The 142,632-nt window shown below is 47.2% G+C and overlaps 2 protein-coding genes and 3 long non-coding RNA genes across 10 annotated transcripts in view; 2 read left to right on the top strand and 3 right to left on the bottom strand.

Annotated features, from left to right (window-relative positions):
* Window positions 1-1,940, top strand: part of LOC149917228 (uncharacterized) — a 17,784-nt gene extending 15,844 nt beyond the window's left edge. Inside the window, exons 4-5 of the long non-coding RNA XR_016468195.1 lie at window positions 636-759; window positions 1,747-1,940. This is a non-coding gene — a long non-coding RNA (uncharacterized LOC149917228). The remainder of the gene's footprint in view (window positions 1-635; window positions 760-1,746) is intronic.
* Window positions 1,941-12,743: 10,803 nt separating this feature from the next.
* On the bottom strand, window positions 12,744-15,802 carry LOC116227284 (uncharacterized). Its single transcript, XR_016468194.1, has 3 exons — window positions 15,601-15,802; window positions 14,685-15,431; window positions 12,744-13,194 (listed from the first exon to the last, which is right to left on the bottom strand). It is a non-coding gene; the product is annotated as an uncharacterized LOC116227284 (long non-coding RNA).
* A 16,694-nt stretch (window positions 15,803-32,496) lies between these two features.
* Window positions 32,497-41,877, bottom strand: LOC149917227 (uncharacterized). 3 transcript variants are annotated; one of them, XR_016468192.1, is made up of 7 exons: window positions 40,736-41,877; window positions 40,276-40,496; window positions 37,548-37,752; window positions 37,261-37,457; window positions 36,315-36,408; window positions 35,315-35,392; window positions 32,497-34,574 (listed from the first exon to the last, which is right to left on the bottom strand). It is a non-coding gene; the product is annotated as an uncharacterized LOC149917227 (long non-coding RNA). The 3 variants fall into 3 exon arrangements; XR_016468191.1 differs by lacking the exons at window positions 32,497-34,574; window positions 35,315-35,392 and having other exon boundaries at window positions 36,006-36,408; XR_016468193.1 differs by lacking the exons at window positions 32,497-34,574; window positions 35,315-35,392; window positions 37,261-37,457; window positions 37,548-37,752 and having other exon boundaries at window positions 36,006-36,408; window positions 39,345-40,496.
* A 3,203-nt stretch (window positions 41,878-45,080) lies between these two features.
* Window positions 45,081-65,556, top strand: IGFBP5 (insulin like growth factor binding protein 5). Its single transcript, XM_031590568.2, has 4 exons — window positions 45,081-46,375; window positions 61,475-61,701; window positions 61,844-61,963; window positions 62,322-65,556. The coding sequence occupies exons 1-4, from the start codon at window positions 46,045-46,047 to the stop codon at window positions 62,451-62,453; spliced, it is 810 nt and encodes a 269-aa protein (XP_031446428.1). The 5' UTR covers window positions 45,081-46,044; the 3' UTR covers window positions 62,454-65,556.
* Window positions 65,557-68,174: 2,618 nt separating this feature from the next.
* On the bottom strand, window positions 68,175-135,549 carry IGFBP2 (insulin like growth factor binding protein 2). 4 transcript variants are annotated; one of them, XM_090143753.1, is made up of 4 exons: window positions 135,440-135,549; window positions 73,531-73,754; window positions 72,328-72,468; window positions 68,175-70,259 (listed from the first exon to the last, which is right to left on the bottom strand). In XM_090143753.1, exons 2-4 carry the CDS (start codon window positions 73,690-73,692, stop codon window positions 70,092-70,094), a joined length of 471 nt encoding a protein of 156 aa, XP_089999879.1. In that variant the 5' UTR covers window positions 73,693-73,754; window positions 135,440-135,549; the 3' UTR covers window positions 68,175-70,091. The 4 variants fall into 4 exon arrangements, with proteins under 4 accessions (XP_089999879.1, XP_031446429.1, XP_089999878.1 ...); XM_031590569.2 differs by lacking the exon at window positions 135,440-135,549 and adding an exon at window positions 120,441-120,843; XM_090143752.1 differs by lacking the exon at window positions 135,440-135,549 and adding an exon at window positions 105,034-105,055.
* Between the last annotated feature and the right edge of the window lie 7,083 nt (window positions 135,550-142,632).

The following is a 142,632-nucleotide window of genomic DNA, read 5'->3' as shown; positions in this document are numbered from 1 at the left end:
GGATGGGGTCACAACGATTTTCAGTGACAGCCTCTAGGAGACACTGTCCGAAGATTTCCCAGTTGAATCCCCAGACTGGTCATAACTTGACACAAAGCAATTCTGCTTTTATTAAAAGGCAAATTTTCCACTGAATAAGATTCTAATGGAAAATTTCAGCAGTCCCCAAGGAAGTTCTTTCCAACCCCCTTTGTGCTGTAGTTTAATCTTGCTTCTGTTAGACTTCTCTGTTGTCTCTGCTTAATCTCTGATAACAGAGGGAGAGCTCCGTTCCAAACAAACACGTGACCAGAAGCTGACATACATTACCAACAACATATGGAAAAGTTTGTACCTTTCTGAGCAGGCAGATTTACAAGGTGAGCTCTCATAAGCCCCTAAAGAGAGGAAGATGCTTCCCTGTCTTTTGTATGTTTTAGCAATGAAATAAAAATCCTTTCAGATCTAAATCCAGCAAATAAAGATCTCCTCTTTCTTTACATTTCTGTACAGAAGCTTTTGAACCTCTGTATTGCTCTCAACTTTTTTCTTTCTTTTTAACTCATTTTGGGATAATGAAATATGCCACAGTGCCTGAGCTGGATCTCTCTCCCTCTCTTTCCTTTCTTTACCTTTCCATCTCTCTCTCTCTCCAGGAGCAGTACAAGAGCACTGTGCTGTAGCCATGGACCACCTGCTGACCGGACATCTCAGAGGCTCTCCAACAGTTTACTTCTACAGCCTATACTGCAAAAGCCAACATCAGCATCGCTTAGTAAGGTAGGAAGTCTGCTCACCCAGGCCTGCAAGACCTTCCCTCTTACCAGCAGCTTCCACTCACTCTCCAATGTTTGTGTTCAGGGTGGGACTGAAAGAGGTGACCCACAGCCCTGTCCTTCACCAGAGCACTGACCTGAGCTACACAGCATCCTGCAAACTTTTTCTTCCTTTCTCTTCTTTTTCTTCTGGTTAGGACTTGTGTATGTTCTTTTGTCTTAAGTGATGCTGCAGTAACTGCAAAATGCCCAGTGGTGTTTTTGCTGTGGATGTGCTCTAGATCAGCTGCATTTCAGCCTGGAAAGGGGGACAGGGGGCATGTTTATATTCTTGCAGGTGGGAAAATGCAGTAGACAGCATATTCTGTTCCAGGCTAGCTGTACAGTTCATCTCCAAATCCCAGGTTCCTCCATTAAAACCTACCCCCTGCCCCAGGGATCAGCCTGGCAAGCTCTTCTGACCCAACAGCACTGGCAGCTGTTTGGCAGCTTCTGAAGTGGATCCAATCTGGTATGAGTTTGCTACACTTTCATTTTGTCTACATCTTCCAAACAAATAACCGAGTCCAGAATCCCAAGCTGTGTTTTGCAATGAAAATGCTTCAACGTCTGGGAATTGCTTCTGCTGCAGGGAAGATATAGAGTGCTGTTAACTGTTTAAAGGGTCAGTGGAGAAGGGAAGGCCAAACACTTGCCTTAAGGGCTTCTTAATGAAAGCCATGTGGTTAAAGAACTTGGTGGAACTGAAGGAGCCTGGAGATGTCTCTCTCTCTCTCTGGGCCAGTGCCCTCAACATTTTGGGGCCAGCATTTTTCTGCTAATAGCGGAGATAGTCCATGAATCTTCTTTTACTATCAGACCTCTAATTGGAAACACTATACCTATGAAGTACGCTATATATGAGCTGTACTGAACAATAAGTTTCACTGAATCACTGTGCCTCCTATTCCAAGCCTTGCAGGTGAACAATACTAATTGAGAATTATTTTAGTTTGCAGAGAGATGTAACTTCTCATCTTCAACACAACTAGACTTGACATGAAGAGCAGCAAAAAGAGAGAGTTCAGCAGTTTTCAGGACCACATTGCTTAGTGACATTCCCATACAATCCAAGATAAGAGAATTAATCAAATAACATCTGACCCAAACCTTCACTTAGACTGGAAGATAGCAGGGAAAATATGTCTGTAGGAAGGCCAGCTTTCCGTTCTTTCTTGTACAGAGCCTGACAGAAGAAAAATAGGAGAAAAATTCTTATCTTCTATCCAGAGGTCTCTAGAGATTTTGATTTCCCCTTGCAGTGGCCTCAGAGCATCCACATGACTGGACTTCATGGATTATCTGGATTATATTACAATATGGATGTAAGTAGACAGTATCAAATTTTTTTCCAAGCAAATATGGTCACCTTATTTTACAGTTAAAGTATGGGAATGGCATCCTGCCCCACTCTGTGTAAGAAAAAGCAATAGCACAGAAAAAATCTCTGACCTTGGTTTATTCCCTCTACTGCACTTCCAACCCCCATCCCTTCTTAACAGACCATTCCTCTCTAAAACCTAATTAAAAGAAAGGCTTCAAAAACTAATTTAACCTCTCCTTAGTATTTCTTCTATCTCCCCATGAGAAATCCTAACTGGAGAGTTAGAAACAAATCCATCAAGATTTTCACTTCATTAAATTGCATATGTCTTGATCACAGAACTAATGGGAGTCCATTTATCCTCTCATTCCTTATATTACTTCAGAGCAGCAACAGGGGGCTGATCTTAAGTCACACTATTTCCTGACAAAGGCATGTCAGTTCAGGACATGTGTACCTCTAAACTAAATTTTGCCCGAATACAGAGACAATGGATCAGCTCAGTGCAGCATCTCTTCTTTTCCTGCCATACTAAATTTTTATTCAGCTTTCCAGCTGCTCTGACTCAGGTCGGTGACTTGCCCAAGGTTAAAAGCTGAGTCAGGAGCTTGGAAACCCCATAATCCTGCTGACTCCCAGCTCAGCTTGGGCCATAGAAGCCCTCAGTGTCAACCCTCTCCCCACATTCATCAGTCTCTCCTGTCCCAGAGCAAACAGCTTTCTTCTTGGAAGAGGTAATAACCCTTCCAAGCCCCTAAATGAGCAGGATGGGCACAGCTGCACTAAAACACACCTGTGTTTTTTCTAGCCAAGTACCTTGTAAGTATCTTGAGAGTGGCTGATGTCAGGTAAGTTCAGAAGAAAAAATTATCTTGCAAATGAGCTGGTTGAGATTCCCAATCCCTAAGGCGTAAGCAGATGGTTCCCCTTCCATTCACAGCTCTCCCTAGAGCACTGCCCTATCCCAAGCTACATCCAGCTCCCAGAAATACCTCCTGGCTTAGAAGTGCAACTCCTGTTCTCTGATGACAGCACAGGCAGATGAAGGCTTGGGTCATATTTACCTCCTTCTTTGGGCATACCCCTCTCTCTCCATCCTTGCTGCAGCTCTGCCCTGACCACAATGCAGGGCATCCTGAAGCTACATCGCAGTCCTGGCCTAAGCTGCAATCCCAGCTGGTGGTAGGATGGCACTGGCTTGCTGCCCAGGGACTGACAGATTTTGAACAGGACTCATCTGATGGGGTGCTGACAGACCCATCTCAATTAATCATATTAAGTGTTCTCTACAGCCCACTGGGATGTAATCAGTGGAGGCTTGGGCATGGATCACCACATAGGAAAGTAACTGCCTACATTCATACAGATTATGGGAGCTGGAGGGACTAGTTTAGATGTATCCTCCACATCACAGACAGCTAAAATAAAGCTGGGTAAGTCCTTTCTTGTGTCCAAATGAATCAAGGAGATGGCCAAATTTTTTCTCTATGCAAAATCCTCTATTTCCTCTGTATTCAGTGAGGAGTCTTAAGACTTGATCTCATGCTATCTAGGAGAGGTCAGTCAACGCCTATTCTCTACTCACCCTCATCTCAGTGGCATATTTGCGCACAGAACAACTTCCATTTGATCCTAACTTTCTTCACTTAGAATGTTGTTATTCCAGAAAGCATGTAAATGATCTGAAGTGCACAGATGAGACCATTTCTTACAGTAGCAATCCTACCATTAGATTGGGATGTCCCAGACATGAACCCCACATGAGTAACTGGAGTTACACTGGAGTACATTTGTACTTTCTTCCTAAGTTCTTCCTTTTACCAATGGTTTAAGGAAGACCCAACTAAGCTCAGTGTGCTGATGATTCACTGTCACCAAGACAGCAAGAGACCTTGTTCCTAAATAGCTACCAATCAATTTAAAAAAAATACTTTTATAAGGAAGCATGACAAATACAAGCAGAGTTAAAGCAGAGAAATTCGCTAGGTCTGCATTGTGCCAAGTCACTGGAGAGGGACTTGCTTTGAACTTGGTTTGGGGAGATTTTGCTTTTTTTTTTCTTTTTTTTTTTTGGTAAACAAATGCATGTAATCAGCTCTCCTTAGCAAGCACCTTGGTACCCATGAATCACTGGTGGCTTTGTGAAGTCTTTGGGATGATCAGAACAGAAGGTAGTGCCTCTTTAAGAAATTCTTCCATCAAGGAAGATCAAAACAGTGGCTGTTAGAGCATATTCAAAATGGTGTCTTTCCTACTTAAGTTTGCTTTCCTTGCAGAGATCTCAGAGCGTCTGGCAAAGCTGATAATGAACAGCATTGTAGGAAGAGAAACTTGATGGAGAAATTGAGGCACAGTCTTACTGGGCTAGGCTCTACCCTCAAGACTGGTGTCAGAGCAGCAGAGACTCCAATTCCTTTCACCCGAGTAGGTAGCGATAGCCAAAATTTCTTCAGTGTTTCTTCCATGGCATGTCTCCAAGTGGAGTCCTCATAACAAAGCTGGACTAATATCCCAAAATAAGTGCAGATACCCTCAGTGGAGTCTGTAATTATTCTCTCTGCTGCCTGGCTGCCCTCTCCCCTGCCTTCCCTCTGGGCCTGGACACCTGTGTTGTACTGTGATTACCTCTTCATTTATGGCAAACAAGTCTGGATTCTCCCCCTGTATATTTTTTAAGGCATTTTGAACAAATCTGGTTTCTTTTTTCTCTCTTTTTGTCTCGGCGTGTGTTTTTAATTGGATCCACTGCTGTACTTTCCCTGCTTGCTAATGCTTTTCTTTGGGGAAGCACAAGTTTTTAACAACCCTGCAAGTACTCTCTCCTCCTTGCCAAGCCAAGTCCATTCCTTTCTTGGGGATAACCTGACTCTGACCTACTTGTCAGCTATACAACAAATGCGGTGCTTTCAGATTAGTCTACTACTGTTCAGAATCACAACACTTAGCCATAATTTGCATACCGGCAGAAGAGCAGCAGAAAGTCACACAAGGAAGCTGGTTTCTGCAGGAAAGCTGTGTACTTGCCCGCGGGGATATTACCCACTGATTCCGAATATTCAGAAATGCCTCCCCTAAGTGCTTGCTGTCCTTTCATACCCCCTATGCAATGCTTTTTGGGCAGAGCCTCAAGCTTTAAGTCAGGCACTGGTGTCAAAGACTTCATCCTTTTCAGTTTCTCTATGGCATCATTTGCTTCAAGGAACATTCCTGTGGTTGCTGCCAGGCTCCTGTCCAGAGGAAAAGATTCAGGTGGCTTCGTTCCCTTTGTCTTTGTCAGACGTTTACATTCCTGCTGATGCTGCATCATGGAAGTGTCACACACTGGTGAGTACTGGCAGGAGAGCCTGGCCTCTGCTCCCTGGCCCTAGCTCCATGGAACAGGGCATGGAGCAACTGAGAAATGAGTGATTTGCATAGCTTTGGTTAGGAGACCCACCAAATATATTTTATACTAACAACTGGGTGTTAATTAGCACCACTTCCCAGGCTGAATTGGTAGCCTGAATGTAGAGAAAACATTAACAATTGTAGTGTTGAACTAATTTCCCTATCTACCTTCTGGTCATAGAATCACAGAATCATTTGAGTTGGAAGGGCCACTTAAAAGCCATCTGGTCCAACTCCCCTGCAGTGAACAGGGGTGCCTACAGCAGCTCCATCAGGTGCTCAGGGCTCCTCCAGCTTGACCTTGAATCTCTCCAGAGAGAGGGCACCCATCAGCTCTCTGGGCAACTTTTGCCAGTGCCTCACCACCTTTATGGTAAAAAGCTTTTTCCTTATATCCACTTTAAATCTTCTGTCTTTTAGTTTGAAACCATTTTCCCTTGTCCTACCACAGCAGATCCTGCTAGGAGATTCTGTCCTCATATATTTTATAGTTTTGCTTCAGATATTGAAAAATCACTAAATAAATATTCTTGCTGCAGGAACAGAGATGCAAATTGCTGACCTCAAGTGGGTTTTGTCTGCATTTTGTGGCTCAGTGATAACCCATGGCCACAAGTACTGTGATTTTAAGGTATGGTAGGATGGGAGGTAGCAAGCTAGAAGGAAAAAAAACACAAGTTGTAGGTAAGAACAGGTTGCCTAGAGATGTAGTGGATTCCCCAACCCTGGAAAAACTCAGGGTCAGGCTGAACCAGGTTTTAAGCACCCTGATTAAGCTGTAGGTGTCCCTGTTCATTGCAGGAGCATTAGACCAGATGAGCTTAAAGGGTCTCTTCCCACTGAAATGATTCTGTGGTTCTATGTATGATCAGCAGCCTCAGGAGCTTTCTACCCATTGCAGCCAGATCTGCAAGCAGCTCTTCCAGGCCTCTTTAACCATGCCTTGCCTGTCAGATCAAGAAAAAAAGGGTTGCCATGACACCACAAACCATATTTCTCAGGCTGAGATGTGCCAGAATTTCAAACAGATGTGGCAGTGCAAACAAGAAGCCCCCCTGGGAGTGTGCCAGGAGGTTAGAATCCATTCGGTGCCTGTACATGTCCTTTCTGGCCTGCCCTGCAGCCCAGCCCAGAGGGGCTCAGCAAACAGTGGTACTGGAAAGGCTCAAAAGAAAAGTGCTGACTTGGAAACTCTGCTGAAATAGCACCTGCCTAGCTTTTTTTTTTTTTTTAATCTTCCTTCTTTTCTTTCTCTTTTTTTTTTCTCTTTTTTTTTTTTTTTCCCTTCTTTCAAGGCCACGTTTATAATTTTTGCTGCTTGGAAAAGCTTACCCCAGCCCTGTTTGGCATTTGTTCTTGGCCTGAGCATTCCCATGAAGCTTTTCTGTAAATAGGCTAATGTTGGTTTCATTTCCCCTCTGAAAGCAAGAAGGGATCCTTCTGTTTCAGTAATGCTGAAACGGAGAGGGTTGGAAGGGGGCAAGAGGGGCTTTTTGGCTGCAAAGAGCCCTGGACAGATTGGGGAGGTCCTGCGGGAACAGGTTGGCTTTGTTGAAGCAAGGTTTCCCAGGGAAGTGTGCCAGCTCATCTTTCACATTGAAAGGTCAGAAACCCACTTACAGGGAATTTGGACATTTTGAGGTTTCACTCAGTGGTAGAATGAATTATTTTTATTAGAAGTGGGGTTTTCAAAGAGAGAGAATATCTCTCCTTAGACTAACCAAGAGAGTTAGAAAAACAGATGCGCTGTCAGGCTCATCGGCACTTCGTCAGAACTGAAACCAAAGTGCACCATGTTCAGCTGCACACAGGTGGGAAACACTTGCTCCTGGTTTAACTTCTCCATGTCAGCTGTCTGGTCAGTTTGAGCAAAGAGCAACGGGCCTTTGGGAGAGGCAGGGTTGTTGGCAAGGAGAGAGGGGACAGGGTTAATAGCGTGAAACAAAGAGAGGTACAAGAAAGCTGTATTTGTTGAAGCCATACATTTTATCTATAGCTTTTGTATTTAAAAAAGAAAAGTTTTGTTTTGTTTTTTTTTTAAGTTATTCTTTTGCTCTTGTGGCAATTTCTGGGTGCAGGTATCCTGAGGGCTGGCTCCTATCCTTTGCTGGAATTAAAGAGCAGCATGCCTGCTGCTCTAGGAGACTAGGAGAAGGCAGAAAAGTGCTGGCATAAGAACAGACAGTAAAGAACATTTTTGCCTCCTTTCTCTGAAGGTTAGGGAAGCCCAACCTCATGTAGCCCCCATGATGGGTATTAAAGCAAGTAGAGCTACCCTCATCTTTTTTCCAGATGTAATTTGTTATTGATTGTTGTCTTAAACTGAACTACCTGGTACATGAAAATTTCTTTAACTCCACTCTCTCTCCAGCTCCTGTCTTAACACCTATGGCAGCCTTGTTCTCAGAAGCAGAACTTTAGCTCCATCAAAATGTCAGTTGAGCAACTTCTATAAGAAAGTTAAACAACTGCTCTCTTGGATGACCCAGTTTTGGTAGCAGTGGCATGCAGAAGAAAAAGTCATTTGTATTTAAATAGAGTGGGAGCTGAATGCCCCCATGAAACCTAAGCGTTTGGGGAGCAGGGCAGTTCCAGGGACTGAGCTCACTCTTTAATTCCCAGCAGTGCTATCTCAATCACCAGATCTCTGTTTTATTGGGAGATAATTCACAAGAACACATCATGGCCTACAAACCTATTCCCTGCATTTCTGCAGCTGTGTGGGCAGCTGAGGGCATGACAAAGTGTGAAGGAATGGTGCATGGCTGTGGGTGACCTGCTCCCAAACAGGGACAGTCAGTCTGGCTTAAAGGAGCAAGCTTCAAAGTACAGTGGTATTTCTTCACATTACCAACACTTCTCATGAACTTCTCCTAAGAAGAGCCTTTGTCAATGAATGCTGAAAAGGCCAGAAGTAGGAAAGGGAGGTAGTCATAGAGGACAGCACCTATTAAACACAGTGATCTACAGGGCATACTTCGCAAGAAGGAGCAGACCAGTAGGAAGTGGGGAGGATGGGATCCAGAGTGAGAAAGGATATTGCTATAACCCTCTTACGTATGCTCTTTTTCCAAGCAATTTGACACTGGCTCCAACAGGAGCCCCAGGACAAAGAGGTATCTTCCTGAAGTGAATCTGGGCTTTTTAGGAACTAACTCACCAAAATAAGAACTAATACAATTAGGACACACTTGCTGAAGCCACCGAACGCTGTCAGTGCTCAGGGATCTCACACAACACAGAGTTCAGTAGCAAGAATAGAAGACAGTGAGTGACAAGCCTTACAAAGAGCAGTCCAAAATTCCTTCCTGCAGAATAAATATCACATTTACCAGCACTGTCAGCACCCAGTGCCCAGTTTTGGGCAGGAGCAGCACACCTGCAGAGGACTTCCCCCTAAATTTAATCTTGGTCCCTCCCTTTCTTTAGCTGAGCAAGGTAGGAAGGGCTTTATTTAGCTATTTATTTAGTTGACTTACTGCATGTAAATCAATTCCTCCTTTGCGGTCCTGGCAGGGTGTCAGCAAGCAGGAGAATGCGTGGGAGCGGAGGCTCCTGAGTGGTTGCACAGAACAATTCCCTGCCTCTTCTCTGGCTCGGAAAAACGGTTTCCCAGCAGTGGGTTTCCATATTGTTCCGCTGGAAGAAACAGAGCCAGGCATGTTCTCTCTGGGTCTGATCTTATCTAAAAACGCTCCCATCACTGTATTGCATAGGTATGGGATGGCTGTGGAGAACCCTATTTTGGCAGTCTTCAGCAAGCCGTATGGGAGCTCTGATTTTCACATACCCTGCAGCTCATTTTGTCTCCTTTACATCTCAACTTTTTACTTTGATCTGAGAGAGACAGTGCTTCCTCCTTTATTCCCTTGTTAGGTTTCAGGCCCCGGAGGAGGTATGATCATTGAGCCATGATCATACAGAATCTGATTCAAAGTCAAAAGACACCTCTTTTTCCATCTGCTCCCTCTGAGCAATAGGTTTCCAACCTGAACCTGACCTGAGAGAGAGAGAGAAGTGACACAAGGAATATCAGAACGGAAACTGAAATTGCCCAGCAGGGAGGAAGATAATTTATGTGAGAATAATCTTTTGTATCTGAACCAAAGAGGCAGTTAGTCACCAGACACTCACAGTGGGTCAGAGCCACAGCCTGGACTCAGAGCTGGACCAAAACTCTCTTTTCCCTTCACCAAGGTGAATTTACTGATATTCCTAGATCTGAGATCCCACTGGCAAGGGGCCTGAATCAGTTCTGCAGTAGCATTCAACCTGGGAGACCTTTCTCTAAAGTCATGCACTCCTGTTGAAACCAAGCATTTAGGACTAGCTGATATGGATTTTCCCTGCTTTCCCTTGCTTCCTCTTGAGAAGAACCAGGTCCCAGTAATATCATCCAGGAAAGCCAGTGGTCTGGGAGAGATGAGAGTGGAAAGAACCTGTCTGACATATAAGTCCTGATGTGCTCCTCTTTTCCTTTACTTCATCCATATTTCTTCCCTTCTCTTCCATGCTCCTGCATGCCTTCCTCACACTCAAGCTACATCACTGAACCTACCTTAAGGGTATCCATACGTCTTACAGCAACAGGGCTTTCCAATCAGCTGCAAAGAGCATTTCAAGATTTTTCCCCCAGACTCCTCTAATATACTGGTTTGGTACAGCTGAGCAAAAGACCAGGGCTGTAGGTATCCAGCAAAGCAGTGCTGGTAGAGCCATACAGTCACTGATCATTTCTGAGAAAGGGTCTTGTGGCTTAGCTGAGGCTGTGACAGGTTTCAGATATGGTCCTGCCCCTTCCTAGCAAACCTACCTTCAGAACAACAAATTGGCAGACACACCAGGTTGGCTGGACCCCAGGCCTTCCTGGATCCCTTCCCTGACTTCTCATCATGCGTGTTTTAAATTACTGTTTAAATCAGAGATGTCAGTGATTCAGGCCAAAGGGTTTTGCTGAGAGGTAATCTCATACTATTTCTCTGGCATCCTTCCTTGTGCTGATCCCAGCACCAAAGCCTCGGGGATCATGAAAGGACTGCCATCTCATGCTGCATGGTCCATTTCTTTGGATGACCAGAACATTTCACCCAACATTTCCTGCTGTGAGAAGGACACAAAATAAAAATTACATACCAGATCCCCACATTGCATGCTTGTTATTCCATAAGGAGTTGCATTACTTTCAGGGGCTTGGGAAGAGTTTGAGATGGTTGTATGCAACGATGTGAGTGCTGCAGGGAGTATTCTCAGAGAAAATTCAGTTTTAAAGGGTTTTGGCTCCAGTAACCCAGCTAAATTGGTGTTTGCTTCCCTGAAAAGCGAGGTCAGCTCCTGGTGACGTGTCACTGCATAGGGATACCTGTACCGACACCCTACCAGTGGTCCCACATTTGAGCTGAAAGAGACTTCCAGAGCCACTGCAGACCAGGAGTGTCAGAGAACAGCCCATTTCCTCTAAACAGGGACTGTGGGACCTAAGACTGAGGGAGAAAGAATCTAATAGCTGCTGCCAAACTCTGCAGGAGAGGGGAAATTCCTTGCTAAGCATAGTGGATATTAATGCATACCCCGGCAAAGACAGCATATCCCACCAGGGGCAATACCTTCACCATCAGTAATATTGGAACACAGAGCAACCTCTTCTGGTTTGGAAGGTGTTTCACTATTTGCAGCACTGAATTCCTGTCACCCTCCCCTCATTTCTGGGTCACAGCAATGCTGACATCAAGATGCCTCTGGTGGGATGGCTGGCATTGTGGGTTGGCATTGCATTCTGTTCCAGGTCCAAGCATTATCCAACCAAGTGAGATCTTGGAGGCTAATTATGCTGTGGACTTGCCCCGATGGATAAAGTTAAGTGTGTAAGTCAGAAACTTGCTTTGACAGAGCTCTGCTTGCACTTCTGTATTTACTCATCTCTCCCAAGGTCTTCCTGTTTTCTCTCCCTTCTTACACATCTCTCTAGCACAATCTCTACTGGAATTTTGCTAGACTTAAGAGACCTTTCTACAAAAGCTCAATAAAAAAAAATGATTGTGGCTTTATAAAATGCATGAACATGAAAAAGTCAGAAAGCATAAACTTGTCTCCAGCTGAAAAGCCTCTAGACTGATGCTCTCAGGCAGGAGTGAGGTTCCTGGAGTTAGTCTGAGGGACACAGATCAATTCCATTTCCACCCCTGGCAAAATATTTAATCTTGGCACCTCAGCAGAGACCTCAGGATCCCTTTTATAGGGAATGCTTCCCTCATCCCCTACTCGATCATAATAAAGCTCTGTTAGTTTCCATGCTTATATCCTCTTCATCCCAATCCCAGCCAGAGACTTGTATATCTAACAGTCTTACCTTGCAAAGGAGCTCCCAGCAGATGGGAAGGCTATCTCCTCATTGTGATCTAACCTACTTACATCTTTTGACACCTCATTGCTTCTCTTCTGCTCCTTAAATGCTGACTCAGCTCCATACTGTAGCTACATCCTATTCTTGTGGAGTTAACAGACTGGAAAACACAGACTTAACTATAATTACTTTTGGTCACTGTTATGTCAGTATAGTTCTCAGTTGGATCCTTAATACATTTTTTTCCTTAAAAAAAAAAGTCATCATGCACTTGTCTCATATCTGCTTTCTGTGGTCAGTCCATGCTTTTCCTGGCGTCCTAGCAACTTTCACAGAAATATTCCAGTGAACATTAAAACCACTCTGGTTCTATGAGATTCCCATGGATAGATACTGATTTTACATGACATTTACTCAGATGTGTCTGGAACATCAGCAATACTGAAAAAAATATCAGAATTCTTTCCCTCTTTCAGATAGAAGACAAAAGAAGAGGACATTCACATCTTAGTTATCCACCTTTTCTGAATTTCTAAATGAAGTTACTCTCAAAAATGAAATAACAGCCACCTCCACACCTCAGAAAAAGTTTGGTAGCAAAGTACTACTAGAATGATGGATCATGTTTGTAAAGAGATTTCTTTGTGTAACAGAATAGCCATTGCAAATGATCCCCTGGAAACTATTCCAATTGAGCATTAGACCCAACTTTGTAATTTTCTTAAAATGTCAAATTTGGAGCCAAAGTACTAGGCAAAATAGAGCACCAAGCCCAGATATCTCCTAATTTAAGAGAAGGTTAGGAAGAGATAAGAATCCACAATCACAGATGATTTTTTTTTTTTTAATATATATGTATATTTTGTTATTATTATTTTTTTTAATCAATTGACCTTGGTAAGGACACACAGAATCCTTTGTGGAGTACAATCTGGGTGGCTTGGGAAGCCAATTCAATTTATCTCCTCTTTTTCTAACTTAGTCTACAGTGACTCTGAATTTTCTTCTTTCTAAAATGAGTGTCCATACAAAGCTCTCCTAGCATTTACAGGTTAAAGGGAAGCATTTGTTTTCTGCTTTATGCTCAAGAAAAAGTGGGTTTGATATGGTGAGAAAACATTGATCTGGCTCTTCGATTGAAGTCCACAAGACAATAAAGGAGTCTTGTTCTTCTCCCATCTATTTTGTCCTATCAGTGTTTCCCAGTTATCTTGAAACAGACAATTCTTTTACCTGAGATGGGTGTGAACTCCCCACTTCATCTTTTGTCATCTCTACTAAGTTGGCAAATTAGTGCCAATGGCCAAAGGGCAGCATGCTCAATCTTCTGTTCCCCTAGGGCATCTATTCTGCAAGAGAAGAGACATGGCCAAGAGTAAATCACACAGACACTCTGAGCTAGAAGCTTATCTCTAGGGCTCACAGCAATTCAATCAACCTCATATGTGATTAACCCCATTATGAACTCAGTCTGGGAGGAGATTCCTAGAGAAACTTCTCTGTGCAAGGAGAGTATCAAGGTCTGCGATTTCTGCCTAACATCCCATTCTCTGATTATGTGCCTCCAATTCCCCATGCTTCCAGTCATTCCCCTTCTCCAGAGAAAGAAATGAACTAATGAGATGTGAAGCAATCAAATTGGAGGTAATAATTAATGACAGAGCAGAAATTAAATTTGTGTGAGTAAAGGGAGATCTTCATGTAATGAAAAGCTAAGGATGGATTAGCTCCACAACACAGAGGTGACCTTAGAGTTTCTGTACAAGTGTTTTGGGAGAAACAGACCTGAAAACTACAGAAGCAGAGTTTAGTCCCTGCTTTGAGGTTTGTCACTGCAAAAAAATTAACACTCCACACCTCCATAGATTGATGAGTTAGATTTGAGGAGGAGAAACTCAGGTTTGGTTTTGTACCACTTCTGTCTGAAGGGTTCAGCCATGAGCTAACCTCCATGCCCTGTAACATTTCAGAGCAATCAGGGAAGACAGACAGATGGAAACACAGGGGGATGGAGGGAAGCTGATTTATATGCAGCTGAAACACAGCCGTGGGGCTGCCGCCAAACCATGTAGATGTGGTGGCAACACAAACAGAGACACACAGAACAGCCTGTGCAAATATAAACACTGCCACACGTGATGAGGGTTCACAGAGTTCATGCAAACACCAGGGAAAGAAAAGAAAAAAAGAGACTTAACTAGAGAAACAAGTGTAAAGATTATGTCAGAAACAAGAGTTCTGTTAAACAAAACAAATAAATGAAATTGCTCCTTCTCTTGTCCTGAAGAAAAGCATGCTTAGATATCAGAAATTTGCAACAGAATTAAAGGACGCAGCCCATCTTCTAGTGGTCCAGGTGGTATTCTTAACACTCTTGTACATAACAGTTGTCATTACTGATCAATTTTCCTCTCCTATCTAGATCTTGTGGCCAGTAGTTTATTAAATCATATGCCTCAAATTGATTATTATGTTTCTTTCTCTGTCAGTCCAGGGTTGTTTCCAAATGCAGATAGCTCATTACAGAAATCTGGCCTGGCAAAGGCTGCTCCAGCAAACTGTCATTTCTTCTCCAGCTTTCCCATGTGAATCCAGATCAAGTCCAGCAGTGACTAGAAGTCATCATCCTGTTAGAAGGGGCTTGCATGGAACGAGTTTCTGGATCTGTATATACTCCCTAGAGGCTAAGAATTACAGGGTAGAAACCACTGAAGAATTATTGCTGACTGTCATCCTAGGACAGAAGGGGCATGGAAACTAAACATTCAGCCATAGCTGAGGATGTCTCCACCACCACCACCACCACGAAGTCCTACTGGCCACAGATGTAATAACAAACCATATTCTTGCTTTGGAGTATCATATTGCAGATGCCAGTGCAGCATTTTTATCAGCACCAAACTGCAGAAGAGACTGGATTCCATATAGTTGGCTTTCCAGGATGGAATGCTTTTCCTTCTCAGCAACAACTATTGCAGCACTTTTCCTGTTGCACATGCCCCTTTATTCACACCCTGATGTCCCTCTAACACATGTCTCTTTGCTGCCATCCTTTGGCAGCCTCCAGGTAGAAAGAGGGATCGGAGTCACTGAATGCCATCTGTGAAACCTTCAAATACCCTTAGCTTTTGATAGCTAAGCACTCAGCAAAGCTGTGGTGTCTTACTAAGGGTCTGCAGGGACACCGCAGTTTCCTTTGTGCTAAGAGATTAGATGGTTGGAGCATAGGATTGTAAGCCAGAAGGCTCCCATCCAAGCCCAGCCACTGAGTCAAAGTCTATAACCACCTACAGGTCTTAGCCAAATACAGCTGTAAGCAGAAAGTTATATCCATGAGACTGATGAGACAAAGCGTACTCTTGTCTGTTGCTGTCCATAATATTGGCCTGAGCATGCCACGCTTGTTAGTTAAAATTGGTAGAGATATCCTTAAACAGTATGCCTTGCCATTTCAAAGCCCTGAGCTATAGACACTTGCGCTGTCTGCTTGTCCTTCGTCTGTCCACAGAAGTCATCTCCAGAGATGCAGAAAATACCGCAAACTTTCACTGCTGCAGTCTTACTTCTTTCACAGGGTGGTTCTCCCCTACAGAAGAATGGGGACAAGACTAGAAAAATGAAGTTTCACATTTTGTATCTGTAATGTAATGTATAGCAGTAGTAGAATAGCAGCAAAACTGTGGGCTGCAGCAAATGAGAGCAAGCCCAAATGCAGCAGCCATGGCTGCAAAAACAAAGGAAGAATAACTGTTTACCTTTAGAAGACCTCCACTAGGCAGGGATATCCAGTAAGATACCCTTGCCCCCACTGCCAGTCCTTAAATGAGGTCTGGGAAGGGGTGGAGCCAGGATCCACCCCTTCAATCACTTAGGGGCATTGCATGCACCTGAGCTCCCTTGGATTGGCCCTGCCTTCTCACCAGGTGCTCAGTCACTGTTTCAAGCCATGACTTAGCATTTCTGCTGCAGTACCCTATGGTTCCTTGTTTCTGTGGAATCTTTTAGTCTGTATTGAATTAGATGCATTGTGCTGGCTTGTAGATGATCTCCAGAGGTCCCTTCCAACCCCTACAATTTTGTGATTATGAGAATCTCTCTCAGATACTGCCTGCAGTAATAAATAAAAATATATGTTATGTTATTTCAAGATCTTAGACTATCATATTGATTTCCTTCAGATTCATAGTTCCTTGATGATTCTTCCCTTTTCTTCATCATTTTAAACTCTACAAGATTTTCTCAACAGTTGTTAGGCTCTGATGTTACCTCATGTACTAGATGACTGTGCCTTTGCTCTCCAGACAGATTGAGAAATGAAAATGAAGTGACTATTGTTTTTGCATCATATTTTTGATAAGGGGGCTGGAGTGAACTCTAAAATATAGCAGAAAATGTCATTTGTTTTTTTTTTTCAGAAATGTATCAAAATGTCTCCACATCTGTTTATATTCTCCAGTTCTATATTTCATCTCTACAGGGACTGAGCAACTCTGCTTGGTCTCGTGTTGAAGTCTGGATATTTGTTCTGACTCCTTGGGAAGGCTGTACAACCCAAAGCACAGTTCTTTTGGATACATCTCCATTCCAGAAATGAATTCTGGAATTCAATTTTTTTTTTCTTTTTGTATTTATAAAGTTGTATCTGTAGTGTGAAGGAGGTTCAGTTGACAGTCCTGGAAATGTAGGTCTTCTTAGCCATAGTAGATACAATGCAGATTTCACCACTCCACCCACTGGCAACAAGACCTTAACTTGGAACATTGGGGGGGAGAAAAAAAAAGAAAAAAAAGAAAAAAAGAGCAAATAGAGTTCATTCTCCATGACCAAACGTTAGCTCCTCTGCTGTTACAATCAATAAAAGTGGCAATTTTGAAGCAAAGGCAGATCAGGGCAAGTCTTGCTTACCCTCTTTGGATTAGATACCATCTGTTCTTCCATTAATAATCAGTTCCAAACACACACATATTTCACCAACTTTCCTTGGTTCCAGCCAGGAACTCTGCTAGTAATGATTCAGAGTTGCTCCCAAACCAATCACCAGCACCAACCTCAGTTCATGCAGTACTTTGAAGATCTGGAAGGTTGATAAGAATCCGTATTTCTCTTGGTTACCCTGCACACACCATCCAGCTCTCACCATTCCCCAGCTCTGCTGGAATGCATAACCAAGCCAAGACTGCTATGATGCATTGGGCATGCGGGAGGGCCAGCAGTAAGCCTGACAGCAACCATGGCTTCAAATTAATAAAACAAAACAAAGGGAAAAAAGTTGAAAAACAAATTAAGGAAGACAACCAACTTCTATATAAAACTTTTCCATCTGGAATTTCTTCTGCAAAGAAATATCTTAGCTAAAGCCCATACCAGCACACAGACAACACCAAACGTGTTTGGAAAGCAGGTAAATTGTTCTTATGGTTCCATAGCCCTTTTTTTTTTTTATCATTTGCAGACAATTCCATTCGTATTTTGTCCCCCTATCCTTCACAGGAGCCCCTTGTGAGCATCTACAAAATAACCATGTTTTAACTTTCTTGAAATTCATTCTTAACTCCTTTTTTTAGAATATGGAAGGCAATCTGAGCACTCGTTAGGTTTCTGAGATATGTGATCATTATGTTTCATTTTTCCCATCAGTATCTAAGTATACATTCATCTGTTCCCTTTCTTTTTGTTTATACAGTTTATAGGGCAATCTAGTATTGATTTATGAATGAATTTCATGAGAACCAATGAGTTTAAGTTCATAACATTTGTTTTAAATGTTTCTCCTCCTCCTCTGGTTCAAAGACACAAAATCTATTCTATGGAAAACATGAGCTTTGGAAAATGTCTTTAAGGAATAAGATGGGTAAGACCATATGAGAGAATGGTTACAAGTGATTCTTTTTTCCCCAGAAGTGGCCATTAACAGGTGTTTGTAGGTGTTGGCAATGGACCTACAGGTAAATGAATGGAAACCTTTGGTCACCCGTAACACTGATCTTTTCAGTAGAGCTTGTGTCACACAAATAAAGTGTGAAAGAATGTGAAATCTGAAAGGGCACTTAGAACTGTCCCCCTACTGTATAACATCAAGCTCATTCTGTCCAGGCTAATTAAAACCTTTTGGAACTAAATGTCTTTCAGACACAGAATCATTGTTTCAGTAATCAGAAGAGTGTGAAGGCTTGTGTGGTATTTACAGCTGTCAGTGATTTCATGAGCTGTTGTAAACATCCCTTCCACTTAAAGATCATGAAGCATTTTGAGAATATGTTGACCATATACTGTCACGGTCAGCGCCTTTTTAGTAGAAATGAAAATGTACTTAAGACCCCATGGCTGGCTGTGATGGATTGGTTTGCATCGTAAAAAGTGAAATGCTTTAATGAAAGCGTGCTTTATGAGTCTAGCTGTTAGAAATGCGGGTGTCATCACACTGTAGTCTTCCAGTTCTTGCTCTCTAGGATGAATCGAAGGCGACTGGACCAGTAATTTATTACAAAGACAGGTGCTGGAGACAGCAGAGAAGAAGCAAACAAGAAAGTAAGAAAGCAAGATGGAGAGATGGACATACTTAACTACAAGATACAATTTGCCTGGACTACAATTTATTTGCACACCAGATGTCTGTATGGTTCAGGCTGACAGCACCAGCAAAGGGTGAGAAGTTTAACACTGCCCAGAGCCAAATAGAAGGGAAATAAATAAAACAAAAACAAGATTGACTTTGCAGTGTATTTCCTCTCAAACCACTTCACCAGTAAAACCTGGGTCTTTCCAATGAACAACACACCATTCACTAACACTTTCCTCTGCAAACATGTGTTTGGAGTCTTCCTCCCAGCTTGATCAGACCAACTGAAAAACTGAGGGAGTTGTAAAATGCACCTCTCTAATTAGTTTATTAGTTTGAGAGTGAAGGACTTGAGTGAAGAAATGTAATGATGTCAGTTCTATGATATTTGAATAGGCTTATTTACATTCTTCACCTTATATTTTTCTTTTTCTTATATTTTTCTTCCTTTCTTCAACTCTCTCCCTTCCCCCAACTATCACTGTTTGTTTCTTGCTTCTTGCCAAGTCCATCACATACCTGGGGTCAACTAGACAGTTTTGCAGATGGGTTGACAATACTGCAAAACAGTCAATATGAGATGTTCCTGTCTGGCCTACAGATGGGAGACTCATAAACACTTGATACACCCAGTCCCCTATTACTGGTTTAACAGTTTTTTATTGGAAAGCCAAAAACTTCCCCAGGCAACGCAAGTAGTTGCCATATGTTCAGGATACTAATAATGCTTCTAAAAATTCATGTGTTTTTATGCTAGAAGAAAAAGTGAGATTCTTTTCTTCCTTGTATATTTTCAGTGGTTTAGAACCAATTCAACTATATGGGTTGTTCTGTGGGTATTGGCAGGCTTTGCCAATTCGATGTGTGTGGGTGTGAATGATGTTTTTTGTCTTAAGTCATTCCTATTGATTGCATTCAGAACATTCTGCGTCAGTATCTTCTGGCCCTGATGATACCTCATCACAGCTCCTCAGAGGCACCACCACTTAATATGCCTGAGTCAGAGCACAGACTAAGTGGTGGAAAAAGGCTACTTCATACCTCCAGAGCTTTGCTCAGCTCTGCACAGAGCAATGGAGTTATTTGAAGCTTGACTGTCTTCAAGTGAGAGATAATTAGTAGCCTTCTTTCCCCAGTATGATTCCAAGTGTGAGCTTAGGGCATCTACCTCTGTATAAAAAGAAAATCACAGGGCAGTTCTTCCATGTGAGGGGCCTAAAAGTGTTCTAATATCCCACTGGAATAATCAATCTTCTTTAATACCTTTGGCTAACCAGAAATGGAGACCGTCAAACAACTAGAGGTGCTTTAGGGAGCAGGGAAGATGATAAAATAACCCTTAATCTTTATTTTTTCATTAAGTGCTAGGAACCAAACACCTTTACACTGTCTAATGACACCCTGAAGACAAAGGGCTTCAGCAAAGACCACATCAGCCTACAATGGTGGAGGATTCCAGCTTGCATTTGGAAGGGAAAAGCCCATTACTCTTGGTTTTCTGGCTGAATTACTGCAGAGAAATTGTATTCTTGTTTCTAAGCCCCTTTTGTGGTCTGAGATTGACAGAACATCGTTCCTTGCACACCAAGAATATTTGAATGGTGTTGTTGCATGCCACCTTCTGTCCCAGCTATACTCGTATTTTTCTGTGTATTATGTATTTAACTCCCTGAGGGAACTCTAAAAAGTTTTGCAGATCTCAGTGAAAACAAACTGGCTTCTCAGTGAGACAGAAATGAAGTGTGCTGAGAAAAGAACACCTCTAAAGGGAAATTCAGAGTTATTCCCTGAGACTTGTGCCAAATTACTTTGTAGCCTCAAGGACTTGGTGGCCAACAGAGACTACATCATTCTATTAGAAAAAGGCTAGAAAAAAATGACTGAAAGTGCTAAAATGCATTGTGTACACAGTGTCACTGACCTCAAATAGTTTGAATCATCAGCCCTCTAGAAATACGTAATATAAAAAAAAAAGTCCAGAGAAGAAACGTGGAAGGGTGTCCACATAGAAAACACGTAGAAAGGAGCACTCTGATATAGATCATTAACAATCTAAAATACAAGAGGTAAATATAAATGCTTTTTTTCCAAACTATGTTTGAAATATGCTATTATCCGATGACCTCATCATACTTCCCAAATGAAGGATTTCAACCCCTTTCTGAAGAACATGCCCAGATTGTAATAAGTGAGTTGTTCCAGTGATATCTTCAAGGGAACTCCTTAGATTACTCATTAGATTCAAATCTTGGCACCTGCATCAGTATGCTGCTGATTCAATACCCAAATCTGAAGAATAGCCATTGGACAGAACTGTCCCACTCACTGCAACAGTGCTCCATGGACAGCAAAGCAGCAGTTGTGATATCCAGCCCCAAAGTGGCAACTGATTCATCCCACCTGCATTCTTGAAACCTTAGTGTCTTCATACCAGAGCCTATTCTTCCTTCACTGAATGTCTGTGACACTGGAACCAGTATGTGCAACTTGGGAGTGTCTGTCTCTGCCCTTTCCTGAACAGCATTTTAGACCCATGAATAAGTTTCTATCTATCTATGGTACATAAAAAAAAACTAATAGGCCTCAGATCCTGTGGTGATCCTTATTATTAATACAAGGAATATTTCTATAGAGGGAATGTATCCAGAAGTGCCTAATGCATAAGAAGTTATACAAAAGTTAGTTTCGGTGAGAACTTTATGTATGCAAGCCACCTCTAAAATCTTGTTGGCTTTTTTTTTGTTGCTTTTTTTTTTTTTTTAATAAAAGTCTGCATCAACCCCAAAATATTGCTGAAACACGTGCCTTAAAAAAGCATAATTCCTGGAAATCTGTTTCTTCTTCTGTTAGTTAAAAGGGAAGAAGAAAATAGTCTGTGTTGGTAATTCTTTTGTTCACAATACAGCACAAAGGCCTTGGAGTCCTCTGCAGTCTTGTCAAGTACTTCTTATTGTTACTTGCACTGGGAAAACAACTTTTCTATCTTTCTAAATGTGATGCAGGAGAATATTTATGTAATAAATCAGATGGTGAAGGCTGAAAGGACTCATTCTTATCTACACTGAGGTTCATCTCAGCAGTTTCAGCCAATTATAAGTTAGGTTCCTATATCAAGCAGCTTCAGTTAAAGAAGAAAAGAAGGCATTGCCAATCTGGAATACCCTCCACCTCTGGAACAGGCTAGGATAAATATTCCTTAGAGATACACCTCTTTCTCCAGTGTCTAAACAGATATCTATACAGCTTGAAAATAACTTAATACTAGACAGCTTTAATATTACATGAATTTAATCCCATGTTCAGAATGGATTCCTGTATAACATTAGCCATAGCACTCCCTAGATGAATTCATTCATTTAAAAAGGCTCTGTATTTGTAATCTTTTCCCACATTTCCAAGAAAAAGAACTACATATGTTTGTGTGAGAGTGAAAGAGAGAAGGGCCCACTGCGGCCTCCCTTACTTCTGCTTTGTCAGGGATTGCTTGCCATGAGATGCACAGCAACTCCACATCCTTCAGAAAGCATTCTTTTTCAGAACAAGCACACCTCACTGCCAAGAGGCGTTACCAACTTTGCTTCCTGCATTCACATTCTTGCACTTCCCACTTTGATGAGACCAAATGATTGTTTCTCTTTCTTTTGATATACAACCTGCAGTGACATTCCTCTGCTTCTGCCTTTGACCCAGGGAACCTGAAGACCTAAAAAAGAAAGGAAAAAAAATACTGATTGCAAATTCAGTCCTTCCTAACCTCAGCAGCCATAGGTGACTAACCTGGGACCAGCTCCTTTCTCACCATTTCATCCTGCTCCTTCAGCTTGGTTGCTGGTAAACTCCATCCCTTTTCCTCTTGGTGGGAGTTCTGGGGACTTTCCCACCCTGGTCACTGCATCTGTTCACTAAAGCCACAATCTCACCACAGCCTCATTTGTCAAATGTGTTGTGTAAGATTCATCACTGTGGGTTTCCTCCAGAGTAAGGAGACAACAAAAATCCTCTGTGGGAGCAGAAGCACCAGCCTGCTCTCTCAGGGTGCACTAGAAAGGGACTTTGGCCTCTCCATACCTGAGTGATTTCAGAGTTTAATCTTCACTGGTTTTACAGAACAGGAGGAAGATGCTCAGAAATGCCTGAAAGTACACAAAAGAAGCTATTTTAGCACTAACAGCCCAGCTAAAAACCAGGGTATTGCTAAGGGTACCACAGACAGACATCCTCTGGCTGTCCTTCACCAACTATCTGAAGATGAGTGGCTCCTGATCCATGCTTGGGGCAGGTCCCATGTTCCAGCCCTGTTCCTAAACTGCTGCTGTGTTCCCTGGCTGTTCTCCCTGTACTTCTAGCAACCCTTGCAGTTCCTGTGTGTGGCAGTGCCAGATTCAATAAATGAGCCTTAGTAAACTTCTTAACCTCTGTCCTGTTTCATGCATACCATGCAGAAGGAAGCTCTGGAACAGACGCAGGTGATGGGACATCAGACACCTCTAGTCTGGTGGGAGCAAAATGTGGAGAGGATAGCGAGACTGAGGTTTCATATGGTCACCCATCTCCATACAGCCTTCAGCAGGTAAGAGAGCTTCCCTGCACAACATGGGGAAACCAAAGGAGGGCATCCAGTTCTTATGGTTAGCATGGAAGCTTCTCCCACTGTGTTTAAACAACACTGCTTTGTGGACTAGAGCTATGTGTAAATATCTTGGCTTCTCATCAAGTAACATTTCTCACCTCATTTTGTTAATGACTACCAGGAGGGAAGTATTTGGTATTCCTCATGAACTCTCATGGCAGTTCCAGGAAGGGCATATTTAGGGTTTGTCGCCCATCCCAGGCAATATTCAGCTTACAGAAGCTGCCAGGGAGCTGGAAGATTGTATAAGGACACGAGAACAGCTGAGCTGGGTCTAACCACAAGTCCATCTAGCCCTGCAGCCTGGGGAAAGTAAGAATGGGACAAATATATATGCTATTTCCCCCAGGACTGACTAAACATATTTAGTCTCTGCATATTTGCTAACTCTCAGTGAATTGCTTCCTCATGTACTCATCCATTCTCCTCCAGAAACCCTTCCTGCATCTGTGACATCCTCCATCTTCCTTTGGCTGATTCTGACCCTGTATCCCCAGCCCCATTTAGTGCCCATGAGTTCATGGGTGCCAACCTCAGTCCCCCTTCCTTACTACCTCTAACATACAGCATCTGTGAGCTGCGTGTGGTGAAAGAGTTAAAGTTCAGCCCTCCAGCCAGCACAATCCAGTGTTCCAGCCACAGTGTATGTGCAGAGATAATGCTCCACACATGTTCTGTACTAGACAGGTATGCAAGACAAGATAGCAATCAGCTGACACATTTTGTAGTTACAAAGGCTGAGAACTCCTCACGCACCAGGAGGAAAGAGAGGGCTCAGCGTGTTGGAGCACAATGGCAGCTCTGCACAAATGAGAAAGTTTTCTTCAGGTTCTCCTAGCTGAAAGTGTGTGAATAGCTGAGGCTGGGGAATAAATTGCCCCCTGCCAACACACACACACACACACACACACACACACACACACACACACACACACTCGTTTCTTCCAACCATATCTCCCTGGGGCAACTGAGTTTCTGGTTAAACCCAGTACTGAGTCACTGACAAATAAATTCAAACCAGTATGAAAACCTTCCTACTTGACAGCAATTCAAAAAAGCACAAATGACCAAAAGAGATGGAAGAAAAAGAAGTGAGGAAGCCCGGACTCCTGAGGAGGGTCCTGCAGGAGCTATCTCAGCACCTTCTCCCTGCAACAGTCTGCCCCAGCAAAATCAGAACCATCTCTTTCCTGACACCCCTGCCATATAGTGACAAACCAGAAAAGTCTAATGCCGATTCCTGAGAGATGCCAAGCAACCCTCCACTTCTATGTCTATTAGGAGACGGCAGAGCTTTGCACCTGGTAGGATGAGATCTTGGTCTTGGAGGGGAGACTCCTTTTTATGGCTGGATATGAATTACAGCCATCTGAGCCCTTGTCCCATGCTGTGATAGGTGGCAGAGCTGCTGTCTGAGCTGTTCTGGCCAATTTTTACAATGGTGCCATTATACATCAGCCATCTGGTAGACGTAGCCTGTATTTTTTCTGCATCTAGCCCTGTGTTGGCAGATGTTAGATGGAAAGGAAGGTTGGCGGGCAGAACAAGGATTTGACATCTTGTCCCTTTTCCCCTTTGCTAACATTCCTTTGGCTTGTAAGCCCGACAAACCAGCAGACTGTTATCAGATAAGTTCTCTGCAAGGACATGGCTTCACATGTTTTTCATCCTTTTCTTTTAAGACTTCAACAACCACTTAAAGCAGATTTCCCAGGAGTCAGTGAGGAAAAGCCTGTCCAGTAAAACAACTAAGCGAAATTCTGGGTTTAGCTTAGTTTGTTGTAGGAAGGTGGAAATGACGCATCCTCCAAAATGTCCTTGGGGGTCACTGGTATTCTTGGTTATTATAAAAACTCTTGCGAGCATCAAGGGCAATGCAGAGTGTGTCTGGCAGAGAAAAGCAGGAGGATGGAGGCCTTCAACAGGTTGCAGCTGCATAGGTTTCACATTCGGGCTGCCCCACAGCCCTTTGTCCTGTAAGGAAAGGATGCATTCTCGACCAAATATGGCTGTCTTGCCTCAGCTGATGATGCTGATTGCTGTTATTCATTATTTTAGGACTCAAACAAGGGATTAAGGTCTCATTGTTCTCAGCACTGGATTAACAGAATAAGGATGAGGAGATCTCTGGTAACCAAACCCAGCAGGAGAGGGATTCCTGACAGCCAGCCCCTCTGCTGGGTGAGCTATCCTGGGGGCACTGGGCTGGAGCTGAAAGCAAAAGGAGAACCAAGTGAGCAGATTTGCTGCCCGCACCGCAAGGCTGCGGACGCAGCAGAGCTGTGCTCCTCTCCAAGCAGGCCTGGTGGCTTCTGCCAAGGGCAGACTCATCGAGAAGTTTGTCCAAAGACAGTGTGTCTCACTCTCCGAGTTTAACGTGACGCCTTTTGGTCTCTGCAATTCCCCTAGCACCTCTCAAAGGCGCATGGATTTGATTTTGGCAGCTGTTCAGTGGGCCACATGTTCGGCTGATCTGGATGATGTGATTGTTTTTGGGAGGACTTTCCAGGAACATTAAAATTGCCTGGAGGACGTGTGTAGCTGGCCAGAGCGGGCTGCTCTGAAAGCAGAAACTCATCCAACTGTGACGAGTGCCGGTCCCAGGTGCAGTCTGTTGGTTGTATCATTTCTCCAGCAGGGTGTGCCTCTGCATCCCACCAGGACAGGCACTCTTGACACAAACCCACCCCAGGAATGGCAGCTGGAAGGAGACACTCTGGCCCTGCACGAAGCATGCAAGTCCTAGTTTTGCTTCATATTATCTGGCAAAAGAGGAAGAAAGGGAGGGAGACATGAAAGAAAAGCCTGGACCTGAATCAGTGGCCTGAGGGCAGGCTTGCAGCAGCATTTATTAATTTTCACAGGGTGTGTACATGGCGCTGCCGAGATGCTGGTCCTGCTGCTTGTCAATATTGCTGCCTTCCTCCAGCACTGCTTGGCATTTGGACCTCAGTAATGCATCCCAGGGAGGTGGCACTGAGAAGTGCTGAACTGTACAGCACAGTGCTCCAGAGGGTTTCCTCCAGAGGAAGGAAAAATGAAGACATTGTTGAATAAGCCGGGAGGAAAAATAAGGGATGTTCCTTGGAATAAGGTGTAGAGCTCCTTCCAGCTGGAGGATCTTGTGCCTGAACATCAGCCCAAGGAGCTGCCACGAGCAGGAGTGGTGGAGCCTGGGGTTGGTATCATGCTGACTACCAGTGAGCAGAGGCGTGGGATGCACTGTTCCAGCAGTAGCACACTCAGATCAGATGAAGTAGATCCTGAAACGCAGAGATTTCTGCTGTCATGCTTGACAGATAACATGTCAGAAAAAGGACTCCGCTTTAAGATAGTTTTTCTGTCGTCAGGAGGAAAAAAAAAACAACAAAAAAACAGTAGTACTGTGCCAGCTTCTCCAGATACAGTGGAAAATGGCCAGTAACAGGTGGCTTTCTAAGTGAGGCCACTAGAGTACAGTGAGCACAATCCCTGCCCTGACTGCTCAGTCTTTTCTTCCAGAACCCTCCTGGCCATCTCTCAGCATCGTCCTCTATGGATCTGTTTGACCTCTCAGGAGGGGCACAGATGGACCTTTCAGCAGAGAAATCCTGAGTTCAGATGGGGATACCTTTTGCAGAAGCCTTTTGTAAAGCAAACTTCACACAAACACTCATGGCATTCAAAACCTCCTTGGAGGCTCATCACATTTCTTCCCTATTTGTAATGTGCTTCAGCAAAACTCATTGTCCATCAAATCCATGTGTCCAGGATCATGTTGTAGGAGTCCTGGAGCGTGTGTGGAATTGATTGCATTTTGCTGTTGAATATGTTAGCTAAAATGCAAATTAGCTGTCACTCTTGGAACTTACATGGTACCAAGCTTTACTGTGCTTCCCTTTTTCCCCTTGTGTTAAATACATCCATGTGGGAAGGATGGCCTTTCCTACGCACCTAGTGATGCTGATAGCTCAGCCAGGCACTGAGATTTGGCTGGGCCCATCTGTTTATAATAGCTTACAAATCTCATCACTTACTTAAAAACTACGAAAACCTACGAACCACACACATATGCTGCTAAATCATTTGGTTCCACGTGTCTGGGGGGAGCCCACCAAGCCTAAGCAGAGTGCAGAAACCCAACAGAGAAATGTAAGAGTAGAGTATGAAAAAAGGACTGACAGTCAGGAGAGTTAGCCCCTGTAAAGCTAGAAATCTGTTTGAAACCATCTCAGATAGGAGCTGCAGCCCATTTCCTTACAAATCTTTGGTACAGAACTGCCAGCTACACTTTCTCTAAGCTATTATGCAATGCAGCTGGCATCCAGACTCTGGGCCCACCAAAACCCAGGAACACTCCAGGTCTCAAGCACAGGTCCTTCTCCAGGGAGCTGTCACAGATGCATCAGAGAGAGTTCCTGCTTTTCCTATCAAGACCTGATGGATGGATGGAAGTGTTTTTGTTGTTTTTCTTTTTTTTTTAATTACTAGCAATTACAGAAAAGCAAAATGAATTGCTTGACACAAGTTTGGGTTACAATAAAGCAGCTGATGCTGGGTCTCTCGAGAAAATTAATGCAGCTCAGCCTGGAGAATGTGACTGCAAGAGCAGCAGCCAGCTGGAAGGCTGCAAACAGCCCAGTAAAATGGCAAAGCTGACAGTTACTACCTTTTCCTGGCTGGCTGTGTATCTCGTGCTAAAGAGAAGTGACAACCTTTGGTCACTTTATGGGCTTTAATCACAAACAAAGCACTCAGCATGAGAGCCCAGCCTCCCATGGCTTGGCATACTCTGCTGTGGTCCCATAAAGCACTCTGTGCCACTGGGGTGCTGGACATAGATGGACAGAGCACAGCATTGGGCAGGAGGAATGAGGTCTGGGTGCTGGAAGATTTTGGAGCAGCACTAAGATCAGTGCAGCACAAGATGAGTATGCATGTAGGTGGCTGCAATGGGCCTAAACTCCAGGCACTGCTGGAAACAAAAGCATGAAAACTTGGGCTTTTCTCATGCAACCACCCTGCACTTATTGCAGGAAACCATCATTTTCCATGGCTGCTCCCTCACTTTTTGAAGTGTGCTGCTTGTTGAGGAGCTCAGCTTTGTACCACTGGAGTCAAAGTCTGAGAGATAATGTAAGACAGAAACATAACACACTGTACAACTGTCTATGAGGCACATCTGGATACAGCATAAACCTCACCTCTTTGTCAGTATAATACTGTGCATTTATTTCTCCCTCTGGGAAAAACAAAAACAATTCAGGTCTGAGCAACACCAACAAGAAAATCTAAACCAAAACTGTGATTAGCAATGTGGAAACGTTGATATAAGAGGAAACCATACACAATGTGGACTGTTTTAGATAAAGTAGGTGAAACATGCAGCTCTGTCCAAAACAGAAGCCAAAGCCCTCTTTGGCCAACTTTTTCCCATAGATGATTCCTAGGGAAAAGAAAGAGAAGCACTGATGTGCAGGAGTAATACTCACAATAAGGGTTGCCCCAGCTGCTCCCTTCTAGATGTGACCCACATGTAGTTTCAGTTGGTTCAGGGAGCTTCCCTGAGCTTCCGTTTCCCACTCTCCTGCCCTGGTCACCTTGAGAAGTGGTCAATGTGACAGCCTCTCCAGTACTCAGCTGAGCAAATATCCCATCCCACAACCATGACCATGCCAATATACCTCCTAATTATCACCATTCCTCCTGCTTTGCCCACGTGGGACTGGTCATCCTCATCCAGCACTAAGCATCCCACATACTTTTCCTGCTGCCAGGCCACCACGGTAGGTTTCACAAGAAGCTGACACCAGCTTCTCCTCTCCTCACATGGTCCACATCCAGCAGATTATGTATAAGCACAGATGGCCCTGCATTGTGTGTTAATTGGGGATTGTTCCTTTTTATCTGGTCACTGAAGCTTGTCCTGGACTTTTCTTTGATTTCAGAGGTTTTTGTATGAAGCTACCAGGCAGAACTGAAAGGCTGGTCAACAAGACCTTTGTGAATGCCCTGAATTGCATGAGCTGCTGGGGCAGCCTGTAGCTGTGCAAACATTCTGATAGCTTTTAAAGGCTCTTACACTATTGGTACAGGGCATCAGGTTATGTGGGATGTATAGAAGTTTGACCCAAGAAGGAAGAAAATGGATGTAGAGTAGGAGAGACAATGTTCCTCCTACCTCATCACCTCTTAACAAGTCCCTGAGCATCACGGGTGAGTAAGCCCTACAGGCCAGTCACAACGAGCAGTTTTCATCACCATTTCTCAAAGCTGTGTAACATCCATGCACCATTCTGCTCTGCTCCATCTAGGTGGATGAATGGGAATGCATCCTATGCCTTCCCATAAGCACTTCTCAATCTGGCTATAAAGCATAGGCTAAAATGTTGCACACAGAGATGCAACCCTTTTGGGTGCCTCTGAATGGCCTCTTCAGGCCACTGCAAGTCCTCTCTCCTTGTTCTGTTTTCCTCCCTCCCTAAACCACTTCACCCCTACTGGCTAAAGCAGCCTAGAGCACAGAGAATGGTGAATAGAGGGCAGAAGGAATGGCTGCCGTACATCAGCCAGAAGGCAAGCATGAATGCTGCAGATGGTGCAGAATAGCTCACTTCGAAGTGTGGGGAGAAGAAAGAGAGTCCTCCCAAAGCCATTAGTGTCACAGTGATGGAGCAGGGCCTGCCACAGCAAGGGAACAGGGAGGAGGAGAGAAAGATTTTGAAGCAATGATGAGGAGCTCCCAGCTGAGGAGGTCAGTGACAGCAGCCGTCTAACACATGTCAAGCTCTTAGCAAGGAGCAGGCTTCACAAGCTCCGCAGCACACCTGGCCATGCCCCATAATGTAGCATAGCTCATCCCACCACCTCCATTCTCCTTGTGAATGCAATCTGCCAACAGTTTGTGGGAGGGCTGAGCTGACAGTGTGACTCTTTCTTCCATCAGCCTTTATGAGGGAAAGTAACCCTTAGCTATGACATCCAACACCTAATAAAAAATTGCCTCACAGACTTCTGACAGTCTTCCTTGGGACCTCACATTGCAGTTACACAAAACCCGGTGGCAGGGGCAATTCTCATGCAGGTGGAGCTGTGGGTGAACACTTCCCACTGCAGGAACGTCTTTGACAGAGGAATGAATTGCCTGGTTATAAAACATCATGCAGGCATTCCTTAAATGGCCATGACCAAACCTCCACCTTTTTTGGAATGAGTGAGGCAAGCAAGCAGGCCTTCGACTGCTGTCAAGGAGTATCTCAGCAGGGGAGTTCTCCTTTACCCTCTCCACAAGCACCCAGGCATCATTAGCATTGCTAGCGTGTGGAAGTCCTCATCAAGAACATGACCTCATAGTTTCAGCGGCTGCATAAATGGAGCTTAAAGATGGTCTCTGCCCCCACAGAGCCCATAATCATGTGTAAAAAGCTGCATGGGGAACACAGCCTGATTGAAAAAGAGTATAAAGGAATAATAAGATAATACGGTAATATGTCCTTGGCCTGTCTCCCTTTCCTCAGTGTGTTACTCTCTTGACCCTGATGATGTGATGTCTCATTTACAGTCCTAGAAATGCAGGCCATATATATCCCTGTAAGTAAGAGATCAAGGACCATGCTCTGCAGTCTGATTGGCAGAAGTCAGCCCAGCTTGGCTCATAACCGAATTCTCTTCCCTCCTCCATGCCACAGTAGTCACCTTCACAGTCCTGACAGGGAAAAGTCCCTGGCATATGATGTTCCCAAGACCAAACCCAGAAAAGACAGGTGGGAGCTAGCCAACTAAAAGGAAATGCCTGTTATCCCCACTGTTTGAAACTAAGATGTTGAGATGAGTTGCCTGTGACCACAGGGAAAGTTAGTATTATAGACTAAGCTGTCCTTTCCAAGGGTCAGACAAGTATTTTTCAGGTTAGAATCAAGCCTTACTGCATATCTATTGCTTTTTTAGCACATCAATCAGAATTGGTTATCACTTAAGGTTCAACCTTGTAAGAGGGTCAAAGCACATAAATTCTCACTTGCAGAGCTGCATGTACTTGTGGGTCTAGCCAAGCTGCGAGGAATACCGGCTGTGCATGCAGACAATCACTGCCAAACACCATGAAGCCTTTTTTCCAGCCAACAGAAGTGATTTCTCTACCAGCTCATGGCTGGTGCTGCATGCAGTGCCCTGGCAAACATAGCCTGCAGCACTGAAGTAGAGGCTATTCTGGCACAAGGTTCTTCGGGAAGATTGAGTTAGCTCCAGCTGAGCCCCATATGTTCAGCCACAGCTTCTGATCCTGCACTAACTCCCAAGCTGGAGAGCAGTCATACCAAACCTGCACCAGTAGTAGTTTTGGACACCCCTGAGCTATGGCCTGAAGTTAGCCCACCACAGACATTTATTCCTAGGGCCATGGCTTGAACTATAGGGAATTTGGACCTGGGAGCCCTGTATAGCACAGGAATCCCACTAATCATTTCTCTTTTGAATTAGGAGGCAGCATTTGTTACACCTCCATTAAGCAAGCATAATCAGCATCTTAGAGCTGTAAGAGCACACTGCCTATAGGTGAGGCTTTACCACGTGTGGCTGCAATGGCTGAAGCATCAGGCTTCCTGCTCACACTTCTGTCTCTTCTTGCTGCTGTGGAGCATCTGCAGCAACGGGGGATGGGGGATGGAATTTATTTTTTGGGTGATATAAAATGAGTGGGGAACAGTGAGAAGAGAAGCGCTTATTTGACCTTGAGTGCTGGGAGAAAGCATAACACACAGTCTGTATAAAGTTTCCTCTTGAAGAAAAATAATAATAATAATAAAAAGTCTTTTTGTTCCTCTACCAGAGAAGACTGTAAAAATCTGCTCCTGCAAAGCTCAAGTGGATTTCACAGCCAAAGCGAGGTCATTCAGAAACTGCTGCCAGGTCAAGTTTTCACTTTGAACATTTTCACAGTTAAAGGAGGATCCAGGACATGTAAGAAAACACAGCCCTACACTTTCCACTTGAAACCGCTTTTAGCTTGAACTATAAGGTGCAAAGAAGAGAGCTGAACTGGTTGTTGGGGGGGAGGGAGAGGCTGGAGTGGCAGGGCTTCAGTGATTTGTTTATCTAGAAAATCTCTGCATCTGCTCTTTTCAGTGAAGTTCCCATCGCTTTTTTTTTTTTTTTTTACTCCATTTTCCAGCTGTGCAGCACAAAGCACAGGCAGGTCAGCAGCCTTGCTGAAGATCACAGAGTGAGTCAGTGGCTCTGGAGAGATCAGAGCAAGGAGCCCACTGTGTGCCAGCTCTTTGTGCTTCCCTCTGGTCTGGAAATTCCTTTCAACCCCAGGTGCTAAAACAAGGTGAAGCAGGACAAATTGCAGACTGTGGCTTTGGTGGAGGCTTCTGAAGGACTCGGTGAAAATGCCACCACAATGCTGTGACACCAGGCAGTGCTCAGTCATATTTGCGCTCAGGGGCAGGGGGACTTCTACATCTGCAGTTCCATGATTTGCAATACATCCCACTGGTCTGTCACAACAAAATCTGATAGCACTGCAGGTTTCTCAAAGACATAATATTTCTACAATGCGTCATGAAAACTGGCAGCCAGGAGGAGGAGAACACCTGGAATGAAGAACCCACTGTAGGATGAACCACCCAAGAAAGGGGTGCTGCAAACCAGACGCTGTGGCTGCACTTGCTCAAGCAAATTAAACAGAGCTGGGGCTCAAATACCAGCACAGAATCGTAGAATGGCTTGGCTTGGACAGGGTCTTACAGATTACTGAGCTCCAACTGCCTGCCATGGGCAGCATAACCACTCCCCAGATGAGGCTGCCCAGAGCCCCTTGAGAACATCTATAGATGGGGCATTCACAGCTTCTCTGGGCAGCCTGTGCAAGTGCCTCACCACCGCAGCGTGCGCTTGTCCACATTATTGCTGGCCCTCATCACTACTGTCATAGCATCTTCTTGTCCTTAGGATGCATATCACACAGGTAAGGAACATGCCCACACATAAGACAGGTGACATTTTTCCTGACTGGATACTTGACCTGTTAAAAGTGACCTCTGTCTTTTCCTCCAGATTACAATGCCTTCAAGCTAACATTAATTAAAGTTCTAGCTAGCTATGCATTTAAATATCTGAAAGGACCGGGAAAAAAAATGAAAGAAAAAAATGATTTTTTTAGAGAGCTGTTTTGATGTGTGTGTATATATACATATATATAGCCTTTGCCAGAGAAGATCTTGATTTGTTATCATAGAGTCCCTTAGAAACAACAGCTGACAAGGGAGAAAGTAGTTTATAAGCCTTGAGATACATTGATTAATTGCAGCCATTTTGCACAATAATACTGGGGTCCCTTAATGGGAGGTCACCCAAGGGTACAGGGCTGAAGTGAATAGATTATTACCGGAGGGCTGCTGGTTAACAGTGACCACAGAGCTGTTTGTGAACAGGGGGCTCGGCCGGTATGAACAGGATATTCATGAACACTGCACTACAAAATGGTTCGTTGTTGTGGTCATGCGCTCTGGGCTGCTAATATTCGTGGGTGCACTTGTGTGGGCATGTTCAGTTTATTTAGAAAATAAGGGCATTGAAGCACTTGCTTTCTGAAGGGGAAAAAAAAGCACGGAGTAAGAATAACTCCAACTGTGCAAATACTGAAGAGAAAGAAAGGAGAACATCTCATTCCCTTTTTCACAAGTTTTTAAATGACAAAGCAAAAGATGTGAAACGCTGGGCAGAACCATTGCCTGGGGTCCCCAGCAAAGGCTGCTAAACCAATAATCTTGCTTTCCCGACCTTGCAGCCTTCTAACAAATCCTTTCTACTTTAGCAGGATTTGTTTCAGAGAACTCGGCTGCGTAATCTAGTACTCTGGTAATGTCCTCATTTAACAGATTCAAGGCCAAATCCTGCTCATTGCTGCCCTGGCACAGTCCCGCTGCTTTTGGTGCAGCTGCTCGGGCTGAGAGCAGAGTGTGACGTTTTTCCCATTAATCTCATTCTCCCTTTCTATTGTGTTTCATTTTATGGTGCCCTGGAAACCAGGAAACCTGTATGTCTTCAGCCATTTGATGTACAGGAAATGTATTCGCTTAACTAATCTTTTCCCTCAACAGAGATGGGTTTTTGTTGGATTTTTTCTTTTTTTTTCTGAGCTGGCCTCACAGCACTTATGGAAACTGGTTACAGTAGAGAGGAAAAAGATTAAGGCTGGTAACTCAGCAGCCACATATATTACGCTTGGTTAGAACTGTTTCTAGGAAGCTCCAGGAACAGAAGTCTTGAGTCCAAACTTTGCCTACGGCCACTCTCCAGCTCCCCTTTCAGTTATAATAGGAGCCCTTCTGGCTCATCTATGGGTTGGAAAGGATGCAGGCAGGAACAAACTGAAGCCATCCCGTGCAAGATGCATTCATACCTGGGTGATCACAGCCATCCAGTCCTGCCCAGTCCTGGAAGCCAAAGTACTCCCAAGCCTGCTGGAAAAGCAGTGGAGTCCAAGGCACAGAAGGCAGACTGTTTCTGAGGAGGGCATTAGCCTTGCAGGCACCGCAACAGTCACCAGTCAAGTAACCCTGGAAAGGACAGCATTTCTCAACATCAACCAAACCTCTCAAGACTGGAAACATCTCAGGTCCCCCATATCTATGCCTAGCAGTAACACACTGGAACAGGTTGCCCAGAGAGGTTGTGGATGTTCCATCCCTGGAGGCATTCAGTGCCAGGCTGGATGTGGCTCTGGGCAGCCTGGCCTAATGGCAACCCCATGGCAGAGGTGTTGAAACTAGATGATCTTTGAGGTCCTTTCCAACCCAGGCTGTTCTATGACTCTATGATCTACCTTCAAACATTAAAAAGTTCAACAGGCACCTTCAATCATACAGCCAACGTTTAGGTATGCATGGAGAGGTGGGATGGCATCTCCAAGCATAGCTTGTCAGAGTATATGAGGTACTACACTGATTTGAAAGAGTGTGAGCAAAGCCAACAATGAGATGGTGGAAGGATTCACCCTACAGGATGCTCAGTGAGGCCCCTCCAATATCCAGCACCACTGCACTTGAAATATGTTCAGATTTAGGAAGGTTCCAGCAGACTGACAGATGTACAGTAATAGGCTGGAAAAGCTTGCCCACTCTTTGAAAACCTGAAGGTTTAAGAGGTGGACAGAGGCGGTGTAACGGAAGAGATAGGAAGTCAGACAACATCTGCTATTCACAGACTTGGGGATCTCAGAAAAACATTGAGGGTTTGGCAGCAAGTAGTAGATACAGGCAGAGCTAGAGCAGAGAGAGTAGCTGCAGGAGTCAGTCACCTGGGAAAGCTGCTGCAGTAAAGTTTACATTGGATCACGCAGTCCTGAGGGATTCCTGCAGGAAGATTGAGGTGGCTGCTGAAAAAGAAAAAGAATGCAAATGGGCCATAAAAATGAACACAAGTGGGAGGCATGACTTTTTTTTCCCTTTGGCTGAAATCTGTGCAGAGGCTTTTGTTCACAGATGAAGTTCTTGTCCTTCTGAGGATGAATACATCACTCTGGTATATGAATGACAGCAGAGTCAGTGCCACTGCCAGGATGTTCATTTTCTGTGCAGCTTCCTAACATGACATTTCAGCACCATGAAAGGGCTCTCCTGCTGCAGGCAACAAAAATCTCCGCTCCTCTTCCTAACTCTTGCAAATTGCATGCTCTTCACGACGCTATGTTCTCTAAGTCTACCCTGTCAAGATGGTGCACATTTTCCTTGAGCCCACATCCCCATGGTTATGTTTTGCACATGCTGGTTCATCCCCAGGCTGTCCTTTGAAATGCAAAAGTTAGCTGTCCTAGAGGAAGCACAACGTCTGAGGGCATCATTTACACCAGACTTTCTCCAGACAGCGGGATGGTGACCAAAAGGCTGTGCATCCCAGGGGGTCATGAGACCCACTGCTCTCGAGAAGATCTCCTGGAATTTCCTTCTGTAGGAGGGCTTGGTTTCCATGCCCTGTTTCCGTTACTGTCCTCTCGCCAAGCAGTGCACAGTTGGCTGGCATTTTCCCGAAACCGTTGTGAGCACTGCCTTCAAAGACGCGACGTCACATGTGCCAAAGCGTGACTCTGGTCTGAGTGAGTTCCCGTCAGCCTGACGCACGAGGGGAATGCTCAATTGATTCCTGATGCAGTTACATGCATCACAACACAAAGATGTCACCCACCAGAATGAGCGTTGAGTCACTGCGTTTCCCCAGGCTGCAGAAGTGCAGGAATCATAATCATTTCCCAGCAAAGACCTATAAGGGTGCTGGCTCCAGCACTTGCATGCTCCACTCACCCTCCGGATGGCTTTTCCGAGCAGTCAGCATCAACACAGGGCACAGGCATGCCTGCCTTTCCCTCTGTCTCTCTCAACTCACCATGTCATGGCTCTAAAAGGAAAATATATACTTTCTCCATAAGCCTTTTTTTTTTTTTAATATATCAGTACATATATGAATATGTATATATATACACATATACATGTTTCATTATGACATTTGTAACATTTCTTAAATTGATTAACTGATAACTGATTAAAACAATGACTTATGGGTTTTCAAATAAGGATTTATGGGCCACCCTCAGCACACAGGGCCAGTGTATCCCAGGACCACTTGTCAGAGAGCATGATGAAGTCGGGAAGGTGGCAAGGATTCTTCGAGTCATCTGTGAGCGACACTCACGGATGTGTGGGAGAGCCAGGAGGGTAGAAAAAAAAAGGAGTCAGGATGTTTCCTAGGAAAAACAAAGTGCAAGACAAAGGCAATCTTGTTCACAAGGTGAAGATGTCTCCTCTCACCAACCAGGCAAGGGAGTCAGGGTAGCAGCCTGCTAGCAGATCCCATGGCTCTTGACCTACATGCTTTTGCTACTATAGTAGAAGAGGGGCAACAGTTCGGAAGCACCGCTGTAAGTCATTTGTCAGGAGCGTGAGAGAAATCTGTCCTTGGCTTACAAACACCACACACAGCTCTCTGCTTTGATGACTGCAGCTGTCTGTGTTAAGGGAGCCGGCAACTGGAGAGTGGAGGAGGATGCTGGAAAAGGGGGAGCAGGAAGGCTTTTGGTCCTGGGTGGACAGACAGACAGACAACTATTGCCTTTAGGATCCTTGGGGACAGGTAAATTGTAGGGGAAGCTGTAATATGTCATAAAACAAATATCTCTTGTTGAGGCTGTGATTTGTCACAGACAAGAGAGTTATGAATTTTAGCTCAAGAGTCAGTATTATTTTAGCTTACCCTTGAGGGTCAGGATTCACTGGATGTTGTGTAAAAACATCTTCCCACTGGCAAGTGGGTGTTCATGCTCCTCACTGAGTGATCTGTGTGATACACAGTTTCTGAGAAGGCATTTGGTGTAAGGGATGAAATATATCACATTGCAGGTGAGAATAGGTGGGATCCAAAACTCTTGATGGATCTGAAGTGGTACTGCTCTGAAAACAAAGATAATTAGGTCACTGTCAAAGTGTGTTAATTTAATGTCTTTGAGATTTTGCTTCTGATGAGCGTGTACATCCTCTCACCTCTGTCTTGGGACAAGAAGGCAGGTTTTACACAGGAAGTGTCAAGTAGAGGCAAGGAGAGGAAATAACTTGAGTTGCAGTGCAAGAGATCCCAGCACTGTAGAACAGTGGCCTTCAAAAGAAGCATCAGGAGAAAAGGGGCTGGTTGAAGAAGAGCCTTGTGCCTCTTGACAGGTCTGCTCTTTCCCCTAATTGCCATTCCCTCCTGGAATAAGATAAACCAGTAATGATGCAACTTGCAGGCGGTGCTTAGAGTCACTGAGTTCGTGCAATAGACCCGTTAAGGCAAGGGCATGTTTCTGGGAGACTTGAATGTGGAAACCTCATCTCATGACAGTGTCCCTTAATTTATTTTTTTGCTCTGAGTTACATTTTTAGACAGTCCTATATTCTGCATCCAGTCTCTGTCATGCTCTGGATTGTCAGAGAAGTGGGCTAACACTATATGGCTGAAATTTGGCCTCAAGTGATGGCAAACTGACAAGTTGAGCAAAGACACCTTCACAGGACTGAGTTTTGCTATCCACACTACCTGCACTCACACTGCCCTTTAGCCCCATTGTGCCCTAGCATCAGCTGCAAGTTTTGCTCTGAAGAAAAGGCAAAAACAAGATGCACACACATGTTCCCCTGCAAGAACTGAACCTCCTGCTTGTCAGCAGTGTAACCATCCGGAACAGTGCAGTTATTGTAAATGTAATTAATAGTGATCTGGGAAGATTATAACTTTCTCTCTCTCCCACTTCTTTTTCTTCTCTTTTTTTCCCCAAAACTTTCTGGTTGTGCTTTTTTTGGCAACCCCAAAATAGTAATTTGATGCAAACTCTGGCCACAAATCCAATGGAGCTTGATAGGCTTTAAATGAGGGGAGGGGGACAGGCGGGGGCGATTGCTTTAATAACTGTTCTTGGAAAAAGGCCATTGATGTATTTTCATTACTCAGAAGAAAGCCAGAAAGAAAACAAGTGGCAGGACAGCCATTAGAAAATAACTATGAATAATTATAGAGTGGGGGCAAGGGGAAGTCCAGGGAATTACTTCAGGGATATAATCACAAGCCCACATCCAGGCCAGTTACTGGCGGCTAAGAGGATCCATCCAGTGTTTTTTGGGCCTGCATCTGTTCAATCTTGCACAAACCTACGTCCCCATCACAGAGGCTGCTGCCCCCAGTCTCAGCAGGTCCCTGAAACACTGCACATGATCCTGACCTTACAGCATACTGCAAGCCTTCATGGATGAGCCTCCATGTGCACATCAGGTACAGAATGGAGGCAGGATATTTCCCATTCACAACAGGAAAGCCAAAGGTCTAAGCCACAAGATGGTGAGGATCTTAGTGTCCTTTGAGTAACACAGTTCTAATAAAGGATGCTGTACACAGACATTCTACCACACAGCAGAAGACTCTGCATGAAATCAAGATATGATAATCATAGGCAGAAAAAAGGGAGTTTCCCTTAGTCAAAAAAGATATAAAAAGGCTTGAGGAGTTCTTTCCATTCCCAAATCCCAGAGTATATCAGATACCCCCAGAAATCTCCACAGTGCCTCAGCAGAAGAGATAGCCCAGTTTCTGAGCTCCCTGTCAAGTCAGGCTACAGGGGTCACTTCCCCTCATCTTTAGAAAGCCTCTAAACCACCTACAGCCACTCCTGTCAGTGTTGCAGTGAGACATCTATCTGTGTGCCTGTAATGCAATGGAAAGCACAATAGCAGCAGCAGGCTGCAGTAAGCAAGGATACGCTTGAATGCAACAGCCATAGGCACAGAAATAATGAAATAGAAGCTACTTACCTTTGGAAGGCCCCCATGTACGCAGGGATCTCCAGCAAGATTCCCTTGCCTCCACAGCCAACACTTAAATGATGTCCGGAAAGGGGTGCAGCTAGGATCCACCCCTTTCTGTCACAGGTGCATTACATGCACCTGAGCTCCCCTAGGTTGGCCTTGCCTTTTCACCAGGTGCTCAATCACTGTTTCAAGCTGTGACTTAGCATTTCCACTACAGCATCTCTCCATGAATATTACACCTCTCCATGAAAGAGAGGCATGGTGTGCTCCTGATGGTAATATTTGTTCAGAAAGGAACATTTCCAGAAAAGTGACAATGCTAAAGGAAGTGAAAACCCCAAATCCAACTTAGCTCATGCACACCTTGCTTCAGGAAAGAATCTGGAATGGTTGAAAGATGAAAAAATTAAAAAAAAAAATCAGCAGCATAGGAGGTTTATTTTCACAGCAGCTCCTTAGGCACTATGCAAAGGTTCTGGACTGACCAAACAGAGCAGGCTTGGAGGGAGCTGATGGTTACAATCAGGAGGCATGTTCTCCAAGTAAACCATTATTTTATCAATGCTTTAGGGGTCAAGGCACGTGGTCACATAAGCAAAGCACATCCCCACATCACACACAGCATACCTTATAAAAGACCTCTGCTTGTTCAGTCAACTCCAAGCATTTTTCTTCCCCGAAGCATTATTCCTAACATTCACAACAAAACCAGCACTGCCTTACAGCAGACAAAAGGAAACTCCTTCTGAAAACACCTGCTTCTTCCAGGAGATGCCCTCCTTCAACTACAGCAATGATTTAATTTATTTATGGCCACCCATCACCATGGCACCCATCTGCACAACAAGGTTTCTAAAGGGCCTTACTCTATGCCAAGGAGACAGGACAACCCCCTGTATTTCACTGCACCACAAGGTAAATAATTAGACAATACCTCCAGAAGACAGCAGGCTGGGACACTTGTTCAAGCTTCCCAGAGACCATCTGAATTTGTACTTTTCCTTTTATTTATGCCATTTTTCTTCTAGTTACTGATGATGTTTCTAGTTTGCTTTTATTAGATGCAGGTGTTTTCTGCCCTTCAGCTGGGAGCACTTTTCCTTTTCAGCCGACTCCAGTCCTACTTTGTGCCTCAGTCACCTTTTGCCTGTGATACTGGAGAGAAAAGGAGGGGGAAAAAAAAAGGAGAGAGTGAGAGATACTGATTTTTGCTGCCTCAGCAGATGTGTGTTAAAGTGTTTTAGTGATTCAGCTAGTGCGCCTGCCTGGGGCCAAAGGAGAGGCATTGTCTGAATCTAAAACAATTAATAACAAAAAAATGGGCAGTATGGAGCGGGGGAAGGTGGAGGTGGAAAGCGAGCAAATCACAGGGATATTCTGAGCTTGCTGAGCACCTCAGTAAGATCTTCAACCATTTCCAACAGCAGTGGGGTGGATGCAGCCAAGATCCTCTGTGACATAGGAGCCTCACCAGCCCTGTTGTGCAGACGGGGGGAACTAAAGCGGCTTTTGCAATTCCTCCTGGGTCCTTCAGAGCCTCTGGACAAGGGCCATGCTCCTCCCCAGAGCTGAGCTGTGCTTCCGTGACATCCCAAGCACACTGGGAGGAGGGGAGATGCTCAGCCATGCTACGGGACCTGCTCAGGCCCGGCAACCCTCTGCTTGCTGCCCTGGCCATGAAGGCCACAAAGGCACAATAGGGAACATCTGCTCATAATTAAACATTTGTCTTTCCCCCTGTTAGCAAAAGAAACTAATTTTGTCTGTGCTCGGGCAAGAGGAATTTCCCCCCTGAGCAACATCCAGTACCAACTCTGGGCTCTGGTCCTTATGAAAAGGCCCCAAAGCTGATGTCCCTCACAACTCACAGGGTGTCACAGGTGGGTGATGGGGAGATGGAGGCACCCCAGCCACCATTGTCTCTGGAAATGCTGGCAGCAAAGCCCTGGTAATGTGAAACGGGGCCTACCCAGCCCTGCAGAACACCCAGGCACTGATCTGGTGAGGGGAGACTCCAATTCCTACATGCGGTTTAAAATTGATACCCCCATGAGGCATGTTAAAAAGCAAAACATTGATGCTGTCTTCACTGGAAGCATTGGTTGCTTTGTTTTTTTAATGACACAGAAAGCTCCCTGCAAAGAGATAATTTCCTTCGGCCTAGCCCTTGCTGGATATGGAAGGAAGTCCTTGGAGGTGACTCTCCAATGTATCCAGTATGCCACCTAGCCCTCGCTAGCTCTACTACAGCACTGCTCAGCTCAGGCTGCTGGAAAAGACTCCCAGCGGGAAGCTGACAGCACCTCTTGGGGAGGTCCTTCCATCCAAGGGAAGGACAAATATCGTGGGGGAGGAATCAGATTTTACTCCTGACTCTCAACCCAGCCTCCACGCAAAGTGAAGCAGCACATCGGTATCTGCACCGCCTGCTGTTGCCTGTCTTATCTTTCTGTGCTTCTTGCTCAGGCTTGCCCCATCAGTTCCAATTTTGTCACTTGTCATTGTGCCTTCTGGGATTACTCCAAAGATGAAATATTGGCTCTTTTCATAATGATGCTTGAGGCACTCGATTTCGCAACCTGTTGGTATTTTTTAATACTTGCACATGAGAAAAAAAAAACCAAACAAACCAACCCCCAAAAACACCATTCTCCTGTATAAGCATTATTTTCCTAACATGACCTACACAAACTGGACAGTGGTTCTGGAGGGAGAAGAGAAACATATCTCAGTCATGTATCTGTGATTCAGCTCTTAATCTTTCTAGACTACCTCAACTCGTTTGATGTTCTAAGTGCCCCCAGAACACAAAGATTAGCCCAAAGTGATTAAAACATATATTTCATCCTCTTTATCATGTCCAAGAAAGCCAGTGCTTCTGTACATTACAGAGCATGTCATAATGAATTGTGACGTATCTATGATATAAAGAATGGTAGCAGCTTTCCAAATAACTACTTCTCCTTTTTTTGCAACGAAGAACCATATGTAACACATGGAGCCTATAGCAATGAAGTGTATTAGAAGATGCTAATAGAAACCTTAGCTTTTTCTGCTTATTCATTCCCCCCAAATAAGAAAGCACGTCATGGTTGGGTTTTTTTGTTTTTGTTTTTTTTGTTGGTTTTTTTTTGGATCACCAGCAAAAATGCTAAAAAGCAAAAAAATGCCAAAAAGGGAGGAGTGCAGACAGCATGTACCAAGTGTTCATCTGCAGCTTTATCCTGATTGCTGGGCTCAGTGGTAGGATCCTTGTGGTTGAGTCCACTTTCATAATCTGGCAGAAAACCTGCCATCAGGGCACATCTCATGACTAAAACTTTGCCATCTTCTGGTTTGAGAATCAGACAACACTTCCAGGTGTGCTTTCATGGATGAAAGTCCCAACGCAGCCTTGCAGCTCAGTGTAGGAGTGAAGCCAAGATGCCCTCAAGACAACCTCACACCACCTGGAAGGCCCAGGAGAAAGCTCCCGGACAAACTAAAATTAGGGCAGCTTCCCCAGGGCTGCCTTGCAGGATCCTTGCCCCACAGCCATCCAGCCATGCCCAAGCCTCCTATGCCAGGGCTTGCAGCTGGGCTGGATAGAAGCAGCTCCATACATGCCTCACCACTCTGCATCCCGCAGGTTGCAGTGGGAATGAAACCTCTCCACTATCCCTCCCAATACTCACGCTTTCTCCATACTAGATATTATTTGGGATGTACTCTTTCTTACAGGGTAGAGGAGAGAAGAAAGAAAGCCAGTTCTCCCCTGTCCTAAGCCCTTTTGCAAAGTGCTTCCAGATTTCCAGGTGAGGAGTGTTCTCTCTGCCCAGTGTTACATTTTGCAAGGCACCCAGTCAGACCAGTAGCAGATCCCCACAAAACTCAGCAGCAGGATGCAATTAATAAATAATAAAATGCTGCAAAAGTCCTAAGTATCAACCAGAAAAAACATTAAAAAATGCTTCTAGATAAAATCCCAGGGGGTTGCTTTTCTTACCTTAGGGGTGCCTATTTTGCAGTGGTTAGCTACGATCTAAGCAGAGATTCGGGTATTATCTAATAAAACCTCTGGAAAACCTGCTGATTCAAAGAAAAGGGGGAAAGCTCAGAAATGTGCCTTTCCTTTTTGAAAAGAGGGGTTGAAAAAAGGACAGAAGGGAGCCTATCTTTACTACGAAGCCCACATGGGGTAGGAAGGCAGTAAAACAAGGAACACCTGAAATGTGCAGAAAATACTTCAGCAGGGAAATTTTGGTGAAGAAAGAGTTAATGCTTTTTAAGCAGCTCTCCGTCCTCTTACCATAGATAAGGGTGCATTCTAGTGGCAAAATCCGTGCAATGCAGCTGCATAGCTGACTGATCTAAAAAGAAACCTGGGGAATATGAGGCTTTGGAGGATTGTGTGCATGTGCAGAAAGGGGGGGGAGATGGGGGTAGATGTGATTTGAAATGCACAGAAACCTCACCCAGAACTGCCTGTTCCCTTTTGATTTCCCGCTCTCCCTGGTAGCCAGCCCTGTGCCTGTGCTGGTGAGCGATCTCCCAGCACTGCCCAGCCGTCCTGCTGCAGTTCCAGGTGTAACATCCTTGTGCACAGCTGCCTGGGCTGGCCACGGGGCTGCACAATGCAATTTTGGAGATTCCCTTCATCGCACTTCCAGCTTCCCCACTCCTAGCAATGAATGAGCACCGAGGGAGGCAAGTGCGAAGGACCAGGGCCCGGAGAGCTGTAGCACTGAGGAATGCAGCGGTGGAACAAAAGGCAGCAAACTCCAAGCTATCCAGTACAGGGGATGAGCACTGCAAAGTGCTCTCTTTCTTCTTTTTCCATCTCCCCCTACACTTTCTGCAGGGCAAAAGGCAGAAGAAGAATGAGCTAAAACGTGCAAATTGGAATTCGTATGGCAAAATTCCCCTTGTTTTCTGGCGTGCCCTAAGCAACAGCGAACTTTTCCGAAGAGTAATCTAGCACAGTTCTTACAAGCAGCCTAGCCCTCCCTCCTGCACGCTGTCCGGCCACATTAACCCTTGTTGTCTGGGGATGTGGGGGCACAGCCTGTACACCCTCATTGAGTTCTTACCCTTTGCTCAGGACTGGGGAGGCAGGAAGGGAGAGCTGGGCACACTGCACTCACAGAATGGGAGCAGGGTGGGTGAGAGCAGCTCCGTGGCACACATTCAGACTTCTCCCTGCCATGCTCACCTTAAGAGTCGAGGGGTGCTCAGGGTCCCCCCACTTTCTGCAGGTCCTGGGCAGGGCACAGGAGTCCCCATCTCACCAGCAAGACTGCAGTCAGTCTCAATAGCAAGCCCTGAAGATGCAACGTCCCCCTACCTCCCTAAACTCACAGTTCTCTCACCAGATGCCCTGCAACCCAATTGCAACCATTTTTCTTTTATATATCCACGTATATATTTAAATATATATATATATATTTAAAACCGTGCAGATCCCAACTATTTTTTCCCCCTGCCTCTCCCCTCCCAATCCTCGCCTTCCCTTTCCCCCTCCTCCTCCCCTTGTCTCTCCTCATAATATTATCCTTGATCACTGCCCGGGGTTTGAAGCCCAGAAGTCAGAAGCTGCGCACCCCACCCCCACCGGCTCGAGTGTGCACTGATAGGGCCCTGGCTGCTGGCACCCAGTCAAGCTGAGGTGTCATTGGGATCTCAAATTGCAGCTAGGGGCTGGCAGGCAGCCAGGGGCAGTCTATTTAAAAGACAGCCTGTTCTGCAGTATTCAGTCTCTTTAGAAACTTCTCCAGGGGAAAAGTGTTGGGAGATCTACAAAGTGGATTTTTTTTTCCTTTTTCTTTTTTTTTTTTTTCTTCCCTCTTTCTCCCTGTTTTTTACCGCTCCTCTGCAGACTTTCCAACCAAACACTTCCATTTTGCAGAAAACTTCTTTTTTCCTTTTTTTTTTTTTTCTTTTTGCCATTTTTGGGGGCTTTTTCTCTTTCTTCACTTTTTTAATTTTTTATTTTTTTTTATTTTTCAAACCTTGGAAGAGGAAAGCGAGAGGGTTGAACAGAACCGATCGAAACACCACTTTGCTTCATACCACGCTTCCCAGCAGCTCGCTGCGTCGGGAGAGACTTCTTCTCCTCCTGCAGAAGAAGGGGGAGGGAAGGGGAGCTTTGCATCCCCTCTTCCTTCTCCTGCGCTTTTCTTTTCTCCCCCCCCCCCCCCCCCTTGACTGCTTTGATGCCATAAGAGCAGGACGCTGGGTTTCAAGGAACTTTGCTCCCTTCCCAACCTGCCTCCTCCCATCCCTTTGGGTGCGTGTGCTTGCGTGTGTGTGCGGTCCCATCCCACTCCCCAACCCCTGCAACCTGTAGGCTGCAGCTCCCCGTGCAACCTTCTCTCCCTTTCCCTCCTCCTCCCCTCCCTTTCTCTTTCTGCGCTCCCGCGGATCGCCGTGCAATTCCCCATTTCCAGGCGAAAAAAGAAAGAAAAAGACCCAAAGCAAACGTAGACCCTCTCCCACAGCAAAAAGAAAAGCGGGGAAGCTCTCGCACCCCGAGAATAACCCTCAGCCTGGGGTGCCCGCAAACAGGGGCTGCGCTTTCAGCCCCTTTTCTTTTTTAAATTCTCCAGTTTTCTTTTTTTCTTTTTCCTCCCCCCCTCTCGGAGGGGCCAAGCGGGAAGCAGACGTCCCCCGCCCCCGCCGGCGGCAGCCCCGCGCCCCGTCCCGCAGCATCCATCCCCCCGCCGCGATGCTGCTGCGGCTCCTGGTGCTGCTGGGCGCCTGCCCGGGGCTCTCGCGGTGCCTGGGTTCCTTCGTTCAGTGCGAACCGTGCGACGGCAAAGCTCTGTCGCTGTGCCCTCCGCCGCCGCTGGGCTGCGAGCTGGTGAAAGAGCCGGGCTGCGGCTGCTGCCTCACCTGCGCCCTGCCCGCCGGGCAGCCCTGCGGCGTCTACACCGAGCGCTGCGCCCGAGGGCTCCGCTGCCTGCCCCGCCAGGGCGAGGAGAAGCCGCTGCACGCCCTGCTCCACGGCACCGCCGTCTGCCTCAGCGAGAAGAGCTACCGCGAGCAAGCCAAGGCCGGTGAGTGCCCCGCGGCCGAACAGCCGTTCTCCTCTGCGCCCATCCTCCCGCTGCCCCCCTCCCCTCCATCCCCGCCTGCTTTTCCCTCTTCCGGGAGCGCTTCCGCACCCTCCCGCTTTGCTTTTCCGCCCTCCCGGCTGCTCCCTTCCAGCTTTCCGCTTGCTTTTCCACTCCCTCCCTCCGCTTGCTCTTCCCTGCCCCCGCCGGCCGCTTTCCCATCCTTCCGGCTGCATTTTCCAGCGTTCCAGGTGCTCTTCCGTGCTCCTCGCTTGCTTTTCCACCTTTCCAGCTGTTTGCCATCCTTCTGCTCTCTTTCCATTCCCAGTTGCTCTTCCTTTTCCCCTCCCCACCGTGTTCTTTCTGGCCACTCTTCCATTTCCCTCCACCACCACCACCACCACCAGCAGCTGCTTTGCCATTCTTTCAGCCGCATTGCCATCCTTCCACCCTCTCTTTCTCACATCCCCTGGCAGCTCTTTCATCCTTACTGCTATTTCCTCATCCCTTCCTCTCCCCACTCCTCTGTCGGCTGCCTTCCCAAGCCCCCAGATGCTTTTCCAGCTTTCCAGCTGCTCTCCACCACTATCACTTCCCCTGGTTGTTCTGCCATCCCCCTATTGCTTTACTGCTTTCCCAGCTACTTTCCCATAATTCCAACTGCTCTCCCCCCCCCTAGCCCCAGCTCTTTTTCCATCCTCTCAGCTGCCCTTCCATACCTTGAACCACTTTATCCATCTTTCCCATCCATGTCCTGGCTGAATCTCCTGTTGCATCATCCCACATCGTCCTGTCCATCGCCTCCAGGTTGACCCATTCCTAGGAGAGTTTTCTTCCCCCGCTTTCCAGCTGCATCTGAGACCTTTCCCAGTTGAATCCTTTCTACCTCTCCTTCATCTCCATCCTTGCCCTCTCCCTGACCTCCTTTCTCTCCACCTTGCTATTGGGCTCTGCAGCTTGAGCTCCAGGGGATCCTTCTGGGCAAGGCACCCCTTGCATCCCTCAAACCCTCCTGCTTTGGCATTCAGACTCCCTCTTTCACCTTGTTGCAGCCTGCTCCTGGCTGCCGGCTGCTGGATGTCTTTGTTGGGCAAAGGGCTTTAGCACTGGGAGGTGAAAAGAGCAGGTGCATTAGGAACAGGGAATCTGAATGCAAAAAAAAGAATGACAGTGTAGCTAACAGCCAGAAAGAACACATTAAAAGCAAGTATGAAGGCTGGCATGGTAGCAGTAGCTCAAAGCCAAGCTGAAATGCTTGCACCTTGCACGTGACAAAAGCACGAACGCAAGTGCTGCTTCGCTTGGACTCTTGCTGCACTCCCGTTGCAGGATCTGTGGCTGCTTCAGGGTTGGTTCCCCCTGTGCAACACTTCTGTGTTTCTGCCATGGAATACAGGAGGGCAGGGAGGTGTCAAAGGGACCCAGGAAACCACTTGGCAAAAAAAAAAAAAAAAGCAAAAAGCAGAACCAAGGCTCTCCAAGTCTTTTTGGTCCAGGAAAACGTCATTTTTGCTTGTTAGGAAGCTGCTGCTTGTATCAGCACAATGAGAGTTCACTTCTCCTTTCCAGCACCTAATAAATCTTGATGCGTTTAGTATTTTTTCTTTATTGCTACTTGTGCTGTTATGCGCCATCCTTCAGAGCAAACACAATTTCTGTGTGTGCATATACATCGACATACCACTTTCCCTGCACCAAATGACAAAAAGTGTCCATCCTCCCCTAAAACTGACAGCAAAGCTGAGCTCAGCCTTCTGCAGGAGACCTGGATGAAGCAAGAGCCACGGGGTATAGGGGAGCAGAGCAGGAAGCCAGGAACCCCTTTCCCATCCAGGAGTGCAGGAGGTAGCTCAGAACCCACTCCCAGATGAGCTATGCAGAGCATCCCGCAGTGTGTCACCCGCTGGGTTTATTTCCCTCCATTGTATGTCCGGGAGGCAGTGTGCTTGGGACAGCAAGCCCTGCAGTGAGAGCAGAGCTGAGCCTTGCACACATAGCCAGCGTGCCCTTTGCAGTCTGAAGCCCCCAACAAATCTTTGTCTCTTGGCTTCTTGCATGAATCTCCTTGAGTTCCACCTGCCCGAGGAGTCTGGTCCTTTAGCGGGTGCTCTGCATGCAAAGCGTGCCTGGTCTCCTGGTAACATTGCTGCTTTTGGTTAGCTTGGGGTGGGAGCACCCTCAGAAGAAACACAGAGGGCAGTAGGACAGACGGTGCAGGTTTGTTGCAAAACCACTGCTGGCACCACCTGAACTTTGAGTTTGTACCCGAGTGCCACAGGGGCTCATTTCAGTGGATTTTGGTTGACCTCCAGTGGGGGATGCTTTGCAGGAGGCAGAGTGGCAGATTTCTCCCCAGCTTTGCCAAAAATTAAAAAAAAATACAAATAAAAAATAAATCAGGAATTCCTGAGGATGGGAGAAGGAAAAAAGTCTCTTGGCATTTGACTGGTAGCGTGTGAGAACAAAGTATATTTTCATAGGCGTGTTCCTAAGCAACGGGGCAAGGAAAGAAATGAAGTTTGACTTGAACGCTCTGGCCTCTGCCAGTTTGGCCAGCAGCTCAAGGACTGTGTGCTGGGGGAGCTGGCCGGGCCCTCCGATCTATCAGTGACCAAAATTGGCCCTGAGCTGTGAACTCCTGAGAAAGAATCAGCACTCTGTAAAATGAACTACAGGACAGTGGCAAGGACGAGATCTAACTGCATTTCTATCTATTTCTGCGCTCGTGCTGGCTGAGCTGAAAATCACAGATGCTATCCTCCTTATAGCCAAGGTGGAGGCGCAAGGAGAACAGTGCAGGAGCACAGGGCTGGAGGCCGGGCTTGGCTCTGCAGCTGAGCAGATGTTTTGCGTGGGGACAGGATGCTCCCGGGCACTGTGCCTCAGTTTCCTCTTCTGTGAGCTGGGCACAGTGGTGCTGAGGAACGCTATGCAGGATGTGCTGCTGGCTGGCAGATGGGTCGGAAATGAAAGCAAATGTAGGATTAAAGGGCTTTGGTAATGCTTGTTTTCAGTAGGCTGATGTGTAGGTAGTGACAGGATGGTCCCTGTAGTCCTGGCTGGCACAGCAGCCAGACACTGTCCTTTACCGAAAGCCAAACACCACTGCTGCGCTGTAATTGACGTTCCTGGTTAAAAAAAAAAAGAATGAAAGAAAGAAAAACCATGAATGAGCTTCATTTATGGCACAAGCTTCAGGATTCTGGGTTTGCTCTGTTTGGTTTAGGTTTTGTTTGAAACTCACCACGTCTTTCCATTCCGCTGCCCTGTGCTCCCGCCAGACTTCCTCCTGCTGACACAGCAAGGTCAGGCCGAGCGCCGGGAGCACGGGGCACCGAGCACAGCCTGCCGCCCCAAACGGGCTGCTGGAAAAACAAAGGTTGTCAAATATTTCCTTCTCCTCTGCCGTTCCTTCGCTTTCTAGAAAGCAAGCGAGACTTGGCAAGTTTCCCCACGAAACCGTGAGCCAATGATAACCAGGAGGGGAAGGGGGGGGGGGTGCAGAATTAGCGCTAAGAAAATTGTCTTTGCTGCGTCAGCTGGAAGCAGGAGGAGGAGGAGGGCTGCAGAGCCCAGGTTTTCTGCAGCTTGCATTGGGTGCAGTCCCTCATCCAGCCCAACATGTTCCCCACCCTGCTTCTCTTCCCCCTCCCTTGGCACGGCAATGCAGGATGTGGATACAGGGTTTTGAGGTGGGCAGCAGCTATGGGATTGGGGTGCAGAGCCAAGCACAGGATCCTTTGTGCAAAGAGCTTCCGACCTGTCAAGGCAAAAGCTACAGAACAGGCCCAAAGTCTCCTGTCCAAAACAGGAAAAAAACCATTTTTCTTCTCATCTGAAGTTTCAACAACATTATCAATATATTAAAAAAAAAAAAAAAAAAAGGTGAAATCCATCAGGTGCCAGCAAGAAAGCTGGGTTTCTGTGGTGTGCATGTATGGGGGTAGGAGCAAGGGGTGGTTCAAACAGGAAAGGAGGAGCCTTGGCTGGGGAGTCTTTTCGGCAGCCTGGTTTCTAAGGAAGAAGCAAGAATATTAAGTAGCTGATCCAAACGAAATTCCTGCCTGGTGCCAGCAAAGTTCACCGGAGCAGAGACGTGGCTCTGTGCGTGCGTGCGTGCGCGAGTGATGGAGCGACTCCAAGCTCCCGCGCACGGCTGTCAGCCTGGACCGGCTCCCAGGGAGCCCGCCCAGAGCTGTACCACTGCCTGCAGTGCTGGGGCTGGCCTTACATGGGAGCCTCTGCAGCTAGGAGGGATGCTGGAGGCAGGCAGTGTGCCTCCTGCCGTTAGTGCTCGCGTACCAGCATCCCGTGCCCGGCACACGTTTGGCACACGCATGTCGGTACAGCAGGGAGGAGGAGAGGCAGCGAGTCGGCTGTACTTGCTCGCAGAGCACGGTGCTCTGCTTCCTCCTAACGTCCACTGCGAGCTTTGCTCGCTGCACTGAACAGCTTTGCGCCAAGTTGTTATGGCAGTGGTGACTCCCGGTGCTCCTCACCCAAACCAGGAAGGCCAGCAACAGAGGACAAGCTGTAGAGAAATGTTGTGACTTGTTTTTCACTTGCACTAACTCAGGGCAGATAAAATGGCCCAGTGGCAAATCTTGCCTGTATTTTTCCCCAAGCACTTAGTAGTGTTAATTCAAGGTCAGACATAAATGAAAGAGGAATTTGGTTTGAGCACACCTGCCCCTTAACGTGGGCTGCTGAGCAGCAGAGTTATTATGCACAGGGAAGATATGCATGTGAACATACACATACATGTACTCATGTTCACACACCCACACATGCCTGCACAAACATTTAATGTGTGCAAACACACAGCATTTTTGTCTCTGGGGGCAGAATGGTTTCCTGGAAGCACGTGTAAATCTCTCTTACGTGGTTCTGCTTAATGACTAGAACATGGGTGTTTGGCCATAAAGATCAGATACTGACACACACAGCAGCCTACCCTTTCCTCCCACTGAGGACTGAGAGATGAGATGCAGCAGGTGAGCGTATCAACAGGAGGTAAGGGAAGATAGAGGCAAGATAGTTCTCTGTGCCAGATGCATGGATCTGAGCTCACATGCTGAGCTTGGAATTGTGGGCTGTATTTTCTGGAGGGACTAAGTCTGTGTAACGTACTCTGACAGCCTGAGTAACTGGAGATACCCCAGTGAAGGTGTGAACAGGCTGTGGCTTGCTGAGGACTGTCCATCCACCTTCTCTCTGGCTGTTCATCTGTCTCCTGCCCCATGCCAGGACTGGAGAATATGTGCAGGGAGCTGTGGTGACTGGTGCTGGGAGTCTGCAAGTTTCTCTTTGCCCAGGTAGCAACATGTGGCCTTTGGGAATCTGGGAAATGAGACCTGGATTGGGAAAAGATGGCAAGTTTGGTGAGATGTGGCAAACTGAGGACAGGAAAAATAACCTCCAGTGTTGAGGGGTGGCAAGCAACAGGAAGATAGGGTGCATGCAGAGATCAAAAATGACAAGAGTTTGGCTTCCCTAGCAGCCTGCATAATAACCACGTAGTAAAGAGGCTTTTTACAGGTAAAAAAAGATTGGTATAATCTGCTTATCCTCAGGACAGGTGTAGCAAAAATCACAAGGATGCTCTGCTGCAAGGAGGAGAGAGCAACCTCCAGGCTGGGTGTCCTCAGGACTATGTGCTGGATGCCAGGAGGCCACAGAACAGCTGTGCTCATGCTCCCAGGCCCCAGGGATGCCACTGCAGATCGCCAGGCACAGGTTACACTGTGTGTCAGCCTGTCTGGGAAGGGTCACATCACATCTGATGAAAAAGTAGTGAAATCTCCTGTCGTCTCCCCACTGCTCCCCCACCAAACACTCTCTTTCTATTCCTTCAGCTGTGTAGCCAAGGCAACTCTCAGCAAGATGTTGTTTTTGAAGTGGCTCTTTGATGGTGGTGATCTAAGGGGACCCCTTAGTGTTTATGTCAATCCACCTGCTCGCAGTTAATCCTAGCAGGAGCCAGCATAATGTGTTTGCAGAAATTTGGGACTCTCAGTGTTTTGATGTAGGCAAGTTTGCTCTCAAGGAAGCTATTTCTCAGCATGTTCTGAAGGATCTGCTGTCTGCTTATGATGTTTCCAGGACAAGTGTGCAAACTGCCCATCAGTCCGAGCTCCACTGGCTGCGCATCATTGCCAAGCAAGGCTCGATCCTGAAAGATGCTGTGTACCTTTTTCCCATGACTGAGATCCAGAGCAACGTAGACACCTAATCCCCTCTGTGGGAGCCAGATACCTCAGTCTTCGAAAGACTGAAGAGGAAAACTTAGAGATGCTGTTGTAGGATTGGAAAGCATTTCCAATTGCACTTCCGAAGCAATTCCAAGCTGCCTGCCTTGAGGGCTGTTATTGCAGAGTTTGGTTTGTTTGCTTGCTGGATGGACACAGCTGGTTCACTGATGGAGAAAATTGTTATATTGATGGAGATAGCTTGTCTGGTTGCTGTTTTAGGGGGAGAAGGTAATCCTGACAGATACTTAAGGAAATGATCCTCCAGACAGACAAGAGAAGGAATGTATCTTAAAGGCAGTACTGGGGGCAAAGTTGACCTGCGGTCTTTTTTTTTTTTTTTTTTTTTTAAATACAGCATAAATATTTTCTTTTTTCCAATCTGGATGGAAGTTGCCCTGTGAAAATAATTGAATCTACAGACTCTTTCATTATTCTTGCTTAAGAAATTAGATGTTATGCATTGGACTAATGATGAAACCCTAGTAATTAAGCCAGTGAATGGTGATGGAACCTGGCTTTCTCTTTTTAATTTAAAAGAGATGCAGGAAAAGTGAAGAAAAAAAAAAGTTGTATTAGGAAATCTCATAACTGTGTAGCAATCACAGTAGACATCCATGTGGCTGTAACATTCCCTTTTATTTGTGGCTGAAGAAATAGCAGAAGCGGGGGGATTTTTACTGCATCATTTCACTGCCATTTCAGTATTCAGTTCTTTTTTTTTTTATAACAGCCAGGGAGGCTTGAAGTTGTGGGGAAAAACAACAGCAAAATGCAACAGGGAATTAGTTCTGGAAAGCCTCAAGACCTGTTAGTGTGATCTGAGTTTCAGACCCCAAAATGGAGGCCTGTATACTGTATCCTGTATACTTTGTTGCATTGAGGAAATCTTGATGTTTTTTAACATTGAAAAGCAATCTTTGCATACTGATGGACCAAGAGAAGTTGGTTGGGTTACACCACATACAGTGCAGGGAGGGAGATGGCAAAGAGGGGCAAGAGCAGCAGTTCAGTTCAGGCTTGAGCAAGTTTCTTCTTAGCAATATTGTCTGGGTGTGAACATCAAACTTCTGGTACTGTTTTGTGGTACTTCTTAAGTGAATGGAGAGATGACATAATGGCGAGACCTACCCAGCGCAGCTTTCTGACAGAGGGACCACTAAGGAAGCAGAAAGGAGGCCTGAGGGCAGAGGTGGAAATCTCATCACTGGCGCTCATAAAAGTCAGGTTGGACAGTACATGTGACGATGTGTCATCTGGTGCTGACACAGAGATGAGCAATGAATGATCTCACAGATCTTTTCCATCTGGTTTAAGGCAGAGCTGTGAAAGTCGGGCTAAAGTCCTAGAAACTCATCCAGGCTCAGCAGGAGGTTGCAGTCATAACTGCACGTGTGAAATATTTGTGGGGTTTGACCAGTTCTCATTCAGCACCTCAAACAGGTGCATCTCCAGATTCCATCTAACACGCCTTCACTTCCTTCTAGAGGGAGGCAAAAGGTTTGGTTTTCTCTTCCTTATGAGGGAAGGAGGTGTGAAGGGTTGGAAGAAAACCCCAGCAGCAGTTGCTTTTCAGGTCGTCTCAGCTGGTAGCCAGATGAGCAGTTCAGTCCCTTTTGTTTTCATTCAGAAGATGAGAAAGCACTTTTGTTTTTCATGAAGGGATTTCCTTTCTTTTTGCCACAGCTAAGCCTCTTGGAGAAACTGTCAGTAAAGAGTTGAATGATGTTTGCTGGGAGCTTCTCCAGATTTTTACCATCAGTTACAGAGGCAGTCATGCAATCTTCTGCCCTGAGTTTTCCTTTTCCACTCTTCTCTGCTTTTAGTTCCTTGGCAGCATGGTATCTTCTTCGATGCCTTTATTGCAACCAGTGGAATCTGCCAGTAGGGTGGATTTGTTGGAAAGCATACAAGACTAAGAAAGACTCAATGATTTCATCCTTTCCAGGAAGAAAAAGTATATCTTGGTCACTATGCTGTTGCAAGATGATTTATTTAGATTTCTCTGGGTCTTCATTTCTCAGATTCTTCTGCAGCTTCAGCATATGGAATGGGAAACATCTGCAGACTCCAGATGATGTGAAAGAAATATGTTTTATCTTCCTATCATCAGTGCATCAGCTACAGGAGCTTTTTGATGTAAATCTGATCCTGAATACTTCCTTCCTCTCCACCTGCCAGTTCAGTTCCCTGGCAGATAACTTTGTTCACGAAGTGTCAGGCTGATACAAGCAGCTATCTAGAAGCAGAGTGCCTGCAATTTTCAAGATGGTGCACATCAACATTACTTAATTGAGATGGATGGATGTTTATTCATTTTTTTAGGAGGAAGAGACTGAAAAGTTTCCTAACCCAGTTACTTGTTGGGTATTTTAGGTTGCACCTTACCGGAAACGATTGGATTGCCACTGTGAACCACAAATTTGGTCACACTGACTGTTAACCACAAACCCTCACCCCAATTTTGTGTGCCTTATATACACAGTGCAAACTCTAAAACCTGTGTTGAGAACTGATCTCAGTCAGATTTGAGAGCTCTCTGGAGAGAAAGAGCCAAATCAAAGACACCACCTCTTGGTGAGCGCCAGTCATTGCTTCTGCATGTTAGGTCAGAAACTGCCCAGCTAACCCAAGCCCAGCTCTTCCAGCACAGCGTGGATGCTTGGGGCCTGATGAACTAACAGCTAGCACACGTAGGGAAGGAAATGTTGTCATGGAGCTACCCATATCTAAACCTGCTTTTCTGCTTGCTCTGGAGAGTTGCTCCCAGGGAGTTTTACTTTGTGGCTGCAGCAAGGAAAGTCAGCCCAGGGAAGTATCATTTGTTACACAACTGCACTGATCCTTCTGTATGCTTCTAGCTGCCACAGCTTTACCTCTCCCGCCTTCTTGGCATTTGCTGGCAGGGCAGAGAACTAGTGCTGACCTGGAGATCCGTTCCTACAGATAGGCCCTGTGCTTCCATAGCAGAAGTAAACATGAGCTGGTTCCCTTGAGAGCTTCTTCCCACATGCTGAGCTGCATTTCTTCTCCATCCGGCTTTGTGTGAGGACACCGAGGTCATCAGGACAATGATCTCCCTTTCCCATCAATCCCGTGTGAACCTGGGGCAGCCCAAGCACCTGATATTCACGCTCTGCAGGTGAGCCCTGGCTGATGCAGCAGAATCTGCATCCACAGGTTTCTGCTGAGACATTAATCTCCTGAGAGAAGAGCTGGTCTTCCAGGCTATTTCAGCAAAGCTCAAGCAATACCTTGAGAGAAAAAAAGCCCCAGCGTAGTACATCCCTTTGCCATCTGTCTCCAAGGCTCTTCAGGTGTTCCTGAGCATCCTGCTGGGTCTCAGCTTAATAAAATGAGATAAGTCTTAACCTAGAGTTGAGTACTTCTAGCCGTCTGGCTGCTTTTCCATCCCTTCCCTGAGCTTGGTCCCACCAAGCCATAGACTTCTCTTAAATATTGTCTCTGTAGTACAAGAAAGTGGAGTCCTAGAGACATTCTTCATGCTGTCGTAGGGATTTGAGGCACCAAGGTATCCCAGAGCTCTTTCCCTGAGCTCTTTCCCAGAGCTCTTTCCCTGTGGTTTTTGGGCAGTGATCTATGGATTTTTTTGCGGCTGCTTCACAGTGTTTTGACTACTAAAGACTTCCTTGCATCAGTCAGCAGGTCACAAAGGTAATTTGCTTATTTTTGCAGCTCTTTGGCTAATTCCCAGTGAAGGAAATAGAGTGTGGGTTTTCTTAACAGTGCACCTGTATATGTAAGACAGTTTGGCACAGCCTCCCATGAGAGCTGCATAATAATCCACAGATAGACCCATACTGAAGAGGCAATGGGATTTACCTTTCTTAATTCCAGCTTAAGTGAGACCAATGGAGTCACATGAGGAGAGACTGCGGCCTCCAGAAATGTGATGTTCCACCCTAAAATCAGCACCTTAGCCAAATGATGGGGCTTACTGCAGTTTGGAGGGTGCAGTATCCCCACAATGACCAAGTCATGGCGTTTAGCCATCCAAAAGCCTCTGTGTCAGATCTGTTGTAAATGCCTGTTGCATATGCTGTAGTCTCAGAGGAAGTGGGATGGCCATTGGCAGAGGTTGTCCTTTCCAAGCCAGGCTGCTGTTTTCCAGCCCTTCTCAGTGTGTGGTGCCTCCTCCCAGTCTCTCATCGCCTTCAAGCCTCACCAGCATGCTCCCACGCCGACCCACCACTGAATCTCCACAAAAGCACAAAAGTTCGTCAAAAGTCCAAGCTGTGTTGCAGCTGGCTCTCCTGCAGCCAACACCCCGGGCTAGTGGAGGGACTGGCTGCAGCCCGCATCCCTGGCCCTGGCTGCTCCTCCTCCTTGGCTGGATGGCCGCCGCCTGACATCACTGCCTGACTTCACCGGGCGGTGGTCCATGGCAGTGACCCCAGCCATGGGCATCGTGCCAGAGCCAGCTCTGTGCTCATCCAAGCAGGGCTGGGGGTCATTCATCACCACGCTGTAAGTTGTGCCAGCTGTGGGAATATAAATGAGCTTTTCTTCATTAGGGTGGTGAATGGGCTGGTCCCCGTGGACTTTGGGGAGCTCAGGAATGCTTTTGCTCGGTTGTGCTCTCTGACTGCCAAAGGGTGCAAGATGAGCTGACCCTCCTGCTCTGCATCCCATTCCTGCCTGCCCATTGGGAACGCAGACACTGTCCCTATATGCTGAAGGAGGGATTTTTAATTTCCTCTCTTGGTCAAAGATGCAAGTGCAGGCTGGAGAACTTGCCTGCCCATCCCAGGTTTTAGTGTGGGTCAGGAGTCGGGACAAACAGGGAAATACCGGCTGGAGACCTGAGCCCAGCATTCCTGCATAAAATCCAATCTAAAGAAAAATAGGTACATCTTTTACATTATCTGCAAGTATTGATGCTGGTTTCAGGGGCAGCACCATTGCTTCTCCTCTCCCAGCCACGAGCAGCCAAGGGAAGTTGCTTTCTGCTGCCCAGCCAGAAGCAGCAGCAGAAAGGATGGAGATGGAGAAATGCTGTTGTTCCCATGCTGAAGTTTAACTAAGATCCCTGTTGTGTCTTTCTTTAGCACCTTCCTGTTTAAATGGTGTATTATGTTAGTGTTTGTGCTGTAAATAGTAATAATCATGACAGTAATCAAGTAGGCTGTTGAGAAAGATTAGAGGCAATGGTTGTGCCTGTACTTCTTAGGTGCACATGGCTTTTTTTCCAGTTTTTGAACAGGACAGCAAGTTCTCTAGCAGTGGCCTGTGGATGTAATGAGCACGGATCATTAGCAGCAGCAGTCAATAGGTACTTTTCCTACCTTCCTGCCAGAAACCAATGGAAATTTGTTACAAAAATTCAAGCCTCCCAGTCATTTGGAAAACACTTCCTGCTCAGCTCTGCAGTGCAAATGGGCAGGGAGGCAGTGTTCTCACGCACCCACGTGCACACGCGCACACTGTGTCCAAAACCTCTGGAGCATGAGAGTGGCAGGGCTGGTTTGGGGCCAGGTGTAAGGAGATGCACAGGCTGTCCTGGGCGGTGACTACTGAGGACAGCAGAAGGAATTTGTGGCTTCCCTGTGACCAGTATTTTGCTGTTCTGTGTCCCTATTACACTGGAAGGGTGGAAATAGTTCCTGGAGGGAAGGACTGCTAGAGAACTTGTCCTGGCCAGCCCTGATGCTAAGTCTTCAGTCCCTAGGGCAGGGGACAGCCCACACTCAGCTGAGGGTACATTGTACCTCCCAGGGCTGATGAGAACCTGTACAAATTAGGACATCAGCAGCACAGCCCTTCTGCTGACCTTACCCGTGCTGGAGCCGTGCAGGTTGGTCTCCAGCTGCTCTCTGCTTTTTCCTGGGTTCCTCCATGAGCACCATAGCACCAGGACCAGAAATGAAGTCATGAGGTGGCCCTGAGTTGAGTTCAGTCTCCTGCCTTGGCCACAGGGTCACCATCCCCTTGAGATGGCTGCAGCCAGAGTCCCACCTCCAAGCTAGCCAGTATTCTCAGCAGTGTCACTCTTCAGTGCGGCCATCGAGTCTACAACATCTACTGAGCAGTGACCTCCTCCTCAGGTCACTGTGTAGAAGGGATGACAGTGGTGAGACACACTCACCTCCTGCTGCCCATGGAGCTGAGACTGGGAGGTGTAGCCCTGCCTCTGCACACAGCCTGCCCACAGGCTGGGACCAGGTGTGAGGAGGTGCACAGGCTGTCCCCCTGTTGCCAAGGTGGATGGGAGTTGGCCCTGGCTGTAGACAAGGAGGGGTCACGCATCAGGCCTGATGGTGATGGCAAGGGAGGAGAAACTCCTGCCTCTTTCCTGAGTCTCAGATGCAATTAGGGCTCCTACAGAGAAACTGGGTGTTCTTTCCATCGGCATCTCCTTGGGAGCAGACACATAATGCTGACTGCTCTGTGCCTGCCCTGTGTGGCAGGTGATGGCTGAGGAATGAGCCAGTGGGTAAGGATGGGCTGGTAGACGATTCTTTGGAGATGCTGACATGGTCCCAGAGGCATGGAGTGGCTGCAGGTTGATGCAGGTCAGATGGCTGAGGGGCAAGGGAGGGACTGAGGGTAGCCAGTGCTGCCCCAACTCTGACAATCCCTTCATGTTGACATCATGAAGGTCCCTCACCATCTGCCCAGAGCTTGTCAGGAGTTTGTATGTCAGGGACCTCTGCCCTTCAATTTGTCAAAATTGGCTTGTTAGTATCCAATTAGGGAACAGATGGACAGGTGCATGAGATTCAGCCTTGTTGCTGGAGGAAATTAGGTTAAAAATCACCAGAGGGCAGAGAAAAGGGATCTATGGAGTTCTCACTGGGAGATAAAGACCTAAACCAGGCACTGTTGTTTCCTCCATGGCTGTGTGCATTCCAAGGGAGTCAAAAGGAGTCTGTTCCATTTGCTGCTTCTGCTCTGCCGGAAGAGCTGGTTTCAGGTGGGAGCTGGGCAGCTTTCAGTGCTCACCAGCCCTCGCTTCCTCTGCAGAGTGCAGAGCTCCTTTGCTTCCCATCTGTCCTTGCCAAAAGGGCTCCTCCACGTTAGCCCCTGGCTCCCAGCCTGCTCTGGCTTTCTGGCAGCTTGCAGGAAACAGAGGAACAAGGTGTTTGCAGAAGCTCAAGTTGCTGACCATATGAGTGGACACAAGCTCCTGCAAACACCCATTGCACCACGGTTCCAGGGGACTGGACACTCTGTGCTGTTTCTCTGAATCCTCACTGCTGTGTCCTGTTTGTTATTTCAGGGCTGTCCAGGTAACCGTGCCTCTCTTGTTTGTTACTGCACAGGTACTGCGCAGGACAGCTGCAATCTGTTGTGTTCTTGTAGGGTTACCTGCTATGAAAGGGCAGCCCAGGAAGATGCCCTAGCAGTCAGTGCCAGGGGAGCTCCAGGGACAGAAGAGGCAGTATGTCATTACTGTGGGTGGGCTTGTTCACTGAGGATGTCTCATGGCTCCTTTCAGACCTTGGATTGCAGCAGCATCTTGTGGCAAAGTGTGCATTTCAGTTGCACTCTGTACATTCCCAATATAATCAATCTCTTCCCTATCCCCTGTCCATCATCTCCTTATAATAGGGGAGTGACCCCGAAATCCTGCAACAAGGCAAAAATATGGGCACATGAATGTCATGGGGCAAATTGGCAAGAGGATCCTGTCCTGGATATACATGTGAGTCCCAAAGATGATGGATGGGGTCATTTGTGCTGCTTTGGGTAGTTTGGAGGGTGCTGAGTCTGGTATGCTGATCAACCTCTTCCAACCTTGTGGAAGAATAAAGAAGAAAAAAGAGGCTGCTTTAGTAAATACGTGTCCATGGAAATCTTCCCAGCTTTGAAAAGTGGAGGCCAGTGACTGGCATGCACCCATGTGCAGCCTGATAGGGCAGCCATCTGCAGGGTCACTCCTGTCTGCCTTGTTGTTTCAGCCCCTCTGGTGCCTGTCATCCTGCTGCAGTGGCTTCTCCCGTGCCTGCCTGCTGGTCCCAGCACAAACCTGGCAGCATCAGTACTGGACTCCTGGGAACCACTGTCTGGGAGACAGCAGCCTCAGGAGATTTAAACCGTATTCAGATTTAGTCCAGATATAGCCCTTTTTCACTCTGGTGGCTGTACTAAAGGTCACAAGTCAGCTAAGTTTAGACTGTCATCAGCTCTCTCCTATATATATCCGAGTAGGGCTCCTGACTGCATCCATCCGGCGCAGGTCATGCTGAGGCGATGTGAGGGGGTGCACGGGGCCATGGGCAGAACCTAAATATGTCCTTCCCTTGCCCCTGGTATCATCATTGATAGCTATGTTCAGGCAGCATTACTCTGCAGCATTGCCTCTGGCTTTACCTGCATCACTGCAGGCTGAGGACTCCGGTCAGTGTCTTCAGCATCTCTGCCAGTGTGTCTGTCCAGCAGCGTGGCATCTTTGCTAATTGATAGTCCTTGACTTTGGAGTCATCTCGTCTTTTGTTCTTGCATCTGCAAGGTTGAGATGTGAGTTTATCATTTAATCCTCCCAACATTGCTAAAGAGGGACTTCTCCCCCACATTTTGTGTCCTCTCTGGTCCTCTCTGGATGAGGGATAACCATCCAGATAACCAGTCATTCTCTACTGAAACTGTGCGAATAACGGTGGCCTTGTATGTAAGATCCCATTCCAGACCCAAGCCCAGAAGACACTTCCCTGTCCTGAGCTTGGGATCACATGAAATACACACCAAATCCCAAAAATTGGGATAAAACCAGGGCTTGTAGGAAGGAGGTGGAAAAAGGCTTTCAAGGAGGGCATCCTTGGGCACAGGATTGGGCAAGCAAACCCTTGTCAGCTGCTGGAGGCCTGACGGTTCTGTATCCCTTTTCTTTCAGAACGGGAATCCCGTGAGCATGAGGAGCCGACCACATCGGAGATGACGGAGGAGACCTATCCGCCCAAGGCCTACCGGCCCAAACACGGCCGCCTCTCTGACCTCAAAGCTGAGGCTCTGAAGAAGGACCGCCGGAAGAAGCTGACCTTGGCCAAGTTTGTGGGCATGGCAGAGAACACAGCACATCCCCGCGTGGTCATCCCCGAGCTCCGGCAAGAGTTTGAGCTGGTGGGTGCTGCCCACTTTGCTCCATAGAATGGGGGCTGTGAGAGGGCTTTGTGCCTCTGGCAGGGGGTACCGGTAGGGAGGGACCAGGGGACGTTTGCAGCTCAAGGCTCCCTGCCTAACATACTCTATTCCTCCCCCGCAGGGCCCTTGCCGCAGGCACATGGAGGCCTCCCTGCAGGAGCTGAAGAGCAGCCAGCGGATGGTCCCCCGCGCTGTGCATCTCCCCAACTGCGACCGAAAGGGATTCTACAAGAGGAAGCAGGTAAGAGCCCTCCAGAGGCAGGGATGCTCCCCACATAGAGAGGCTTTATTCTGTCACAACCAGATGAAGAGAACTGAGGTTTTTCTTCCACTGGGATAATGGGAAGACTGTAGTAAGCCTCTCCAGGCATGGTTGGTGGGGGTCGGCCTTGTTGGTGGCCCAGAGCATCCTCCAGCCTGAGTCTAGCATCGTGCAGGAGCTGGTGGGGTAGAAGGAAATGGAGAGGTCCAGGCTGGGAGATGGAGATGATGAAGTAAAAGAAGCAAAGCGCAAGGCTGAGCCTGACAGCCTTGCACAAAGGAGGCATTGGAGGCTGGTGGCAAGCTCCTCATCTCTGCACTTGTGTGTCTCTCCCCAGTGCAAGCCCTCCCGGGGACGGAAGCGTGGGCTGTGTTGGTGTGTGGACAAATATGGCATGAAGCTGCCGGGGACTGACTACCTGAGCGGAGACCTGCAGTGTCACGCATTCGACAGCAGCAACGTGGAGTGAAGTCGCATCCCCTCCCTCTGCCCCATCACCACCCACCCAGGCTCCCTTCCACCCTCCCCTCCGCACCTCCCTGTGCCCCAGGACTCCGATTCCTTTCATCTCATGTAAGAAGAATAAAAGAGAGGAAAAGAAAAGAGAGAAAGAGAGGAACAGAACAAAAAAGATAACTAAGGGACAAAGAAAAGGAGAAAGGAAAAGAAAAAAAGAGAAGAAAGGAAAAGTTAAAAAAAAAAAACACAAAAGAAAAAAGAAAAGAAAAGAAAAGAAAAGAAAAGAAAAGAAAAGAAAAGAAAAGAAAAGAAAAGAAAAGAAAAGAAAAGAAAAGAAAAGAAAAGAAAAGAAAAGAAAAGAGAAAAAGGAAAAAAGAAAAGGAAAGGAAAGGAAAGAAGAAAAGAGAAATACAAACCCTGAAGAGACTGAGGACTCGGAATCTACAGCAGTGTCTTGACAACAAGGACTCAGCAAGGAAAGGACAGAGCCAGAGACAAGCCAGCTTCGGGTGCTCCGCCGTCCCGCACCTCTCCCTGCACTGCCTGCGCACCCCTGCCGCCGAGCAGAGCCCATGCCGATATAGAAAGCTCTCCGAGTTGGTGATTTTCTGCTACGGGGTGCGGGCGGGGTCAATTTTTCATTTCTTTATTTTTGATTTTTTGTTAGCTAGTCATTTTCCAAAGGGTCTGGAGAGAAAATCTTGCAGCCATCAGCGTTTCCCCTCCTTGCTCCGTTCCTCTGGAGTTTCTTCCCTGTATCGCTGGGATGCATTCAAGTCAATCTTATCTCCATCCCAAATGACCACCCTGATCCAAGCAGATTTGGACCATGCTGGGAGGAAGATGAGGAGGAGGAAGAGGAGGAGCAGGATTCACTGCGCACCTGGAGATGAGCTGGGGAGGGACACAAATCTTCTGCAACGGCATGAATACTCCCCACTGTATTCGTGAACATCAAAAAGAAAGAATCCAGAAGGGAGACATACCCTTCTCAATGCAGCTCCTCTTGACTTGGGAGATCAGAAATCTGAGTTTTGGACAAGTGAGACTCTGAACGTCACCCAAGCGGGTATGGAAGTGTTTGTGGTGTGCATGCATGTGCACAGATGTGACTTCTCCTCCTTGCCTGGAAACATGCAATTTGAGGGCTTCACTGTAGGCAAGCGGAGAGCTGCCAGACTGAGCAGGGAAGAGAGTTACAGAGGTGTTCCATCTGTGTCAGCTCCATGGATGCTCCATCACTCCCCAGAATGAAGCAGGCATATATTGGGACAGGGGGACTGGGGATTAAAACCCTTCACCACCCTTACTGACATGGCAAAGACCAACTATGGAGATTTTTTTTTTTTTTTCACAGCCAAAAAAGAATAGTTTGCTCCAGAGGGAAAAAAAGACTTTGTCTTGGTTTTTTGTTAAGGCTGAATTACAGCCTTTCCCAGGGGTAGGAAAACACGAGGCTCCATCTTTTGCATTGCGGACACTGCTGACATCTGCCACGACTGACTCCCTCTGCCAACTCCCCAGCCTGCATTGAGCTCTGTGACAGGTCTTCAGGACTTGTAACCCAGGACCCAAATCCTCATTCAGCAACAGCAGCCACCGCAGTGCGGAGACCCACTGCCTCGGGTGTGCTTGGACAGCTGATAGCCGCCTTCCTGACTATTTCATTGGGTTTTTTATTTTCCGTGTTGGATTTTGGGACTCAATTTCCCATGACAAGGGTCTCTGTGGTGGCTGTGCTGGGAGGATCTCCTGCAGTAAAGATGAGTCATGGGGTCTGGGCATAATGGCCCTGGCACGTGAATGTGTACCTGGAGACATCTGAAGTATACATCTGATCTTGGGGGGAGGATGCAGCCAATGTGTCCCCCAGTGCTGGTCTGAACCTCGTGGGGCTGGATAAGGAAGAAGAGGTGATTCCCAATACCAGTGGGGCCAAGATGAGGGGGAAATGGGTGCTGAGGAGCTCTGTTAGAAGCTTCTCCCCATCACTGGTTCAGTGCCGTCACTGTAGTGTCCCATGGGATGGAATCAACCCCGTGGGCAACCCACAAGGATGCTTGTCTCAATGGAGAGCAGGACTGGATGGCCCCCAGATTTTGCCAACAGACTTCCATGAAAACCCAGTGGGGCACATTTGGAGCTGGGAGTGAGGTGCCTTCCCATGCTGAAAAGAAGAGGGGACTGCCACCATATGTGGATCTTGTTCCCCCTACTGAAAAAAAGAATGCAGGAATGGGGTGATGGGGTAGCCCCTGTGCCATGTTTCTGGAGGGGAGCTCGGGCTGGGGCAAATGGAGCAAGGTCGGATCGAGTTGGGTGGAGGGTGAGGTGGGGTGAAGATAGTGGGAGGTGGAGGAGCTGTGTCAAACCCCAAGGTCACAGATCACCATCAACGCTGTCTCCTCCCTCCTCAGATTGCCGGTCCCAGTACAAAACCCAGTGTTATAGGCCAGTACCACCTTCCCCAGTGCCCTACCTCCTTTCTTCTTCCCTCTCCTTCTTGCTTTTGTTTATTTTTGTTTGTTTTATTGTTTGATTTCCCAAAACTTGAAAGCCTTTGGCTGCAGAGAAAGGAGCCGTGCTGCCTAGGGGTGGGCAGAATGGGAGCGGGCAGAGAGTCAGCAGGTCCACAAGGAACGTGTATTTTGAGGTAAACTTACCTCCCAGGGGGGTGCAGAGCAATCTGGTGGTGGTCTCATGGCATGGCCACCATGGTGACACTGGGAGGGGGACACAGGAGGACTCTCCAGCCTCCCAGTACAAAGTGGGTCCCAGCTGTGGACTCACAGGCACCAGAATCCATTGGGTGGTGACAAAGCATCACCACTTCCAGCAGAGAGGCAGAGGGACCTGCTTTGTATTTTGTGGTGGGATAAGCAGAACAGACACAACCGGGAGCTGGGAGAGCTGCCGTGAGAGAGGCGCACAAGGAGTTGCTGGCCATTTTGCACGCCAGTGGCTGCATGGAGAGGAAAAAGCTGGAGCAGGGGTGAGGACAGTCCTTGGACCACATCTCCCATGAGGGATGTTCAGCAGCTGGGTTACCCCTTGTCTGTACTGCAGTGGCCTTCGAAAACCACTAGTACAAGAGCATTTTGCACTATTTCTCCGCTCTCTTTCTCTTCCCCCTTCTCTTTTTCTCTGCCTTCTCCATGAAAAAAAAAAAAAAAAAAATTGTTTTTTTTTTCTTGTTGGTGTTGTTTTTTTTTGTTTTTTTGTTTTGTTTTGTTTTTCCCAAAACGGAGCATTGTATATTTAACAACCGACAGCTCACCTCGCTTCCAGACAGCTGTCCTGGCCCTGGCGAGGAGCCCTGCTCACCGTGCCCCATCCCCAGCCCCGCCAGCCGCCCGCCACTGCCACCGGGACAGACGTCACTGCACACATCACCCACCGTTGTACCACAGCCGTTCACACACCAGATTCCGAGTTTCCTGCCTGTTTTGTTTTGTTTTTACCTTTAAGCAATACTCACTACACATTTTACGGTAGCTTTTTATAGCTTTACATACATACGGTAGCTCTGTTGTTTTTTTTTGTTTTTTTTTTTTTGGTTTTTTTTTTCCGTTTTGTTTTGTTTTTGTTGTGTTTGTGGTTTTTTTTTTTTTTTTTCCAGTAAACAAGAAATATTCATAATCTTACTGGTGGGAAAAAAAAAAAAAAGCAGTTTGTGAAAAACTGACAATGGAAGAAGAGCTTAATGCTCTGTTTAGCATTTTGTACTTAAAAAAAAAAAAATCTCACATTTTATTAAAAAGTGAAGATTGCTGTATACTATTTATTCAACTTATAATTTATGTTACTCTTTGATCTTTGTCTTTTCTCATGACAAAGCATTTATTTAATAAAGTTATGCATTCAGTTAGCTTGTGCCTGACCCTCGTAGAGTGTCTGCGTGCCAGCCCTGCCATCAGCACGCTGTGCCTGGGGACTCAGCCAGCTCTATGGGTCCGACAGGGCAGGGTGACCTGGTGGCAATGGCTTAGGCAAGCTTTAGACCCCAGAGAACTTTGCTAAGACAGTGCTAAATTTCAAAGGTTTAGCTTAGAACACCCTTACTGCTGAGCTGTAATTTTTTAGCTATTTGCAGGGGTGGGGTTGCAGCACCCATGTTCTGCTGGGTCATGAAGAGAAAGAGAATTGTAGAGTCATAGAATCATTAAGGTTGGAAAGACCTTAAGATCATCTAGTCCAACCATCAACCCACACCTGTGACCACTCTAAACCATGGCTCTTGGTGCTACATCTACCATTTTCTTGTATGTCTCCAAGGATCTGATGCCCATGATGCTGAGCACCCAGCTGCTACCCCAAATCAATCTCAACACTTCAGGATGTGATATCTGAGCCTCAAAGCTCTCCAGGCAGTGGGAAATCCTGCCCCAACATCTTGGTGAGCAGGAATATCCCCATCCCATCCCTGCAGGGCACACGAGCCCAGCAAGGCTGTAGTGTTCAGCAACCTCATGACAGCCCTCAGTGCCCCTTCCCACCACCCATGTCCTCCCCCTCTGCTCAAACAACCTTTCATCTTCCCACACACCCCTTTGTCCCATGCCCCCATCCCACCATCTGCCTCAGTTGCCAACATCATTCCACGCGCCCAGAGCAGAACAGGAGACAAAAAATGTCCCCTTTATCCCCATACAGGTGGCTGGGCTGTGCTAACATAAATCCCCCACCCTATCTGCACCACCAGACCCAACTGCCTGATCTGCAATGGGCTCCTCACCCTGGGGCCAGAGCGCACTGTGGGGCCTGTATCCCACTGCCCCTCAGTGATACACAGCCCAAGGTGTGGAAATCAGCCAACACCAGGGCACTTGTGCTGACAGGCAGGAAAGCACTGCTGCTGAACTGTCAGCCATGCCAGAACTGAAAGGTGGCTTTCCACACAGTTCAGTCAGGGCTATGCTACCAGTTCCTCGTCACCATCACCCCCTACTCATCAGGCCCACCCACAGAGCATTCCATGCCACAGTCCTGGTTAGCCCCAACCATGCTGAACCTCTTCCTTCAGCACTGCAATTTCAGCTTTTAAGCATGGCTTGCAATTATTATCATTACTCTTTGCTTTGCCATGGCGTCCCAAGCTCCTTTTGGCCATAGAGATTTTACTCCTGCAGTCCAAGAACTCTGCACAGGCAGCAGAGATAAAACCAGCAAGGACAGGATGATCCCTGGAGAACAGGTCCATCTGCTGGCTGACAAAAGCATGACCAGCTGCAAGCACCAACTTGAAAAGCACCCAAAATCCTGAAGGCTGAGAGTCTGGGAGGAGCTGACCTTCACCCAAATATCTGCTGAAGTCCCAGGGGTGCCAGTGCTGGGCAGAGGGGCTCTGTGCCCTTGCAAAGCTCTCACAGAGCTCCCAGGTTGAATGGGGTGCTCCTACAGCCCCCCTCCCAGAAACCACCTCCCAAAAACCACGTTTTTACACCAAGCCTGCCTGCCATCAGGCAGCAAAACTGCCTCCGCACATGTGTCGGGCAGATGCTGACTTGAGAGGACTCAAAGGCATGGCTGCATTGTGCAGAACTGCAGAAGCACCCGCAGAGCAGGAAGAGAGGGGATGGGGTGACACCAGAGCTTCTCAGCTCACACAACTGGGACCAGCAGGGGTAACAACCAAACTCCCAATACTGCTCATTGGGCTCAGCATTTACAACACCCCCAGGGCAAAAGCCCAAGTTTGTGTGTGATGCATCAGGCAAGAAAACATGCTCTATTTAATAGAGAAGGTTGGGGAGGGGGAAGATGACAGTTTTCTGGCATCCCATTTAATTTATTCCAACTTTACGCAGCTCAGCGTATCCCAAAGAGAAAAGAAAAACACAAAAAGAAAACTTCCTGGTTCCTAAACAAAACAAAAAGTACAAACTGCAGCTGACAGCCAGAGCGTGCATGGTTTACATGGAAAAGCTGAGCAACCTGTGCTGTTAACAGAAGACAGGTAGCATCATTTTTACAGTTACTCAGTTCTGCATTCAGGTGCATTCTCTTTCTCTCTGATATATTCTCACTCCCTCTCTCTCTCTCTCACATACACACACCTCTCTATCACTTTCCCACCACAGCCCCAAAGCATTTTCCTTTTCTCCTCCACTGACACTTCCAAACTCCTGCAAGGACGTGAGGAGTTCAATCTGCACAGACTGTCCCTGCTCTCTGTGCTTGAGAAACTTTGGGCCAGGAAGGGGGGGGGGGGGAACAGCAACAAACCCCAGCATTCCCATTACTGCAGAGTTTTGGGCTTTTTGCTTTTCCTTCCCCAGCCCCAAGTCCCTAGGTGAGTGGTGTTTGTCCCACAGCCCCAAGGAGAGCATGCTGGCAGCACCCCTCAACCCCTCTGTGGGCCCATCCCAGCCCTACCCAAGGTCCCACAAAAAACTCCGTATTTCTCCCCTTACTGTAGTAAGGATAAGAATGTTGGCAATTGTTTTGCAAATGGAATCCACATTAAAAATGGGGGGGAAGGAAGAAAAAGTCTCCTTGCTTCGGCGACAGGGAAGTTATTTATTCTCAGCGTCGGTGTGTTCTGTACAGAAAGAAATCAACAGGTGAAGTAATGGCAGAGACATCGGTCCTCACAGCAGCACGTCCAGTGCAAAACATCTCAGAGCGCCTGCAATTGCTTGGATTTAACCTATACAAACATGCACGTGGGCAGAGGGGTGCGTGTGTGTCTGGGCCTTTACAAAGCATGATATATACTGTACTTACAATAAAAAAAGTGTGCGCTGAAAAGCAGATGCTCACTCCTGTCCCAAGCGAAAATGGAGGGACAAGAGCAGCTGCTGGGAGTGCAGGTTTTAGATGGGTTTTTTCTATCTAGAAAGAAAGAAAGAGAGACACTCCCTGGCTTATTATCCTACATCTACACAGGCATCCTTCCACCCAGCCCCGGCAAGTTCACTTTAGCTCCCTCAGCTTAAGCCAATCCTAAGAAATACCGGGCAGCAGCCCTCCAAACCCCTCAGAAAACCAAGCATTCAGCTCCACAGTCACCCAAAGGCCCCATCCTCCCAGAGCAGCAGGGCTGACTGCAACCAGCAGTGGTTCAGGGGGCTGCCTCATCCTTATCCCCTGGCGATGCCCCCTTGAGGAACGCAGCCCCATCATGCTGCCACGCTCCAACTAGAAAGCAGGGACTTCCCTCCTTCCCTCCCTCCCACACCGCATCCCAGCCAGGGCCAATGCACAGGGGACAGGCAGGACACAAGAGGCAGTATTTACAGTCTTTGGTCTCGGGGAAGGGAGGGAGGAAAAGGGAAATGGAACTTTGTTGTTTGTTTCTTTTTTTTTTTTTTCTTTCCCCCTCCCACCCATGGTTAGGTGTTTTGCCTGCAGGAATATGCCACAAAGCAGTAGGGAGGCAGGGCCACGGGGCGAGGAGCAAAAAAGACTGGTTCTCTGGCTGACATTGGGCAAAAGACTATAGGAAAGCAGTCCCTTCTCCTTGCAACCTCCCCTCCCTCCCCCCCACCCTTCCCCTCCTGTCATCTCTTCCCTCCCCAAGAACTGGGGCAGCAGGAGGGCAGCACACAGGACCCAACCCCGGTCTCTTCCAGAGCCTAAAAGAGACATGCTGAAACCCATGTAAAAAATCCAGCACCGGGGCCACAGCAAGCAGGATTACATCCATCTACTGGCTCCGCAAGGCGTGTGCTCCCCGGTCCTCCTGCTCATGGGCTGTGTAGAAGAGGTGGCACTCGGGGTCCCCACGGATGGTGGGCGCACCCTGGATCACCCTTCCATGGATGGGGTCCACACACCAGCACTCTCCACGCTGCCCATTCACTGACATCTTGCACTGCAGAGAAAGGGATAGAGCAGGCATCAGCTGAGGAGATACAGGGAGAAGACCACCCTTACCCCCATAGTTTCTCTGGAGATTCAGCACGGATGGCTTGGATGAGCCTGTGCTGTAGCAGCATCACCGCTTCTTCCCTCAAACCATGGATGGCTGGACTAGATGATCTTAGTGGTCTTTTCCAACATTAGTGGTTCTATGCATGGGACCACTGAGCTGATTTCAATGAACCATGAGGACAATCATCCCTAAATTACATTTCTCTTTCAACTGTGGATGAAAGCACCTAGAGAGTCAACAATCTCTGGGTGAGTAGGGATGAAATATGCTTACAGAGCAGCTGCATCAGCTTCATTCTGCCTACAAATTGAGTTAAACAAACTAAACATGACAACAAAGGCCCGTGGACCAACTTAGCTATGTTTGGGAACAGGATCTCAATCCCAGCACAGAAGCAGTGACCACAGCAAGTGTGGACATGGTCTCTATACTCCAAAGCCTGCTCTGGTAAAAGAGAAGTTTCTTGCTGTAATGGCTATCATCCACCCCTTGCCTATGCAAGGCTGTAGGCACCTTGTACCTGGTGCTCATCCCCCCACACCCAAAACGAATACACCCCTGAACATGGCACAGCAGGATCCAGCCCCTACAACAGACTCTGCATGCATTCTGCAAAGCTGAATTCAAGCCATTTTCTGCAGCTGGACTGAGATTAGAATGCAGCCTTGTTCAGGGGGGAAAAAAAAGCAGGCAAAAAGGTTTAAAAAAAAAAAAAAAAATGCTCCCCAGCATGAGAGCACATTAAGGCACCCTCCACCTTGTCCTGACCCACAGGAGGTGGGAGCAGCCAGGAATGCTTTTATTGGCATCTGGTTTCCAACCAAGGAAAAGGAGCTGACACTCAGCTCTAGAAACCCAGATGGACTGAAAACTGGGAATGGCCTCATGTTTGTCCTCACCCAGGGCAGGCAGAAGAGATAGCATTTTTGTGCCCTTTTTCTGCAGCTATGACCAACGTGCAATTTCCGCATAGTGCAGAGAAGAAAAAGGACAAAGCAAGATTATCTCAGAGCAATCTGCTCTTTTCTAACATTTCTGGCTTTTTCTTTTTTGAAAAAATGCTCCCAACCAAGGGGTGGAAATAGCTCTTAAAAAAAAAAAAAAAAAAAAAAAGGCTTAGCCATGAAAACAGCAGGATGTCTGGGTCTTCTCCAAGGAATCATTTTGCACAGCTATAAGAGGTGCTCACATCCAGGTACTACTATCAATGCAAGCCAGCCCCCAGATGGTGCTTTGCTGCTTAAGAGAGCTTCTGTCTGTAGAGCTGCAGACTCTACTGCAACATCTGCTGATGCCCCCGAGCCCGTGACCATTCCTCTCACTGCAGATATCATGCATCCAGCTCTGATCCAGGCCCTGCATTTGGTAAGGTTGATTTTGTCCGGCTGCAAACCTTTGCTGGGCAAAACTGTTCAGGGAAGGTGTGTGAATGAAACAGAGAGGAAAGGAAGCAGTCAGCAAAGGTAAAAGCCTCTCCTGGGAGAGGCCTATGCCAGAAAAGCTTCAGAATGCTCCTGTTTCCAACCTGAGCAGAAGAATCATCTCTCTCATCACTCCCTGTGCACATCCCACACCCATACTGCCCCCCAGCTTGTCCTCCTGCATACCTCCTGCAAAGCTGCAGACATTCAATCTAGAAAAAGCCAAGAGAAAGGAGCAGACAGCAGTGCAGCAATGCCTGTAACCCTTGTTAGGAAACCACTATGATACAATCATTTAATTTGTGGTAGAACAAAGGCATACAACACTACAGAGGTACTGAAGATAAGTGAAAACTCAGCTCTCATCCTGTTAGTGTTAGTGATGACACTAACTTCACTAGTGTTAGTGATGACAACTTGATGAGAAATGCCACAGCCCCATGTTTTGGGTCTGGACAGGCAGTCCCCACACCCTAGGACCTGCTTCCTGCCATCCAAGGAGTAGAATATAATTTCTGTGCAGTGCTGAGCATAGTGATGCTGCCTGGAATGCAGCTGGCTCCAGGGCTCCAGCTATCCCTACTTGCCTGCTTGAGATTGTACAAGCCATGCTTGTCACAGTTGGGGATGTGGAGGGAGTAGAGGTGCTCCAGGGGACCTCGCTCATCCGGCAGTCGCATGGTAGAGATGCGCTCCAGGACCTGATCCAGCTCCTGCTGACAAGGGGTCTGAAAAAAGCCAAGAAAACAAATAAAAAACAACAAATGTACATCCTGGTAAAGGGACCATTTGCCATGTCATAACCTCAAATCTTCACATGGTAAAGAGCAAACTAATACCTAACTCCAAAGCCTAGGACCCAGCCAAGGTAGTCCAGTAAAATTCCACCTGGTGTTAGCCAGAACAACTCTGCACCTCATTGCCTTCTGCATGTGCTGTTTTTCTCCTAGGTAAGCGGCAACACTGTGGGGACTCTCTAAGCTAATGGTGGCAGCACCATGCCATGGAGCCACATCTGTCCCACAGACATCAGCCTGTTAGGCTAAATTTGACCTAAAGGACTGCAGTTGCAAGGTTTATCTGGGACAGCACATGAAGGGGAGATGAGGCCACAAACAGCTGCTCTGCCTGTTCCTTGGAGGTGAGGTTCTCAAAGTTCCTCTCTGTCCTTGTGCTCCTCAGATATAAATACCCCGTGCTGATAGAGAAATATTACAAAGTTTTTGGAGGTGGCTTTCCATCCCCATGACATTTAGTTGCCTTGACCAAGCTGCCCACTAGAGGGAAACCATGGCCAAGGACCGGAGGGCAGCAGGCCAGGTAGCATATCGGGTACTGTCCTGCTTCTTGACAACCCCACAGCCTATCCTCAGGCTCACCCTGTGTGCACTGGGGCTATCCACCAGCAGGCAGAGTTCCACACCATAAATCCCACAGGCCATCCCAGGGGAGTTGCTTAGGGCAAAAAGGGTGTGCAAAAGCTGGGTTGCAGGCAAGGAGTGTGCTCACAGCCTGCGGGGGCTGGTGCTGAGCCAGCAGGACCCCCCTTCTCCAGCTCTGCTGTCAGAATTTGAAGCTGCAATGAAAATAACGCCTCCTCGCCAGCACATCAAAGTTCATCAGATGGTGCGTTCAACCTCAGCTTCAGGCCAAAATAAACGTTTGCTTTTCTTTTTTTTTTTTTTTTCTTTTCCCCTCCCCTCTTTTCTCTTTTAAAGGCAGTTTGTTGTAAATGTCACTTGTGCATTCTGCATATCCTTGAGCTCTGCCTCCCCCCCTCCTCCTCTCACCCTGCCTGTCGGCATCCGCGACTTCTTTGAATCCTCATGGTTGTGATGGGCCTTGCCCACTTTGCCCATCTGCCGCTGCTGCTCGTTCACCTTCTCCCTCATCACCGCCAGCTCCTTCATGCCTGTTTTAATGAGTTTCCTGCTGCTGGCTCCACTCAACATCCCCCCAGTGCTGTCCACGTGGTTCTCAGCAAGGATGCTCTCAGACCGGTCATCACCATTGTCTGTAGGAGAAAAAGGAGACAAGGAAAGGGTCAAGCTCAGCCAGGCCTCTCATGTGTTCATCCCATCCTGGATTGCTTTCAAGCATGGCCAGTTACCAAGCCATAAAATCTTTGCATGCAAAAATTTTAAATTGCATTAGCTCTTTCATCTGGAAGGTGAGAATAGATTCTTTCATTCTGGAGTTATTATTACTGCACTAAAAGACAGTTTAGAGAGCAGGGGAAATCGCTGCTGGAGAAGTTCTTTCTGGTTTTTCTTTGACCTTCTAAATTACTTCCCGAAGAATGTAATTTTCCCATCAGAAGTCCAGTTGGGTTAGTGATGCCAAGTGCATTCTGCTCCAAAACTGAAAACCACAGTGATTAGTAACAATACCTTGAGTCCATCTATCATCCCCTAGAGTATCTCCAGGAATATTTACTCAATATTAATGTGCTAAAATAAATTCTCAGGACCGCTTTCAAAAATACCTCGCCTCTCTTTTATGGCCACCCTAATTTCCCGCAGAGATCCTGCCATTTCAGTAATCATCCTTGCCATATCATCTTTCACATCATTTGAAACGTGGTACATTATTCACTCATTCAGCTGCTAGCACACAGCCTATCTACTGCTGGATTTGACCACTTCTTCTAACTGTGGAACCACCCTATGTGGCATACCAGCTCTGCCACAAGACCCCTATTTAATCCAGCCACTTCAAAATCAGCTGGCAAAAAAGCTGGGATAACACTGGGCTCTCCTCAGCTCCTCCACCCTGTTTTATCCTTCTGGTCCTACAGAGGTGACAAACGCAAAGCATCTTTGCATACTAAGGGAAATCAGAGCACTCAGGCTCACAACACAAACAAACACAGTCCAGAATAGCACTGGCATTTCTTATTTTCAGCTGTATCGTAGAATCACAATGGTTGGAAAAGACCACACAAAGATCATCTAGTACAACCAGCACCCTAGATATTTATAATAAGAAACCACATTAAACCATGAGCGAAAGAGGGCTCGCAATGCTCTAGTTCACGTAATAGCAGTTCATTTATAAGTCCATCCTGCTTTCTCTAAGTCTAAGCATGCAGAGCATCTTGATTTTAACATCTAGAAGCATAGAAGACTCATTAAGATTGGAAAGACCTCTAAGATCACCTACTCCAACTGTCCACGTACCACTAACACTGCCCACTAACCCACATCCCTCAGTGCCACATCTCCACGTTTTTTGAACCACCTCCAGGGATACTGGGGAACAGTGACCCCATCACCTCCTGGCAGCCCATTCCATTGCCCAACCACTCTTTCAGAGAAGTTTTTCCTAATATCCAACCTTCCTCTTAGAAGCTGCATTGTGATGTTTTATCAGCACATAACTGTACCGTCTTGATACAGAGTAAAAAAAAAAACGATAATAACAAAAGTCTTATTTATGTCACAGCTTCCTGAGCTCTTCTCCACAGTGCACCATAGTGTTACTACCCTAGGATCCCAGAGAGGAAAATGCAAGAAGAGTTTTGTCCACAATTACTCAGAAAACACGTGGCTGCCTGTAGACTGACAGCAGAGCAGCCCAAGAGAGCTGCATCAGACACATCCCAGCATCCCATTCCCATCAGCATCTGTTTGGGGATGTGCCTCAGAAGGACTATTCCCAACTTGTGCTAGAGACAAGTAGCAACAGCACATCTGCGCTGGAAATTGCATCTGCCTGACAGGATTTAAAAGCCACCAAAGGACCCCATCCTTTGTGGATCTGTCCAATATCCTTTTGAACTTCCTCTTGATTTTGGCCCCAAATCTCCCTGTACTGGGATCAGCACACTTCCCAGAAATACTAAATGAGTTTTGTTTGCAAGTTTTTAAGCTGCTTAGGTAGCAACTGAAAAGCAAACATGGGGCAAAACCAATCTGGCAAAGTGCGTAACTTTCCTCAATACTGGTTCCAGACAAGAATTTGGATGAGGCTTGATAGCCAGATGGGCGAGCTCAGTGTCTGGGCTGCTGCCTGGCAATTGCTGCTTTGGCTATCATCCGAGGAGCTGGGCAAGGAATACTTTTGAGCAGGAATCTTCTGTTTATCCACAAGTCTCCCCGTTAATTAGAAACACACAGTGAGAAGAGAGAAGGCCACGAGGCTGCCCTTCAGACAGGATCAAATGAAAAAGTCGCATGCAGAAGATGGGCAAGGCTAGCCAGGAGCTGAATCCCAATGAGCCACTTTAGGAGGGCTTTAGCCTTTTGACTTTTTTGTTGTCTTCTCAGTGACATCATGAAACTATCAACAATACAAGGAGAGCGAGCGTAGCAAGGCTGCATTTTGGTTGCCATGTAGTGCCCAGATCCATTCAGAAGACCAGCAGTGCAGAGTGACAGAGAAGCAGTGTGATGAATGCAGTGACCTTCCCAATCAATTCTTGCTCCTTCCTGCCTCCAACTAAAATACATAGACATCTGCCCAAATAAGCACCACTCTAGTAAATCAAGGCAAGCTGGTAAGCCTCTTGTCGGCTGATTCATTCACAAAACCTGCTTCTGATAATATTTTCACTCATTTTTCTCACTTTCCAATGCTAACAAATATCAGCCCAAAGAAAACCCCTGGTGGGAGCAGAGTGTGCAAGCCCATGTGCACAAACACACCCAGGGACGGGAGAGGTCGGTCTTGGCTCCTCGGGCACCCGCCACAGGAACAAACCCAGAGTGAAGGCTAAAGAGGTCCAGCTGCTATCAACTGCAAGATTTCCTCCCTGCTGCTGAGCTGATCCACTTTGGGCTGAGTCCAGAGCCCCAGCACAGCTTTTCCATCTCTCAAAGCCCATGCTGCTCCTTAGGAGTTCTGACTGACCCAGGGCTACCAGAGATGGCTTAAAGTCAAGAAGGACCTGTTTTTCCTGTCCTCTTCATTCAAGCATCAATCATGGCTTCCCCCTACTCCAGCAACTAGGAAAGGAGTCAGGATGGAGAAGATCAGTCCCACCTTTCCTTCATGGAGGAGTCTCAGGTTTGGTGGGCCTCGTTTTGAAGAGCTAAAAGGGACCATGCAGCAATGGCAGGAGCAGAAATATTGAGTACTGACATTGGAAGAACAGAGAGCCAAACAGTGCCATTCACAGCCAAATAATACTTTATAACGCTGTGCAAGAGAAAAGAGATGTGCATGCATGCTTATGACTATAGATCAATTCAGCCACTACCTACCAACCCCACCAGCATGGGATGGGCAGGTATGCAATCGAGTCAGATACACAATCTTAATCCATTTGTCATCCCAGCAAACGCCTTTTTGCTGACCAATTTCAATTCACACTAAATATATCTGTGAACAGAGCAGTGCCAAACTCCAAAACAATTATGTTTTATAGTTCTTCCATTTTCCTATGGCATGTGGAAAACATCTTCTGTGCTATTTTGGATCAAAAGGTAGAGCGCTTTGTGCAGGGCGTGACAAGTGTGGCAAGAATCAAAGCAGATAGCTGAAGTTCTCCTGAACACATGAAACACCTCCTCCATGGCAAGAAAATGCAATTTTATTATGGCTTTCTTCAAGGAAAATTCCCATTAGCTTCAATGGGGCGAGGACTTGGCTGAGGAGGAAGCATATCCAAATGGCCATCAGCTAACGTCTGTATCGAGTCACTCAGTCTCGCCAACATTTTCAGAACCACTACCAATTTCCAGTACTGTACAGAAAGTACAGAAAGCTTTCAGAATCTGATTTGAGACCTTTAGGCACCTCCACCAACACAGCAGAGAAACAGAGAAGCTTACAAAGGATCTGCTGCTCCCTGAGCTGCAAGGAGAAAAGCATCATGCAAAGAAAGGCAGCTGTCTGACATTAAAAACACACCTCCATCCTTCTGGAGAGCCCCAAAGCATATGTAGGCTACAGGACAGGACTCAGCCAGCTGCAAGCACCGTGGCATCACAGGGAGCTTGCGCCGTGCCAAAGACCGCATTGCCCTCGCCAGCGCTGCTCTCCCTCTACATTTACTTCCCTCCAACAACAGCTTGCTGAGCGGTTTTGCATGCACGTGTTTATCTATCCAGAGTGTTTATATAGCATTCAAGTGCTGACTGAGGTCTCAAACTCACTGAAAGTTTCACCCAAGTAACCTTCAACACCCTGCCCACAGCCCTTCAGCTCTGTGCCCAGGATGTGCCCCAAGCTCCCATCTCACCAGAGCTACCATTCTCCATCTCCAAAGCACATTATGGTCCACTAATGATTCTGGAGAGGGAGGCGTTCTTTCTGGGATACACAGAGTTACTTTAACAAGTTCTGCTTCCCATTCCCAGATGTCCAGCTCTTGTCTTTTGCAGCCTGAGAGCAGACAGAGCCTTTAAACCTGACCTTGAATATGTACCATAGCCGTGGCCAGCGATCAACTTGCCTCTGCAAGAGGGAGGAGGGAAAAGGAGCAGACCCCGACTGCAGCCCTAGTGATCTCTACCTCATCCTTCTGCAAAGCATTTCAAGAAGAGCTCTGGGCAAAGGTTCCTTTTTAATAGCTGTGGTGTGGGTGTTGTTGACCCAGAGCTCAGATACCTCAGGAAACACCTCCCAGCAGGGATTATATCGGCATTGCAATTTCCTTGTGGCAAGAGCTGCCAAGAACAAAGTCCCCCCCAGGCCCTCCGGCCCACCATACCCCAGAAAGGACCCAGGTTTGCTGCCTACCACTGCCAGACTGGACAACACTGGACCACTGCAGTATCCATCAGGTTTCAGTTACCACTGCGGGGAGGGGAACAAGAGGGCATTGGTGTGTGGTTCTACCCCACACAACTGAGCCAGTTTGGATGCAGCTCTTCAGAGGCAGAATAAATCAAAGCATCCAATCAAGTTTCACACCCTGCTTCACACACACACAATCATACAAAATACAGTGGGAAAATGCCACAGAGGGAGCGCAAGCAATATGCAGTATAGAAGAGAAAGGGTGCAGAAGGGATGCATGGAAAAACCATCCTGCCCCAAGACACTTCTCATAGAGACCACTGGAGACAACTCCAGGAACAGTAACTCATCCCCAGATGTCCCACCAAGTCCCAACAAATGGGAAGCTCCTGAACTACAGGTTACATCTAGACCAGGTTTAACAGCTATCATGAAATCACAGACTGCTCTGGGTTGGAAGAGAGCTTGAAGATCATCTAGTTCCAGCACCCAAACCATGAGCAGGTTTGCCAACCACTAGATCAAGCTGCCTGGGTATGAATTATGTGGGAATCTCACCTAGATACTCCCTCCTGGTCTCTCTCTGGCCTATTCCACTCAGCCTCATCCATCTCTGAAGAGCCAATATGTGCCCTTCAGATGCTTGCTGACACTTAAGCATGTCAACTGGCTGCAGAGGACGCAGCTGTGAGGGGTACCCATGCCAGCCAGCAAGGTGGCTGCATATCACAACCAGGAAATTACCACTCTGGTCTCCAATAGATGGCCTGACCTCCACAGTATGCTGTCCACAAAGAACCCACAGCTCCCTTGTGGCTCTCAAACACCCTTTATTTGTTGCCATCCAATCTTTTCAGCCCATCTCCAGCAGCAGGAGGCATGAGGGAACGCTATGTCCCAGCCAGGGCTTGCTTCACAAGCTCCTCTCCCTGCCCTGAGCTGCTGAGGTGATCCAAGGGGCACCCAGTGCCTTCCTTTGGCTCAGCTGTCTAGCAGGAAATGCTTTATGCTCCTGCAAAATGCTGAGACATTGACTCAGGGCAGCACAGCCTCCAGCAGCCACTTAACTCTTCTCTCTGCCCCTTCCCGGTGGCTGCACAGAGCGGCTTTCCCTCCTCCATCCACCTAGGCACAGAGCCAGAAATATACCCACACAGTGTGCCTGTGCCCCATCACACCCAAACTCCTCCAGCAGTCTAGGGCAAGTACTGAAGTGATAACAAAACAGAGATGATGGCAGATAAGGGTGAAAGAGGTATTGAAATGTCCCTTCCCCCAGGCTTCACTTGAAACTTTTTTTTTAAATCATGTTTGCAGACTGGTTTCCCAAGGATACAGGACTTGTGCAATAACACAGCCTACCTCTTATGTGTTTCTGCATGTGTTTGCATGACTGCCTGTCTCCCTATTAGGTCCTCCTCCACCTCCCAATATATCTACAAACACGTCAGCAAATGCCAACTAAATCTCAAATAAGAACAGAATTCTCAAAAACATTAAGTTTCCACCATTTCACAAAAATGTGCAGCCAGGCTGAAGAGATATAAAATAGTAAGGTTTGTTTCATTAACTTTCTTTCCAACAGATTCAGCTGATGGGCCATGTAGCATATCACCAGCCCACTCCCTGTGGGCCCAGAAGAGCACAAAGCACCTCTGGGGAAAGTCTGCTTCAGCCCTCCTTCTGCCAACAGCCAGCCCAAAAATGCTGTTTGACATCCTGCTCCCTCCTGTGCCAGCCATTTGCTTTGTGTCAAGAATGACAGGAAAAGAACTGCTTGGGTCCCTCAAAAACGCAGACAAATGCTTCTGCAATCTACTTATTCAACATCCACTCATCATCCCATTTTCCTTTCTTCCACTTCTTCCTCTGAACATGGAACTGCAGAGTTACAATCATCATCCCTAAGTGTACCTACAGCAGAGGTACACCCAGACACCTAAAAGCCATAGCAGAACAAGATCTTGGCTCATGGCCAGACACATTGGTTTGGCCCCACCTCAGCCACAGTGCCCAAGCTGACTTACTTGCCCACCTTCACCCCCTCCACTTGCTTATTTCCCAGGGCACTGATAAGAATCTGGTCCTAAAAGTGGCATGTAAAAGCCACGCTGATCCTTCCCAAGCCGCCCCTTCTCCCCCCCCCCCACCCCAACACCACACACACAACTTCAACACTTGTGAAGGCAGCCTGCTAGGGAAATATGTTAACATGTTTGAAAGGTTTTGCTGAGTGAGGCTCTCCAAGCTCCCTGCCACCATAAAAGCATTCTCCCTTGCTAGTGAGCCGTATCTCAGCCCTTTCAACACAATTCTCTGATTAGCCCTCCACATAGCTGCAATCTTCCCAGCAGAACCAAATGAATTAACTCAAAAACACTTCGAAGTTTAAATTAATTGCACTGCAGCTTCCCTGTTTGACCTTGACCCTGCTAATAAAATCCCTAGGGTAGCTACTTCATAGTCATTAGGGGCTTCTGCGTGAATGAACTGAGCTGTTAACATCACCAGGCCACCTCTCTGCCTTCCTTTCCCTGTCATTTGCATGCATTCCTGTGGTCTTCAGTGCCCCAGCCACCCCAAAAAGCCTGCGCCACATTTCAGTCTAAGCTCAGCCCCTAAATCCTCATTTCCTATGAATTTCCAGAACAAAATCAGACCACAAAACCACTTCATTTCCCTCAGGCCTCACTGCAGTGTTCAAATCTCCTTTATTACCCTAGTTGATTAGGAAACACAGGGTCATCTTTGAGACCAAGACCATTCAGGCTACTGCATCTCGTAGTCTGGATGGAACAGAAGATATTTCCTTGCTGCAGCCTCAGTGATAATGCCCCAAGTTAATTACTATGTAAGTGACGTCATTTTGGCACTGGGATGCTGCACCTCTATACTGTAGGAATCAGGAGTCTTAACAAGGATGATTCCCAGGTACAAAGCTCTGCAACCAACCAAAGGAAGAACAGCCCCTTCCAAGGTTCAAGAGCTTCATGAACACCCCAAACCCATTCATCTTTCTCATAGTTTTAGAGAAAATGCAATACACAGGACACATTCAGACTCTTTTTCCCATTTCAAAATGACTGCCTTTCCAGGTCCAGGCAGTGACAAACCAGCACCAACAGTTAGCTGATGACGGACCATGAATCCCTTTGAATCTGCACCAAGGAATGAGCTAATTCTCCAACAAACTGTCATATCTGCCCAGGAGGGCATTCAAGACCATGTAGCATTTTTCTTGGATAGAATACTTTAACCAAATACAAGATTTCTTGTTCCAAATGAAGGTGGCTGAGCAAAATGCTTTTGTCTCTCACAAAAGTTTGCAGAGATAATCCAGTGGTCACTTCTGCCATAGAAGCTTTTCCTCCATGGGCAAAGCGATGCCCTCCTGTTCCAGCTCCCCAACAATGGCTTGGCTCAGCAGCAAGGTGTACTCTGACTCTGGAAATCCAACTGTGCCCTTTAGTGCCCAATCACAACTCCCACTGAGATCAACAAATGAGGCAGGCAGAAGCTCCAGACAGGATATGAACCTACTGCAGCATTCCCATTTGCCTTCTGGGAAGGCTGCAAGCTGAGTTGCCGAAAATCTGACCTTATGCTCTACAGAAAGGTAGAAAAGCTTGAAAATTAGGAAGAAAAAAAAAGTAAAAAAAATACAAAGCCCCCAAAGGCCAGAGCAGTGCCCCACCCTGCCTGCCTGTCTCTCATCTATCTCCGGTGTTGCTCCACTCCCTTCTCAGCCACACTGGCTTCTCCACTTATTACAACTATTGTATGCAAATGGAATGAACTTCAGCCATCTGTATTACCAGTTTTTAAATAACATCTCACTTCTCCACAGTCAATTTTCCAGACAGCAGCTCAGTCCAGGGCTCTCCTCACCACCCACCCAAATCTCATAGCGCATTTCCTCCAAGTCTGTCTTTTCAAAACACGCTATTATTAAGGCAAATCCTTTCTACCTTCTCTTCAGAAACCATGCCAGACCCCCATGCAATTACCACCACCATCACCTCCAGGTCTACCAGACCTACTGTCCCCATGCAGCCCCCTGGCTGAGTACCAGCTCTCAAAGCCAACCCTATATCGGATTTTTCCCCAGGAACCTGCATTCCCCACAGACAAAGCACAACTGCCTCTGAATAGAATCAGAGCACTGAACTGTAGGTGGAAAGACAGTATCTGCTCTATTTCTGCCCACCAGCAGCTCCCAGCTGTCTACAACGCTCACAAACATTATCCTTCCCTCCTCATGGCAGCCATCATTGATTTGCCATATCCCAAATGTGAATTCCAGGTTGAGGTGTTCACAGATCGTGTTTTTGATGACCAAATTAAACAACTTCGCAATTGTTTCAGGTTACATCAAAACATTTTGTTCATCTCCCATGGAGCTCTTGGAGCAATATTTCACCATTTGGCAGTCCCTTTGCTGCATTTCCTTAACCCTTGTTCTCCCATATAGGGACAGAGCTGAATTTAACTCTCATTATAAATAACACCACAAGAAGGGACTGACCCCAATCTTGATTGCGCATTTATCATTTACTGAAATCAGACAACTGCCAATCTTTGGGCAAGAGGCCTCCCTGGTAGGAAACCACAGCTCAAACAAACAGATCTGCCAAAATAAAGCCTTGCAGATTTGTCCCATGGCTGACTGGCACGTGCAGTAACTTCATGAAGGGCTCAGACACACAGATACCCTAGCAGAAGGCAGCAATGTACAGCAGACTGGCTGATCTGTAATGACAGCATATGGCATACAACAGCCATGCACATGCTGGTAACGCTTGTTAGCTTTACAGTCCTTTATTGACTTCCACCCTTCCAAGCCATGGGTAGATCAACGGCATTTGGTTCAGAAGGGTAAAATTTCCTCCCACATAGGTGGGAGGAGTAAGCTCAAGGCAGCCTGCTGTGCTGCTGCGCTGTGTCACTGCTTCAGGCTCTTGCCTTAGTAGGGAAGGGGGACGGATCTTGTTTTATTTCCAAATGATACTGTATTTTGGGCCACCCATGAAGTTGCCCAAGCTCCAACCTCAGGAGGACACAGCCTCCTGCTGAGCAAGAGGCAGGAAGTGAGAGTCATAAAACTGCGGTTGAGGAAGGAAGAAAGGAAAGGGGAAGATCAGTCAGCTGCATTCCCAAGGAGGAGGGAGGCATCGCAGTGCCTAGAATACAGACCACCACAAACCAGTGATATGATGAAGCGGCTGAACGGCCGGCAGAAGGGCAGATCTAATATACTCTCAGAGCTGCAGGAGTACATCCAGCCAAAATGTGCAGCACCGAGTGCCCAAGCGTGTCTGCTGTGCACCTGATCCACACAGCACCTCCTTGCCCTGCTGCTGCTCAGCTCCACGTGGGCCTTCCCATCAGCTCCAGAGCTGATGCCTGCAAGATCTGGCTACCATATAGAGCATTAGGCTTGGAAGACACTTAGGCTTGTGACAAAGAGCCCTTTATGACACAGGGAGATCCCCAATTGACAGCAGACCATTCATGTCTGTGCTATCACCCCAAATACATAAAATACTGAGCTTCTACAAGGAAATGCTTGGGGATATCCTAGCTTCCAAATGAACAGATATTCTCATAGGGTTTGCCCCAGAACACTGCACAGCTTTGGCTAGCTTGTGCCATACACATGTTTCAGCTCCTCTCCAAACCAACCTTGCAAGTGGTCTGAGCACCAAACAGCTGAGCCCCCCCAAGCCAAAATCCAGCTGCTCAGCTGGTCACTCACTGCCTTGCACTGAAGGCAAACAATGTGTGAACAAGCCTCACCCACCCTTCACCCATCTCCTTTCAGCCTAAAGAACTCTGCTACCTTCTACTGCATTTCTGCATCTCCACATTTGGGGATCATTCAAAGGCACTCAACTCCACAGGCACAGGGCTTTGCGCAAGAGCACATCAAGGGAGCCAGAGCATGAAGGTGAGAGGCTGTCATTAGCTGAACTGCCTCAGAGTGCTGTCATCAACCCCCCCAGCCCCTACTAAAGGCTTTTGGCAACTCCAAAAACAAAATCACTGCACTGCTCCATCACAAAGCACAGGCGCATGCGTCCACCCCCACGGCACTCAGTCTGTAAAGCTGCACTTCATCGGAGCCACATCTGTTAGTGCTTTAGAGCACGTACATCTGGCTTAATTGAGCACTTGACTTTATTGCTGCTTTATCTCCATTTTCTGAACAGGCCTTGAAGAGAATGTTCTGTGTGTTTGTGGGCTTTTTCGTTTATTTTAAGGTTTTTTTCTCCCCCATCGAAATCCCACCTGAAACAGAAAAGCCTCTGCTGCAGTTGCTTGCTTGCTGGGACAGCTTTTTGCTGCATCTCCCTTCTACATGATGAACCCCGATCTGAGTACCCTGCTCTATGTTTTTTGACACCACAGAGCTCTGATGCACCATCTCCCCTCACTCTGACCCTCCCGGGGGGGAAAAAAAAAAAATTAAAAAAATCAACATTATTGGCTGAAGGTGTTGCAGTGCATGCCAGGGAGAAAAGAAAGAAGAGAAAAAGGTCTCACTGCCCCTGCTGCCTCCAAAACTTTGCCTCTGCCAAGTTACAACAAACAGGAAAGGCAGAATCAAAACACAGCCCCTACGTCCCCCTCCATCCACCCAGCTCAGGCTGCACGGGTGCCAGCTACCACTCACAAACAATTACACTGCAAGCCTTCTCGGACACATCCTCCCAGGTGGCCTGAGCAGCAGAAAAGCCCAGCTCAGGAAGCCTGGATGTGATGCATGGGGTGCTTGAAATGCCTTCCAGGAAGCACTGAGGTCCTTCGTGCCCCTTTGCCAGCTCCTGTGCTGGAAGATGCTGGTTCCTGCCCGTGGGGAAAGGAGGACTGACTGCAGAACTGGCAGTCTCCCCACTAAGCCACCCCAAATGCTTCCCAGCAGTATAGCATGGCTGCTCCCTCCTGCAGGAAGTAGTTGGGGCAGCACTGCCGGGCTGAGGCACCCTCCCAGGAATCTGTGCCCAACATCCTTCCACAGTTCTCAGACCACAATGCGTCTGGCATGGGCTGGTACCGGCAGCATCTCAATCCTGGCTCTGGAGTTGCCCCAGACACCTCCCCTCCAACCAGCAGCCTGCCTTCCACCCATACACAGAGCCCTACTCTGCCAGGACTGCTCTGATCCCTCCTTGTAAACTCTGCCTTTCAAATCTCCCAATGGAAGCAGGCATCCATGTCCTGTGCCTGCTCCCGTTTCTTCCAGAGTAAGATATTAAAAGCACTGTCAGTCCTCCCAATGCTGCGTTCCAGTTTGATTTCATGCTGCGGTGCTGAGTTCAGCCATCTTTTATCCCTGCTGCCTGGTATCTTTTCTCAGATGTCTGAGCACAAAAGCCACCCCTGAAGCAGGCAAAAAGCAAAGCGCATTAGCAGTAGCTGAACGAGCTCCCCAGTCCTTCCTGCTCAAGTCCAACAAGACTTCAGGCCCAGAAGAAGAAAAAATTGAATAGGAGAGCTAAAAGAGAGGGGTCAAAATGCAATTAAGCTCTGCACTTCCTATCCCAAACTGGCAGGTGTTGCTGAGAGCTTGAGAGTTCACCAAAGAAAGCAGACCCACTTTCAACAAGACAAGCTCTTCTGGTCTCTTCAGGAGGATGTAAGCAAATTATACCTTCTCAACCTCTCCTGTCCTCTCCCATTTCTTGGGGGGTAGGGGGAGCCTTGTCTTTGTGCCTGTACATCTTCCACATCAAAAATTCCCTCCTTAGCTTTCAAAGTGATTTCTGCTGAGTCCTACCCGTGGGGAAAAAAAAACAAACAACCAGAGTCATCTGCACACAGATACCCTGTCTTCCAAAGGTGGAGAGTTTAGACACTACAGTACACAAAAAGCAAAACCTGCAGTGAGACCCTCTGACTGCTTGTCTTCAGAGTCACATATCTCACAGGCTACGCGACATGCAACCCACATTAACCAGGGTTGAACACCGTGTAAAGGGGACAGAAGAGGGAGGCTGCAGCAATGCTCACTGTGCAGACTGAGCAGCTCCAAGCACAACTGACCATTACAGATGTTTGCCCATGCAGAGGCACAAGCAGCTTTGTCCAGCTGCACACAGCTTGTTGGAAGACCCAGCACATGACTCTTCATTATGTCTCCCTGCCAAGGAATGTGTTCTTCCAGCACAGGACCACCATCAGCAGCTACAGCCAGGGTCAGCAGCAGATGGTTAGGGGAAACACAAGAATTGATCCCTTCCACTTCTGAAAAACCAATGATTTGGGAACTTTCCAAGACAGAGGCTGCACAGAGATCTCCATACTTCACAGTCACCTATTCTCTATAAATTTCTCTACTACTTCTTTTGGACTAGATGATCCTTATGGGCCCGTTCCAACTCAGATGATTCTATGACTCTTAGGAACCACTTATATCAAGGATGTTTGCCCCTCTGGATACGTTGTCTGATCTTTTTATGGGATACTGAATGAAACAAAAATGCCAACCTTCTCCTTCTTCACACTTTGCAGCCCATGAGAACATCAGCAGTAAGACTGACCTCCACATCCAAGGGTAGGTCTTCACACTGTTGAGAAAGATTCTGAAGACCCTTTCATCAAGCTGTGACCTTCAGAAAGCAGCACACACCTGCTGCCTGTCACACAGGTCTCCATCACACCTCTGAAATCAACTGCAGCCCTCACAAGGGGCTGGGAGCCAGGAAACCTCTGCTTTAAAGAGAAAGAAAAATGCCCGGCCTTTTCACAAATACAGAAGGCCTTGGCACAAGCCAAGGGCACAGGAACAAAGCCAAAGCACATAGAAAACAGCAGCAGTTCTTACTGCTGCCCAATTTGAGAGCTGGGTGAGCCAGAGTGAGCTCACGAGGGATTCGTCACCGGGTTGTGACAGGTTGTGTGGAACTCCAACACAACTGGAGACCTTTGCAGTGCCACCCCATCACCACCATGGCAGCTCCAGCCCATCGGCACACTCTCACCATGGGCTGCTCTTTCTCAAAAGCCTGCAGAGCACCTTGGCTGGATCCCAATGAAAGCACCTTTTAATGGAATTTTTCAGGTTTCAAGGATATCTGTGTCTGGCACAGGCTGAAGTAATTAATATGTCAAACAGATGATCTGGTATTGGTTTACCATTGCAAACCCACTCTCCAACTCTGCACCAAAACACTCAATTTCCTAATTGTTTTCTCCCTCACCTTATCCCTGCCTTTCACATAGCACAGCCACAGCCTCACTGCCACTTCTCTGCTGGGGCCATGCTTTGCCTCATCAAGTAAACAGTGATGATATCAGCCAAGCTGAAGCTGGAAGGCTTGCCAAGGGTTAAAGAGAAAACGTGTGTTGCTCTTGGCAAACAGATAAATCCAGCTTCCACTGAGCAGATCTCAAGATGGACAGTCTCAGCCATATGCATTTGCATGTCTGTTTGCATTGTGGATTCTTTCTACTAAATACAGGGTAAGAAAATGGACAGGCTGATCTTACTCGTATCAGCTTTACTGAGTCAGCCCCTGTGCAAGTAAGGATCTGTTCTGCAATTTCTTCCAGACCAGGGGAATCCCTAAAGCTACTGCAGCCAAGGTGGAGGCTACTTTCTCTACATCTCCTGCATCACCTAAAAAACATGCCTGGAGGAGCAGCAGGCAGGCAGCCCTGCAGGGAAGAGTTTAAAGTCAGCAGCAACGGGTGGCATTTAACACCTGCAATAACATTAAGACAAATTCAGAGACTGGGATTTATTGCAGCAAACAGCAGCAGAGCTGGCAGGTCCAGTTTTACTGGGAACAAACTGGGTTTTCCACCCTGGGTCTCATCACCCAGCAAGCAAAGAACAGGAGTTGGGTGGGTTGCCAGCTGTGCTTGCTGTTTCTGTGTATGTGTGATGTACAGATCAAGCTGCATGATGCATCTCCACGGGATGAAGTGGAAAGATAAGACGATAAAAAGAAAAAAAGCCATAAGGAAAAATATTTTTTCACCTATAGATAAGGATATAAAGACTAAAAAGGAATTTGTGACCCTTCCAAATGCAAAATTGTTACTGAGATGAAAATTATTTACTGGATGAGACTTACATGGATAATCCAATTAATTAGCTACTGTCACAGTTTACAGCAGGACTGTGATAGCTTCTCCTGGTGTGATCTTCAAGTCAAAACAGGAATTCATGTGGTAAAAATCTGGGATCTGAGCTGGACCAGGAGTCAAGCTTCAGGATGATGTACCTTCCTTCTGGCTATAAAACTGAAAAAAAAAAAGCCAAGAGCACCAGAGCTGGATGCATCTAGAAGACGTAACACTGCATGAGCTGGCCCCTAAACCAAGTACCTCCACCAAAGAGTGGGCAGTGCTCAGATGAGACCTGCTACTGTGAAGCTGAGTGTAGAATGGAGGTCTGCAGATGCTGATTGCTCACAAAAGCTGCCTTGATCCACTGCCATGACTGACGAGGTTAGCATAAATCCTTGAATCAGACAGGAAACAACACTGCACTGATACAGCAAACAGCCCCAGACAGACAAAGGAACAAACTCTTAATAAAGCATCAGGTGGTGGAAAGTGTTAGGAATCATTGGAGAAGCCATCCAGGCAAATTAACTGGAAAATGGCAGGATGCTGATGAATATTTGGCACCAAAAGAACCATCAGCTTCCCCGGGATGTTCCCAGAATGAAGCTGTCAAGTGAGCCACAAATAGCTTGAAGTGCACACCTTGCTCCTTTACCCCAAATGCAGCACAGCCGCACCAGGGAACTCAGGGGCAGGGGAGAAGCAAATGCCTAAAATCTAACCATCATTAAGTCACAGGAATAAGTTACCCCAGAATAATCTACAAAGGACTGTTATAAGCTGGGGAAGAGCTTCCTGGAGGCCTTCAAGGCATAAGACATCTTGATTTCTTTCCTGCCAGCTTCTGTTTCATTTGCAATTAAAGTACCAGATACCAGCTATCTTTTCCCTGTTTCTGCTGGGGGCTGTAGGCCTCCAAGGATGTACCTGATGTTTCCTCTTGAGGAATTATTTCACTATCGAGGACTTCCTAGCTCAGCCACATTACCTGTTATCGGCATTGTATAAGAGCATTGCTTAAAAGAAAGCTTCCCCAGTTTTCCCATGGCAAATATTCACATTTTGTGCATTTGCCATTTCTCTGTCCCCCTGCAAATCTCCTTCACAAAGCACAGATTCCCTTTTTTCACTAAAGCTGGAGTAATTCGGCTTTGCTGTGGGATAAACTCTAGAGCCTACAGAAAATAAACAGAGGATACTTCTGCTATCCTGAAATGCTGAGGAATAAAATCTCAGTAAATAAATAAATACATGAAAATTTGCTTTAAGACAGAGTACATCATGCTGCTTACAATTAAAAAAAAAAAAAGAAAAAGAAAACAGCAGACTGAGGTCCTGCACCTAGACAACAGGATTGACAAAAGCAGCAAAAACCTCTACAGCCCCACTTCCTTTGATAATTCAGCTCATCTTGCAAAACTGGAACATTACTTTAGCATAGATCCAACTGCACTTTGAACTAGACCCCACGTTCTGGGAGCAAGATTTTATTTTGCATTTGGTGGATAAATATTGATCTTTAACAGCTACTCTCCCATGATTTTGCCAAGCTGGAAGAACACTGGCATGGCAAGGTCAGCACTACACTGCTCCGTGCAATGACAAGAGTAAGGAGAACGTGCAAGAGAACTAAAAGATAATTATAGTTTTTGCATAAGGGATAAAAACCCATCCCTGGTGGTGGTGCAAGGGTGTCCCAAGGCACTGAATGAGCCCATGCCATCAGCCACATGGTATCACCCAATGGGAACAGGAAAGCTGCTGCGCTGCCCTGCCCTCCAGATGCTACATGGAGGTGTTCTGGAAGGAGAGCACTCCAGCCAGCAGGACATGCCATGTTTTCAGACGTGATATTATTAGGGCTGAGTTATGGCATGCTGTCTTCATGCCAGCACTGCTCTCTAGCTCACAGTGCTCTTTCCTCTCCCCATCTTTGTTTCCCTCCCATATCATGAGGGAGCAGCCAAGTCCTCCCCTGCCAAGCTCTCCTCACCACACAGGCTCCCGCTCCCCTGGAGCTCTTCCCTGCACCTGCGCCGGCCCACAGCCATTATTTTTTTCCAAGCTCATGACTGCAGCCCAGAGCTTGCCAGCTGCTTTCAGAGGGGGTTAACACTTCCCTCCCCCCACTGGAGGCTTCTCCATGCATTTGAGTGAGACTGGGTTTTGCAAAGAGTCCTGTTCAAAGATTCTAGCCCAGTCTTCAGTTGCAAGCCCAGCACTGTACTATTGCATTTTATCCCATTTCTGACAGTCACCCCTTTAGATCAACTCCCCAGAAGTTTTCATGAACTTGCTCTCCATAGCAATGATCCCAACTTGGTGTAACCAAGCACTGAAGACCTTCATACCTACCAAGGCCATCACTGCAGTTTGCTGCTTTGGATTGATTCATTTTTAAATGAAAAATCATCCATCAGACAAAGTAGTGCCTTGGCCTGGCATGCTCTGCCTCTACTCAGTGCATTCCACCTGTTCAACATTTACCCACAAATCTTTAATTACTCTTTCCCTCAGATCCACTACAAGATCCACTCCTGAGGTCATGTTGAGGGGGTCTGTGCTTCAATCTCCTTTAGAGAGCCCAAATATTGGGTCTCTATTTGTTATTTACCACCATAATCTGCATTCATGCCATAGCAAATTTCTGTCCTGTTCTTCAGGAAGTTGCTGGCCTCTGCTTTCCAACCGATTTCAATTTAGTTGTTTGTCTCCTGTTTTTTCCATTAATTTTTAAAGTTTCCATGTTCTCATCCCCTCTGCCTGCACTGAGAACTGAAATGAAGGTTGGTTCATGCTGGAGCCATACTTAGATCATCATCTTTAACCTCCACTTAGTCCTTAAAGCACAGCAGCTTCAATATTTATATAGCTGAGAAACCTGTTGCTATTTGTTTTAATTTCCTTTGCCAGGCCTAACGCAGCTTGACTTTTGGCAATTCTCATTCTATCCCTACCCCTCCTGACCTCTAAGACAATGCCTTTTTTTTTTTTTTTTTTTTTTTTTTTGCTGATTAGTCCACTTTTCCATCCCTTACAGATGCTTAATCCAACTATCCCTTTTAAGGTGGCTATCCACCAACTTCAGCCTGGAGCCCTTATCTACTGAGTGCTCTCCTTTTGCTTGGGATCCCCAGCTCAGTGAATTCCCACAACTCTGACCCGGAGGAAGGTTCCACGTCCTCCACGCTCATATTCCCATGCTTCTCTGCCCAGATGACTTCATCAGCCAGGTTTGGTTTTTGTTTTTGTTTTCAGCTTTCAAAGTCTGCCCTTTCAAAGACAAGTATCTTAGTTCCAGACTGACATTTGTTTAGGCTTCCATTTAATTTAAAAGGAATCCATTTTATGAGCACTAAGTCCAAGATTCCTCTGTACAACCAGGCCCTTCTGTAACATCAACACTAGTTACCAAAACAAAGCCTAAAATAGCACCTCCATTTGCTGGTGTTGTTACTATTTAATGAAAAAAATCTGTGCTATTACATCCAGGAATATCTGTTTTACCTTATTAATACAACGTGTTTGCCAATGTGTATTCCTAGATATAAAGATACATTCCTAAGCTCCCACAGCAATATTATTTTGGAAACATTTATCTTTCTAATAACATTAGAGAACCATCCACACCACTTCTGCCACTTCTCATTTCACAGCCTGCAGCTTTAATCTATCTTCCCATGGGTATTTCTATAGGCACTTAGATGAACTGCCATCCTCTTAGATATTCTGCAAATACCTTCAAATAGTCCTACCACCAGCATTTATCTCTGAAAACAATCAGTCCATCACAGCAACAACTCTCAGATCACAGCCCCACTTCGTCAAAAGTGGATGGCAGAGGACTAAGAACAAGCCAGCACGTGACACTTCCATGCAGCACAACCACTGTCAGCCTATGGGCTTCCTAAGTTAGAGTTGGTTTCTGTGCATTCAGTAATCCCTCAATTCCTCCCCAAACAACCTCCCCACTTTCCCCTTGAGCACAGGAATTTTGACTGTTCACAGCATCCTCTGGAAAAGAGTCCCACAGCTCAGCTGCCACACGATGAAAAGTCTCCTGATTACAGCAGCCTCTGACCTCAGTCCCAGTCCTCACTCAATATGGAAATAAGAATTTCTAATTCTGCTTGATATTGGAAACCCTGGTTTCACCAGGGGCATTGGCTTTATTGCCTAGTCATTCTCTCCCACTTCCTCATAGCTAAGCCTCATGCTTAACAGATGGTACAGTTATTTATTTCCAATAGGAGGTGAATACTTTAATTTCACTTTTTTTGATACAAGCCCAATCATACGTTGATCAGTTAGGTAATTCATACCTGTGTACCTCATTAAGGTCAAAGTATTTGTTCTCAAACTGAAGACAGCTTTGGACTTTGCTGTCTGTTTCAGGCTTCAACCTGCATACCTGAAAGCTCTTCCAGGAGCCTAATAAGAGATTCCTCTTTCCTACAGACCTTGCCTTGCACATCTTTAGACTGCTGAGGACCAGGATTACAATGCTACAAGCTCGTGTAGTCTACATGCCACAGGTCCTGGTGTCACCAGCTCCAGGGCCACAGACCCCTCATGACAGGCACTCAGATTCCACCCCTTTGATTTAGTATTAAATTTAAAAAAAAAAAAAAAAAACACATACCACCATACAAAACCACCACCACAAAGGCCCTCCACTGAAGATCATTAAATCATTTATGTCTTAACATTCATATCCCCATCCTTGGTCTGAGAAAGCTGTCCCAGTGAATGCATTTGTTATGGAAGTCATAGGCTCTGGCATGTTTCTTCATCAAAACCAACACTGTCCAAAAAACGGGAAACACAAACAAAATAGGATGAATTAGGCTAAGAAGAATGAACGCTGGTAGACAGAAGAGTCCCAGTACCCTTCTTGATACTGACTGTAAGGCCAAAGAGCTTTGCTTTCAGTAGTGCCTTTGTTTCTGCTCCCATTCCAATTTGTGTGTGCTGTGTTTCACAGTAAAGTCCTTGAAAACGGCTCCTGTGGCCCTGGTTGTAATCTGCTTAAGGTAGTTTACACTGAAGCAATATAGCTGACTCCAGGGGAGTTACTTCTGACATCAGGAAGGTCCCATTAAGAGTGTCAGGGCCAAGTTCATGAGCTGGGATTCCAAAGAACTGGATTCAAGCTCTTCTACTCTGCCCCCCCCCTCCATGACGGAGACCTTGAGGAAGTCACTTTATCCCCAAGTACAAAAAAGATCGTAAAATTCCCATCCTTGAGACAGTGACTGCTAGATCAATCCAGTGGATAAAAAGAGGTCCTCGTAACCATACAAGGACAGCCACACCAGATATTTAGGTTCAAATCCCTTGCTCTGACACTGTGCATTTAGTACCATATAAATAACACACTTTTTTTTTTTTTTTGGCATGCTGTTCTCCCTGCACATAAAAGCTAAATGAAAAGGAAAGAAAAAAAAAAAACAACAAAGCAGCAAGAGGTTTCCTTCTCTCATCAGCCCTGAAAAGGCAGGAGCTGCTTTGTGAAATCTGAGAGGAAGAGGATTGTGGCAATTACCTCACCTGCCTTACTCCAAGGATTGCCTCTTCACAAGAAGCCTCAATGCACTGCAGCTGCCCAAACCAAGACAACCCCAGGCATTAACCCTGAGCTGTGTGGCTGACTTGCTTTTTATCTCAGGCAATACAGATTAAGCAAAGCTGACCCATTCAAAACCCCAGGAGAGACAGCTGCCCCTGCCTGCCTGCAGCAAACACACCTCACCATATCATCTTGTTGCCTGCTGGAAAACTCCTGCTCTTGCTTGGCACTGGGCATGGTGATTACAAAGTGTGGCTGAGGTTAGGCACTCCTCAAACTCAGGACTTTCAGGAAAAAACTGGGTGCGTCTCTTCTTCCTCCCATAAAATAAGAATCAGCAATTTTACAGAAGCTATTTGCATTTTCTCAACCCAATCATTTCTCATATCAAAGAGGTGTACGTGCCAAAATGTACGTGAGCCTAGGCACATAAGAGACTACAGTAGTCTCCAGCTTGCCCTTAAGAAAAGTCATGCTGTAATGAGCTCTCTACTCATGGGGAGAGCGTTGCTCTCAGTTGGTGAGGAGATTAAGACACCAAGGTTCAGGCCTGCAAGAACCTCAAGACCCCACAGGAGCAAAGGTCATATGGCCTCCTAAAAGTCATAAATCTGATTCTACATCTAAGACAGTCAGATGCTGCTGTTATCACTGATGATGACCACTTTGACCTGCAGTCCTCTGAGGACAACGGAGTTCCAGCACACAACTTGATGAACAAACCCATTTAGAGATAATCTTGTCTCCCAAATCCTTCTTCAAAGAAAAAACAGCCAGGCCTCTGGGGATACGCAGCTCTCCTCTTATCTCATTGCCTCATGGCTGGATTAGCTAATAAGGATCTTCAGGTTCAGGTCCTGAAGCGGAGCTCCTCAAGTCCACCTGCTACTGCTGGTCCTCCTGGTCTGCCTGACTCAGATGCTGCACTGCAGACAAGGATCTGTTTGAAGGCCTTCGTCATCCTCCTCAAATGCATTAAGATTTCAGAGCTCTCTGAAACCAACACTGTACCATCTCAATGCTTACAACAGAGCACAGAGGCAAGCTGGAGTAACTGAGGGTCATCTGTTCAAGATCATGCAGGCGTCAGTGGCAAAGCCAGGAACAGAGTGCTGGACTCCTGACTCCAGCTCTTGTTTTTCCACAATGGATAGTGTAATTCCAGGATGAGGCAACTAGACTTGCACAAGTCCAGACTGGCTGCTCCCCTCACCATAAGGAATGTTCTTGCCTGCTCTCCATTGTATGGTTGTAATGGCCATGGGTTTGGAAGGAGAACAAGGCAAAGACAAAGCAACAATACAGTGGTATAGGAAGGCAGCCTGCTCTCTTGTGCTGCCCTATCTCCTCAGCTGGTTATAATCTCTTTCACAAAATGAAATAACAAGAGGATGACTAATGACTGGAAGATGAGAGTGCTTTGCTGAAGCAATGCAGCAGGGCAAAGGACTCTTGCCAAGGGTAATGGAGAATCTTATTTCACTGCTTCCATGAAGACAGCAGCCATCTGCCTACCTCACTGGATCCATCATGCCTTCATTGCACTGGCCTATTGAAAGCAACCCTTATCTCCCACTGAAGGCAGTGATTAATGCTCCCAAATCACCTTAGTTGCTCTGAACTCATTTTCCCTTAATGAGCTAGGCTAGGTCTATGCTCTTCCACCACAGCTGTTCACAGGCATCTATCAGAGATCTGAAGTGCCCAGGAAAGGAGCATGAACAGGATCAGCTAGGAAATCCCCAGATGGCCTACAGGGAGGGAGAAAAAAAAGGTTGCAACCACATGATGAAATCTCTTGCATTTCAGTAAACCTGCCCTAACCAGTTCCCAACCAGGGTAATTTCTTCCTAGGACAGCTGTTTGTTCATGTACAGATGTCCAGAGGCAGCTATCCCCACGTTTTTCTCTCCACCACTTATTTCACTATTTCAATTATATCTAATACTATCTTACTCCTGGCTTCAAGCAACAGCACTCTCATTTCAGCTAAAGACACTCTTCCCTTTGTTCTCCGTCCTCCCTCCCCCCATGCCTTCACTGATTCTTGCACTGAAACAACATTAGCTTGTGACCCTGCCCTTCTTTCTGCTCTCATGCCAAACGGGCACCAATCCAAACCCATTTCATAAAGGATTCCCACCTGGAAGACCCGCTGGGAATAGCAGCAGTTTCTGTAGCAGCTTACCCTGAACTTGAGGGTTGTGCTGAGCTGCATGATCAAGAAAGACTTGGAGAAAAGGAACTGGACTCTAGCAGCAGAAGAAGCATTTGGAGAAGGAGATGGAAGAGGTTTGAGAAGGCAGAAAGAAACAATAGGTAGCCCAGAGAAGTGGTGGATTCCCCATCCTTGGACACAGTCAAGTTTGGGTTGGAGGGGCCCTGAGCCTCTGATCAAGCTGCAGGTGTCCCTGCTCACTGCAGGGAGTTGTCCAGATGGCCTTCCAGGGTCCCTTCCAACACAGCCTATTCAGTGAATTGCATTAGTATGTCCAGATCTCTCACAGAATATTCTCAAGCATTTTAAAAATATAAATTGATGAGGCCAGTTTCAGCAGCTCCTTTGCCCAAAGTGACAGTGCACTAGCATGGCCTCCAGAGAGCAGAACCAAGGAGGCCAACAGTCCAGAGGGCTGGCATGGAGGAATGCTTCCCATGCAGTTCTTTGACGTCAAATTTAAAGTATTAAAAAGGGTCTCTCCTCTCTGCCAATTTTCACAAAATGAATAACAAGTAGTTCAAATGCCTTCAAAGATTATTACATTGGGCATGCAATGGAATGAATGAAACATGGGAAATGCTGCCACTTGCTTGTTTAAAAAATAGGCTGAAAAATCTTGATTATTTTTGTTTGCAGAAGACTGGACTCCCACAGTCTAGAAAGACTGACAAGAGACTACACATTCACTTAGCACCACATCTGATCCTCTGGTCCAACCTAGTGCAGAGGAATCCAGTGGCGCAAGAACTCCTGGTGCCAGACAGCAGCTGTGCACTGCTGTGACTGGACAAGGAAAAAAAAAGGAAGCCCAGCCAGTAGCGTCAGACAAGCCAGTGAGTGTCCTAAGAACATGTCTTAGATGGGAGATCTAACACCTATAGAAAATGAGATAACACAAGGTGGTCCATAAGACACCTGCCCAACTAGTCTCCCACTTTAACTCCTCACCCTCCCTGTAGAATGCGTGGCCTCCAGGAGGGGAGCAGAGATTATGCTTGTTAGGGAATAAGATCCAGAGAGGCCATCAAGACAGACATCTCTGGAACAGGAGTCTCAGCAAGTGATCTCCCACAGCCAGAAACACTGACTAATTAGATACATCTTTAAGTCCCCAACTGGGGAGGTGCTTGAAAAAGCCAGAACTTATAATAATGATATTTGTAACTGCTGTTACTTGTTATCTTCTCAAGATGTTGACAGCACCACTTAGCAAGTACACAACAGTGAGTTGCTTAAATGCAATAATCCTTTTCTTAAATTTAAAAAAAAAAAAAAAAAACAAAAAAAAAAAAACACATTTTAACTCTCAAAGAATACTTTTCCACCCCCCGGGACCTGAGGGATCACCAAAATGATTAAAAACCTCAGCAAACAACAGGTCTCAGAGGTGATAATCAAATCCCTCTTGCCCACATGCAACTCATAAGGTCCAGTTTCTTATGCTCTACAGTATCCAGCTGGGATCCATCAGCAAACCATCAACTGCTCCTATGTACAGATGAACAGGTAATTAGTAAAGTGACCTAATTAATAACAATACACTGGAGTGACAGGTCTAGCAAAGCTTGAGGATGTTTTATTTATTTATTTTTTTTTAATGTAGCTTTTTCCTGAGACTGTACTTAAGAGACTGTTGGCTCTCTTGTGTCTGATAGGGCTGCAAAAGAAACTCAGCTGCATCAGTACGCAAACAAGGTGAAGTCCCACCACCCAGCAACTGTTTCACAAAAGCTGTAGAAAAAACAGTATCTGAGCTCAATCCTTCCAGTGAATGTTCTGGTTCAAAAGTTTTCAGGGTAGCCATAGAGACAAAGATAATCCACACGTGCCCACACACACGGCTCATCTGGAAGGAAGCCAGGCTCAAAATGGGACAGCCAGTACGCTGCTTTAAAACAAGAAATAGAAGTCATTATGAGTGCAAGAGCTAAACAATGACCACGTTCACACTTTATTGCTCAGCTGTCCTCCTTATTGAGTTAATATAGCATGACAGATTTTAATAGGGAAGGATCTGCTCTTGCAACTTTGCAGTTCTTCTCTGGTAGAGACAGTTACAAACATTGTTAAAGCTGATGTACCTAACAACCACCACCACACCACATCCCATCTCTCGCCCTTCAAAAATCATCAAGAAAAGAAGCTGCTGCATCTGGCTGGAGGATGCAGCAGAAGGATGCAGGCACTGGCATGTCCAGGGCCCCAGGGAGGGGCAGGGGTGAAGCACAGCCCAGGGCTGCTCTCAGCAGCTGGGGCTGCGGCACTTGTTGCAGCAGGAGGAATTAGTAACAGGCATAGGGAAAGGTGGGGGTGTCAGATTCAAGGTCTGTGCTCCAACAGGAAAGCACCAAAAGGGTCTTTGGGAAGGGTCTTTGGCTCCAATCAGTTATTTTCTGCTTGAATTTATTTATTAAAACATTCTTCAGACCCCTGACTACGGCCTGTTATATACCCATGAACACCCTGGAAACAAGAAAGGCAAACCCATTATTTCCCTTCCTTAAGCTTTTAAGGAATCAAAAGAAAATGCAAGTGGCAACAGCTATCTTTGCAATCTTCAGTTCCCTCCACTGATCCTTGCAAAGCACTGCCTGGGAGGAGCAGAATGAAGAGCCCACATTACCCCATCCCCTGGCAGTTCAGCTGTTTGCATCATCGCTGTGAATCAGCCAGCATGTGTGGGTGTGCCTACGCTGGCGGGTATGGGCATCACCCACAGCTCAGACCCCACTCTCCACTTGGAGGATGGTGAAGGTCATCAGGAGCTCCTGCAAAAGGACAGCATAGCCAGGAGAAATTTTTTTTCCCCCACAATAATGATACAATATCAGCAACAGCTCCATCCCACATCTGAATTTTTTGAGCAAAATGAAACACCGAGCTCAGCCATCGCCTTCCAGAGCCACTTTTACTGCAGCAAAGGCCCTGAACTTTTCCCAGTATCTTTACTCTGGGACCACACTCAGGTTATGACTCCAAAGGACCGCAAACTTCTGCTTCTGAGGCTTCCTCCTGCAAGGAATGCGAATGGCTGAGAAATGCGAGTGGCTTTCCCACACGGATCCACAGAGGGAAGCCGAGACACCAGGCAACCGCAGCCTTTCAGGAAAGAATTCGGGCTGAAAAATGATGGCTCTCCCTCCTGGCGGGGTAACCCTACACTGGGAGGGACTCTCGACCTGCATCTGCACTGCAGCCACTTGTGCCAAGCAGAGCTCCCAGCGCACGAGGGCTGCCGGATCAGGACTGTACGTACGCATTAAGACTCTTTCTAAAGCACATTAGTCAATGGAGGGACCCAGCAGGAGCCTGGTTGGGCTGGTGGACAAAAAGGGGGGAAGGGGAAAACTGTGACAAATTGAAAATTCAACATGGATTGCGTAACAGCATGAATAATTCCTTTCAAGCCAAAAGGGATTCCTGCAAAAGAGGTGGTTTGCTGCAGTCCCTCCATTCTGTTTAATGAAAGGACCCCCAGATGATTTCCCCCCCCCCAAACTCCCCCCCAAAAAAAAGTATTCCTTACAGCCCTGTTGCAATCTGTAAGATGCAACTGAACTTCCATGGTTTGCTTCCCGCAGCTCTTCTCTGCCAAACTGGTGACACTGGAGACAAATTTCCTCACTTTGTCTGGGCAAGGAATTTGTTCGAAATGGCAAAAATGCTCATTCCTTCTTGCTGGAGACAAATTAATAAAAACAATGCAAGAGATATTTGTAGGAGAGAGGAGAAAATCTGCTGACAAATATTTTCTCTAAAACGGGAAGTGAGATTTATTAGACTGTGGGATCATCTCCCAGCAGGAAAGAGGAATTGGCAAAACCAAGGAAACACTGGAAAAGCAGAGGAAAGAAACCCAGCAGTAAGGCCTATTGAACTTGCTTTTGGAAATGCCACTCAGTATCAGCCCTGGGGCTGATGGTTTCCTCTCAGCAACAGCCAAAAGCAGCAATGGTGTAGCAAGAGCATTGGTTCCCAGAGGGACAGCCAGCCACCACAGGAACAGAGCGCAGTGCACCTTGGGCCCCCGCACTCGTGTGGATGCTCTGATGTCTAATATGGAAGCAAAACTCACACTGCAGCCTGTCTCTCCAAGCAGACACTAACAGAGCCTTGCTCCTCTGCTTGACCAGGGAACTCCACCAGACTTCTAGGGAGGAAACCAGTCAAACTTCTGTTCCATCTTACCAGCAGGGAGTGCTCAGTGGATCCAAAAGCCTGACAGAAATCAAGCTAAGAATGCATCTTGTTCAATGGGATCCTTCAGAGCCAAGCTCACAGGCTTTGGAGCTCCTCCTTGAATTCTACATCACACCATTTGCCTAAAACCAGACACCCAACTCCCTGCCAAGCCTGTCTAAATCACTGGCCTGAAGGCCAGGTACATATCCCACTCCAAAGTTCCTCCCCTCTCCTGGGCAGCCCCAACTTCTCCTCCTCTCCGCAGAACTCCATCCCCACAGCTGTTTATTCACCATTTTCCACCCCTGTCCCAGTTCCCCTTCCTCCCTCTCTTTGCTTCCCACACAAATACTGTGAAGACTAAATCCCCTCCCAGCCAACTGCTGACCCCATTTCAGTAAGGAGAGCCCAGCTGTCTACCATGAGCTCCAGAGTTGGACACAAAGATCAGAAGACAGGATAGCAGGTTGGGCGTTTTGGAAACTGCTGTCACTGATCTCATTTTCCCTGCTTGTGTGTCCCTATTTAGGGGTAGGGACACCTGAAAGCAGATCAGAACCCCTCCTTCTCTGACTCCAGCTGCACTGCACAAGTGCTGACTCAGGCACGAGCAACACCCATGCGACGGCATTGCCTGCCCTGGGCACCCAGACAGCCCACACCATCAGCCAAGAACGTGTTCTGCCCCAGTGAATCACACATCAACCCCAGCAAGTCCTTTCATGACCCATCAGTCACCAGAGGGGAAAAAAAATTACATGCACACAAAGTAATTAGAGGTGTAACCCTCTCCCCTCCCTCTGTGCAGGCTTAATGCTCCCTTTGTCTGAGCATGTTTGCCTCGCTAAGTCATGCCTCGGGACAGCTTTCTTGACAGAAAACAAAGGTTAATTAAAAAAAAAGCACATAGAAAACCCTCATTAAAATGGCCACCCCTCTCAACATGGCTCTGTACCCAGCCTGGTCCCTCCTGGAAACAGAATACTGACCCACAATCATCAACCCTACAAGGAAGTTGAATTGCAGACAGCCAGTCTGGGGCTGTCACTGGCAATGAAAGGTTGGAAACCAGGTGGGGGGATGACCTAAGAGGCAGCCAGATGCAAATCCAATGGCTCTTATCTGCCTCATGCACTGAGATCCCAGCCTCACTGGATGTTCACCTTCAATTCAATTAAAACCTTCCTCTAGCTTGGTGGCACATGCCCTGTGACCTGATACAACTCTGCAACCAGCAGCTCTCACACCAAAGACACTCTGTTCCCTTCCCTCCTCACCTAGGCAGCTGAAGACACAAACCTTGCTTTCAACCTGACCGCATGCACTACCAAATAATTCACCTCCATGATGGAGCTCACCCATTACAGGACAGGTAAAGTCTGTTTAAGACCTGCAATCTACAACTGCACAAACATCTCCCCCACACACTCATCCAATTTACCTGCATGAGCAATTCTGATCCTATTAGCTGGAGAGAAGTGGTGAAAGCATGCACACGTGCATGCACACCAGCCAGCTCATTAAAACTAATTAAACAGTCTTCCACAAGGAGTTTTGAAATGCATATACAGCATTTTTTTTTTTTTGCATTGCTTTTCCACACATCCAGAGGGTTGAGTAGCATGATTACTCACCACATGAAAAATAAAACTAATATGAAATTTAAGGGAGCTGCCATCCTTGTACATTAATAGAGACGTGCTGTGATTTAATCCTCCCTCCTGCTTAGAGACAAATATGATGGCAGCAATAAGGGGCAAAGAAGAACACCAATGCTCAATCAATCCAAGCTTCTGCAAGAAAGTAATCATATACATCATTTTTTCCTGAGCAACTATTGGTAAAAATCTACCCAAATGCCATCATTTTGGTGTGTGAGGTATGGAGGCAAACACATTGGCATGAGCTTTCAGTACAGGAAAACTGCAGCCTCAGGCTTGAAATGTGACACAAAGGATACAAGAGGGCTGATCACTGAAAAAGGGGATCTGCAGTACTCCCCAAAGCGATCTCAGAGCAATTGGTTACTTTCAAGTGCTTTACTGAAAGAAGAGAAATGGCGCCCACTGAAACCCCTGGCACTCATGTAAAATATTCAAAAAAAGCTTTCAATTTTGCACTGCAGGGCTCAGCCTGTCTCACCTTGGCCAGTTGTCATCAGTCAAACTCAACAGCAGTAGCAGCCAGTTCCATCTCCACACTTGCCTCCACTCAGAGAAGCTTCACAAATGCTTTCAACACAGAGTCACAAAATTTAAGCAGACACGAACCTCTGAAAGTTTAACAGTACTTTGCATTCAAACCCCAGCACAAAATAAGGAGGCCTCCATTTGGCCATAGCTCCCTGCTAAGGGAGATCCTCAGCTTCTCAGAACAATTTTGCACCAGTACAAAGTCCCAAACCAGAGGCTGCAGACTTGTCCTGCAGGGACAGGTTTAAAGTCTTCCCCCTTGCTGTACCATAGGGGCTGCCTCCAGCTTCCTACTGCCCCCTGACATTGGATACAGACCACACATATAGGCCAGTCACCAACTCAGAGCCAGCACTAAGGCACCTGCCAGGCAATGGGATCACCCCAAACCTAGCCACATCCACACAGCAGTACACATGTACACATGGCTACGTGTCTGCCAGTGCACGCGATCCTGGTAATTTCATGACAGACAATCCAAAAACAGGAAAGTAGACAGAAGCCACATACCATTACTGTTACAATGAGCAAATCTCCCTAATCCACTGGAGATGCACTTTGGGTCAAACAGACAAGGATGAAGTAAAGGTTCCCACTGACCTCCTGTGAGTTGGTCCTGGTGCAGATGCATTCAGGGCACACAGCTAGTTAAGCACAGGGCTGGTATGCTCAGTGAATTTGCGAGCTTGGCTAGCAAAACCAAAGGGCTTGCAATTTCAGTAAATCAAGCTGCTCCCAATTTTTTCTACCCTTGCTCTTTTAGGTCTTAAGGACAGAAAGAACCTATAAACACAAAAAGCTCCTACACTGCAGTAGGAAATATAATGAAATAAGAAGGATGACTGAAACAGTTGCTCATTTGTACGGGTAACATAACTGCAGTATTCAGGATATTTTGTTTGTTAAATGTCTAACTTGTGTCTATTGCTGTAAACAGTAGGAATACAAGTCATAAAGTACACAAGACGACAAGTCTCCAGGCAGGGTTAGTGCACAGGACTGCACTGACCAAACTGTTCAAGTTACATGATTATTCCAGCAATACAGCACTGACAGTCACTACAATTTCAATTTAAAAAGCAGAAATTAACTGTGAACAGCAGCACACAAAGCCAGAAAGCAGCCTAGATGTCAAAACAAGACAGAAGAAACCATTTCTATCAGTAAGATCTTCTCTTGAGAGAAGATTTCATCAAAGCAATACACAGTAAGTGTATTTAAAGGAAATTGTACCTTAAAGAAAAAACAAGTAAGCTAAAACTGACAACTTCCCACAGGTTTGCAGGTTTTGTTTTGTTTTGTTTTTGTGTGTGACCCTATGGTAGCTGACTTTGCTGCATGGCTCATTACCAGAGCCACCATGACATATTTTCATTTCTTTTCCCCCTATTTTGTTCTGAAAGCTTTGAACTGCTAGCAAAAACATTAAGAAATGAACCTGTAAAAAAAAAAAGAGAGAGAGAGAGACAGACTACAGAGAGAGTTCAGTGCTACAGAGCTGGGTTTGCAGAAGTGTTTCATCCAGAAAATTTTAAAAAGAAAAAAAAATTATTTAAGCAATATTTATTCTAACTACTGAAAAATACAGGTGTTAGTCCTAAATTATATCCGGCTGGGAACAAAAGCTATGGGAGGGGAAATCTTTAGAAGTATTGGAGTCACAACAGCTTTTTCACAGAGACAGGGAGAAGCAACTTGCATATAAATAAGTGTCCAAAATAGGTCAGCGCTCTTTTCTTGGCCACTGAAGTTTGATACTTTTCAGGGAGTTAGTCTGGATGGTGGTGGCACACATGACACCGGTCAGACCTGTACGCATGGAGGGAGCCCACCAGCAGCTGCAGTCCCCCAGCCAACCCCACAGCAGATCAGGGCTGCCATACATCAGGCTAGGAAGTGCAAGTAGAAAAGAGAACTAGAGATTCCTATAGCACTGGGGAGCAAGGCTGCTGGTCAAGCCCCAGCAGCATCCTTGACTTGCTCAGCTTGTTACCATCAATAAAAAGCCCATTAATTGCACAATGTGCCTGTTAAAAATAACTCTAAAAGTCATCGCTAGTAAATTAGTAAGACATCAGGAGATGCAGGCACCTTAGTATGGCATTATGGAAACCACAGAAGAGTCAGGATTCCCTCAGGAGCTTTCCCCAAGGAAAACATGCAGAGAGATCCTCTCCCTTTGATTGGGTCACTGTCCTTGCAACCACCCAGCCCCTTCCATTAGGGAACTTTCCCTCTCCTCTGTCCTCCTAAGTGAAATGCCTGTGGGACCATGCCAAGCCGAAATCTACGCTAAGGACATCACATACATATCCAAAATAATCCTCAGACCAAAGGACAACAAGCAAAACAACAAACTCCGTAGACCTACACATTAAGAGAAAGGAAGAAGAGCTTCCCTGTAGCCCCCACGCAACAAGGAAAAAAAAAAAAAAAAGCCAAACAAGTTAAGCCCCCATTCAACGCTTAAATTCAGATGGACTTGATGAGGGGTAAGAGCCACAACCAAATTAGCAGCTGATGCTTGTGCCTGTATGATGATGCTCAGCTGTGTCAACTGAGACTGTCTCCAGGTGGAAAGCAGGAAGAACAGCTCCCCTGTGGGGTCTCTATTTCAGAAACTGCCATTTCTGTTTCAGAGCCATCCTTGGGGACAGCTGTCCCTCTGCAGACCAGTGCCTTCTACAGCAAGTCATCTCCAAGGCCACTGAGGTTACACTGAGGAACAGGTTGATCTGTTGTGTCCCTACCAGGAATCACAGAATTGTAGGGGTTGGAAGGGACCTCCGGAAGAGGTTGATGTTGTGTCTCTACCAGATTCGTGCTTTAAGAAACAGTGATGAGGCTTCCTACAAGCAAGTCACTAAGAGGCAGCGAGCTTCATACCTGTGGCTTCAGCACAGCAAGCTGCAGCAGAGCTGCATGGGGACCTCCTCAGCCACTCAAGGTGTCAGGGATGGCTCATGTTGGAGAACCATCACCTCCAGCCCCACTGGACGTACGTAACTCTGCCTGATCTAGTGGGTTGGCAACCCTGCCCGTGGCAGAGGGATGAAACTAGATGATCGCACAGTGGTTTGGGTTGGAAGGGACCTTACAACCATTCCATTCAACCCCTTGCTGTGGGTGGATCTGCCACTAGCAGATCAGGCTGCCCAGAGCAGCCTGGCCTTGAACGCCTCCAGGGATGAAGCATACACAACTTCTTTTATTTTAAAGCCATTCCCCCCTGTCCTATCTCTATCAGACCACTTAAAAGGTTTAAGGTCCCTTGCAACCCAACCCATTCTATGATCAATGGAATGAAATAGCTTACACTAGGTTTCTCAAATAGGCTAACTCCAGTTTGAGGATGCTTAAAACCTGACCCAAAGACAAAGGGATGATGACCCACTCTGCTCTCACCCCTGCTACATCCACCGTGTCCAAAATGCTTTGGGGGCAGGAGGGACGCCTCCGCTCCAGTGGATTCCAGGCTGGATCGAGTATCGCTCTGCCCGCACCGCTGTAACGCGACGCCGGCGCAGGGCAGCACGCCAGCACAAACACCGTATCGGGTGTTCCGGCTGCACCGACAGCAATGCTGCAGTGTCCCGGGGCCGGATCCAGCCCCTCCACACACGTGCACCTCCGGTGCCGACGGATGGCCGTGCAGACACAGCCCGGGTCTGCGCACAGCAGCGGACGGCAGCAAGCCCCACAGAGGAGATCTGCGTGCCTGGCGAGTGCTAGGGCTCCTGGGAACGGCCCTTTTACTGGGCTCCAGATGCTGTGGAGTGATTGCTTATATGAAGGCGGGGGAGGCCCCTTTACTGTTTCTCATTTCCTCCTTTTTTTTTTCTCTCCTTTTTTTCTCCTTTTTTTTTCTCCCCCCCGCCCCCCGATTTCCTGGTTTTGTTCAGAAGCACAAGAGAGTCATTCATCATTTTTCTTCGAGCACAAGGAGAGCTCTCACCTCCCCCTCACCCCGAAATCCCTGCCCACCAGAACAGGCCAAAAAGGCTCGCAGCGGGGAAGACAGAGCTCCCCGGCTCCTCCAAGCAGCCCGGGCACAAAGGGCCACTTTCTCAGCCGGGATCAGTGGGTGCCAGCCCCAAAAGGGTGAAGGCCAAAACTCAATGCTAGGTCAGAAAACGGATATCGGTGGCAGAGAAAAGCAATTTGCACCGGTTTGAATTACAGGAGATGCAAAGCAGAGGGTAATTTGCATGCTGAGGAGACAGACAGTGCCTCAGGTAACAGGAATAAAGAGCTGGGAGATGCAGGGCCACTTCCTCTGCAGCCCTCCCGCTAACCCAAACCCAGGGTGGTTCCATCACTGTGCTGATCCCCTGCCCCTCAGACGGGGATGGCAACGGTCCAGGAGCAGCCTAAGTGCAGGATTTGCACATAGTGACAAGGCACCAGCCCCGGCTTTGGGGTTGGGCTTCCAGGAAAGCCCCATTTGGAACAGAGGAGAGAGTGAAAAGGGGCCACTACAAATGCACCCACCCAGACGGCCAAAGGAAAACCTTTGTATGGCTTTGATGCATCATCTCCAAGTCCCAGCTGGGTTCACCACCATCTCCACATCTTCCTGATGGCCTTCTCCTTCTCTTGGAGGGAGAGAGCCAGGACTAGGATAGCTCAGTACAGCTGCGACAAAAGGAGATACTCCAAATGTCCTGAAGAAAGAGAGTAGGAAAAACCCAAGGTAGTCAGAACACTTGCATACATTTTTATAAGCAACTGTGCCTCTGCACAAAGAACAGGATGGTGCAAATACATGGCATCTGAATGGGGCCTTCTGGCTTGGCTGATAACCTGGTAGAAAGGAAAGAGCAAATAAAACTGGACATAGAGAATATGTTCTGGGTTTTCATTCTGTTTGGTATGTCAAACAGGTCTGCTCGTGGTCAAACATCTTCATTAAGGTGTTTTTAAAAGGAAAAGGGATATTAGATTGTGGTCAATAAAGGGCTGGTGGGACAGAGGGAGCCTGAGTACCAGCAGTTCCACTGAGGAGAGATATGTATGGCATGATTCCAGCAAGACCTGAACAATAACAATAAAAGCCACCAAGAAGTGGCATTCAGGTGAGTGGATCTGTTGAGTTTCCACGACCTGAAGTGCCATCACTTGGAAAGACGCCAGCGTTTCAGTGTAGGAGCTTAGACAGACGGTATTCATATCCTGTGCAAAGGAATAGTTCAGGTTGGATATCAGGAAAAATTTCTTCTCAAAAAGGGTGGAAATGCACTGGAACAGGATACCTGGGCAGGTGGTGGAGTCACCGTCCCTGAAGGTGTTCAAGAAAAATGGCAGATGTGGCACTGAGGAACACGGTAGATGGGCATATAGTGAGGGGGTGATGGCTGGACTAGGTGATTTTAGTGGTTTTTCCAACCCTAATGATTCTATGATTTTTCTCATTTTTCTTTGTGGGTTAATTTTTGCTTTTTACTGTGAGCAACCAGAATGATCAGTCCCAGCCACCAGCCCCAGGCAGGACCCAACATGTGGACTCCACTGCACCACAGACCCGGAGCCTGTCACCTCCCCTGCTCCAACCCTCCCACCCCGCCAGGATGGACCCTGCCAGCTGCTCTCCCCACAGTGATGCAGGTCTGAGCAGGTCTCCGCTGAGCCAGACAGGTCAAAATGGCCTCTGCAAAAATAATGCCAGGTGAATTCGAGAGTGGGCATAGGGAGAGAAGGAGAGGCTGAAGTGCAGCAAGACGAAACAAGAGGAAGAGAACACAGCACTTTGCAACAGACAGAAAATAAGCCTGGTGGCCCAAAAAATAGGTGATAGGACAAAACAGCAGCTAAGGAAGAAGGCAAGAGGGGCTGGGATGAACACGTCGGTCAGCATGGTTATAACAGTGCTTTTCCCTCTTGGCATCAGTGAGTGCCCCACCAGGGGCCCATCAGGCTCTCATACCACAGAAGACCGGGTTTCTGCTGTTGTTGGAAAGAGTATCAAAATAACCCCCAAAAATCCCGGGGGATTTTACAGTGGAGGTTTTCAGCGATTTCTTCACCACGGCATGTTCAAACTAGGCTGCACATGCCATGTGGCACCACAGTGGTTTCTGTAGCACTATCTCCACAGTACCTCCCAGCCTCTTCTGTATAAGAAACGGGGATATGGAAGGGATGATAGCAGCCCAAAACCGAGACCAGCTCCAAAATGAGGCCAGCTGGACACTGTTCCAGCTACAGCCCTGCACTTTGGCCAGGAAAAGCCCTGCACGTTTTCTTCAGAAAGGAGCTGGGAGTGAAAAGCTCGCAGCAGGAGCGCTTCCTCCCAGCCTGACCCGAGCCATCCCACGTACCCGCAGCAAGGGCATGGCCACAGGCAGCCAGCTCGCCCACCCTGCGAGGAGAAAGGGGAAGTTAATTTTCTCAGCCAAAAGAAAATGGGGAGTTCAGTTCCGATGGCAGGAACGTCACCATGATGTTTAGTCACTCGCTATTTCTGCTTCTCCTGTATGGCAGGAGTCAGACAGCACTGCAAAATGCATTTGCCCCAACTTTCTTGTCCAAACTCAGATGCCCAAGCTTTGGTGATCCAATGTCCCTGTGTGAAGAAAGGGTTTTAAGAAGGGTTGGACTCCCCTGAGCCCCAGCAAAGCAGGCTGCCTGCAAACAGATACATGGAAAAAGGGCGAACCTGCAGCCCTGGGCTAGGGCTGCCCAGGGTCTGACTCACCGGCCAAAAACAGCAAAGCCAGCCATGCTGCAAGCCAGGGCATGACAGCTTCAGTGCCCAGAGGACCAACTGTATCTCCTGCTCTGCAGCACAGCTGCTGTGGGAAAATGCACATTTGCTCCATCTTCAGCTGTGAGTCCATAGAATCATAGATTGGCTTAGGTTGGAAAGGATCTTAAAGCCCATCCTGTTCCAACTCCCTGTTAAGGGCAGGGCTGCCACCCACCAAATCAGGTTGCCCAGGGCCCCATCCAACCTGGCCTCGAATGCCTCCAGAGATGGGACATCCACAGCTTCTCTGTGCACCTGTTACAGTGTTCCATGCCTATGTCTATGACCATGTTCCAAGTCCAAGACCCTACTTCACAGGTATTGTTCTGACAACAAAGCTAGCACACTCAGCCCAAATTCCAGCTGCAGGACAACACAACACCTGATCCCTAGTGTCACAGTCCCTCTTGTTATGCCTGGAGGCGTGGGCTGGGGCTGTTTGCCCTTCAGGCACCATGCATGCCTGCAAGGTTGGTGAGAAAAAGGTGCAACCGTCTCGGGGTAACTCCCGGGCAGAGCAAACAGCAGGCTCCAAGTGTTGCACAACAAGCCTGCGTCCCACAGCCAGGCAAGCAGCCCTGCCCCACTCCTGCTGCTGACACCACTCAGCCCATAGCTGCAGGGATTTCAAAGGCACAGTGCCTTCCTCGCCATGCCACCATGCTAACTGCAGCACTGCACTGCAGACACTTCACTTTCAGCTATACAGACCTGAAGTTTCAGCCATTAACTGCTCTTTCAAGGAGAAGATTATGTGAATTGTCCCATCCCCAAATTCTGATGGAGTCCATGGTGGGCTGCTTCAAGAGAAGAGCTGCAAGCGTGCTTGATGCCCCTCTGCTGGAAATCAGCAAGGCAGCTGAAGGCAAGGCTCACCCCATATTCAAGGCAATGCACACCCCATACTCACCCTTTTCTTTAATTCCCAATTTATGCACTGCTGGTCACTATCTAAGGCAGGATTATGGGCTTGATGGACCTTTGGCCTGATTGGGTTGCTGCCAGGTCATATCTGTGCTGCACTTTCAGCAGGGTCTGAATTTTCAAAGGGCTGTTTCAGGACATGTGGGACCAGCCCAATGGCCAGGGGTTAAGGTAACAAATCCTTGAAATCAGACCGATAAAAAGACAGAATAAACAGAAAAAGAGAGGTAAGCAATGACTGAAATCAGTAACAATCATTACTAGAAAGTCGGAAGTGGTCCAACCAGCTGAGACTAGAAGAAAGCCATCTGTATGATCATTTTTCACTCTTTTCTAGCAAGCAAATTTTGTTAATGCTGAAAAATCTGCAATTTGTCTGTCAGTTCAGCTGGCCTTAGTCCTTGCTGGATGAGGGTCACGGTTCATTCCCCAGAGGACTGAGCACAAAACAAGTCATGTTCTGCAAAGTCAGACCTGCAATAACCTGATCACCTCCTTGGTCACTCTGCCATGTTCAACTCCAGAATAGGAGAAGAAATAGCAAAAAAAGTCAAGCCCTAGTCCACAAAGTTGGGGCTGAGCAGAAAGAAGAGCTTAGTCCCATGGTGGAGATGGCTGGACTGGATGATCTTAGTGGTCTTTCTAACCTTAATGATTCTGTGATGCTGTGACTCAAATGGAGAACCTCTGCCCGATCAGAAGTATCTGAAACAATATTCGTAAAGCAGACACTGCAATGACCATCAAGCAGTGCCCATTTTACACACCTGCCCCTTACCAGCACACACTTCTCAGGGCAGCACTGATTATACTAGAAAGGGATTCAAATCAGATTGAGCTCACAGAGTCCACACAGTACCTTTGTTTAAAAAGCCATGTGAGAAATGATAAGCTTTTACAGACAAACTCTGCACAAACGTAAGCAAGGGAAAGTTATCAGCTCTGGGCTTCCAAAATATTTACTCAACCTGCAGTTGCTCTGGCAGCACTCTGAAAGTCACATGCTGTCATTTTTATGGCATTTCTTTGACCAAAACTCAAATGCAGAGGTTCCTTTGCCACAGACATTCCCAGCCACTTTCCTACCCCAGATACAAACGAGGTCCTTGCAAGGTAAGAACAACACTATAGAAACCCACCACAGATGGTGGATGCCCTATCCCTGGAGGCATTCAAGGCCAGGTTGGATGGGGCCCTGGGCAGCCTGATCTGGTGGGAGACAACCCTGCCCACGGCAGGGGTTCTGAATAGACAATCTTTAAGGAGTCCTCCCATTCAAGTCATTCTATGATCCTGTGTAACAACATCCAAGGGTAAAACAAACTGGAGGAGTAATTAGCAAGCCTATATGAATGGCTCAAGCTGAGCAGAGACTAAGAGGCTGAGAGAAGACACTCATGAAGCAGGCTAAGACATTTTAGTGGCTGTGCTTGATCTAAAACTTGGGTTTAGATCTCATCTGGCCAAAAGCCACAGCTTCAGAAGCACATCTGGAGGAGGATGTCAGTATACGCTGCACGTTTCCTGACAAAGGCTTGGGATACCAGTTTTTATTTTTAGTACTATTTTCATTTCTTCATGTAATGAGTTCAGTGTTTCAGGCAGCCCTGGAGGAGCAGGAAGGACATGTCCTGTAATAAAACTAATTAATTCATGTGGAATTTCTAGCCATTATTGTGAAAGTGGCCAAATTCTTCACTCCTGAAAAGCTGCCAAAATAGCCATTAATCTGGCTGTGGTCATAAGCAGGATTCCTGTGGCCTCCTGCAACACTCGACCAGCCCCCAGGACAGGGAATGCAGAAACCGAAGCGGATGTAGTGATTTCCTTACCCCAACTCCTACAGCCCCAGCTTTGCTAAATGGGACCATTGCCTTAAAGGGCTCCATGCCAAATTCCTCCCAATGCCCCCCGACCAGACATGCCTCAGTCATGTACACAAAGGTCAAGCCCTCAGACCTCCAAAATCAAGCAGTTCAGCATCATTCAAAGCTCTGCAGACCAAGCTTTTCCACCTGCCCAGCCTTGATCACACTCTCAGTGACAAGTGTCCTGAAAGGAACAGGAATCTGTTCTGAACACATTGGAAATTGTATTCCCACCACCCCACTGGGTCTGTTAGGAGGGTGAACTTTTCAAGTCCCATCTGCAATCAGTGGGAAGTCAGGCTCCTCCACAGAGAAATTTCAGGCAAGAATCCCATCAACCAAAATCCCCCAATAATGCTCAAGAATTAATGGAATCCATCTTGCTCCCTGTGAGCTGGAGGTGACAGGGTCTGTGGGGTCTGGCATGGAAAATAAACATGGAATAAACTTATTTCAGTCACTACTGTCAACAACAACAACAAAATGACTCAGAGTATCTACAAGGTGCCAATCTATTGTGTAAGAAGGCCATAGTTGCCACAGTCTCCTTTTGCTCCAAAAAATTCTGGACTGCTCTTTAAATTCAGTGATGGGTTAGAGGGTCAGGATCAAAACAGCACCTCTGGTGCTGTCCCAGCATCCAGTCCAAGGAGTGGCCACTCTCCTTGAACACCTCAAGGAATCCAGATGTTCTGCAACAAACGTCCTGTTTAACAGACTAGCTGGTTTTCTAACACTTTAAATAAAATTCTCCTCAAACCACCTTTGCATAAGACATGGAGGGATCACTGTTCACTATGGATAATGGAAAAGGTCCCCTACCATGGCTACCCATTGCTTTAGGCCTCCTCATCCCAGTTACCATAATGGCAGATGATTTACCTGTCCAATCACACCACTGTTAAATCAAGGTGGGCAGCTGTGATTTCCCTGCCGTTGCATCACTCTGGTTTGTATGATGTTCAGATGAAGGGTAACTGCCCTCTGCACATCAGAGATTGTGTCAAACTCACAGTGCTTGGCTAGTGGTAAATACTGTGCAAAAAAGAGAAGGCTCTTGAAGCTCAATAGTGTAGATAGACAAGAAGGTTCTGCCACAGGACTGTTGTTCTTGGCCAGTCTGACTGAGAGCTACCTGGTCAGAGCCTGGATTACACCCTGGAACAGTGCTGAAACTCCTATAGCTTTTTTTCACCCAGCATTTTTTCTCACTAATTCAGCTGCAAACCTAGAAGAGTAAAGCTGATACCATGTGGAGAGTGAACTGCAACACTCCTGACAACTGCCCCCAAAACCAAGACATGAACCAGCTGGGTAACTGCAATTTGCCTTTAGCAAAGGGACTGCAGGGTGAGTGAGGAGGACCAGGAGGAAGAGTAAAAACCACCACCGGAAGTCCCAGAGTTGTTGGGTTACCCTCACTGCAAATAGAAATGTCACTGTGGCCAGCCACCTTGACCCTACAACCCACACAGCCAACTGCTCTGGTGGCCAACACCCAGAGGACAGAAACCAAGCATCTCAGGGAGCACCCAGCAACCTTGGTTCATCTCCCAGCTGGCAATCCGGACTGTCCACTACCTCATGAGCTCCACATAGCTGGGGCCAATGGGGCACAGCCCCACCACCAGCCTGAAGCTCCAGCAGCACAGGAAGTCAAGAGCCGCAGGCCAGTCACCCTTCCTGCTCCTCCTCCTTGCTAAACCTAAGTTTTCTTCCCGGTTTCTGCTTGCTTTTGAAGTGACAGATCAAATGGCAGCAGAATGGAACAGAATGCAAGGAGAGATGAGTTTCCACATGGACCGTGTGGGAGGGCCATCACTGCTCAGGGTGTAAACTGCGTACCTCACTCTCACTCAGCTCACCGCTGAGCCACAGCCTCCATGCTGTGGGAAAATCAAATTCAAACAGAAAATCACCCCCTGATGAAAAAAAGTTCAAATTCTGGCCAGGATTTGCCCTGCTCCCTTCAGAGTAAAATCTGGGTCTTCTGAAGTGCAGAACACCAGGAGACAGGCCACATTGGAAGACACACACTTGCTCTTTGAAGTTGCTTGGAGGACACTTAACACAACCAAAATGCCTTCAGCAACTCACTTGATCCACCAGTCCCCCCAAAGACTGAACAAGAAACGTTCCTAGGACATGGACATCGGGTGCCCACTCTTTCCTAGTTTTAAGACAGCAAGGGGAAAACATGGGAAGGTTAACAGAAAACCTGCTCAGTGAGAAGCCCATCAGCATGGACTGGGTCTTTAAATATTAATCAGAAGAGCTGAGATCATGCAGCCTCCACTGAAGTCTAAAAACCAAATGGAGAAATCTTGCTGTGGTCTTGAGTAGAAATACTGGGTATTGCTTAAGGAATTTTCCCTGCACTGTGGGATTATGGATCTTTCCAACAGAAGATGTCATGCAAGCAATTGCAACAGCATTTCCCTGTTGTCGGTATGCTGCATCAGCTGGCTACAAAGACGAGGTGCAAGGAGGCACAGAAACTCCCCCCAAAAATTGCCTTCAGCCAGCAAGGCAGTGAAGATGATATTAATTTCAATGGCAGAGCATTAAAAATCCCTTCATCCCACCTGAGCTGTTCTATCTGCAGAAAATTGTAAGGAAAAGCACAGATTTCAACACGGTCCAATTCCCACCAGCGCTTTGTGTCACTCTCAATTACAGCCCAGAATGAAATACCAAGAAATCGTTCCTCGCGGCTGGCAGAATTAATGGGATCTTTGACTACAGAGAGCACCAGGCAGTGAACTTGCTCCCTTACCAGCCAAGAGGCACAGTGCAGCTTTCTTCAGAATAAAAGCTGCAATGTCAAAAGATAGATTAAGGCTTATAAAAGTGACCTGATGTTTTTCCGTACTCTGGTCCACAAGAAAGGCATGTGATTACTGACCCTTTCCTTTCTAAAACGATTTTTTTCTATCATAAGATGAGACAGCAGGAGATTTTCATCTTCCTGCTCATGCCTAGCCAAATTACATGTGGACAAAACACTAAATACACCACCATTCTGCAGCTACAACAGTGGAACCCAGGCTGTCATACACTGAGCTGCCATAAAGTTCCAGGAACTGTGCTCTAACCCCTGTTCCTCCAGCCTTCAATCAGGACAACCACATCACAGAATCATGGAATGGCTTGTGTTGGAAGGGACCTCAAAGATCACCCAGTTCCAACACCCACCCATGGGCAGGGTTGCCAACCACTGGATTCAGGCTGCCCAGAGCACCATCCGACCTGGCCTCAAGCACCTCCTGAGATGGCACATCTGTCACGTTTGCTTGTAATGAGATGCCTGCTTGCATGTTTAATGAGCTCATACTTGGCCAACTCATGAAAGCATCCTGGCCACCAAAGGTGGGCAGAGATGCTTCAGCCACAGATTTGGTCTGCTGATGGTAGTTCGTGGTAGAATAATCATCATAGAATCATTTGAGTTGGAAGGGATTCTTAAAGGTTATATATTCCAACTCCCCTGCAACAAACAGGGACACCTATAGCTCCATCAGGTGCTCAGAGCCCCTTCAGCCTGACCTTGAGTCTCTCCAGAGATGGGGCATCTACCACATATCTGGGCAACCTGTTCCAATGCCTCAGAACCCTTATTGCAAAAAAATTTTTTCTTTATATCCAGACAGCATCTCCCCTAACTGGTAACACTGGTAATACTTACAGAGCCAGAGGTGCAATCTCCTTTTCTGGCTGGTGGAAAACAAGTGGGGCTACACTTACAAAACAGCACCTGAATTTGTTGTTCTGTCCTCCAGTTCAGGATGGCTGTGGGACAGCTCTAGGAGGAGGGACACAGAGTTCAAACACACTGCAGCCAGCCCCAGGTGTGTGCTGAGGACAAACACACCTCGCTGGCTGATGCAAACAGCCAGCCATGACATGATGGAAAGCAGAGCCTGATGATTTCAATATGTGCCGCTACACACACGCTGATCTGGGCAGCACCTTCCCATGGAGGAGGGGGGAATACCTGGAAATTCAGCACACCACTGAGCTCAAGCCCTTGTGGAACAGAAATGCTTTAAAAGCATCTTCACATTTTACCTTGCCTTTTATCTTACTCCGCCAGACTCAAGCAAAAGAACTACCCTAAAAGAATCCTCCAAGCCCCATTCTCCCAAACCCAGCCATGTCTGTGGGAACAGTGGCAGCAGCCCATTGGTGGGATGCATCAGCCCCCATGAATGCTGCAGCCAGGTCTAGCCCAGGGCCAAACACAAACACACCTCTCCCATTCCAGTTTTCACTGCTTTGCCTCTTGAATTGTTTATCTCGGCTCAATTCCTGGATGTGGATAAAACAAACGACATGGACTTTCTCACAGACAGGGCTCCTCGTTGTTCTCCTGACAAATACCACACTCAGCGAGCATGAGCCTGAAACCCAGAGGAAAGGAAACAACTGCAAAGGGTAAGAAGGAAACAGATCATTTGCCAAGGGACAGCATGAAAACACATTTCTCCTTTGGGCTAGAGCCTTGAAATCTTCCCAAACTCCCCATTCCCTCCAGCCCATGTTCACAACACCTTAAGCCCGATCACAGCACGCTGGAGGGAGCGTCATTTTCAAGAAGCTGCTCCACAAGTTGTTATATATTACCTTCATATCTAAAGACAATCAGCACAGGACCCAGTCGGGTTCATCCTTGACCAGACACAGCTGATGCAGAAGACCTTGGAAACCTGGTCCATCTACTGGCAGAACCCCAGAGGCAACAAGGATGGATGAGTTGTATGCTTTCTCATTCACGTACCATCCTTGGAGCTGTTATTAATTGCATTTCACGTGTAATAACTTCTCCCACAACCCAGAGCTCTGCAGCCCTTCAGTTCAGCCGGAGCAGCAATATCAACACAGTGCCATGGACTGGCTCCTTGCAGCTGGCTTCTCCGATGTCTCACAATATGCAAGCCTGCATAAGTCAAGCTGGATGCCCAGCTGCAGCACTGGTAATGAGTTTCTCCCATGCCTGTACACTTCTGACTCGAAAGCTAACTGGTGCAGAGCATGTGAGACGCTCTCAGCCAGGCTCTCTCCTGCCTGCTGCCTACACCTTTCTGGCCTTTAAGGCTATGTCAGAGCATCTGGCGAGGTCAGGAGCTTTGGAGGCGGAAGGGCAGATACACACGTGCACGTGCAGAGCATGACAAATGCTTTGTTTCCGTAGAAAAGCTGAGGGAAAGAAGTAGTCTTCCTGGCAATTCAGTGTATGTGAAAAATGCAGTCATAGCATTACTGGCATGATTTTCAAGTTGCTGTTAAAATTCCACTTACATTATGCTACCTCCAGCATCAGAGTCTTCTGTGTTTTGGAGCAATACATTAAACTGTCTTTTAGCAGCTGCCTGCCAAGGGGGAAATGGAGGTTTTGACATCTGACCCATGAGGAAGGATGTGTGGCATTTGGGGCCAAATCCCAAATAGGGATTTTAACTGGATGTTAGAGCAAACTGCTTTGCTAATGGTTAACTATTTTGGCGCTGTTTTTGTTCCATGGGAGTCCCTGGCGTGGTGAATGGGGCAGCCCCAGCCCTGCAAGCTCAAGTTTGCCTGCACCTTAATCCTTTAATCCTAGGATATCATCTCCATTAGGAGCAAAGAGCAATGATGCACTGGCAAAGGCTGCCCAGGGAGGTGGTGGAGTCACCATCCCTGGAAGTCTTCAAGAACAGTGGAGATGTGGCACTGAGCAACATGGTTAGAAGGCACAGTAGGGATGGGATGGAGTTGGACTAGATGACCGTAGAGGTCTTTTCCAACCTTAATGATCATGCAGTTCTAAAATGGCCATTGGGGACACAGCGACCGGGACACAGCATGCCAGCAAGCAGGGTGCTAGCACACTGTACAGGAAGTCCTCACTCTGCTCCAAGTGCCCGACCTGTTAATCCACCTTAACATGGTGTGCAGAGCTCTGTGCCGTTCTGAAGGAATGAATTCACTCAGGGCTGGCATGAAAGCTCGCTCCGCACACAGTAAGAGCCCTCTGTCCCGCATGCAGGCAGCTTCACTCAGCACTATGTCAAGTTGGTGACGTGATGACCTGAAATAAACCATAAAACCATGCGGTCCAGTGGCATCAGAACTATTTTGGAGGCCCCGATCCCCAGAGGTGCTGAGCCTCCGTCTCGCTGCCTCCATCCGCAGGAGTTCATGCCCTCGGCTCCCCGAGGGGGTGGAGGTTCTCAGCCCGATTTCCACAGACTGCCGCTGTTTTGTTCCAACATTCCCAACATCTTCAAAATACCCAAAACTTCTTGTGCAATGAGCAACATCCCCTGCTTCCTAGCTACGTGGTGGTTTATGTTACTTTCCGCCTACAACCATTTCAGGATTGGCTTTACAGACCTAAGTGGAAGACTAAACAATGCCGGAGCCACAGTGGGAGGATTTGCAGAGTTTTAGTCCTTGTTTCGTTTGGGCAATCCTTCTGCATCTCATCAGGGACAAAAAAACTTGCCAACCTCTTAATTTAGGAATAGCACGAGCTCTGCATTCCAGCCCTGAATCAGCCAAAGAAGCCTTTTCAAGCTGGAAAGGGGAAAAAGGGCAAATACCTTTAAGCACATTTAAAAAGAAAAAAAAAAAAAAAAAAAGGCAGACACCTGCCTTTTGCAGGCAAAAACCTGCTCTGGGGCACTGAGACAAGCTTGACATCAGCATTTGAAAGGGAATTCCAATCCCTGTGCTTTGGGTGCCAGACTGCTCTCCTTGTCACCGCTTTGAAGCAGAGGCAAACTCTCCCCGTGTACATTTTGCAGATGGGAGCAGCGCTGTGAGCCTGAGCAGAACAGCACAGAGCGGCGCTGGCAGATGGGGGCTTTGTTTTTGTTGTGGGTTTTATTTAATAGCTACAACAACCTGTTAAAAGTTTTGTAATCCGAAGAGAGCAAACCCTTTTCTGGATGTCCAGGCTCGGCTGCCAAGACGTGCTCAGTGCAGAATATTCCAGCTGCGTGCTTCACATCACGCTGCTTCAAGATGTGCCAGTGTTTTTATTATTCATCCCCTATGGACACTGCAGAACGCCACATACATTAAAGCACTCTTAAGCTGCGCTATTTATATGTGAGTGAGTGAGCGTTGCATATATGCAGAGATATGGGCAGATCAGTCACACGCATTGTAAAGGCACAGGGAGGGTAAAATGAAGTAAAAATGCAATTCTAGCAAGGAAAAAAAAAAAAGTCCATAAAAGCAAAAAACTGGCATTAACTCCGAAAATCATCTCTTAATACACCACTGCTGTGCTCTCCATTCCACCCCAGCTTCTTCTAAAAGCGTAAAGCTGGAGTCAGCACCAGATTCCTTCAATCTGAATGCCCTCGGCTTCTTCTAGAAGAGTGCAAAATTCACTCCGCAGATGCTCACATGGTGCAGCTGAGCAGCGGTGCACAGCCCCATTAGGCAAAGGAGGGGCAGGAGTGGGGATGGTTGCAGCGTGGCCGCACAGAAGCAGCACCGAGCAAAGTTTTCTATGCCGCTGTTTTTTCTTTCTCCCTCTCGCTCAGAGTGAGCCGAGGTGTTCGCTAAGCGATGGCATCCCCATGAGAGCTGCCTCGCGCAGTCAGCGCAGCAACAGGTCGGGAGCCTGTGGCGTCCCTACGGGCGGCGTGCTCGATGATGCTGCAGTCCTCCCGGCACCCGCTGCACGGAGGCAGAGGGGCCCCAGCCCCAGGGTGGGCTCTGCTGGGAGTTGGGCATGGCTCCCATATCGTGGCCCCGCAGCCGCCCACTTTCCACCAGTCAGCACATGGTGTTCGTACGCCACCTCCGCCCGTATCTTCGGGGCATCCGTCACCCTACACGCTGTTTCCAGTTCCCCACCAAGCCCGAAGTGCCCCTTAGACCCCCCCAGCTCGGCGCAGTCCCCACCCCCAGCCGCATCTCCCCTCAGTCTGCCCCGGGGGAGACTTCTCTTCCGGAGGACCCCAACCTCCACCCCGTTCCCCCGCAGCCCGGTTCCCCTCGCCTTCGGACAGGGAGCTGCCCCCGACAAATCCCCTTTACACCCCACCTCTGCGGTTCCCGTACAAAAGGAAAACTCCCCCAGGGAAAGATGCAACCCCGAGCACCCTCTTCACCCCACCGCGGACACGCATCCTCTCCTCACTCCCACCCTATCCTCACCCCTTTGTCCGCTCCTCCCTCAGGCATCCCCCGTCCGCTGCCCTCCCGAGGGGTCCCCTCTCTCCCCGGCTCCCGGCCGCCGCTCACCTGCGGGGCGCTCGGCGCTGGCTCCGTACTCGGCCGTGTCGCGACGGCGAGCGCAGGTGCCCTGTCCCTGCACCAGGGCTTGCAGGGGCAGCTCGGCTCCGGGGTCGGGGTAGCAGCGCAAACCGGCGGCGCAGCGCGGGGTGTACACGCCGCAAGCTTCGGCCTCCAGGCGGGCGCACACCGGACAGCAGCCGCAACCCGGTTCCCGCACCAGCTCGGGGCAGGGCGGCCGGGCGGCCGGGGAGCAAGCGGCCAGGCGCTCCGCCGTGCAGGGCGGGCAGCGGAACAGCACCTCGGGCAGCGCCGGCCCCGCCAGCGCCAGCGCCGCCGCCAACGCCGCCAGCAGCAACCGCGGCCAAGCGGCCCGCGCCGCGCCGCCGCGACCGACCCCGCCGAGCGCCATGGCGGGACTGACGGGCGGCGGGGCCGGCAGGTGGACACGCCGCTCGGCCCCCCGGCGGCGCGGCGCGGCGCGGCGCGGCACGGCACGGCACGGCGCGGCGCGGCGCGGCTCGGTGCGGAGCGGGGCCGGGCGCGCCGCCGCGGCGCCGCAGGGTCCTAGAGCCGCCCACCCGCGGTGGGGGTCGTGCGAGAGGCTGGGCAAAGGGGGGGTCTGACAGGGGGAGGTAGTGGGTGCGGGGGTACCCCGAGAGTGGACCCTGCCCCGGTGGGGAGGAATCCGCAAAGAGAGCCGGGAGTGGGGCTGGGGGCGTGCCAGGGGCCGGGTCCCGCTGTGGGGGCTTGGGGACAGCCCTCCGGAGTGCTTTCCCAAGGAAGAGGGGACGCTCTCCAGGCTCGGTCCTTCGGTATAAAACCCCCATTTTAAGCCCCAGCGCGCTCCACTCCCCCTGCTCCGCTGTCACAGTTCACCCAGAGGTTTCAAAGCGCGGGGGGCGTTACACTGATTCCTTACTTAAGAAGTTGAATAGCAAAGCCAAGGGTCGCAACCTGACTGATGGAGCTGGGAATGTCTGATCATGTCGTCGTGGGATGAGATGGTTCAAGCCATGCTCTGAGTTTGAACTCACTCAGCCAGGGCAGTGTCAGTGCCATGGCACTTATATTTGCCATTCTCTGCTGCAGGTTTTCTGCTCTTTTCAAATTAAGGAAAAGCTGAAGTGCCCCTCGTGCAACTCAACTCCCAGCATGGGGCCACAGAGCTTCGCAATGTATTTGTGGGACCAATGGGTGCAGAAAGGGGTGGGAAACCCCCACTATGCAACCCAGCACTAAGCACACGTTCCCACCCCGCTCCCCAGATTTTCCCAAAGAATAATTCCATTTTTACAAGGGTTTCACCAAACAGAGTCCCTCTCCTTTTAAAGGCTAAAAAGAAGAAGAATCCCGGCGCACGCTCTGTGTTTGTTCTTGGTGCACATCTCATGGTGGGAATGGGGACACGGCAGCCTCTGTGAGCAGATGTTCCGTGTACAACGCGCTGAGTTATTCTCGCCGTACGCTCACGATTTCTCAAGGCTCTCAGTACCTTTTTTATGATCTGCCGTTGACTTCACTAATGACTCACATTTGGTTCCAATGAGATATTTTCATATGACTAATGAATCTATATTTGGAGGCGTAAGAGGGTTTGGCTAATTATCTGTTGCAGGCAGTTAAATATTCCAAGCATCCAACATTGGTTTTCTCCCAGTGGCGAGCTCCGTGCCCTCGCACTCTCAGTACATGGGCTGATATCTGGCTTTCAGCCTTTGTAAGCACAAGGGACAGCCTGAACCTCATTGTAAAGCATTTTTTAGATGGCTGATGGGGGTCGTTCCCCTAAGGGAGGGTTTCAGCCCGGTTCTTTGCCAGGCACTCAGTGCAACGCCATTGTGCCATGCCATTAATAACTCCTGGCAAGGGACAGGTTCCCGATTAGCACCCAGTGTCACCGCTTGTTGCCCCAGCAGAGAGCTCTCTGCAGAACCCCTCGGCCACAGGAGAACAACAAAGAGGGTTTTACAGCTGTTGTGCTGAGAGGAGGCGAGGAGAAAGCGGCTCGAGTGCCCATGCCCGGCTATAATTTCTGCAGCGGGTCTCTGCTGACAGTTTTAGGATTAACAAGCGAGCTCTGTTCTCAGACATTTACCCCTCTGAAGAAGCTGGCCTGTTTGTTCTCAAGGGTTTATTTTACCCTACAAAATATGGCATTGCCAAACAGATGTAGGCTTGTTCCTAGAAAGGCGACTTATAACTGCAGCCGCATTTCACAGAGGCTTTCGCCCTCGGGATTGTTTGTAAATGCAGCAGTATTCCTCCGACCCTTTTCAGGGCCGTTTTTTCCCACAGACGTGCTGGTCGGGTCCTTTATGGCTCTGTCCTTTGTCAAGGATGAATTAAGAAAAATAAACTCGCAAACACAAAGTGGAGGCCCAGCCTGGAGATCCTCTTGCTCCCAACCATTAAGGGGTATTTTACAGTGCTGGGTGGGGGGAAAAGAAAACAATGCATTCTCCTGCATTTTTCTTGCCCTCACTTGTAGCTCCAGGGGTAAGGAAGAAAAATAAATAAATAAAAAGAGGGAAGTGGAATAAAAGTGCCTTGGTATTTCTGCAGCCTCCTGTTGAAGAGGCTGACACAAAGCACTTCCCCTGCAAAGAGCCTCCTGCATCCCTAAGCTGCCCGACAGTGATGAGGAAGGGAAGGCAGCAAGGAGGAAGGCTGTGAGGATGGGATCTTGGGCTCTTGCTTTCTTCCAGAGGTTTGGCCAACTCTGGCCATGAGCAATGGGGAAGAGGTCTGCAGAGCAGCTGTGCCCTAGGGATGACCACTGACCCTCATCCGCTATGTGCCCCAGGGCCCACTCCTTCCCCACACTGCTCTCCCCAGGTGCAGAGTGCAGATGTCAGCAGAAGGGTCAATTATAGGCCACTCTCTTTACATGGATCCTATCTGACACGTCTTTAGAGCAGCCCTAAACTCATTATCTGTGATCCTGTCCCAGTCATTACGAATGCTTTGGAGTGGTCTGGGCTGGTTTGACCAGATTTCTGCAGCACTGACTACAGATCAGCAAAGCTAAAGCTGCCCATCAGTGTGGGGCATGGAGCCATGGTGGTAGCTCTGAGCTGTGGTTGCGTTCCCCAGCAGCCAAACCCCTTTGCTCATCCCTAGTTAGCCCTCCAAGATGCCTTCATTAATCTCAAAGGTAAGAAGCAGCCTGAGGCCCAGCAGCTGCCAGGAAAGGGTAATGCAGAAAGGATTCAATACTGATGTGGGGCAGTCAGGCACCGTGACTCAGGCTATAAAGATGACAATATAAGAACAGAAAGGATCTGTGTGGGCAGTGTCTCTGACTTCAGCATGTACTGGGTTGATTGTTGATAGAAGAGGACTTGGTAAGGACAAGAGAGATGAATCCTTTAGTACATGGTGGTGGTGTATAGGAGCCATAACATGGCCTACATCTACCAGCCGCAGAACTTCTCGACCTGCCCCTTGACCTTCATGGCCAACTCTGACAAATGAGGGGACCCATAGGTCCCTCTGACTGGTGCTGACAGGTTTCCCCCAGCATCTGGTACCCCTTGGGCAGGACAGCAGGGTGAAAGCATTTCAAAGCACACGTCGATGCTCAAGAATTTTACAAGCAGAATCAGCCAACGTTTCCATTTGCCTGGTGTTTGCTGTTGGAAAAGTAATAACAACTTTGAAGATTCTGCTCAGGAGAGAAAACAGCCCTTTCCAAGGCACCATGCTGAGATGCTGCTTTGTGTAACAACACTGTGGGAAGGAGGAGCTGGGATGGATGACATGAGCCCGTGGAAAGGGCTCTGATGGGCAGGGTGAAGGCAAAGGGAAGAGTGGTATAAGTTTGTAGTGAGAAAGAGCTCCAGCTGCTGGTCCCTAGTTGCTAGAGTCAGAGCCTCGTGGGGGAAATAAATACACTTCCCTCATGGGACACATAAAACAAGCACTGGAAAAATATAGGGAATAGCCTTGTGTTGGCAGGGCACCATTTAGATCTTAACCCAACGCACAGAGCTCTCCTAGGGCAAGGGAAATGCACCAAAAGGTACTCCTAACTCCATCTCTTCTGAATCCTCCCTTTAGAGTCAAACACAACAACCAGCTCTGGCTCTGTCTTTAGATTGCACAAACCCAGCTCGCAGCCCCTCCTCATCACTTGCTATCACATGTTAGTTATTATCCAGAACTGCTCCTATCCTCTCATTTAAGATTCTGGTGTCTCGCTCCACAGTAGAGCACAATTTTAGGTTTATAGCTCTGTGTTTATTTCCAAGGAAAATTTAATGGCCTGATGTACAAAGCTACTTAAGCCTTAAAATTAAATCATCTCTCCTGCAGAATACAGCTTGCTAATTAACTCCACACAAAAACAGTGCAGCTGAGGTCTTAAAGGATAAGTGCCAACATAGACCAATGGAAGAGTAAAGGGCCTTTGGGGAGGTACCAGGAAGGACCTAGAGTGTGGGTTTGCATGGACATGGGAGCTGCCTGAGCCAAAATTCATCATGTTGCTTTGAAAGTGAGTGGACATTAATAACGAGGCCGCTCCCACTCAAATAAACTAAATTTGGATTTTAAGCTCAGCCCACTCTGCAAAGCAGCTCCATAAAAATGTCATTGCGGGACTTCCTGTTTATTGTCTCTCACAGGCTCCAAAATGAAACCTGTTCCACTAAAAAAAAGAGCCATCTGTAAGCACAGGTCCCCCACCTTCACCCACAGCTCTAAAATGAAGGATCCAAGTTAACCTCCCCAAAGGATTTGGACTCAGAGATTCTTAGGGGTCCCTTCCAATCTGGGATATTCTATGAAACCCCATGCAAGACTCTGACTTTTGAGATACATGTCTGGCCAGAAGATGCCAACCTGCTACTTGCCCTATGCTTGATCCATCCTTCTCTTTCTCCAGTGCCCGTCTTTCCCATAGGTTAGTCTGTCCCTGTGGGTGCTCTGCATGGCCACACTGTGCTGTGGAAGCAGCCAAGAGCAAATGCAGCCCTTTTATAGCTCTCAGAGCCTGGTCCAGCCTGACCTTGAATGTCTCTAATGATGGGGCAACCACCACTCCTCTGTGCTACCTGTTCCCATTCTTCACTACCCAATTGTAGAATACTTGTTCCTTATATCCAGTTATCCAGTATTATCTTAGACAATAGACAAGTTACTCACTTTTTACCTATGAGAACAGCTGTGAACTGGAGTAAGACTTTTATTACCTTGCAGGAACTGGGATTTTTCAGAAAAGCCTTAGAGAGCCAGAAGATGCAACGAGCATTTAAATGCAGATGAGTACATGATTTCTTTCAGCACTGTTGACTCTCCCAGCCTGCAGCACGTACAGCCCAATTCTGACCCTGCTCCTCTGCTGCAGTCTTTTGAGAGTTAACAACACTTTAAATCACTTTGACGATGCATACACTAATTTGTCCTGATAAAAGACATCCCCAACAACCAAAAAAAAAAAAAAAAAGGAGGGGGAAAAGGACTTGAATAATGAATCTCATCTGCTGGGAGACCAGAACGATCCCAAACAACCTTTCCTGGCAATTCGCTGGGGTTGCCAGCATGGGCCTGATGCGAGCAGAGAAGGAGGGACTGCAAGACTGGGGATGCTCTCTTAGCTCGCTTGCCCTCTGCCGGATGCCAAGAGCTCGGCGAGCCCAGCCCGATAAGCAGCTCTACATTGCTACAGGGTTGCATGCATTGGTAGCTGCAAGGACAAAGCGAAAAACTGAGCACATAAGATACGGCAGAACTAAAAATTGCAATAAATATAGAAAGTGATGGAGGGTATGCTGGAAAAAGAAGTCTCTTCCTCTTGCTGCTTATAGTTGTTGGAATTGCTCAGCTTCTTAATGAAACAAGTTTTTCTAGCTGAAATTCTAAAGATTTGGGAGTCTGTCTTCCGGAGTGCTGCTTTCTAGTGCCATGTGAACTCAGCAATGCCAGCAGAGAGAGGTTCCATGCAAGTGGCATGAAAGTGCAAAATCCACTATGGATGTCAACCAGCTTCTTCCTGCATGATGCTCAGAAAGAAAGCAGGCTTCCAGCAGGCAGGGCTGTGTTCACACCAGAATAACCACCGGGCACCAGACAGTAGGGGAAGCCCAGCACCAGTAAGGGGCCAGTGGAGCACCAAACCACTGTGGGTTTGACTAAACTGGACCTCTAAGTGCATGAAGCTGTGGGTGCATACAGCATCACAGGGAGAGATGGGAGACAGCTCTCAGCAAGCTCTCCTCGTGATCAGTGTGTTTGGCTTTGCCCAGGTGCCTGTGCCATGCTGCACCATGCTCTGAGGACGTACTTCTTCTGGGAGAGTCAAATGGAGGAGAAGCAGTGGCACAATGGGAAGATAATGCAGCTTTCAAACACTTCCAGCCATTTAGCTACTGCAGAAACAACCCCATCTCAATAGCTTTTGTGGGCCAGTCTCTTAATTTCATGGGACAGGTCAGGGCACAGAGCTGTGCAGGAGCCAGCAAGGATTCCTGCATGCATACAAGGTTTAAATGATGGCCTGTGGGAAAACATAGCTTCTCCTGACACAGCAGAACCAATGGTGGTCAGAGACACATTGAAAGGCTTGATAGCAAGCTCAGCGTCATCCATGTGGATCCACTCTTGAACCAGCAATGTGGATGTCACAGCTGACCTGAGGCTGCTCTGTCAGCCCAGGAATCCTAACAGGGCTGCACTGCACACTGAAACAGTAAAGTCACTGTCCCTGCAATAAGCTATCTTCAGAAAAGTACAGCTCTGCTGGTGTAGCTGCACTGGGTACTTCAATGAGCACAGCAAAAGCTGCTCAGAAATCACATCACCCCCCACCCCTGACCCACATAGCTCTGCGGGTAAAAGTCTGTAGCATGTCTTGGCCAGAGATATTAGACATAACAAATGTATTTTTAAAACAAGGGGGAGGAACATTTTTCAGGCCTAGGGGGTAGGGGATGTTGGCTTGAACTGCAGGAGAAAGTTCAAGGTCAAATCTTCCTGCATGCAAACTAGCCCCTGCGGCAATGCTTTGCGGCAGTGCCAAGTATCAGCCCCTATTCTAACATCTTCCACACCAGTATCGCTCTGCTTTGGGCACACAAATACTTCTAAAGAGCTGTAAATAAGCTCTGCTTGTAGCTGATAAAGACTTCAAGGCAACAGCAGTCTCTAAATAATACCTGAAAACCATGTGACAGAAAGGCAGGAGGTGTTGCCACGTGTGTGAGTTCCCCGTGCTTCTCATTCAGGATCGCAACAGGAGCTCCATAATTCTGATACCACCTCTCTTCCAAGACTAGAACAGATGGGTGGACTGGTGGACAAGCAGATCATGTGTCAGTAAAATGGATCACATTTAGAGTATCTCTGACTTCACCTTAGTCTTCCCACTGGGAAAGCCAACCAAAAAGAACCTAGACCTCTTTCAAAGTCTATCCAAAATCCCTTTCCCCAGCAGTGATTGCCCAAAGCCTTATTATTTTAGCATTTGTCACAACCAACTAACAGGATGCTTTGTAAACTTGAGCTCCATTCAGTTGACAAAAACAAGAACTAAAAACAGATTCTAGACCTATATGGGGCCTCACCACCAACAGCTGTAGTTTTACAAGCTGGTTTTCTTGGGTTGTAAGCATTTTGCTCTCTTCCTTGTTGCGAGAGAGGCACGCAGTTGACTGCAGGGAAGGGAGTAATGAAACCTACCAAGTTCACATTTGATCTCACTCTTGATCTCACTCATCTCCCCCAGCCTGAGCCACACTGGGTCCTTCTGTACAGCTGATTAATGCCCTTCTGTACAGAAGATTTATCATTGTTTCCCCAAGCAAGTTGTTCCTTCACTTTTATTACAGTAAAGTGTTTTCAGAAGAAATGTTGCGTCAGGAAATTAACTATGCTACAGATGCTAAAAAATGTATCCCAAATTGTTTATAGCTCTCAGCATGATCATTTTTCTCTCTATTCCTTCTCAGTCCCTCATCACCCTTAAAAGAGATTTAGGAGGAACATAGCAAAGACCATCCAGCTTTGTCCTGAGGTCTGTACTTCAGCCAAATCCTCAATATTTGTCACACACCTGCCTTTAAAGTCACTCAAGAGTTCACCCAACTACGTTTGCTGGGACTGCAAAGCAGTCTCCTTAACCACAGTCCTCAGGGTGCTCCTTGCACAAGGGTTCCATATGCCATTCCCAAAGGCCTGGGCAGCACAACGACCCTGTGTCAGGGCTAAGCCCAGAGCAGGCTCTACAGTCCCAGCTGCAGGCTGCCCTCAGCACCACAGCCTGCCAGAATCAACACTTGTCCTGACCTTCAAATGAGAGCAAGAAAATCCCATAATGCAGACCTTGCCACGAACATCTGTGCTCATGCTGTGGCCAGGTGAAATCACTGTAACGGGCTGTTAATTGGCCTCTTGTTGAATCCAGGCCAGAGGCAGCAGTGCCAGGGGAACACCAGTTGTCCTCATTGGCATGCTCCCCAGTTGAGCAGCCCCGCTTTTGTAGACCACCTGGTAACCAGCTGGGATTGCAATGGGTCACGTCTAGGCTCCACCAGATCACCCTATCTCCACTGTGTCCTTCACCCCAGGTTTCTGCTTGGAAGAGAAATGACAGCCTGAGCCACCCTGGCCCTCACATAGGGCCCACTTCTTTCCACTGGGCTGCCCGCAGAGACCCTCCTGGCTGGCTGCAGGGAAAAGATCCATTCCCCCCTGCCTTACCCTGCCCCACAGATACAGATGTCCTTCTGCTGGTGCCCAGTGGTTAGAGAACTTCACCCAGTGCCAGGTTCTCCTCTGCTGCCTGGCTGTACTCTGGGATGTGTTGGCTTTGTGTCCAGATTTTTTAAATATTTTGCTTTGTGGTTTTTCATGCAGTGCTCAAAATGTTTTGCAAAAGGCACCTTATAAATTGACTCAACAAGTACATATAAAACACCAAGTTTAATCCTTCCTTTCATATTCTTTCTCTTATGTTCCCGGCATACCAGCCTCTTCTCCACCTTGTGTCTTGGCCAGTCCAGTCCAACTTAAAATACTTTTGGCTTCTACAGGAAGAGTGGAGAAAGATTATTTTATTTCAAGGAAGCTTGTTTTGGACTAAAATCAGGGCTTATAAAAGACTAAAGCAAAGAATGGCTGTAAGGACTATCACATCAGGTGCACTAAATAACAAAAATATGGTGGGGTTTTCATGGCTCTAGTACTGTGCTAAAAGGCCTCCTCTCACCAAGTCTTCCTCACTAGGCCAACCTGAATGGGAAAAAGAACATTAAAAAAAGGAAACAAGAAAAAAAGAACAATAGAATGGCTAAAGGAAAGCCAGACATGGGCTGAGCAGTGTGGGTCCCAGGAACAGCCTCAGGGACCTTCCCACATCAATAGTGGGACAGTCTCCCTTCTACAAGTCAAAAAACTGCAAGGCTGCATTGAATTACTCCTAAAAGCTAGGTTCAACTCCTCAAAAACCAGGCCAAATAGGCACTAGTTTTTAATTAACTTCAGAGGAAGATCCATCAAACTTGCACTGGTTTTCTCACTGCCATGGTGTTTGTATCTTATCCAGCACCAGAGATGCTCAGCCCACCAACAGCGCTTGGTCTGTACTCCTCAGCCCCCAGCTCCCACCCTCTCCTTGCAGCCCAGCTCTGCTCAGCACTGATGGACCATCTTCAGGTCCTAAAGAAATACTGGGACAGGCCAACAAAGAAAAGTGGCACAGGTCAAAGCACGATGGTGGAAGTTCAGCCTGTGCTGGCCCTGGCTTTGTACCCCATGGTTTTCTTCCAGCAGCTGAGAGATGAGAGAGTACTGGAAGACATTTTATACATGATTGAGTAATAGCTGAGCAGGATCCTCCTTGTGACCAGATGACAGAGCCTTATCTGAAAAGGGAGACTCATGCTTTGTTACCTCCATCACAGTCATAGGGCACAGTGAGAGGTTCCTGCTATCCAGAAGAGGCAAGGGGACACCTATATCTGACAGGGCTCAGAGCAACTCCTTGGGGATAAGTCCCAGAGGATCATATCCATGCTCTTTAAACAGCACAAATCTCATATCAGGGTCTCATCAGCCAAGAGGTCCAGATTTTGTTCCTGAAGTGCTAGCCCTGCAGTTCAGCTTTTTTCAAAGGATTCCATTAGGATCACAATGTTCTGGGCAGGAGACCTTTGGGACCTCTTGGGTAAATGTGGGCATTTCTTGTATTCATTACCACTCTCTGGCTGCATTAATACCTTAGCTATTTCATCACCAGCCTCTCATGCCTGTTAATATGTCTTTTGGATTCATTTCAGCCCGCAAGCTTCCCAGTTCCACAGTGTTGCTGAGCAGCTTTGTCCTTTTTCAGAAGGAGCTGAGTGCTGTGGTCTGGAGGTTAAAGCCCTGGAGACCTGTGCATGGGACAGCTGGCCTCAGTCCCTGGCTCACTGCAGCCCAGGCACCGCTTTCACCCTTTCTATCCCTCTAAGCCTGATGGAGAAAACCCGTCTACAGCAGGGTGACCTGGCCCATAGTATTTGTGGAACAAGAAATTACATATGCATGGATGTTTTTGTGTGCATCTGACCCCAATTCCTCATTGACAGCCCAAAACATTGCAGCAGTGAAACCAAGCATGATGCTGGCTCAACTAGACCTGTTGAAAACTTGTGAAGCTTCAGTGCAAGACCCTAAAGGAAGAGAGATTAGGTTGCCTTGTCCATTAAAAAACAAGGGATAAATCCTGCTTTTGACACATCCCTAGTCATTTAAAGATGACCATAGTTTCAAATGAAGGTTTGTTCTCAAGGTCTGGAAGGAGGAAAGATACAACAGTAGGATTAGTTTGCTCAACAGGTCAGGGAGAGCCTGCGAGAAGAGCCAGCAACAGTGAATTCACCCCCCTGTGCCCAGGGAAAAACCCAAGTAGTTCCAGCAATGCCCTTTGGTAGGCAATGTTTTCTGTGGAGGAAGATGCATAGAGCAGATGAGAAGCAGAAACCAGTCACTGCTCCATTGCTTCTAGCAGCTTTCCATCTTCTTTCCCTCAGAAATGTGGAAGGGATGTGGAGCCTGTGTGCAAACAGGGATCAAATGTTTTGCCAAGGAATCCCACTGGGGCCCAAATCCCAAGACTTGATCACAGGAGCTGACAGCTAAAGGTGTCTGGCCATCTTCATTGTGGCACCATCACCAGGCTATTTGAATGGGACTTACAAGGCAGCTAGCTTTGGTGCAACCAAGGCATGGGGTTTTCTTTCTCTTCTGAAGCTTTTTACAATGACTTAGTAAAAAATCAACCAAGCTGGCTGGGAAAAAAAGATATTAAGATACTGTTGCTCTTCCCTGCTTTTTTTTTTTTTTTTTTTTTTTTAAGTCATTTTCATTGACCTTCTTTTCTCAAGTTTAGAATGAAGAAACAAATTTTCCTCAGTTTTCAAAAGCCCATAAATTTCTCTGAAAAAAAAATAACCGTGGGGGTTTATTTTGTCATTTTCCCATGAAAAATCTAGGAAAAAAATCATCAGAGAGACATCCCCTGTTGAAATGCTCAGTTTCACAAAAAGGACTGGTTTTCATCTTGCATAAACAATTCCTGTGAGAAATTTAGAAGCACATCAGATGAGATAGTGGTTTGGTTCCACAGGAGCTAGTGAATATAAAATTCCTGCCCTGTCACAGTCTTTCTGAAACTGTCAGGAAGGGAACCTGCATCCTCTAACCATGTAACTAAACAGTAGTGGTACGTCTTTGCACTTTTCATCATAGTCAAGGATTTGCTGTTGCTCTTGAAGCCTCAGTTTGCAGTCTTCAACAGTTAAACAATTTCCTCATGCCTTCAGCTCACTAATTGCATCAGTGAAAGGAATGCATTTGATTTGAATCCACATCAAATGAGTGACACTCTCTAATAGGAATAGTATATTCAACAATAAGAGAAATGTCACAATGCTTTCCAGAATGACAATAAACCTTTAGAATTTTTAAAGCAGAAATAGGTGAATTAATTCAGATTGCTCTTCCTGGTACCTAGTCTGAAGCTGATGCTTTCCAAAATCTACTTCAGAAATGCAATTTGGTGAGGAAATAAAAGACACAGACTTGTCACTTATTTTCCTGTTGCTCCAGACTGGATCTCAAACCACGTTCTCCAACACAGCTGGATCCTCTGCATACCCAAACTGCCCAAAGATAAATCCTCAAAGCAAATAGTCCTCCCAGATCCTTCTTTCCTCAGTTTCCTTCAAGTGGCCAAGTACAGGTCTCTCCTCACTGAGTTGCAGATGAGGACTTCAACAAACTTTGGGGAAGAAGGCAAGGAAGAAGGAACTGGAAAAGGAAATAACACTTCGGTGGGCTGTAAACTATCTGACCATGCTTTTACCTATCAGTAAACTCACAAGATGTGAGCAGATCTTGGTTTTCTTTCTAGTTGTCACTGTGCAGGTCTGATCACTGCAAATATTTCCACACTGGTGGCTCTAGAGCTTAATCCATTTGTGCTCAGAGGCAAAGCTAACTAGCTGAGTCAGCACTGTGCTTTGGCCAAGCCAGGAACAGGGAAAGAAGAGCCTTTCAGGAGCATTTCATTTGTTCAGGAGACCAAACAGTCAGTGTTCCCTTCACCTTACCTGAGCTACTGCTTAGCTAATGGCTGACCAAGATCTTGGCTTCAGAATGAACCAATCACCTATAGTTCATTGCAGCAATTCACTCTGCTTCAGGACCAGGCTCCTGCCCAATGCAGCCTGCTGGCCAGATATTTCTCTCCCTGTGTCTAACCCCTAGGCTCAGAAACCAGTCAGAAGAGACCAAAAAGACCACTCAGTCTGAACTATTGCACTGAACAGACCACAGAGCCTGCCTCAGTAATTCTTGCATGGATATGCTGCAGTCCTCCAGAGCCACTGGAAATACAGGGCTGGAAACAACAGCTTTGAAAGAGCAAATCAAACTTGGGGGTTGGGGGGAAGAAAGGAAGAGGGCAATAAAAGTCACGATGAGTCAAAGAGATAATTGTGTGTGATAGCAGGGCTTCTTGGGCTGGGGACCAGCAAGAGACACTGCCCACGTCCAACCCCCTGGGTCAAGCATGACGGAGCATTTTGTGCTGCAGAGAATTAGAGATCTCCCAACAGGAGAAAGGTGAGGGGGAAGGCAATAATCTGAGATGGAGCTAGGCTTAACTCAGACACACACAAGTCATTAAGCTAATGTTTCTTGGCTAATTATGTGCACGCAGTCATATCCTGCAAGGAAAACAGCGCGAGAAGCAGCCTCATGGAATGGCACTGAACAAATGCATTAGGCAGGGGAACAGTAATCCGTTTTTTATGCCAGCAGGGTGTGAGGCATTTCTCATCCCCAGGACTGCAGCCATTCAGTCATGCTCAGCCCACGGGAATCCCACAGAAGCAAGAAGATGCAAGAAGCTACAGGCCCCTCCATCACTGCTTCACACATAAAGACTCAGGGCAGAGAGGAAGAGATCTGGCTGATGATACTTGCATGCTGTTAAACATACCTCCCTAAGAACTGTGAGCCATAGGTTTAGATGTAGCAATAAAACCCTGAATTGAGAGCAGAGGAAGGAGGCCAATACTTCTGGGTATTGTTCGCAGCTCTGCTCATGTTTGCACAGTGATTCAACCCAACATTACTGGGTCTTTTAGAAAGAGGCCATGAGTCACCCACAGAATTGGTTCCTTTTCTCTCTGGACAACCCACAGCCAGGAAGGTGAACACATGGAATGGCATTTTTCTTGATGAAACCCTTCAGCCTCACAGGTTCCCTATGTTATCTGACAACAGGTGTCCATAAGTTTTGGACTCCTCCAATCAAGAATGGAGCATGCACAGCCTGTTGCCCTCAGAGCTCTGTGCTGTTCTTCAAAGTGGAAGCCAGAAGGACTTTAGGAGGACAGTTTGTTTTCATGTCTCCTACCAATGTCAGCTCTACCAGAGCCACTTCTGACAAGTGCTTGCCTACCTTCCAACTTAAAAACTTTCAGACAATCCCAGGTTCTCACCTAATTTCTCCACTGTGTGGCCATTCTCACTGCTGATAAGCAGCTCCTAATACAGGAGCAAAGTAAGGCCAACCAGCCCCTAATTTGTATCTCTCTTGCTGCAATTTGGAATATCACTGCTTGTCACATCTGCCACGGAACAGGTAATTAATGAGACTATCTCCTTGGAGCAACTTTTGCGTATTTAAGAAAAAAAAAGTCAAGATCCTTCAGACTTTTTTTCATAGGACATGTTTTTGAGACTGCTGGCTTTGTGTTATAGACATAGCTAGCCTCCAAACACACAGATCCCAGAGCTGCCAACCTCATGAAGACTTCTGGGAAAAGTTATAAGCATGTGCCTCCACAGGATTCCTCCATGGAGAGAAGACGACAGAGGAAACGCAAGCAAAGCAGAAACAGCTCATGATCCACTCTTAACACCAGCCTTCCCTTGGGCCCCTTCCCCTCACATCTCCCATAACCTCGAGCACGAAGACACATAAAAAAACAATTCCTCAATTCAGCTGTTGATAGCTGTGGTACTTCTGGCTGTGCCAACAGTGTTGCACGCCTCAGCTCTTCCCCAGGGCCAGCAGTATAAAAGAGTGGAAAACCTAACTCACGAGACATTATTGTTATTGTTTTCCAACAGCACTGTGCCAAAACTCTTCAGCCCAGAGGAAAGCCTTTGGTGCCATGAACCAGGCAAGCACAGCCCTTGCCTCCAACTGCTGACAGGCAAATGAGGAGAGGAGGCTCATGGACAAATGCTTTCCTCAATTCCCAGAAAAATTAGGACCAGGTTTCTCTTAGCTGTTAGCCCGTGTATGGATGCCCTCTGCTCTGCAAATCTCTTAGCTGTGTCACCCCATATTCTTCCTGGCTCTGTCCTAGAAGCAATGCTCTGCCATCCCTCCCTGCTAGCCCCATCCCACAAAGCACATGCAACCTCCTTAAGTGTGACAAAAGCCCTCCTCAGATTTCTCTTCAAACCCAATCCGACATTCTCCCCACATCCTCCCCCTTCCCAGATACCTGTGCATTTTAGGGCTGAAAAATTCCAGTCAAACAGAAGGTGTTTTAGGAGAGCAGGGTGTTCAATAGAAAGGGCCTTGCCATTTTGATCAGTATCGCCTGCCAGCAAACAGCACAGACCCTGAACACGCAAGGAATTTTGACCTCTCAGAGTGAAATTTCCTAGAACTTTAAACCTTTGTTGTTGTTGTTATCACCACAGTTTTTTTGGCTCACTCTTGCTTTTCAATTTTCCACTTGGCAACTGTGTTGAAATGATGCAAGGAAGTAGCCACTGCTTAACTGCAAGTTATTAATTAGATGCCAGGGAGTGCGTGCGTGACTGCATACAGTGCAAGGGGGTCTATCCTCTGCTTTACAAAATCAGCTTGGTGTTGCTTTTCTGCTCAGAAGTATAACCCAGTGGCAAGTGTCCATTTGCTCCAGAACCAGTTCCTATAAGAGAAGGTATACAGCCTATGGGGACAGGGAGAGAAAAAAAAGCCCTTGGTGACCAAGAGCTGATACTTTAGCTGTTGAAACTCTTTCCTAAGAGTCTCAATCTCTGTTAAAACAAATGCTAATTGTTCTTCACTAGGAACAGTCTGACTGAAGACATTCTGCTGTAAAATACCAGTCTGGTGAAATTGAGAAAGGCTCCAGGCACTCAGGGCTACCCAGCTCTCCAGGTTTTCCCAAGACTTACTGCCACCCCAGCAGGAGCTGACACCCCTCTAAGACAGCATGTCTGGCCACAAGCGTCCTCCCAGACTGCTGCCGTGCAATTGAAAGTAGGTTTGCACAAGCCATGGCTGAAGGCACTGCGGTTTTTGGTGTTGTACGTACACTTTGCCCTAGACATGTCTGCTCCCAGGATCTCATAGTTTAAATACTCAAAGACCAACAAACATCCCGGGGGGGATCTGTTCCAGTGGGTAATTACCCTCATTGTTAAAAATTAACAAGAAAACAATAATCATAGACAGCTGGGCCTTTCATGCCTTTTATAGCAACATTCCCACAGCTCCGTGAGAGACATTGTTTGGGATTCACAAATAAATTTTCACCCCAATTCAGGATAAATCCTTAGTTCACTATTTCAGATGTTTTCCCAAGAGGGAATGGCCACTTCTCATGTGGCTCTAACTATGGCATATCTTCCTGGCACACACGTCCAAAGTAGCAGAGTTGCTCCACACCACGCTTGTGCACCCAGAGTTGTTGCAGAACTCATTTTCTGTAAGGTTTAACTCACAGAGTTGACCAGCCTTGACACCACCAGAGGCTTGGGAGCCTTCCACTGCGTGCTTCCCTCCAGGCTCACAGGTGACAGGTGGCCTAGGGCAAATCGTAGAATCATTAAGATTGGAAAGACCACTAAGGTTATCTAGTCCAATCATCAACCCATCACCACAATGCTTACTAAAACCATATCCCTCTGTGCCACACCTGCATGTTTCTTGAACACCTCCAGGGACTGTAACTCCACCATTTCCCTGGGCAGCCTGTTCCAATACCTCTACACACTGAGAAGAAATTTTTCCTAATATCCAAACCAAACCTCCTGTGGTGGAACTTAGAGCCGCTACCTCTTGTCTTATCCTTGCAGAGAGGCTTGAAAGTGTATATGAGGGAAAACTTGAAACTAGTTCATTTTCAAGGGGATAGGAAATCGTGGCAACAAGGTGTACTTCAGTTGAGCAGAAAAACTACTCCAAACCCTGCAAGCCAACTTGCAAACCTAGCAGAACAATGACAAAAGTCTGACAAAAAGAGTGGAAGAAGGTTGGCCAGCTGTGATGAGGAGCCTACGAAACTGGAAGACCATGCTTGGTTTGGACTACACCCCAAATGGTCTTGGTGACTGTTGTTTGGAGACAGACCTACACATATCAGCCTGGGGATGTCACCTCTGCAAATCACATGTTCCACACCATCAGAGCCATTTCCCTGCTCGAGGAACATGGTTTGGGGCAATGGCAAGGAGAAGTCCACCCTGCTCTCTACATGCAAAGCTCCTCATGCAGCTTCCTGGAAACCAGAACTCCAACCTCAGCCCCCTCCACCTCTCTACCACCCATAAAAATCCATAGTTCTGTGTACCTGTAAGTGCTAGCCAAAAGCAACAGCATGGGCTTGAAAACTGCAAGGAAAGGCTGTGGTGGGTCCTGTAGATGTTGCAACTGGTCACCACCTGATCACTGTACAGCCTGATGAAAAAAGAGAGCTGTATGATGCAAACCATCATATAGACCCCTGTCCAGATGAACAGGAACAGCCAGTGCCCAGTCTTTGCCCTGAGAATCAGAAATTCTTAGTAGTCCAGACTAAGAGACATCCCTAGGGAATCTGTCCCACTGGTTAATCACCATTGCTCTTAAAAATTAACAACAAAACAATAATAGTAGACAGCTGTCCTTTTCATGCCTTTTATAGCAAAGTTCCCAGAGCAGACATTGTTTTCTGCTCACAAACATTTTTTGGGCCACAGTTGTGCCTTCATCTTTTTTTCCATGGCCTACCACTCACCTGCTGGATACCACCCACCAGAAGGCAGCCAGCACGACACTTCCACTGGAATAAAATCAACCAGACAGCAGAAAAGCACACGCACACAAAACAAGACTGGTCGTAGCCTGGGTGAAGCTTAGCATTCCTTCACATTCTGGGTTGTGGAAAGAGTTGTTCAAACCAGGCTCATAGCAACCTACTAGACGCTGCCCTTGGAGTTATGTAAAATATTTTCCCTGCTTTGGTAGTTGGCAAACTCTGTTTTATAAGACAAATGGAATGTATTAATGCAAAATATTTATCGAGTCTTTGTATTTTTTTTTCTTCCAAGGGAGTGGAGAGGTTGACCAGGAGTCTTTCATCTTTGTTAGCTTCTGAATGTTAAAAATGTAGCTGATTTAGAGCAAGACCAGAGTCTCTTTCACTTCCATATAATCCCTTTCTGTGCAAGTGATGGCAAGTTTTCCCTTTGACAAATGTACCCTCTTCCTGCAGTTATGGCAGGGAACATTCAGGAAACATTCTCAAAGGCTTAGGTGATCTCCATCCTGCAGGCGAACAACAGAGGTAAATATAAGCAAGTAGTTCCTCTGTGCTCTCCACAGAGCCAAGCAAGATGTTTCATGCCTCAAGGACCTCACATGCTCCAGGAGAGTGCAAATAAGGTGGGAACACAGGAAAGAATGGGAGTATTGGGAAAGGGGAGGAAGGTATGTTGACCAGATGAAGTAGCCTGATCCCCACTTAGAATCTCTGACCACTTTGGTCAATCCTTTGGAAATAAAGTGACAAGTAACGCAACTGGCAGCTCTACTCCCATGTCTAAAGCCTTGGAGTCTCTAAGCAAACAACGTAAAATGGCTTACCATTGCCAGATCCACATTGTAAAAGCCTCCATCATCTTAAGCTGCTAAGCATGCCTTCCATAATAATCCAAACCAGTGTTCTTGACAACAGTCACGTAGCTGACGGACTCAGGTCACAACTCACTCTCTTTATGCTTCCATAGCTTCCTGATGGTCTAACACTTTCCTCTATCTAATTTTCTTCTTCTTTTTGATAGGTACCAGCACAATTTTCACCTGAGGTTCATAAAGACTATTAAGACATATGCAACGTTTTTGTCAGGGCAGGTCCACATTGGAATAAACACTTCTGTCTATGCAAAGTTGCATTTTTTTTTCCTTCTTATTCTCCATGCACAAAGAACATTACAGCTTCAGCACGCTAAGGTTAAAATATTTTTTTTTAAATGCCTGGCTTATTTATTTGTTTCCCTTCTTCCCTTTCATGACTTCGGTCTGCTCTGCATTTAAGGTTCTAAATGTTCCTTTTTATCCCAAATTCAATCCATTACAGTAAAAACAGTTACACATCCAACAGCTTGAATGGAAACGGGCATAGTTGTTAGAGACCAGGATGCAATCTTGAGGCAATCATTTTAGCCTCACAGAATCAGAGAGCGACTGAAGTTGGAAGGGACCTTTGAATCCAACACCCGCTCAAGCAGAGACACCCAGAGCAGAGTGCCCAGGGCTGTACCCAGACAGATTTTGAAGATATCCAGGGAGGTCTCCAAGCACTTCACAGCCTCTCTGGACAGCCCGTGCCAGTGCTCTGTTACCTGCATGGTAACAAAGTGCTTCCCGATGCTTAGGCAGAACATCTTGCATTTCATTTTGCGCCCATACCTCTGGTAAACATCCGGTCATCAGGGACAATCTCGGTCTGTATCTAATCTTATCCCCTCAAAGGTGAGGCCCAGTAGTAAGTGGCAACTCAGAGTAACTTCATTCAGCAATAGAGCCAACAGCCTTCTTTGTTCACCCCTTAGCATCTCCTGTGAAATAATATTTATTTGGAGGAGTCAGGTCCTCTCTTCATGCTTTCAAAGCACTGGAGCAGTTCCAGAATTGCCTGAAGGGGAGAACAAAGCAGTGTCTTGAAGGACATTTGTCTCAGGGTGGCCAAGGGCTGCAGAATATACAATTTTTCTTTATAATATTAGACTTAATCAAAGAAAGGGAGACGGGTCACAGAGCAAATTCCTGAAACCAAATTCATGAGTCATAAGTAAGAAGTCCCCTAGGTACGGACAGAGTTCTCTTCAGAAAAGCCCAGTAACTCAAGGCTGAAAATATTCCATTTTGGTGAAAAAATAGAAAAAAAGAGAAGTCATCATTATCAAGAGAGCCACATGATCTGCAAGGGGCACGATCCATGAGTTCCCTGCTCTCCAGATTGACAGACCCACATTGCAGAGATGCATTGAAGCCACAAAGCACATAAGTAGAAAAGCACATAAGAGCAGCACGTAAGTAGAAAAGGGCAGAATCTTCTCCCAGCCTGGACCACTCTTCCATCATCTCAAATATGTCTTCTTCTGCATCAGGGTCTGCTCCTGGTTTTCCACTCTCCTCACAGCCCAGGCCACGGTGGGACAAAACAAGCTTGGTGGCCCCACAACTCAGTCTGCTCCACAGCAGCTTCTGTGCATTGCCTTAGGCAGCTTTGCTGTGAACTGCAGGTAGGACTCTGAATGTGAGGGTACCTGACATCCCCAACCTGAACAGAAACACACTCCCCAAAGTACATCTGTAAGATGTCTGAAGGCCAGAAGAGGACATTGGAGTCCAAGCAAAGCAAAGGGAATCTTCTACAGAATTCACATTTCAAATGTACAACCCAAAGTCTTAGCTGGTGTAACCTAGCAATAACATGCCTGCAATTGCACAAAAATAAGAAACTCGGGCCCCTCTGCTGCTACAGGGAGGATGGACAGCTGTGATAGCACATACTGCAGCAGACCTGGGGAGGAGTGCAGTTCCAATCATTTCTTCTGGGGAGATGTTGAGGTTTGGGTGATGCTATGCTGGTTTTTCCCTTTCTTTGCTTTTGTAGTTTGAGATGCTAGAGTGGCACTGCCCTGCCCTTTACCTAGGCAGAGGAAGATGCTTAGCCCAGGTCTGATGCTCTGTGCATTTGTACAGGCACTGGTTCAAACACTGCTTCTGCAGCAGAACCATGAGAAATAAAAAGGGAGCACACAAGCTGATTCATTTGCTAAAATGTTATTGAAAGTAAGACATTAAATCTACTATTACCATGGAAGGATATAGTCCAGATTGCTAAAAACAGAGAACAGAGAAAAACAGGGAAAGGGATGAGAGGAAATGGATTCAGTTTTTCAGATGCCTCCCAAAATCCAGACCTACAACTCACAGGAGTCCCAGGAGGCTGAGCAGAGCAGTGACACCAGGCTGTCGAGAACCAAACAAGTGTCCTAGAGAAACCCTTTCCTGCAGAGCTGCCATAGTTCACGTGCTTGGAGCAGCACTGCACAGAAAGGATAAAGGTTGTGTTGTGTTTTTCTTTGGGGGGATGTTTAAAAAAAAAAAAAAAAAGAAAAAGGGCACAAACTCTGCACTGGGAAAGCCACACCGATGAGCTTGTTAACATTTGAAGAGACTGCCTGGCGTGATTCCGTACACAGCTTCCTGCCAAGAATTTGCAAGAGGAAAGTATATTTAGCAATCCAAGGCATGCCAGAGCCTTGTCAAGAGAAAAAAAAAAAAAAACCGAAAAAAAAACACTTTGAATATGTGGAATAGCAATTAGACATTTTCTAAGCAGCCATTTTCACAATGCATCCAGGCATCTAATAAGGGCACCTGAGGCATATCCACAACTCTGCCACACTCCATGCCTCAGAAGACATCTGCTAAGGATCAAATAAGCAGAACAAGAATATGTTACTGATGGCAGCTGCCTACTTGCAAAGCACTAGGGCTAGTTTCAAGCCTGTTGTTCCCTGCCACCCTGAGAAACTGGAAGCACACCGTTTCTTGCTGTATCACTTTGTAGCATCCTTTGAGGAATCATTTTTCCAAGAGCTGTGAGCCATGCTGCATAGCTGGGAATCATGAAATCATTAAGGTTGGAAAAGACCACCAAGATCATCTAGTCCAACCCCCAATCCATCCCCACCAACTATGTCCTCAGTGCCACATCTCCACAGTTCTTGAACACTTTCAGGTATGATGACTCCAGCACCTCCCTGGGCAGCACTGGGAAAGAGACCTAAAGGAGCCCAGAGTAACAGGCAGCCTCGGTCTTACACACGCACGAAAACGCCTGAACTGAAAGGGAATAGCTGAATTCACACTGCATTTAAGCCACGAGTGATACAAGAAGATCTCCTCGGATATACAGAGCGTTCTGACGGAGCTGTTAGAGAAACTCGCGACAACCGCCCACAGCCCCTCATCCCGGTCCTTTCCTCCCGAAGGAACGCGGGCGCCCCCAGCAGCAGCGCGACAGCGCCCCCCGCCGGCCGGCCGCAGCACCGCCGCCAGGTTCCCCCCCGACTTTCATTTCCAGCCCGCACAGGGGGGAAGCACCTTAGGTAGGATGTCAGCGTAATCACCCTGGGGATGGAGGGAGCGTAGACGCATCCTCCGTGCTTATTAATGGACTACTGCTTCGTGTCGGTTGGACAGACTTGAATCAGAAGTCTGGGCTTTAATTACAGCCTCCACACAAACACAGAACTACATCCCTCGGTGCTTTCTACCTCAGCACAGAACTGAGGAGATCTGCAGCTATTCCATGGACTGAGCAGCACTTTTCACAGGTAGGGACTTTCTTCTGACAGCTGAACGCCTTCCATTGCTTCCACGTCACTGCTGATATCTCCACAAAGT

This window comes from Phasianus colchicus, chromosome 7 (assembly GCF_987193195.1).
Source record: "Phasianus colchicus chromosome 7, bPhaCol1.hap1.1, whole genome shotgun sequence".
NCBI lineage: Eukaryota > Metazoa > Chordata > Aves > Galliformes > Phasianidae > Phasianus > Phasianus colchicus.
The sequence above is the reverse complement of the archived record's forward strand: the minus strand, read 5'-3'. Positions and strand labels throughout refer to the sequence as shown.

Coding starts and splice junctions, on each gene's coding strand:
- IGFBP2 (XM_031590569.2), bottom strand. CDS start 120,843: ATGGCGCTCGGCGGGGTCGGTCGCGGCGGCGCGGCGCGGGCCGCTTGG. Junction 72,469..73,530: donor CGCGGATGCCGACAGGCAGG/GTGAGAGGAGGA, acceptor GGCTTTTTTCAG/ACCCCTTGTCAGCAGGAGCT. Junction 70,260..72,327: donor GCTTGTACAATCTCAAGCAG/GCAAGTAGGGAT, acceptor CTTTCTCTGCAG/TGCAAGATGTCAGTGAATGG.
- IGFBP5 (XM_031590568.2), top strand. CDS start 46,045: ATGCTGCTGCGGCTCCTGGTGCTGCTGGGCGCCTGCCCGGGGCTCTCG. Junction 46,376..61,474: donor CCGCGAGCAAGCCAAGGCCG/GTGAGTGCCCCG, acceptor CTTTTCTTTCAG/AACGGGAATCCCGTGAGCAT. Junction 61,964..62,321: donor GATTCTACAAGAGGAAGCAG/GTAAGAGCCCTC, acceptor GTCTCTCCCCAG/TGCAAGCCCTCCCGGGGACG.